This window comes from Copadichromis virginalis, linkage group LG4 (genome assembly GCF_057382275.1).
Source record: "Copadichromis virginalis isolate Kocher_CV1m ecotype Utaka linkage group LG4, C_Virginalis_male_GT1.1, whole genome shotgun sequence".
NCBI classification, from domain to species: Eukaryota; Metazoa; Chordata; class Actinopteri; order Cichliformes; family Cichlidae; genus Copadichromis; species Copadichromis virginalis.
In genome coordinates, this window is record NC_140621.1 from 32475493 (window position 1) to 32617455 (window position 141963).

General features: G+C 40.1%; 4 protein-coding genes, 1 long non-coding RNA gene and 1 pseudogene across 8 annotated transcripts in view; 2 read left to right on the plus strand and 4 right to left on the minus strand.

Moving 5' to 3' along the window:
- The window catches only part of LOC146711925 (amine sulfotransferase-like), an 18375-nt gene extending 18295 nt beyond the window's left edge, over positions 1-80 (plus strand). Inside the window, exon 7 of the mRNA XM_085454978.1 lies at positions 1-80. This exon is cut by the window's left edge and continues 951 nt beyond it. The gene's annotated coding sequence lies outside the window, so the exon portion shown is untranslated.
- A 6017-nt stretch (positions 81-6097) lies between these two features.
- LOC146711926 (uncharacterized) lies at positions 6098-8274 on the minus strand. The gene is made up of 2 exons (XR_014920224.1): positions 6352-8274; positions 6098-6269 (listed from the first exon to the last, which is right to left on the minus strand). It is a non-coding gene; the product is annotated as an uncharacterized LOC146711926 (long non-coding RNA).
- A 2803-nt stretch (positions 8275-11077) lies between these two features.
- LOC146711927 (amine sulfotransferase-like) lies at positions 11078-14542 on the plus strand (annotated as a pseudogene). Its single transcript, XR_014920223.1, has 6 exons — positions 11078-11297; positions 11400-11599; positions 12196-12322; positions 13161-13255; positions 13354-13525; positions 13604-14542. The product of XR_014920223.1 is annotated as an amine sulfotransferase-like (transcript).
- On the minus strand, positions 14280-22617 carry eif3d (eukaryotic translation initiation factor 3, subunit D). 2 transcript variants are annotated; one of them, XM_085454977.1, is made up of 16 exons: positions 22503-22617; positions 20489-20614; positions 20355-20400; positions 19135-19271; positions 18958-19043; positions 18796-18868; positions 18170-18285; positions 17949-18081; positions 17708-17855; positions 17244-17374; positions 17049-17134; positions 16795-16924; positions 15918-16060; positions 15542-15734; positions 15365-15458; positions 14280-14398 (listed from the first exon to the last, which is right to left on the minus strand). In XM_085454977.1, the coding sequence occupies exons 2-16, from the start codon at positions 20609-20611 to the stop codon at positions 14385-14387; spliced, it is 1653 nt and encodes a 550-aa protein (XP_085311103.1). In that variant the 5' UTR covers positions 20612-20614; positions 22503-22617; the 3' UTR covers positions 14280-14384. The 2 variants fall into 2 exon arrangements, with proteins under 2 accessions (XP_085311103.1, XP_085311102.1); XM_085454976.1 differs by having other exon boundaries at positions 18170-18291.
- A 15019-nt stretch (positions 22618-37636) lies between these two features.
- sstr3a (somatostatin receptor 3a) lies at positions 37637-85516 on the minus strand. Of its 2 annotated transcripts, none has more exons than XM_085454980.1 (2): positions 85286-85516; positions 37637-44293 (listed from the first exon to the last, which is right to left on the minus strand). In XM_085454980.1, the coding sequence occupies exon 2, from the start codon at positions 44257-44259 to the stop codon at positions 42808-42810; it is 1452 nt and encodes a 483-aa protein (XP_085311106.1). In that variant the 5' UTR covers positions 44260-44293; positions 85286-85516; the 3' UTR covers positions 37637-42807. The 2 variants fall into 2 exon arrangements, with proteins under 2 accessions (XP_085311106.1, XP_085311107.1); XM_085454981.1 differs by having other exon boundaries at positions 37637-44296.
- Positions 85517-86216: 700 nt separating this feature from the next.
- LOC146711930 (E3 SUMO-protein ligase ZBED1-like) lies at positions 86217-89092 on the minus strand. The gene is made up of 3 exons (XM_085454982.1): positions 87649-89092; positions 87197-87347; positions 86217-87091 (listed from the first exon to the last, which is right to left on the minus strand). The coding sequence occupies exons 1-3, from the start codon at positions 88917-88919 to the stop codon at positions 86645-86647; spliced, it is 1869 nt and encodes a 622-aa protein (XP_085311108.1). The 5' UTR covers positions 88920-89092; the 3' UTR covers positions 86217-86644.
- Positions 89093-141963: the final 52871 nt, after the last annotated feature.

Here is a 141963-nt window from a genome sequence, read left to right on the forward strand (position 1 = left end):
ACTGATCCAAAGATGGACTAAACTCCACATTATTCATCTTTATATAGCTGTCTGGAATAAAATTTCATGTTTCAAACACAGGTATGTCAGGTTTTGAGAGTCTTTTAATGTCACTCCATTTGTGGTTTTAAATGAGAACAGCCTTCTATCGTCAAGCCAATCTTCCAGCAGCAGCATTATAATGCAGTAGTCGGGGCACAGCATAGGTCAAACGAACACATTTTCTAGTAAAAGTAAAACATAAATGCTTAACACTTTAGTTTAACATTAACTATAGTACCTCTAAAAGAATGTACATTCACATTCATTCATTCACATGGGGTGAAGAACAATACAAACTGTGTCTCTTCCCCTTATCTGTTTGTGTGATTCACAACTAAGATCGAGTTGATCAGTGATCGTCTGTGCAGGTATAATAACTTCAACTTCCTGGCCAGTCACACAACTCCCGAGCACATAGACTCTTTCAGAATTTTGAAATAAAAGATGTGTTCCTCGTGTCTTATCCAAAGTCAGGTCAGTGAGAAATCTGACCTGACTTAAATTAAATCTGAATAGCCGTCGTTTCTGGCCAGTACTCTCTTCAGAGTTTTGAAATAAGAAACAGCAATGTCTTGCATCTTTTACAAAGTCAAGTCAGTGAGAAATCTCTGCAGCATCCCATTATTTTGCAGTTTTATTCTGTCCAGACTGATCTGCTGGTTACATATAATATCCCAAAAATCTTCCCTCAAAAGGCACCATATGAGCTCAGCAGATCATCACTTCTATCTATGAGTTGGACGGGCATCTGAATCAATATTCTATAAACTCGCATGAAGATGCCATGGCTGGAGTTCACAGGGGTGCATACACTCATCCACAGCTCTTCAGATCACATCTGTCTCAGGCTCTAATGTTTCCAGGACTGATGGACAAGAAGGGAAAGGTCAGAGCTGTATAGACGCTCAAGCCAGCCTGAAGAAAGAGCTGGTTTTGAGATATAGTATGACAAAGTTCTTTAAGTGGTTAAAAAATTATTTGCTCATAATTTTTGTGTTTAATTGTATGAAATAAAAGATAACTTTGTTGCCGAAAAGCAGAGTTCTATTGAAGTTTTATTGTTAAGGAAAGGCATTCAAGGATTAGAAGCTTTGTATTTGTAACAAGTTCATATGAAAATTCAGATTTTCTTCTTAGTCAGTTACATAGCACTATCATCATATATCAATCAAATTGTTGATAACTTAGCACACAGCTTTTTGAAACATGAACACTCCTGAATGCAAACAATACACATAGTGGCAGCTTAAAGCTTCAAATGGGTCACTTTATGGTGACAACATCTAGCTTTTATATACAGCCAATGAAAACAAATTGTTTATACATTTATATAAAACAACTCTCAAAACTATCACTTCAGCAAAACACTGCAGACCTTGAGACTCCTCAGAGCTTCGATCAGTTTTTTGAGTGATACCTGACGGGAAACAGTACGTGTCCTCATCTCCACTATCTGCCTAATGATGATGACGAAGAAGAGTCCAGGTCTGATAAATGATAACAGATATCAATGTGATCAGTAAGAACTTAAATTGATTATTTCAAACTGAACTGTGTTTGACATACTTACCCAGTTATTATCCAGTGGATAATAGCACATCCATATGAAAGAATTCAAGTTGCTTTATACTTTTCCCACATTCTGTTTCAGTAAAATATTTTTAGTATCTCACATACTGCATATTTGTTTGTTACTTTATAAATTAAAACAGTGGTACCTCAGTTATTTGACTCCTTACATTACGTAAAACGTAAAACCTTTGCTCCAAATTGAGCTATTAGAAGATAAGTCTGTGGGTTGAAGAGATAGTAATCATTGACAGGTTATTATGACAATGAAAATGTCATAATAACCTGTCATAAAAATGTCAAAGGATGTTCTACCCACTTACGCAGTGTACCTGCACCGTTCCAAAGCAAACAAAGCCAACGCTCAAAAACAGCTTGTAATCTTTTGAAATCATTCTCCTTTTCAACCTTTAAATCACTGCTATTCTTGTACCATCTCAGGTTTAAATACATCTTAATTTTAAAAACTCAAACACAATTTAATCCAAAGAAAATTAAAGTGAAAGATTTCCTGAAGAACTGACTTTGTTCTGTTTTTTCCCCCTTTTTTTTCTTTCTTTACTTTTGATAAGATTTAAATGACTTGCTTCAAATTAGCTTCTAACATGCTAAGTGGACCACTTGCAAAGAGGACAGTGTAGTTCCACATCTATTGCTATAATAAAAACTGCAAAAAGTTATTTGTTTGTCTAGCATAAACTTTTTTCTTCCTCCACCTGTTATCGTGCTGTTTGTACTTGAGTGATAGTGGGGTAAATATAATCAACAGACACTTGATTTTAATTGAAAATGCCAAATGAGATTTTAGCTCATGGGGGAACTATAAGATCGATGGCTCAGTGAAAAAGAATCACAACTCGCCATAATTTCTGTTGTGAGCTCTGGTAGATTTTCTTTGTGTACAGGCTGTGATCAGCTGACCTGTGCTGCTGCTGCTTTGATGTTTGCTGCTTTTTGTGGATTTGCACAAGTTTATTGGTTGAGAACCCGATGTTCCCACCTCTGTAAAGGATGGGATTTTTATGTTAATGTCAATTTGACAAGCTGAACGCATTCTGTACTGTACAGGAGACACGGCACGAGATTGATTGACAATGCGCTGTAAAAATGCGCTGTAAAAAAAAAAAGCATGTAAAATTGCACACAAAAAAAAATCTGCGAAACAGCGAGGCCACGAAAGGTGAACCACATTATAGCGAAGGACCACTGTACTTCATAATTACCATCACACATTTGTTTTATCCTTTACTGCACACTGTTCATACAGGACTGACCGGAGGGCAAGAGATGGTTGCCATGGTAATGGGAGTGTGTTAAGAAATAGAGAGATATTTTTTAATGCGTATCTGCTCGTTAGATTGTTTTATGAGAGGCCCAGACTTGACTAGGTCACAGGCCGACCAGAAACTGCATGTTTTTGCAGAATATGGGGAACAGACAGAGTGAGACTAAGTTTAGACAGGTTGCCCTGGCAACAGACCTCAGAAAGGGGAAAGTATTGCAAGCTGCACAGGACGTTTTAGTGCACAGGCATATTAATAAATCAGACAGAAAAGAGGAACTTGTACCATATAAGGAATTTTTGTATTGAAACTGTGACATGCAAAGTACCGAAATAACACCATATAAGACACGTTGAGCTTCAAATATTAGAGATCCTGCAACTGGCGTTTTGGGCTGTGCAGGGGTCTCTCTCTTCCAGAAGATGATTGAATAAAAAGAAATATAAATGTTTTAACACACTATGAGTCTGTTTTCTCTGTTCTATCACGGCGACAAAAGAATCGGGGTTAATATTTGGTGTTTCCGCCCGGTTCTCCTTGCAACAGAGAGAACAAATGTGGCCGAAAGTTGGATCTGATATGAGGCAAACAGAAGACCGGTCTAAAAAGGTAGGCACAAACCTGTTCAGAGAAAAAGCAAATCTGTGCATATTGGATGAATTCTAAATTATCTGTTCGCTGAGTTGCTGATCTTAACTATTAAATTAACTCAGTAGTGGTAAAACTAAAGTCTTGAGAATAAAGTAAAACTTTGAAGCAATGATAATGAAACTTGGAGAATGACAGTACTGAGTTAAAAGGGATATGGTATTTCATGGTAAAAGAGAAAAAGAAGTTATGTGTGTTTAGGATATTAGGTAATTGGTCATTTTTATGGGTTTAAGTCCCTATTGATCATAAGGTTGGACCTGCATCGGACAAATAGTTCTGGTGGACTTTTGGTTTTTGTTTCAAATTATTATAAAGTATCCTAGGACGTAAGTTTGACTTCTAAGAAGTGCATAAGCTTCGAGGTGGAGACCTCCCACTTTTTACAGACGTGTAAAAAGACCCTCCGGCGTGGGTAATTACTCCAGGTGGCACCTGCCAAGATTTGGGGCCTTGGGCTAAAATAGCCAGTGATTGGATCACTTTGACGTTTGGAACGGTATCTGCACTTTTTTGGGCAGCAAAGGTTGGATCTCTGGCGTTGGATGCTTTTAAAATTAAAATAGGGTGTTTAGAAATTGGGCCAGGCACAGTTTGTAACTGATACTTGTTAATTGATCACAAAAAGGTTGGACCTTAGCATTGGACGCTTGTTAAATTTGTCAAAATTGTGTAGGATTTTGTGTTGAGTATGTCAAGGATCCCTGTGTTTGTTGTAATGACTAATATAATATATATAATATTATAATAATATATTTGTAATATAAAATAAGTATTTTAGGTATTTAAAAGAACTTTGCAATTTAACAGTGATTTAAAGGCTGAAAGGATGCTGAGTGTGTGTGGCTGTGTGTGTGTTTCAGCAAGGAAGAAGCAGGAAACTGTGAGCTTGTGACGTTGCAACATGAAAGCAGAGAAATTAGAGACTGAATGTCTTAAAAAAGTAATAAAATGATATTAATTACATATTTAGTGTGTCAATACAGGTGGACTCTTTTCAACCTAAAAACATGAGTACAGCGGCAAAAGGATAGATTAACAGAATTGGGACGCGGAACAGGCCAGCCTTTGGCTTGAAATTTTACAGCTTGACCTCTCATTCTGTCCCCATCCCACTATAACTCTAGGCAAAGGGGATTCACAATTTTAATACATAAAACTGTTAATTTCACAGTAATTAAAACACTTATAGATACAGAGGGTAGATTTCTAATCCTCAAATTATCTATACTTAACAAAAAGTTATTGTTACATCCTGTGAGGCTGTGGGAGTGTGTGGGCGTGGTGTTGTCTTTTCCCTCTCCTCCTTCTTTCTTGCCCCTCCCCTTGTCTCTCTCTGCCCCTGCCTTCTCCTTTAGGACACACCTACTGCTCATCTGCCCTCGTTACCACCAATTACCCTCAGAGGTGATAAGCTGGAGAAGAGCAGTGGGAGTGGGAGAGGCTGCTGGTGGATTTCCTCTGTGCTGGTCAGTGTGTGATACTGGTTTAGGTATGGAAACGGCCTGCTGCGTGTGATCAGCCCCACCGTGCGTGGCTCTTTGTGAGTAGTTTTTAACCGAGCGGTGGTTTCCCTTAAGTAATGGCGGCCTCCATTATTTTGTTTAGCCTGCCTGGTTATTGTTAATAGCAGCGTTGCTGTCTTTTTCTGTTGAAGCCTTGTTGTTTTCCTTTGTTGAAGTGGTCACTATCTCTTTGGGTTGACCTGTCTGATTTATCATTAAAGCAGCGGTGCTGTCTCTTTTTGTTGTTACCATTTATGTGATTGAGGTATTTGATTATAATAAAGATTTGTTTTGTGTGACATACCTCTGCCTGGCGTTCTTTTCATTTCACCCGGATCAAACTGATTTTTACAATCTATGATAGGAATTACAAGATCAATAAAATGGACAGTAAAAAAGAGTACAGACGAGTAAGAACAGAAGAAAGAATGAATGCATTTAAAAAAGATTTATTGAAGGAAAACTGGGGTGAAGTATATCAGGAACAGGACGTTAATAGTGCTTATAATAAATTCCTTAGAATATTTACATTACTGTACAATACCAACTGTCCAATAAAGCAATATAGTAGGAAACAGAAATATATGGACTGTCCATGGATAACAAAAGGTCTGCAAAATGCATGTATAAAGAAAAATGCTCTATACAGAGAGTTCTTAAGAACGAGAACTAAAGATGCTGAAATCAGATACAAAAGATATAAAAATAGGTTAATATACTTTAGATTTAGTAAAAAGGAATACTATAAGAAGCAATTAGATATAAATAGAAATAATAATAAAAGATTATGGGAAATCCTGAACAGTGTTATAAAATGTGGGACTGGACAAAAGAACTATCCCAAGTATTTCATTTGTAATGACCATGAAGAATACAATATGGATGTTGTGGCAAATAGTCTCAATGAATTCTTTGTAACTGCTGGACCAAATTTAGCAAGAACAATCACTCATCCTGGGAAAGCACAGGAAAAACCCGATACACTGATTGTGTCACGGTCTGGCTGGCAGACCGTGGGGATGTGGGGAAAGGAGGACCCAAAACGCAGACTCTGCGATGCAAACAGTGCTCTTTATTTACAGTGGGAAGCTGTAAACACAATAACTCCCCGTTGCTCCCTCGAACCCCGTGCGCGTGCTTCCCTCCGATATCTGTGCTCGTGCTCCCCGCTGTTGTGTTTCCGCACCCCCGTGCGTGCTGCCTCTCCGGACCACTCCTCCTCCTGTAGGGAAACCAGAGACGCAGCCGTCAACACTAACCAGCACATATACGCACAGCACAGACCTACGCTAACACACACTGACTTGGTAAGATAACTCAATGATCCCGCGTCGGTGGGAGCTCCAAGACTCTCCTAAGTAGCTCCCCCGACGAGCCCTGATCAGCGGCAGGTGTGTGGCTTCGGGTGTGGCCAGTCCCTCCGCAGGGCCACACCCCTCAGGCCTGCAGGTGGCCGAGCTCCATCCTCCAGGCACACCCGCAGACATACACACCCATACCTCGCCTAAACATATGAGTGGGACACAGACTAACACAGCACAGAGAAACACACATATGTACACGCACAGAGAAGGAGAAACGACACCAAAAATACATAATAATAATACGCAGGTCCATGACTGCCCAGGGATCCTGGGTCGCCCAGTCCCAGGACCCTGACAGATTGACAGAAATCCATATTCTATGTTTCTCACAGCCGTTGATGAAAATGAAGTTCTTGAAATTGTCAAAAAATGTAAAAATCACAAATCTTTGGATTGTAATGATATTGATATGATAGTGGTTAAAAGAGTCATTGAGGCTATTATAAAACCATTTACATACATCTGTAATTTATCATTTCAAACTGGTCGATTTCCAGACAGAATGAAAATAGCAAAAGTTATACCTCTATACAAATCTGGAAACAAACACCATTTCACAAACTACAGGCCTGTCTCTTTACTACCTCAATTCTCAAAAGTTCTTGAAAAACTGTTTAAAAACAGACTGGAAAAATTTATAGATAAACATAAACTACTCACTGAGAGTCAGTACGGATTCAGATCAAGCAGATCAACATCATCGGCACTATTAGATTCAATAGAATACATCACAAATTCCATAGACAAAAAGCAATATGTGGCTGGGTTATTCATAGACTTGACAAAGGCATTTGACACTATAGATCATGATATATTAATAAGAAAACTGGAACGTTATGGTGTCAGAGGGGTAGTTTTAGATTGGGTCCGGAGTTATTTAAGTGACAGAAAGCAGTTTGTGAAAATAAATGGTGGTTGCTCCTTATGTATGGACATTGCTTGTGGTGTACCCCAAGGGTCAGTTTTGGGTCCAAAATTCTTCAACTTGTACATTAACGACATCTGTAAAGTGTCCAAAGTATTAAAAATGGTTCTCTTTGCTGACGATACAAACATTTTTTGCTCTGGTGATGATCTGCAGAATTTATTGGAGGATATGACTAATGAAATAAGTAAAGTGAAGTTCTGGCTTGATAAAAACAAATTATCATTAAATTTGAATAAATCTAAACTTATGTTATTTGGAAATAGTAGTTTAAATACTAATGCAAAGATTCAAATAAATGGTGTTGATATTGAAAGAGTCAGTGAAAATAAATTTCTGGGGGTAATAATAGATGAAAAACTTAACTGGAGAGCTCACGTAAGATATATTCATTCCAAAGTATCACGAAGCATTGCAGTACTAAACAAGGCAAAACAGGTATTCGACAGAACATCACTTCATATTCTCTACTGTTCACTGGTTTCACCATACTTAAGCTATTGTGCAGAGGTCTGGGGCAATAACTATAAAACCACATTACATTCACTTTTTACTCTTCAAAAGAAAGCAATTCGAATCATCCACAATGCAGGTTATAGGGAACATACAAACCCACTATTTTTGCAGTCTGAAATATTGAAAATTGACGATATAGTGAAATTCCAAACAGCACAAATTCTATTCAAAGCAAAAAATAAAGAACTGCCAGGTAATATTCAGAGTATGTTTTTTTTGAAAGAAGGAAGTTATAATTTAAGGGGTTTTTGTAACTTCAAAACAATGAAGGTACGTACTACAAGAAAAGGCTTTTGTGTTTCTGTTCAAGGAGTGAAACTATGGAACAAACTGAATATGGAATTAAAGCAATGTCCAAACATAAAACTGTTCAAAAAGAGTTATAAAAATATGATCTTCTCGATCTATAAAGAAAAGGAAAATATTTAAATTAAGTGAATGTCTCTATTTAAAAACAAACAAACAAAAAATTCATGATGTGATATTATAGTATATAGTATATCAGAAATCTGTTCACTATTTTTATTACAAATTATATCAGTAAGGAAGCTGACTAAATATTCACTGATAATTTATGGGACAGGGGTGGGATTAAATAAGTGTATACTTCTTCCCACTCCCTTTCAACATGTAAATTAATCAGAATGTTTTTTTGTATGTAATTTGTATAGTATATTTTTTTTCTCTCATTTCTTTTCTAAATGTACTTGTATATTGTTCACATGTTGAAATAAATTACCAATCAATCAATCAATCAATCAAACTGTTACTGTCCCCCACCCTCATCGCCTAGCTTTTATTTGGGGATGTAACAAAGTGGTGGCTCGTCTGGGATTGGAATGAATGAAAGGAATTGAATTGATTACAAGTGTGAACAGGTGTTTGTGTGTTGTGTGAGGGTCGTTTGACTAGCTGCTGCTGCTCTCCCCAGCTAGCACAGGGGAGTGTCTAGCTGAGCATTTGCTCTTCCTTCGGACACTCGTTTTTTGTTTTGTCTTTGTTATTTTTGGAGCAAACCCGGGTGGGGATGAATTCTGTTGGGGGTAGGCTTTTCGGTGCCTTTGGCACTTGATGATTTGCCTTTAATGTGGCCTCGAGCCTGGTATGCTCCAGAAGCTAGGTCAGGCTAAATTCTGAGTAGGCAGGACTGGGGGGAGTGTGGGTAGAATTTTAGTTAATGTTTGACTTGACACAACACATTTTATTGTGTGTGTGTGTGTGTGTGTGTGTGTGTGTGTGTGTGTGTGTGGCGCCCAAATATTGATGACCCCTCATTCTTCTGTGTGTAGTTTGGTATTTTTTGTTTTTTGTTTTTTTGGCACCCTCTGATCACCTAGATTGCTCACTTATTGTTGGGGGAGACCTCAACTTTGGACTGAATAAAGAAAGACAGGCTCAGTACAGCTGGAACTCAGCATAACTGGCAATCCCACAAATATAGTTACACAGTATTTGAGCGATTATTTACTTTGCGACACATGGCGTGGCCTTAATCTCAATAGTGGGGAATATACTTTCTTCTTACATATTGTTAACTAGTGATGGGCAGATGAAGCTTCATGAAGCACTGAAGCTTTTCATCAAATTGGTTCACCCCAGCACAAAGCTTCTTGAAGCTTCATTTGCACTAGTAGGACATCTACTGGACGTAAAAATATTGGCATGAATTTGAAGAGCGTGGCCTTTTGCACACAGCCTGTAAATGTCAACAACAAAAGGAGTGTGTAAAACATGTATATTGTAGTGATGGCAGTATACTGTGTATATTTATACTGGCAGTATGGAAAATGATTATTTGGAAAGGTTTAAAATGGAAATGATCATTTACTGTGAGGTGTGGTTGGGGTGTGGACAGTGGTTGTGCTTTTGTAATGTTGAGGTATGGACAGCTACACACTGAGGCGTAAGTCCTGCCCATATTTTATTCAGTAAAAACTAAATTTTCACTGCTTTTATGGCCTTTTTAGTGGGGAGAACATAGCTCGGATTTAATGATTTAACAAATCTTTTGAATCCTTTGTCCTCCACAATGCTAAATGGCTAGGAGTCCTCAATCACCATGCTAACCAGGTCTTCATCTATTGAAGATTGTTCTCCTGAGGAAAGACAATAAAGACAAAGCACAAATATAAATATCACACACGTAACTTATAACAGCTGTATAGTATTGTTATATCATTTAGTAACATTACTGCATGCTATATTATCATGGCATTTGATGGCTCACCTGGTCTTGCTCCACAATCGGTGTTCCCCTTATTCTCATGCAAAGCTCTGTAGTGCCTAAGCATGGATGAGGTGTTGTTGTTATATCCCAGCTCCCTGGCACATAGCAAACACTTCACCTTGTACAAAAGTAACGACAGCTTAACATAAATTGTATTGCACCATCAGTATTATGAAAATACGTCTTCTGTAGAAATTTACATACACCCTAAAAAATTATTCAGGGGCTTAGTAAATATCATTATAATTCTAAGTTAGATGACCTTGATTAAATCTTTGAAAATCACAAACGTGTTATCTTGAGTTGAAAATACTGAAAAGAATGCTTAAATTTTCAACACCAGTTTGAGTTGAACTGAGCTCTTTTGTTCAAGTTTATTTAAAAGAAAAAATTCTGTATTTGAAACACAGGGTGCATTATTTAAATCTACTCAATATATCTCATAGAAAGTACTCAAAATAAATGAGACACTGGTATTCATACTTATCATTGTCTTTAACTTTAATTATTAATGGTTCAAAATCAATATAATTTTGGGGCGACGAGTGTATGCACCCCATGTGAACTCCAGCCATGGCATCTTCTGTGAGTTGGTAAAATATTCATTCACATGCCCATCCAACTCATAGATTGAAGTGATGATCTGCTGAGCCCATATGGTGCCTTTTGAGGAAAAATGTATTGGATATCATATCTGACCAGTGGATCACTCTGGACAGAATAAAACTGCAAAATAATGGGATGCTACAGAGATTTCTCACTGACCTGATTTTGGATAAGACACGAGGAACACATCGCTGTCTCTTATTTCAAAACTGAAGAGAGTCTATGTACTCTGCAGTTGTGTAACTGGAGAGAAAGTTATAGTTCTTATACCGGCAGAGACGGTTACCGAGCTGCTCCATCTTAGTTCCGAATCACACAGGCGGATAAGGAGAGACACAGTTTATGTAGTTCTTCACCCCATGTGGCAATAGAGATCGAAAATGTGACACATTTTCAATCTCTATTGCCACATGGGGTGAAGAACTACATAAACTGTGTCTCTCCTTATCCGCCTGTGTGATTCGGAACTAAGATGGAGCAGCTCGGTAACCGTCTCTGCCGGTATAAGAACTATAACTTTCTCTCCAGTTACACAACTGCAGAGTACATAGACTCTCTTCAGTTTTGAAATAAGAGACAGCGATGTGTTCCTCGTGTCTTATCCAAAATCAGGTCAGTGAGAAATCTCTGTAGCATCCCATTATTTTGCAGTTTTATTCTGTCCAGAGTGATCCACTGGTCAGATATGATATCCAATACATTTTTCCTCAAAAGGCACCATATGGGCTCAGCAGATCATCACTTCAATCTATGAGTTGGATGGGCATGTGAATGAATATTTTACCAACTCACAGAAGATGCCATGGCTGGAGTACACAGGGGATGAATACACTCGTCGCCCCTCTCCACGGCTCTTCACATCACATCTCCCCCAGGTTCTCATGCCTCCAGGACTGATGGACAAGAAGGGAAAGGTCAGAGCTGTATAGACGCTCAAGCAGCCTGAAGAAAGAGCAGGTTTAGAGATGTAGTATGACAAAGTTCTTTAAGTGGTTAAAAATATAATTTGCTCAGTATTTATGAGTAATTGTATGAAATGATAGATACATTTGTTAAAGAAAAGCAAAATTTTATTGAAGTTTTACTGTTAAGGAATGGCATTAAAGGATTAGAGGCAGTATTTGTTCATATGAAATTCAGATGTTTTTTCTTAGTCAGTTACATAGCACTAATAGCACAAATAGCACACAGCTTTTTGAAACATAGACACTCCTGAGTAGAAAAAACAAACATAGCAGCAAGTAGAATGCTCAAATGAAGCTTCAAAATGTGGTTTCCATATCAATGGGTCACCTTATGGTGACAACATCTAGCTTTGATATACAGCCAATGAAAACAAGTTTGCTTATAAAACAACTGTATATATAAAACTTCATATATAACTTTATATATAAAACAACTCTTAAAACTAGTAGAAATTACTAAACTGCTCAAACTCAAGATATTGTTAAAGAATGAGTGATTTTGAAAGTGGCATGGATTCTGTTTTTTCGTTTTGTTTTTATGTCAGATTGTGTATTTGATGAGGAATCCAAAGGACAACATGGTGTCTTACTATCACTTCAGCAACAGCTTTGCAGACCTTGAGACCCCTCAGAGCTTTGCTCAGTTTTTCGAGTGGTACCTGATGGGAAACAGTACGTGTCTTCATCTCCACTATCTGCCTAATGATGATGACCAAGAAGAGTCCAGGTCTGATAAATGATAACAGATATCAATGTGATCAGGAAGAACTGAAATTGATTATTTCAAACTGAACTGTTTGACATACTTACCCAAGTGCACAGACTAAGGGATAATAGCACATCCATATAGAAAAAAAAAAAAATGGCTTTATAGTCAAAGGAGCTTGCAAAGAAAAGCGTCTGGACTTCTTTAAGTTACTTGAAGACGTTTCACCTCTCATCTGAGAAGCTTCTTCAGTTCTAAGGTCAAATGGTGGAGAGTCCCAGATATAAACCTAGTGGGAGTATCCCCCCACAGAGGGACAAAAGGACCCCCTGATGATCCTCTAATCGCCTGACCCAAGGTGTGAAACTGGGTGTGGGTCCCAATCAGCCAGAGTATCGGGTGAGTTCATTGTGAAACCTGGCCCCACCTTATCATGCGGATTCCTGAGATCAGATGAAGAAGCTTCTCGGATGAGAGGTGAAACGTCTTCAAGTAACTTAAAGAACTGTCCTAATTTAGTCATTTTTAGCTAAGCTTTACTCATTATTTTTGAGGCAACGAGTTTCCTTAATTTTTTTGAGTTCTGGGAACTAATTAGATTTTACAGTGTATACAGCATTATTAGCATGATTAATAATAGAAAGTGTTAAATTATTTTTGAGTTTTGTCCATCAGAACCAAAAGGGTGGATTGATCATGCCTGCAGTCATGCTGTAGGTAACAACTGACTGTGACATGTGGGTTGTATCTGAACTCAATAAAATGACAATGCCAAATAACTGGATGCATTATACCACTATACAGTTTTAGCATCATCCTGGTTTGACCATGTCAGGGAGTGGTATTCAAACAGAGACCAGTACAACATCCTCTTCCTGACCTACGAGGAAATGATTTTGGTAAGATGTTTCTTTACACTTCTGTTGTTCCTAAGGAAACACTCAAAACTGGCAGAGTTTAAGGTTCTTTTTCTGTTGCGTTCTTGCTTTTATTTCAGGACCTCAAAGGATCAGTGAAGAAGATCTGCAACTTCTTAGGGAAAGACCTGACTGAAGCTGCTATCAGTCAAGTTGTGGAAAAAGCTAAGTTTGAGAACATGAAGAATGACTCGAAAGCAAACTATGAGCACCTTCCACCAGAGCTGTTCAGTGGAAAATTCCTGCGTAAAGGTAGCATAACAGACCTGCAGCTGCTGTGCAGACAAATGTGATATCAGGGTATCAGGTGTGTTTTTGTCTTCATTACAGGTCAGATTGGAGACTGGAAGAACACACTGAGTGTTGCACAGAGTGAAAGAGTGGATCAAGTCCTTCGGGAGAAACTTGGTGATTTGCCTTTAAAGTTCATCTGGGAATAAGCAGAGCAGCTCTTCAGGGTCTCCCAGTAAAAATACTGGCAGTGGCATGTTGTACACCTCAGGCCTCCTAGTAGACACTCACAAGATTTTCAGTAAACTTCATCTCTGTCCTGAGGCCACTGAGATTTATACTCACCCAACACTTTTAGTAGATACACCTGTTATCAATTTGAAAATCCTGTGTGGCTTCATTCTCGAGTTATCACATTTACAAACTGTCCACCTGTCCGTTCATTAGGGTGACAAAAATATCCCATCAGTGTTGTAAAAAAAGTAATAGTAACTGTTATTCAAATATTAAGTAAATTCATTTTCTTCTTTTATGAAAAAAATCAAACAACCATCAGACTTGTCCCTTGCAAACAATTTCCCGAGTTTATGTTCAGTCACTTGCTTCAGATTATATTCGAGCATCTTCTGACTACTCTGCCCATGAGCAAGCAGTTTTCAGTCACATCCACTCCTTGTTTATCAAGCTCAGTGTTGTGTCCGTTGTGCTCAGCTATAAAATGCTTTATGACATGTTTTGAACTTCAGTACAAGAAATAAAACACAAGACATTAAAGGTAGTTGTATAATCTGCTATTGCCTTTATTGAATGTCAAAAGGAATTCACTTGTTTCTCAGTGAAGGATCAAGGCTGTTTTGGTCACTGAAGCTGACTCCACACTTCAATTATCATCATCTGAAATGAAAAGGGTTCAACATAAGTGCAAGAAGAATCTGATTTATGAACAATGAACACTCAAAAACCAAAGACACACAAACTTTGGAATTTATAATTAAAAAAAAAAAAAAGTGCAGACAAATGCATTTCTTCACCGTGGAATTGAATTATTTCATTTATAGCATTTGAAAGATGAGCTGTTAAAAAAAACCCCAAAATGTTTCTTTGAGGTTACAGGCTACTTTTTCTTTTTTTTCCTTTTTAACTCTGAGTAACTTCTTGTGACCCCAGAGGTTCATGTGATTGGATGTTCCAAAGAAAGTGTTCAAAAACAATGACAGCAATCATAAATAAAAGAATATGTCAAATAAAATAGCCACTGGTCATTTCATAATCACCATGTTTCTTGTTAATGCAGCATAAGGGAGCCACTGGAGAGAAAAAGACCTTCTCAACCCCAGAAACAGACTTAAGAATTAAGTTTTATAAAAAGACCAAAACACTAAGAGAAAATGTGATTTTATCAAATTCCAACAGTTTCTTGGATTTTTACAGAGTTTATATCTGTTCTCTGACAACTAAGCATGCAGTCTGGTCCAGTACAGATGTGATAATGTTACTCCACAAGGTTACACCAAAATGGGCTAAAAGTGACAAAACACTCAAATTTGAGCACCAAACACTGAATGTGCAAATGTAGCATGCATTACAATCCATTTAAAAATATGAATTAGTTAATCGACTGGCATTTGTGGCCCTGACCAATGAGGGCAGCAGCACCGTCAGCTGGTCGGGCACATCCCTGCTGTCCTGTGTGTAAGAAACATTTGTACCTGAAGAAATCCTGCACTTGTATTCACCGCTAACACACACCAGTGACAGAAACCATTTTCACACCAGCACCAACATGTTAAACTGGAACATCCTGTGCTTCCCACACAAGCTTTAGTTCAACCTCTATTTAAAATAGGAGCTAAACCATACCTTCTTCCTCCTCGTCTTCTTCATCCTCCTCCTCTTCCTCATCTTCATCAGAGCTGAAGGTCCCATCAGGCAGGCTGTACACACGGATCACTTGCTGTAGATGAGAAACAGAATATCAGCTTGTGAGCTCACACACCTCCCAGCTGCCTTTCAGTTCTGCTCTCTGCGCCGGCTCACCTTGTTCGGGTCCTTCAGGATCAGGTACTTGCCCTCGTCCAGCTTGAGGCAGATGTCGATGACGCAGCGCAGGATTCCCCAGGCGTTCTCCATGCTCAGGTTGATCTGGCTGGCGAATTCATTGGGTTTGAACTGCTGGGTGCCCAGGATGACGTGGCGAGCAGAGTCTTTCACGTGGTACCGAGAAACGTACCTGGAGAAACCACAGAGTGATGCAGAGACAGTCAGTCCAGCTTACTGCCTTGGCCTACGAGCACTGCAAGAAGGAACTGGATTGCTCCTCAATCAATGATTGGTGAAAAACCTTTTTCTGCATCTTAATATTTAAATTAGCCTCCTCTCCTTTAACACACAGAATCGGAATCTCGCTCCTCACCCCAGTTTCAGGTACTCTGATCCAGCCAGCATGGCGCAGCAGGTCCAGCGCGCCAGTTTGTAGCTGTTATTCTTCAGCTCGGTGGCCAAGACGGCTCCTCTCTGAGAGTCCAGCTTCTGACGCCAGTCCACACCATTACAATACTACAGGACAAGACAAATCAGACGCACCAAAGCTTACAAACAGAACAGCATATACTTAGCTGAAGGAGGAGGTTAACTGCCTGTGAACAGAGGAGTGGCTCTAGTAGCGGATGCCTTAAAAGCATCTGGAATAACAAAACTGCCTTCATTACAGCAATATTTCACAGAGTCTGAATCTGGAGATGTGTCACCACTTCTGATTTTTACTCACTGAAAATTCACATCAGACAGATGCAGCTGAGAGGTACAACCATGGTTATTTTTAACACAGCATAGACTCTGTTCTGTGTGAGGTGAAACATCTGGAAGGACCTATGTCTGTATGAGAGCTTGGTCTCCAACAATAGACTCAACCCACACACATAGCTGACCATAGGTTCAGAAGCACAGAAGGAGTCCTACTTCCTTTTGCTGACATCTAGTGATCAAACATGTGAAGTACAGAATGCAGCAGTTTTTAGAAGCACGTGAAAAAGACTGAGAAAAAACACATTTCTGTTTTTTTTGGAATTGCCATTTAGGCCTATTTGTTTTCTCCAGAGCACCTTCTTTCCTTATTTTTCTAAGTTTTTGTAAAAACGGTCAGGGAGATATATCGAATACATTTTAAGCTGAGCAGATGAAGACGCTGCACCTAGCAAGGGCTTTAATTATTTCGGGCCATTTCCTCGACTAACAGACAGATGAGCCTGACTGACTAAGCTCTACTTCATTAAACCCGTTTCCTGTCTTACCCTGGAGTCCCACTCATTCAGAGTCTTGACGTTAATGAAGGACACTTCTCCACTGGCTCCAGTCATCACGCCATCGTGCTCACAGCGGACGATCAGATCGATGTCTTCTCCGAGCTTCCAGTGACGGTACCTTTAACACAAATACAAAATATCAGGAATTAAACCCAGGAATATTTACTACAGCAGTTACAACAGCCTCTTGTTCTGCTGGAAAGATGAGAAATTACAAATTGGTTTGAAGCTACTGAACATACCGGTAAGCCACAGATGCCACCTCACTCTTGTCCATATCCTCCTCCACAAATGGGTTTGAGTTAGGAAACTTGTAACGGTCTCCACCCTACAAGAAAGAAAACAAAGACCACTCACTTTCATGAGCCAATTTTGTTTAAGGCTAGCTTAGCTTAGCACAGAAAGGCGTTGGGGCTTCCAGTCATGTGACTTCGTACCATGCGTAAACACTGCTGGCTGAAGTTGTGGTTAATGTACGTGGCCTCCATGGCCAGGTTGCGAGGAGAGTTGAAGGAGTTGCCCTCATCCTGGGGAGGCTCGTTGGCAGTCTCACTCACAGTTAGCAGATCTGAGGGGAACAGTTGGAGATCAGAGCGTCAGTATGGCTGATAGAACTCAGTCATGTTCACTGGTGAATGTTTTGGGGCATTTTTTCCCCACAATGAGAACGTCTTTCAGGGTTGTAAATATATGTTACATTCAAGTAAACAAAATGCGGGGTAAATAAAAGAGTGGTTTAAAAATTCTCATTGCAATCCTTCAAATTTTCTTCTCTGCAGAAAAACACCTGGGTCATGAGCTGTTCTCTCAGGCTTTATTTACAGTCAAACTTGTTTTTCCGAGCAAACTAAGTGTAAAACATCAGAGTGAAACCAGCTGCTGGTGACTACAGGTCGCTCACCAAAGTCTGAGTTATCTCTCTTGTCGAAGAACAGCTTGTTGCCCACTCTCTGCACGATGATGTCCCAGGAGTTGACTGAGCGCGTGCAGCACATCAAGGTGGCCAAGATGGCATCAGTGGCAAACACGTTACCCTGAGTCTTAGCCAGCTGGAGGGAGGAAAGAAATAAATAATCATGTAAGAAAGCTGCCAAACACAGGGTTCAGACAGCAATGCATTTTCAGGCAACATATTTTTTTACCTTGCGGATGACGGGGTCGTCGGTGGTAGTAACAGTGTGGAAGATCCTTTTGATGCTCTTCAGCTGCTTCTCGTTGCGGGTGGTGATTCGATCAAAGGCCTTATCGTAGTACTCCAAAGCACCACAGCACTCACTGCAGGAAATGAGAAGTGAAACCTCATCATCACCTGCATTTCCCCCCTATAATAATCTATTACAAACAGTGGCTCAGCTTCACCTACATGTCAAGGGGGTCAGACACCTCCATGTATCTCATCTTCATCAGTCTGGGGAAGTCCATCTCCTCCTTCACCTCCCAGTCACTCCTAACCTCCACAGAGGAGTCTCTGGGCTTCAGCTGCGCCTTCGTGAACAGACAAGGATGTCAAGAACAAAGTCAATAACACCACAGTACAAACACACCTTTGAGTCTTAAAACCTTGAGATCACATTATCTTTAAAAATGGGTTTAAACATGATGTGAGCCACAAAAGCAATCATACCAGAAAAAAATGTAATTCTTACTGTTGGCAAGGGCTGAGATTTAAAGCAGCATATGCTGACATTACTTTGACTGAGATGCACTACAAAACTAGCCAATATTAAATGATACGAGGTCAGGCTCACTGGGATTTATTTACTTCTTAAGCTTATTTGTGAAACAGCCAGAGTGTGAAACTCAAATTTACGCTGTGGACAATATTCTTTCTGGACTTCCAGTATCAGTTTACCTTCCAGTTATTTTCTCGATTAATTGTTTACATCATAAAAATGAAAAAATCCAAAACAACCTGAAGCAAAAACACATGAACCTTCCCATTATTACATCACAAAAAATTGAATTTATATTTCAACAGTAAATAAACACCTGGGATTTTTGGTCCCATTTCTGACGGACACCAAACTGCTTTTGGAACTTCTTCTGCAGCCGCATTCGCTCTCTGACAAGACAAAAACATGGGATCAAACTTCAAGATGTGACGATTTCACCGCCTGTGACCAAAAGCGTTCAGATGTGCTCTCCTCTCACCTCTCTTTCTGCTTAGCGCTCTTCGGGAGCGTTTGCATGTTGAACTGCGTCATGTTCCTGCGGTCTTTGTCCCTGCGCAGGTTCCTCTGTGAAAACAAAAACATACTGTTACCAAAGTCCTAAAAGGTTAGATTAAAAACATTTAAATATCACCCACTCTGCGACGATCTGTCGTACCTGAGCAAACCTCATGCGGTTCCTCTGGTAAGCCGTCTTCTGGGTCTTGGCAGTGTCCACCAGCTGGAAGCTCGTCTCATCCTCCTCGTGAAAGTAGGCGTACTGACTGCCGCCTCCAAACTGAGAGGAATATTTATCTGAGGACAAAATAAACATAAACAATTAAGAAATCAGCAAGAAACCACAAAATAAATTGAAGGTTTTTTGATGATGTTTGAAATGCTTGTGCAAACAGAAAAGTAAATCAGAATATAAAAGAGAAGAAACTGTGATATCATACAAATAAAACAGATGTTGTGGTCTAATCCTGCTGATATTCTAATGAAACACAAGAAATTATCTTTTCCACATAATTTAGGTGTAACAGATTCGCTTGAAAACCAGCTACATTCAAGTCTATTTTCATCTAAAAACTTTATTTTAGATATAAGAAAATCAAAGAAAATCTGCCAAATAAAACGTACCAAAGAGGCAGATTTTGTACAGCTAGGGCTGTTCGATATCGCGATATATATCGGATGATGATAAAAAAAACGTCTATCATTTCCTATCACGCTATCGTTTGTTTCGTGGTGTTGTGAAATAAACTGTTTACGGCAATATTTGTTCATGGTTTTGATGGTCACTGTAGTGGCTATATTAATTTCTTAAAGTTCTCTCTTTCTCTTATATTTAATATAACTACACTACAGACGGACAAGCGCCTGTTTTTATGAGTTGTCATTAGCAACAACAACGGTAAAACCATTGCGTGGCTCCGCTGTCCGCTTGTTTGTTTTCCATGTAAACCTTTCACAATAAAGCTCAAGATCCTGTTGAGACTTTTCAAAATAAACTGAATCATGTGAAATAGTATGCAGAGAGTTTATGGATGAGAAGCAAAAAGAGCCGCCAGGTGCTAAAAAAATAAACCTTAGACTCAAACGTTAGAACAGGCTTTTCCCCGCAGCACGCCGTGTAATAAATACAAAGAAAACATCGGCCGTTACAACCTATGTGTAAAAATGTATAGTTTCATGCATCGTTTAAAACACTCGACTCCAGGTAAAGGACGCCCAGCTGAAAACACTTCACGCCAAGTCGAACTGCCCGAGATTCATCGAATTTACAGAAAATGTTACATTTTTGTGATTCATATCGTTGTCAGGACGATAAATGTCTTATATCGGGATATGAGATTTTGGTCATGTCGCACAGCCCTATGTACAGCTGTGACTTACTTGTGTATCTCTTGTCTTGGTAAGTAGCTCCGGTCCAGTCTGCAACCTACCAAACACAAAACACACAAAGTCAGTAAAAAAAACAAACCCTGGAAAACCTTTTTCCTCTTTTCAGAGCAAAACTGATAACAAACCTTTCCCAGACGATCTCCTTTGCTGAACGGCTGGTAGGGCATGTCTTTAAATTTCTCAGGGACCGCACAAGGACCCCAGCCGGATGGGTTGTCCTGGATCACAGGGGCGTGGAACTTCGCCATGGCCTGAAGACAGAGGGGAAACGGAAAAAGACGACAAACCCTATGAGACCAAACATTAAAAACCTTCTGGGTCTAGCTGACTGATGGTACACATACAGGGTCTCAGGCAATGAGCAGCACTGATTTCTTCAGCAATGCACTAAAAGAAACAGGCATTGATCAGCTTGCGCAGTGGGCTAGTCATCACTGACCCCTGAAAGTCAACTCCATGATTTATGGCTATAATACAACATATTAAAACAGTGACAGGATTCTTCAGTTAAACAAATTTTCATTTTAGTTACAATTTTGGCTTCCACTGATTGTTAAAACCGAATTGCAATAATTATTTTCTTTACAACAATTGCCTTGTTTGAGTTTTTATTTCATTTATCTCCTGCATAATTAGCCAATATAAGCAAGTCTTTGGGATAGTTTCTTCCCACATTTCTCTTTTCTTTAGGTGGTGGATCTAACTGATGTTTAGTTGTGGTTTGCCCCTTCTCAATTTTTGTTTTTTTTATCATTAAATGCTTTTAATGTGTCATGCTGTAGTATTTCCCACCATCTATCAACAAAGAGATTTTGGATCCCTTTGACAAAAACAGAAAGAGAATTCTGGTACATGAGTGCCTAAAAAGTACTTACATAGCTCGTGAATCAGTCATTACAGCTGTATGATCAACATAGGATCCTGCAGTACACCACTTGGGATCCTATGGTACAAGCTGTTGCCTAAGCATGTAACAAACACCTTTTGAGCTATTAGCGTGGGTGGAGGGTGTCTCTGTTACTCTATAATTAAATCAGCAGGGTGCCGTGGGGTTTCTATACCACAATGCTGTTTAATTACAATAAAGCAAAACAGAAGGGCTTTTGAACAAAAATGAATGTGTGTGGATGCACCCCAAATGATTTTAGTGTGGGGCAGTTTGACCTGTAGAAATCTGGTCTACTTTTGACACTCAAGGCTCAGTTACAGCACAGCAAATGCTGCATGCCCCACAGACATGAACCACAGGCCACAAATACAGTATTTAAATGTTTTAAATGTTGATTGACCCACAAGTGGGACATCTGGGCCATTTCAGATGGACCTGAGGTTGCATTCATCATACTTATCCTGAGTCAAGCCTAAATATAGGCCAAAGGAAGCTGCAAATGTAGGCCACAGCTGGGTCAAATATTTCTTTGTAAGGTTTAGGTGGTACAGTTAAAAAAAAAACAGAGTAAAGGAACCGGTATTGTGTTGAGCCCTTCAAGATAACATCTGGCATGCTCCCACCAACAAAGAACCGCTCTGTGGCTAAAATAAAACATCTCCTACTAACGCGGTGTCTTTTAAGACCGATGAACAAAGACCAATCAAGACAATCTCCAAAGCAGATTGAGTGCGCAGTAGACCTGACGTGGATCATTTCATCATCCTGTAATGCTGCATTAAAGTTGGTAACATAAAGTAATGATCGGTGCTCACTGCTGGTACATTCACGATTCTAAGATTTCAACCATAAGCACGTCCAAGGACATTATTTTATCGTTTGATTTGATGTTTAAGATTTGTGATATTAAAAACGAATAAATGGGCTCTTTACGGGCTTTCGGTAGCCAACTGGTAATAATCGCTGCTTAAAAACTAGACATACTAAGACTAAACGCACAGTTGCTAACTTGAGATCAGCCAGTGTAATTATTTAAAAGAAATAGAGCAGCATTGAAACGCTTTTTCTGCACCGTTAGCTCATTGTGGCTAACGCTAACCCTAGGCACCGCCAGGTGGTCATGCTAGCAATGCTAAGCTAACCGGGTGGAGCGCGTCACGCGCGTAAACACAAAACTCTGATGTTTGACTGAAAATGCTGCTAAAAACAGGCGCTTTTCACACGTCTGTGTGTGTTTTCTCTGCTCTTACCGTGAATTCTGTTTCAGTATATGGAGTCTTTTAATCCGGCAGTTTCTCTGACGCTGCTCTGCCCCAACACAGCGCCGGTATGAAAGGAAGTGCGAAGGGCCGTATAGCGCTGTGTTTCCTGCAGTGTTACAGCAGCAGCCGACGTAGTACGTCAGTTGTTTGTTTGTTTTTTACCGTCGTCTGAAATGAGCGTTCCCTAAAAAGTAAGATAACTGCTATTTTTACATTACATGAAAAAAAATACAGGTTAATGTATGTAATTTTAATAATTAATTAGGCCAAAGAGCAAATAAATGGTTGAATGGCCTTTTGAAATGTTACTCTCAAATTCTATGCTTATGAAGTTTAATTTTCAATATTGTTAAAGAGAAATACAACAATCATTCATACATATATACTGTAGATCTTTGGATGTTATATAATTTTGCATATTACTACATTTTTAGCCAATTTTATTTGGGTTTCATTGGCTAATTTTCAAGAGATTTTTTAAATCCCTTTGCGTTAGTTACGTGTCCTTTTATTTTGAAAGAACGCATCGGATGTAAAGCTATGCTATCACGTCTAACTTGACAGCTGTTGTGTGCTGCAGTTCAGGACGTCACCGCTAGAGGGTACCAACTACATGTGTTCCTGCTAGCGATCAACGACACAATCAAAAAATGTTTCCAAAAAAGCCTTAAATACTGCGGTTTGTCAACAGTGGTGGTGTTTTTCAATAATTGCAACAATAATCACTCAGACGTTTTGCTTTTAACAAGTATTTAAAAACTTTTCTTGTCAAAAAGTGCTGCAATTTCCCACTTTGACCACAGGAGGGCAGTGAATACTTTACATTGTGATCACCCACGGTCTCCACAAACGTCCAAAATATATATTTACACTTCCGGGCGCAATTTCCAAAATCAAACATTTAAACAGTTGTTAAAATATCAAAAAACAAGGTAAATGGGGTAAATATTATGTTTTCTTACATTGATGTGTAGAAATACATTTGAAACTACAAATTATATCCAATATTCACAGCCTAAAATACCTATACTTTCTAAAAAGCATGGAATGAGTATTATTTAATTAATTTTGTTAAGCCATTTAAAATAGGAAAGTATTTCCATATGGTCAATTTTATATGGTGATTTTTTGGTATCTTAATTTTTGTTCAGTCAGTAGCAGAATCCTGGTAAACCCATCCATTCATCCATCCATCCATCCTGAGGGTGTCATGGCGTTTGGTTACTGGGACAACAAACTCAGTTTTGAGGTTCTTTTATTTGCATTTTATGCTATTTTTCACTGCATGCACATTTATTGCACTGCACTTATCTGACAGTTTGCAGATTAAATAAAATTTTATGGCTTGATTTAAACTCCTGTGTTTGAATATAAATGGAGCCTTTGGAAGCAGCTGTGAGTGATGGTGTTTCTCAGCCTATTTGTTGAAGTTCTTTGTGGAACTGAACCAGCGACAACTAAAAACAAGCACAACTGGAGCTGATTAACGTCAGCCAACAGTTACTACCACTGAAACTCCCGAAAGTCAGAAAGGAGATGAGACGCTCGTCAGAGCTTTGTAGCAACAGAACAGGAGACAGCCACATTACAAAAATCATTCAGAGGATTCAAAATCATTCTGCAGATCAATATGTCATGTTTACAGATTACTCCGGAGCTGTATGCATCACCACGCTGTGCAGTCACATTTGTGGGGAGCTGCACGTGAACCTGCAGCAAAACAACACTGTTTGCCAGCTGAGAACTAGAGGTGTGTGTGTGTTGTGTGTTGAAGGCTGGCCTGGAGGATTTGTTAATCTGTATGAGTAACACCTGGACATGTTATTGGGTTAGAAAATGCAGAAAGTGTCCCTCATCCAAGGTCCTGCTGTTGCGTTCCATATAAAGTGCTGGTTACTGAACCTTGCCACGTGTAAGTTGTTGTTTTCTTTCCTTTTTGTGTTTTGTCTTCTCTTCTTTTTGCCATTTCTGAGATGGCCTGTGAGGGTGTAGCTCACAGTGTTGGACTGTATGGACTCAACTGGAGCAACTGGAGCAAAGTTCACCTTAGAGGAAAACAGGTTTCTTTTTCTTTTCTCTCTCCTTGTTTTCTCAGCAGATACAAGATTCATACAGGTTCCATTTATTGTCAGTCCACCGTGTTTCATCTTGTCTTTTTAATGCTGCTTTATGCAAGTAATTAGAGCTTAATCTCATACACGTTCTGTCAAAAGTGCTTTAGAAATGTAAATCAGACGCACATCACCTCAGAGGCCTCGAGAGGGGCTTCTAAACGAATCCCCAATCCAATTAAGATGTTACTCATGTGGCGCAAAGGTCAGGAAATCTGATTAAAACAGAAAAAGGATTCTGTGTGCGCGACTGTTGTCAATTTGGCAGAGAGAAAATGAATTCTCCTGCAGCAGCGTCAGCCCTTCCTGCTGCTCAGGGATCAGTCGGGTGATGAATAATGCTGCCATCTTCGCATATCTGCAAGTCTTTCTCCACATCTGCATTCTCGTCTCCGACATGTAGTCGAGCTCGAACAAAACCACAGATTCTCACTGTGTAGACAACAGATACAGCACTACAGTGAACTCTGCCATTTTCCTTGTTTTGTGTGTTGATTATCTCCCAGCAGCTGGGCGGTGAGTCATATCAAACTTGCCCACAGTCGTCCTTCCGGGATTTCTGGAGCGGCGCTGACAACAGATGGTCAGCACAGTGTGTGCTAAGTGATTTTATTATGTATCTTGATGGATGTATGAATTATTTCTGTAAACCAAAAAGAATATCTTTTACACCCTCACACAGAGGGTGTTTTGCTAGCTAGGTGGAAAGGAACAAGACAGCCGCTGTCTGACGCAGAGGTGTATTTTTGTCAGACTTGGTGTTTCTTTGCAATTTTACAGCAGCAGCAACATCTTTCACACGACTTTGTTCTAAACCAAAGGTGTCAGACTCAGTTTTACTGAGGGCCACCGTGGGAAAATCAAGTGCCAGACATATACAGTTTACTGGCTCCAGTTTAATGAAAAATCCTTGTTTCTCAGTTTTTTCAATTAGAAATTAAACACAGGTCAGGGAAAAGTTACACCATGGAAGAGAGTTCAAAACTCTTTGGATTTTGTTCACAAAAGAATGGGGAAACTGGAGCGTGAGGAAGGCGAAGCTTTCAATTTTAGATCTACGTTGCAACCCTCACCTGTGCTCACGAGCTTTGGGTAGTGACTGAAAGCACAAGATTGTGGTGAGGAGGTCAAACATCTGGCGGGAGCTCAGAGAAGAGTTGCTGGTCCTTCCCGTCAAAGGGAGCGCGCTTCATTGGCTCAGGCGTTTGATGAGGATGTTCCCAAGAGGTTTTCCAGCCACGACCAACTGGAAGGAGAACCCAGGAGAGATGATATGTGTTGAATGGCCTGTGGAAGGCCTCAGGATCCTTCAAGGGGAACTGGAAAGCGTTGCTGGAAAGAAGGATATCTGGGAAACCTTGCTAAGCCTGCTGCCATCGTGACCCGAAGATGATGATTGATGTATGTTGAAGGAACAATGGGCTGGGTGGTCAGTTCCTTAATCTTAATTATGCAAATTCTCATGACCAATGATCAACAACCACTGATCAAAACCCACTGTCAAGGACCATTGATCACTGGCCATGAGTACCATTCACAATTGTTCCTTCAGTGGGCTGGTTTCAGTCATTATGCAAATGTGCTGTTTATAAGATTGGGGAAACCTGCAGTCAGCTGAGACTGAAGAAGTCATTTGGATGAGTGACGAAATGTTTCTCCCACAAAACGCTACGTCCAGATGAACAGAATCAACTTTTCTACTTACCTGGATGATTGATGAGCATGCATCAAGATGATTGATGGATGGATAGAAAAGAATGTATTCTAGTAACATTTTCTCAAGAAAACTGCCATTTAGCTGTTTCAAGGTAGCAAGTTTGAGACATTTATTGGTAAAGAATGAATAGTGAAAAACTAGCAGGCTGGAGGTGTCAACGTTCTGCAACATAAGTGTCAAAACACAGGAGGTCTCCCCGAGTGAGACAGGGAGCTAACGGAGCTGCAGATGAGGAATATTGTTTGCAGAGCTGAGTGATAAACTGTGTCAGTCTTATTTGTGTTGTAGGAGACTGGAGGGGGGTCCGTGGGCGGCTGGAGGCAAATCAGAAGTTAGTAAGGGGAACAGGCAGAGCGTGGGTAGGCTGGGGAGCAGGTGATTCCTTTCTTTGACAGGTTACAGAGAACAAGTGATGAAGTGGGCAAGTTTGCTCCACAGGCAGCAGCCGAGTGTGTTTCCGAAGGAGGAAAGATTTCCAAGACAGCTGGGAGCAGGAAACCAGGAGAGGCGAGGAGAGACGGGATTATTACAGGCAGATGATTGCAAACAACAGGTAACAGCACAATGTTCATCACAATAGTAATGACGATCTGCTGCAACCTCCAGCACTTGATTAATAAATCAAGCTGGACCCAGTGAGAGGAGCCAGCGCAGCAGCTCCACTTGATACTGACATCCACCTCACACCAAGCTGCTTCACAGCTGCAGGAGGTACAAGATAATTATAAAACTAAACATCCTGAAAATTTAAAAGCAAAAAAGTAAATCTTTAACTTTCTTTTTGAAAACGTCTACAAGTCTTGCCGAGCCCGTTTTACAGGTTTGGACCAAGCAACTGGAAAACAGAGTACAAAAACATCTTCTAATGTCCTGCCTTAGACATCATCATATCATCCCACAGATAATGTAATAACTGAAATAATATAAATAAAAATGAATAAATAAAAGAAAGAAACACCTAAACGAGCAGATTTTTATATAGCTGTTCTTGGGAAAGCAAAATGTATTTGGCACCAGCGTGCATTCACATCACAAATCTGATTGGAAAAGCTGTCACACAGGACAGGATTTAAAACAAATGCCAAACTTTACAGAATTAAAAGGCATTTTATACCATATTTATGTTTTTGTCTTCTTCATAAATCCTGATTCTTTATAACTCATCCACCTGGATGCTGGAGTTAGGGGCATGGCCTACTTTGATTGGCAGGTGTGGTGACTCACCTCTGCTGCTTGGAGTCACTGATCATGAACTCTCCACTGAGCATTTCCAATAATAATGTGGCTCCCTGTGCAGGACAGAGCATCTCAGAAAAGTGTGCTTCAGCTGTGCTGAGTTAAATTCTAATATTTTGTTATTCTGTTGCTTCAGTGAGCAGAAGAATCTGATTCTTTGTGTTTCGCATATTCACTTTGAGCGTGACAGCTAGCCTTAGCTGAACGCTATTTTTCATCCCAGAGTGAGTCTATAATCAGTTACATTTCATATCAACACAAAAGTGTAACCATTATTTATTATCATTATATTTTCCACTGTGTTACAGACAAAAGCTGTTTGGTTGTAGACGTACACGAGGCACTACACATTTGAAAAAGCATGTCATTGAAGTCTGAGCTATCCTCAAATGTAATATTTTTTCAACATTACACAGAATTTATGGTTATTCAACATCTTTATGTAAGACTTTGATGTCTAAAAACGTACCATTTTTACCATTTATCTGATATTTAAGACACAGAAATCACATGCAGCACACCTCACACAATGGATTAGGGGGAAATAGAAAGATCTTTTTAAAACAGTTTCTATAAATATGAAGCTTTTTTCTCAGAATCAGGACCTGGTGCTGCTTTCCAATTGAAGATAACCTCATCTTCCTAAAACATAAAACACTTTAATGTGTGTAAACGTGTGAGTATGATGGCTTAAAGGAGTACTTTGCAGTTTTCCAACCTTCCCCTGTTATGGATCAAATTAAAGAAATGTCAGCAGAAATGTCACCCATCCTTTCACACCTCTGAATCATACTGAAATGATTCATATTTAATGAAATCATTATTCCCTCGATTCTTTCCAAGATAACGCTGAAAAACAGATGCTCTTTAAGCAGGCAGGGAGGTCTGCTGGGAGTCACTGTATACGCTATAATAGTGTTTAGATCAGTTACAATAATCCCCTATAAATTATCAAGCTTTTACGCATTTAATGTGAACATAAACTATGACATCACGCCTAAGCCCTGATATACTATCAGCCGCACAGTATGTAAGTGTAACACTGTGGGCATGTGTTAACCACTAAATACTAACATGTAAACTCAACTCATGTTTAAATGGACTTTCTCTGCATTTTTTGTAAAATATATGAATTAAAATCTGTAAAACAAGTAAATATGTGATGTCATATTGTCTTTAAAACACGTTTCTCAGTTTTAATGATAATTTTGGACAAATAATGATGAAAGTAATATTCAAAGACATGTATCCTAGTGTAAAGCAAAACTTGATATCCAGCAACACAAAAAAGCACATTCTAGTGTAGCGTGCACATTTTCTGTTAATAAATGATGGAACCTGCAGACTTTTTTGCAGTAATTAAAAATAAATGTGCCTCATTTAAAACTGATCACTGCTTGTAGTAAATAATCAATAAAATTGATAGTTGATGCAAAAATGGGCATGTTTGTCTGAAAAAAGGAATATAGCTGAAACCAAAGAACTAGATTTAGGACAGAATCAGCCCAGAGAGCAACATCCATGCTACCCGGTGCTTCACCATCCTGGCAATATGAAGCTTAAATGCTTTGGTGATTGGGTCTTCGTCATGGCTGCGGTTCAAAGTGGGCTGGTGCTACATGTGCTGAAAAGACACTGAGCATTTGAAGGACAAATTACTTCACAGTTCACTCTCAAAGTGATTACGGTGAGGACAAAAGGAAAGACAATGAAGACAAAGGGAAGCTGAAGTTTGCTTCTGTTATGCAACAGGCTGCTAACACTCATTCTCCTTTAAAACTGTTGTTTACTGGTATTTATGTTTAACCTTGTAATCATTTGGCTTTCAGTAAGAATGATTCAACTTGCATGACTCTTTTTGAACTGCAGCTTTCTAATGAAACATAAATATCTTTCACTAGTTTTGTGCAGTTATTTTTTATTATCTAAATTTGTATTTTTTTAATTTATTGGACATTTCTTAAAAATTCCACAAAAATCATTTACAATTATAAATAATTTTTTAATATTATAGGCAGCAAAAGACAATTACATGTTAGCCTGCAGGAGACCTGTGACTCCTTTATTCAAAGTCAAACTAAAGCCAGACACTCAAAAAAAGTAATAAAAGGCCTTTATTCTGCAAAAACCCAGCCAAAGTCCAAATTTGTCAGGTTTTTTTTTTTTGCTTTTTTGCTTCCTAAAAAGTTCTAGATACTCTGTGCAAAAAATTGATCTGATTAATAAATTACATTTTTCAGCCATGGTTTTGAAAGATATTTCCAGACAGTGAAGTCAAAGTAGCAAACACAGGAAATATTGGGAAGTTCCTCGTTTGGCTGTTTTAGTGTGCAGCTGTTCTCTGTTTTTCCTGAACTGCATCACACAACAAGTCTTTGATCCGCCCATTTTAACCTCCAACAGGCTTTTGTAAAATGACGTTAACTCGCATTAACTAAAACAAGTCTTCACAGTCCTGAGGTCTTTGATGTTTGTAAGACTAAAAGTGAGGATATTCACTGAGCTCAGAACTACCAGAAAATCATTGGAAAATCAGATTGGCCTAAAAAAAAAGAACCAATCACATCGTCTTTGTCTTTAGTAGAGATCATAGTGATCAAACTATAAACACTGTTTGCCAAGCCGGGCTGGGATAATTTCAATAACATCTCTTTCTCACAGTAAAACAACATGTAAAATTTGGAAATGCACAACCTGACCGATCATTTGTTTTTAAAAATTATTCATTCTGTTTGAACACGACCCTGAGGTAACACATTTGTACTGTTTTACTCTTTGTTTCTGTTAGAAAATGATTTTTGTTCACACACACGTTATGCATTGTAACACAGTGAACAATGATGTGCAGCAGGAATGAACTCCTGCACATAGTCAGCACTGATGTTTGTTAAACAGATATCAGCTGATGATGATGTGGCCATTCACTTGTTATAAATAAGAATTATTGTAGGGTTTTTACTTTACAATGTAAAGCACCGATTTATAAATAAAACTAAATTGAATTGAGTGAAAACAGACATTTGTTTTCATCGAATTAGACTTACTCACACTCCAAGTGTTATGATCTAAAGCTGATTTGTCATTTCTGTAACAAACCCAGAGCATTGCATCAAACACTATTCTACAGTTTCATATGAAAGTGTACAGTGGAGAGGAAGACAATCAAGCACTGCTATCCACGATACTTTATTTCCTTTCTCATAATTTGCAAGGGAAAAAACTGAAGTGCATTTTGTGAAACATTTCAAAGGGTAATTTTAGAATTTGGGATAGATGGCTGCTCCAAACAAGTTAGATCATATAAAAGGACCCTTTGTTATCTGGCTATTAAAACTAGGCTCATCTTATAGCTGCGATTTCTTCTGGGAGAAAATAGCTTGGTTCAAAGTCCAGTACTGCATTAAACCAACCATCCCTCAACGTTAATACACTTCTTACACTGCTTTGTAACAGTCATTAATATTGTCTTTGGGGCACATTTCATTTGTGTTCAAAAGCAGAGCACCAGCTGCATGGAGAGATTACTGAAGATGCTGGGCACAAGCCCAGGGCCCGAGCTGGGAAGTCTGAGCATAATCAAAGGGCTACAAAGAGATGCAGCAGAACAAACAACTACATAGTGACACAAAATTATCACAAAGATATGGAGAATGCCCAACAAAGGATGCCAGATGACCATGAAAACAACCTCAAAAACCAGAGAACTGCAAATGAGCTACAGGGAGACTGGGCCTGTTGAAGACTTAGTGAAAAGCTCAGAGAGAAACACATGGTGCTGAGGATGCTGAGACAGAGCCAAGTTTGCTGTTTACAATTCTTACGCTAATCTTAGCTACAGCAGCTGAACTATTAGATTTATATCTACCATAAAATGCATAAGAGCATCAACACACATAAACTAAACAAACCTGTGGATTTTCCTTAGTTTGTATTACTTTTTCATTCATACAGTCAGAGAAATAAGTATTAGAAAAAAACATGAAGAAAACCCTTTACAGAAAAGTTATGAATTGATTTGCATGTCACTGATCGGAATAAGTATTTGATCCCCAGGTACTTGGTGGAGAAACCCTTGTGGGGAAGCACAGCTGATCACCGGGTTTGCACACATATCAGGAGCCGTGTTGTCGCTCTCCTCTTTACAGAAACTCCCTAAGTCTTTGAGGTTTCTTGGCTGCCGCTTGGCAATTCGAAGCTTCATCTCTCTTCACAGATTTGTGATTAAGGTCTAGAGACTTTGGCCACTCCTTTGTTGGCTTGGTGGTATTGTTTGGTTCAGTGTCATGCTGGGAGACACATCTTCATCATTCTGGCTTTTGGAAGGAGAAGCTCATCCATGATTTTGCAGTACATGGCCCCATCCATTGGCCCCTCGATGTGGTGAAGTTCTGTTGTACCTTTAGCTCAGGCTGTACATTTGCCTTCTTAAGCAGAGGGACTTGGTGGATGCTACAAGATTTCAATACATTACTGCACAACGTGTTGCATTTTGCAGATGCTGCCCACTCTGATTTTCTTCCAAACTGAAACTTCCCCAAATGTTAACAGTGCTTTATATTCAGTTGTCAAACCAGCTGAGTTGTGGGATGGTTCTCAAAAAGGATCAAGGCCGAGCATTCCACACAGCTGCTTTATCCTTGGGAAAAATGCATGTAATCATTTGAAACAGAAGTCATGTGGTCATCCTCTTTTTCATCAGTGTCCATCTTCAGGATACAACACTTTAAAATCTCTGGAATGGTGCATCACACTTTAAATTCTTGTCTCTTGAACGCAACATTTAAATAAGGAGTTCAATACAAAAGCTTTACAAACCTACCTAGACCTACATCTTATCCGAGACCTTGGACGATAAAACCATCAAATCTAAATTTAAAGGTCATAACTGAAGACTTATTTGCACAGTATGTTACACTGAAAAATAAGGGGACACATTGGACAGGAAGGTCTGATTACTTTCCCAGAAAATTCATTTCCTGGATTCTGTCTTTTTTTCTAATTCATTTATTTTAGATGCATCAATTTCTGCCATTTTCAGAAATCAATTTGTGGTGGAAACCTTATTTATGCAAGAAAAATACAAAAACCAGGCACCAGCATGAAGCACAACATTTACTGGAATATAATGTATTCTTTATTGCTTTCTGAGTCAACACACACAGATAAGACTCTTCTGTCCTCCCTTTTGTTTGCTTTGTTTCTGAGATGAGTTTAATGAGCTGACATGTCTGACACCTTCTGAGTCTTCTATAAGGAAACAACCATGCATGTGTCACCCTTTCATGAACAGTTGACTTATTAGGCTGTGGACTTTTGTAACCAAGTTTAATACTTCCTCCAAATGAAAGACAAAAAGTATTTAGGTTGATTAGATATTTACTTTAACAAGGAGTTGAATAGATGTACCTAATAAATTGGCTGGTGAGTGTATATTTACTTTCTGTAAAAAGCGTAGGTGCCAAAGGCCACAGAATATTTGGCTCTTTCCATTTAATTAATTTATTTTCTGTGATTAATTTATTTCTATTTCTTATGGTTGACATCGACTGTAAATAATGGCCAGGACAGAGCTGATTAGCAAATAAAAGACCCATGACTGAAATGGAAAAGACTAATAACGTGACTGAAATTAGTGGTGGTGGTGGGGAGGGGGGTTAGCAGTTTTTCCTGATTTTTAACAGGGAGGACAAACACCTGTGTTGCTAATACTTGGATCTGTCTCTGGAATCTGTAGTTGTGCAAATAAATGTGTTTAGATTCTTCGTCTGAATAACTGACTGAGTCATAAATCCAAACACTGGAACTGCAGCAGCACTGCTAGGAAAAAAAACCCCAAAACGACAACAAATAGAAACTCTGCTCTAACCGGCATCCAAGAGAACTGTGAGACTCATTTGTCCCTGATGGTTTGAGTCGAGTCAGACAGTCTGACGAGAGGAAATATAACACGAGACACATACTGTTGCTATGCACCGAAGCAGCAGTATGTGTCTGTACACTTCAGGTAAAGGTTGATTTCTGAAAATAAAGACTCCCCCTCATTTGTGTTAGCTGTGTTTTAAAAGCCTTCAGTGATTAAAATGCTTGCATGTTTGTACATGTTTCTGTTATTTTAAATGTGCTGCAGAATCAGCTGCAGTTGTATAACGTGTTCATTAGGATCGTGTGGGGACCTTGTTGTACTTGTCCTCTTGAGCTGATGACAGTGTTCACTCTGAGTTTCCATAGTTTCTCCTGCCAAAAAAGTGAATAATCGCCTATTAGAGTTAACTTGAGTCTTGGTCCATATTATACGTGGGTGAGAGCCTGTAGGCAGAGAATCAGAGTGAGTCATAGTGATGCCACCAGCAGACCCATCAACTGACTATCACCTCTCCATGTACAGTAAGCGCCGCTGGAGGAGGGGGGGGGGTCACACTATATTTATAGTCTAACAAACTGTAGTAAACAAGAGCTCTGCTCGGCCACAACAAATCTCCACTCTCATCAAACTGCAAGCCACAGGGGCCGGGCAATATAAAGTATGTGCCAAGCAAACCCAGTTTTAATGTGTCTTTAATGACGGTTTTATGCTCCTCTGAGGATCATTGCAGAAGGCTGTGCGTGGGCTGAAGACCAGCAAGCAGCGGCAACTCGATAAAACTGAACAGAAGCATTGTTTCATTGTATTTACAGCTGGATAAATAAAACATGCTGTGAGGCATGTTTAGATTCATGAATGAGCCACGGGACGTTGGGTTTCCATTAAAGATACAGAGTTGTTATCACATTTACTGACAATTAAATTTATTGTATCACCTGCAGGTTTTTTTTAGTTGGTGGAAAATATGAACTGTAATTGAAATAAAATAATTTTTTTACTTCAATTTTTGAGCACCACGTGTCCACACAACCACCTAAATCTTTGGCTTCTGGTGTATCAATCACTTCCATGGCCAGGAGTATAAACTCAAGCACGTACGCATGCAGACTACGTGGTACGCTGTCATGTAAAGTTTGGTGGAGGGACGATTATGGATTGGGCTCTGGTTTTTGTAGTCATTTCTTTCGTTGCCAAGTTTCAAAAATGGTGGTTTTGATTTTCGTGAATGAGACACTCTCATGACTCATCAAGTAATGCTACTGGCAGTAGGTACTAAAGGTATGTGTCTTTTAATACCTGTTTGGATCGCTTGGAACCCCAGCCGAGCAGGTACTAAACAAGTACCTGGTACCTGGTACCATGGAAAAGGGGCTAAAGATGACTGTGATTAGCAAGGAGCAGATCTGACATTGAAACTAATAAGTAAGCAAGTTGTCAGCTACACAATAAAGAATACTGTAGTTTTGTCAGAGATTATTAGCCAGGTAGAACTCAAGCACCTGGCAAGTAGGTGGTTGAGGTGCCCTAGTAGGTACCCTAACCCAAGTTCAGTGCATTTATTTACAGTGAGATAATGGTCTATACAAAAGATCAGCAGCTGTGTTGGTCCCAGTTTGCACAGGCAAGAATATCCTCAGATCTACCGTTTCTGCAACGTTCACCAATGTAGGGTTATTGAGGAGGACAACAGAATCATTCTGACAGGTACTATAACACAAGAAGGTGCCAGTGTTCTGGTAAACCATCCTACTTTGGCAAACTGTTCTACCGCATGTAGTTTATGCACATTTCTGCTGTCACAGAATAATTCCAGCATAAATTTAAGTAGGTAGGACGGTTTGCCATTTAACTTTACCCATCAGAGTATGATTCTAGCTCATATTCATAAAGGTAGGACGGTTTAGTCAGGATGGTTTGTGAGGTAGGATGGATTCCCAGAACACTGGGCTTCACTAACTGTTGCTATGTAACGATCCAGTGAAGACTGAATATCTGCCACTGCCTTACGTAGTGGGAACAAGCGAGGACCTCAGGATCAGGTGCGTGATTGTTTCAGGTGTGTGGAGGCAGAAGGCAGGAATTCAGGTGGAGTTTCTGCGCAAACATTTAACCACACATATACATACGCACACTCACACAAATATGCACATAAAGAACATAGTAGAGGTAGATCGGTTCAGATAGAAAGTTGTGAGTCAAGAGGTGAGGACAGGTGGACAGTGACAACTTTAACCTCCTTTTTACTGTAATTGAGAGAATAAGTTGTACAAAATAAGAACTGAAACTAGAGAATGAAAGCGTGAACTCATCAGGAAAGTGTTTACTGAGGTCAGACAGAAGGTAGACATGGAAACACCCCCTCCAACTGCATCTACCTCTCCATCAGCTCCCCTCCTCAGGATATGTCCTAAGTCCTTGACTGCAGCGCTGCATCCGCTTCTAATCATATCATCAAGTATGAAACAGGGGTGGGTCTCATTAGGGAAAACAAGGACCTGTCCTATCAAGAGCAGGTGAAGTGATTGGTGGACTGATGCACTGTCAACAATCTGATCTTAAATGTTAAGAAGACAGATGAGATGAGCATTGACTTCAGCACAAGCCAGCCCAGGCATTCCCCATTCATCACTGACAGTGGAGAGGAGGAAGTCAATAGTATCAAGTTTCAGTGGTGCAGATAACCGATAGTCTTGACTGGTCACTTAATACATTATTACGGGTTAAATGGGCTCAGCAACTGCACTTCCTGTGCCGGAAGAGGAGACCACACCTTTCCCCCTCCTGTTCTCACCACCAGTGTCCTGACCAGCCATCTCCCTCTGGTTTGTGAGCTGCACGCCATGATAGAGGAAATCTCTGCAGAGTGTGGTGAGGACTGCAGAGAAGATCATTGTGACTTCTTCCATCGAGGATGCTGTGCACAGACGCTGTCTCAACGGAGCCCATAACTGCATCAAAGCCTCAGCCCACATTCACCATGTACCAGCCGTCCCCCCTCCTGCCCACAAGCAGCATCAGGTCCAGGTTCTGCAATAGCTTTATGTATGGCAATTTCATGCCTCAAATGGTGAATGTATACTGGATTTCTATATATTCATTTCCTAATATTCTGTACAGTTTTCCCTACAAATAATAATGTTTATGTTTATTATAATCTCACATGTACATATCATATATACTTAAAAAGTGTTTTTATACCTTTAGACTTAGATTTGTTTATTATCTATATGACTTCCAGACACGGTGGGAAGATCTTTTAGACTAGCTTCTTCTTCCTTGGTCCTCCATTTGTCCTGTTTCCTTAAGTTTTTAAGGACATGCCGCACACAGTACCTGTATATCGTACGGTTTCAGCTAATATCCTGATGCATGTTCAACAATCCACGTATATAGGCAAACGTTAGAAAGGTGATTCAGGTTATCTGGATGCAGTGTTTTTAGTGAGACAGATGTTTCACAACCAACTGAAAACAAGTGGAAAAAGCAGCCAAAGAAAAACATTGAAAGAACTTCTGAAGGTGTGAAACTATTGCTCAAGAGCACTTTAAAAATTACAAGCAAGTCTGACTCCTTGGAAGTAAAATGAGCAGTGGCTCAAGGTTTTTGCACAGACCCATACATTTTATGAATAATCACTCCCCCGATACTGGTGCCACGATTAAAGTATAAAGTAAGTTCGTTCTGGGGTTCTTATGCCATAATGTTTTAACGTGTTTCATGAATAAATGATGACTACATGTAAACAAAACCTATTTCCATTTTCAGTATAAATGAGCTGTCATTTAAATGCAAGGTGCTGTGGAGTAGCATGGATCTGTGCTTCTGTGACGGGGTTTGTACAACTGTGTTTTCCATGCAGAATTTTACGCCATTGCTTTGCCAGCAGTTGTGAACTGAGGGCGTAGTGTTTAGTAAATCCACTTTAATTACTACTTTTTTAGGGTAGGAAAAAGAAGAAAGGCAGGTCAGTAGTAAATTCTAAGCAATATTTGGCGTTTAATGGAGATCCTCTTCCATGAGCCCCAATAAACCTTTGTATGCTCAATAGAGGCAACTTGACACTGTTTGTGAGTAATGAACAAAATCATTTTTACAGTTATGTGAAAAAAGTCTGTGTGTAATCACACCAAAGTGCAAACAGTGTGTACAGGAGTCCATTCACATGTACCGGAGTCTGATAAAGAAAGGACGCCTGTCTGGCACATAGCTTTACTTTATGACAATTAAAACACACAAAATTACCAAGAATGCACACCAACACAAAGCCAGTGTGACCAAGTTTGTTTTACATGATAACTCACATTCCCGAAGCAGCTCAGTACACCACAAAGACATAACTTCAGATAAGAAAATAGTAACTTATTAACTTTTTAAAATCTTTTTCAGTGTTGCAGTTATACAGATCATAACGGTTAATTAAGGCGCAGATCCTTCAGAATTATATGTTTAATTACAGCTGTACTGAAATTGATGAGGACCATAAAAACAGTATTGTGGCTACTGCTCAAGTATTTCTGGATCCACCCTGGCCTACACACCTCAGGCAGCACGTGTATAATTAATCAGCGAGCCTCGGCATGATGGCTCAGTGTTCAGCTTTCAAGAAACAACACAGACAAATTAGCTCTTTCGCTAAGGTCACAATCTGAGCAGCGACACAGATTAATTTCAAAGTACACCCATGTAATCAGATAATTATCTACATTATTTGTATAGAATCAGTAAGAATGCTGTAACATAAAAAGCCATGCAACTCTGTCTCTTAGAAATTGTCCTTATGAACCATTCCTGCTACGGCAAACACGTTTTCATGGAAACTGAATGCAGCTTGATTTCTTTTATAGCAATAGAAAATAATACAGAACACTCGCTGCACATAGGGATGGGCAATCCGAACAAAAAAGCTACCTGATATTCACTGAGAACTGTTCAAGTGTTCTTCAAAGCTCGTCTCCTTGCACCTGTTCTAAGCGACCGGGACGTGACAGCTTTATCTGGCAGTGTTTGCTCGTCTTCACTTTCATTGACTTTATTTTTAAAGAGTTCCACACAGTCTGACAGCTGTATTGATCTTTAGTGCTGCATGTTAGTTACCAAAAAACCTTCTAAATCTTGAACTTCTGATCTTAAAACTAAATAAGAATCATTACGTAGAAACAAAAAAATATCCACAGGCCTGAATGTCTGATGCAGAATTGGCGCAATTTTAATATCTTTGCCATAAATCAAACCCGCTGGCACACTTTCTGTAACATCTCTGCAAATCTGGTGATGGTTTAGACTTCTACCCTGGAGAAAGTTGCAGTTTCCTTGAATAGTACCGTGTCGTCTATACTGGGCCACACATTACCTTTGGCATCCTGGTTCTGGCCCAGGCTGTATGTCTAATATCCCTGTTCTAAATAGTGGAGTCCCACTTGTCTGGCCTTGAATATCAAAAGTCAAAATGGCAGCTAGAGACAAAAAAAAAATGTTTCCAGGTATAGGGGCGATGTTTTCTTTTCTCTTTTCGCTTAGCTTGATCATATTTTCAATACGAGGGCCCGAGACAGTAAATATCTAAATTACTAAAATATGCATGTTGAAGATTCTGGTGTGGTTTAACTGTTTTGTGGAGCAGTCAGCATGTGTTGGGAGAGTGCTGGAGTTTTATGGGTAAATTCGTCTTCCACATGTGAAAAACTAGGATACAAGTATTGTTTTAGTTAAATTTAGACATCAAAGAAATATGTAATTTGCTAAATTAAAAGATAACATGGGTTTCTTTGTCTGTATGCAGGTGTAATAACATTATTTTAGCAACCTGTGCATAGCAAATAATTCTAATAGTAGGGCAATAAGCGAACCACAAAAATCTGTATTTTAAAACCAGAAATAATTGCAACCCTATGATTATAACCTTACCAACTTCCCTACGTCAAGCAACCTTACTGAATGAACAGACATCAATTTAAAGTATATTCCCTAATTTCTTCTTTATTAATACAGTTTTGTCTCTTTCTTGTGGGAAAATGTTGCCATGCATGGAAAAGTAAACCTGTCAGTTAAAAAGCAGTGTCGGTGTGAACTGTGGACGTAGTATTTCTATAGATGGAACTGCTGCGATCAGCCACCCACATCTGATATTATCTTAAAAACCCTTATGTTGCAAAAAAAAGCATATTATATAAAATCTGAATATGTTATTTGCAGACAATAGCTTGAAAGATATGAATAACAATATCCAGCAGAAAATTTATGAAGCATTTTAAACTGATTTCAAGGTCACTGGTTAAATATTCAAGCTTTTCTGCAGCATAAGGAGAAAAGTGAATGTGTGTTTTTCAGCACCTTGAATTTTTATTTCTGAGGCTTAAAATGAAACAACTTTAAGGCTGGGTCAGTCTGTCAGTGGTTTTAAGTCTTATTAAAATAATGAGTAAACATTTGGCCCGCTACCTGAGCAGCAGGTACAAGAAATTTAAGAGAATTTGTTACATTCACCGTTTGGCTTGAAATCATTGGATACCTGCCTTCACTCAACAGACTGCTCTGACACTACCCATATGGAAAAGAAATCGAAAAAACTTATAAAGACTTGCATCAGATTTGGCTTGCCTCATATAGTGAATCATATAAGGCTAATGGAAAAGATATATATAAATCTTATAACGTTTGTATCTGTCTTGTGTGAAACTTGTATGAAAAGCATACAAGAGTGAAAACAGATATAAGATCCCCTGAAAAATTATATAAATGAAACTTGTATGTATTGGATACTTCCTAAAACAATATATGAAAGTAATGAGAAAGTGGACACTTTCATAAGTAAATCAAATAAGGGTATAAAAGCCTTCAGTATGATTATATATCAGAAATGGGAGGGTTTTTTTTCTCCTTCTATAATCTGAGTGTCAGGTAGAAACAAGTTTCATTTGTTTCAGTTTGCTCATTTTAAGTTTTAAATTTAAAATTATATATATATATGATCTGTATCTATAGGAATATAAATAAAGGTGAACACTACATGAAAAATTCACAGCATTTCCGCTTTCCAGTGTGATTGCGGTTTGACTCGTGTGAGCCGGCGTGTCGTCATCAGAAACGCGCGAGACGCTCTGGATGAAAGAACTCGGTCCTGCGTCACGCTTCACATCTTCACGGTGAGGAACTACGACACGGACAAATGATGCAAGCGAGGGAAACCTGGATGACGCTAATGGAGTTTGCGAGTGCCTGCAGCAGCTTGATCTTCATTAGATCAGAGATTATACTGAGTTTAAATGGGGCACTGAAATTAATGAAAAAAATATAGAATATTAAAATTTAAAAAATGGTTTTCCTATGAACTTTTCCTTTTTTGTTGGCATGTTTTAGAACAGCAACTTCTGTATGTCAGCGGTTATTAGAAGCACTCTCATTCTGACAGCAGCCTCAGGGCTTTCACACAGGTATCGGTTCAGCACTGACAGATTAATGGATTCTCTAATATCTCTTTGACTGTCACATCAATCCAGCCGTTATTATAAAGCACTTTGGTTTTATGAGGCGGCTTTTTCAAATTATTTTACGTGCACAACTGCTGCTCTGATGACACACTGGAAGCAGCTGGATAATAAGATTTTGTAATTATGCTGGATCTAAAACTGTTAAAGTGTTTGATTTCTGAAAGCAGGGCTGGAAGCTCTACGAGAAAATTCCTACAGCATGAGCGTGGATATGCTCATCTTTTATATCTAACGTTTATTACTTAATATGGCCAAAGCTTCTAACAGTGGGGTCAGAAGTTTTGGCAAAGGCACAAATCTTGTCTTTCATACAAACGTTATTTGTGGCGTGGTGGATATCAGCCTCTGAGCCAAATCCTGAATGATGGCACATTTCTAAGATTAAATCTCGGTGGGATTAAGAAATAGATTTGAGGAGATTCCTGGCCGTTGATCCAAAAAGCTGATTTGACCTTAGTTATCGCTTTGATTTCTGACGTGGTGCTCCATCATCCTGAAAAATGCACAGATTATCACCCCATTGCTCTTGGACCATTGGAAGAAGCTGATCTTTGAGCATGTTTTTCGTATGATCAGTCCTTTAAAAGCAAGCAGATAACCTGAAGCCCACAAAGGGTGATCGACTTGAAGCACTGATAATACAGAAATGGATTACCATCAATCAGGACTTGGGCCAGAACTGATTATTCACCAGTAAAAAAAAAAGAAGCAAAGAATGCTTATGCTGAAAATAATCCAAGTAAAAACTGTACAAAACACAAAATGTGTGCCACTGCCAAAACATTTGGTCATGAGTTTAAAATTTCTGTATGTGCGGGGCCAGCCAATCAAAAATTGTCTTGAACAGAGAAACTTGTTTTAGATGGAGGATAAACTGAGGGAAGTGGAAGCTAAATAAGGATTCATCTCAACTGCTAATTGTGTAAAGTTACTCTAGTAGAAGCAAAGAATGAAAATATGAGGCAAGGAAATGAACATAATGGGTCCCTGGAATTTGAAAAAGTGCAGCAGGCTTGGAAAATAATAACATACTAATAATGTAAGTAAGAGAAAACAGTTTTCCACAAATTATATAGTATATAGATAGTTTATATCATAGATCCACAGTTCTCATAACCTTAACTATGCCTTGCACAGAGCCCGGTATAAAGTGTATAAGGATTAATTTAACAGTGCACCATGCATCCAAGGGGTTAAATAAGTATTTAAAGATAAGATATGACACTATTAATGAGATGCTGAGTATGTTTAGGAGCTGGCAGCTGGTGGTTATGTTAAATTAAACAATCATATTCAAAAAATATGTAATACATTGACTTTTTCCTGGATTCACTGAGTGTGAAAATGAGTGCTTTTGTCCTAACCCAATCAGAAACATTATTTTTTTTGCATGTTGTTCATCCACCCCGACCACCTCTTTACCTGTTTGACTCTCTATAGAAAACACAAAGTGTGATCCCGGCAGCAAAATGAAACTAACAGACAAACTAGGATTTCTAGGAGCTGGAGCTGCAGGCATTTGGTTTTATAATAGTTGCAGTAACAACACCCATGTCATCAATCTAGATGGCGACTGAAGCTTAAATACAGCCAAACCTGAGCAAATGATTTTCACATTATGGAATATAACAGCTTAAAAGAGCAGAAAAAATGGTGATCAAACCAATTAAAGGCACATATTTGTACATACAGGCATGCATATAAACAAAATTTACATTATAAACATGCTTTTAATGTGTACACTGATGAAAAAATGTTAAGACCCACCCAAGTGTTCATTAATGGGTTGTTATGGGGGGTTTTTTTGGCTTAGAAGCAGGCCACCCTGTATTGTACTCACTCCACATCGGTCCCATAAACTTAAAGTTCATATTTTACACTAGAGGTAACTTATCTCCAATGATGCGCTTGGTTCCAAGTTTTCCTCTGGTAGCGTTTTAGTGCTCCCACCCTTGGTTCCGTTGAGAAGCAGTGGGACAGTCAGGGTGGCCCCGTTGGCGTCTTTCCCTTTCGCATCCCCCATGTTATCCCGCCTATCTGGGGAGGCTAGCTCTGTGACTCCAGGCGTTGCGCCTTTCTCTAAGAATAACGGCTGCGAGCTCTGCAGCTGGTAGCTGCTGTTTCCATTCTGGGCAATTCTGTATATCTCAGTCATTTCTGAAACCACCTCTTCATCATCATCCTCTTCATCCCTGATTGCTCGTCTCAGGCTCTCTCTGGGCATGAGCGCCCTCCTGCCCTCGTCCTGCTGCTGGTGCTCCAGGGGCTCGTGGTTCTCCACCTTCCTCGTGGAGCGGCAGAGGGCTTTCCGGAAACCCCGCTTGAAGTTGTCTGACAGGAAGCCGTAGACGATAGGGTTGGCGCAGCTGTTAGCATAACCGAGCACTACGACAAAGTAGTAAAGGCCCTGGTACTCTGGTGGCAGGGCCACCAATAAGTTGATGATGTTGAGGGCATAGAAAGGTAACCAGCAGAAAACAAACACAGCAACAACAATCACAACCATGCGTGTCACTTTCCGCTCTGACTTTCTCCGCTTGGTCGAGGTGGCGTGGACTTTCTTCCCCGAGCTGCGGATCTTGAAGACGATGAGCAGGTAGCAGAGGCAGATGATGAGAAGAGGGCAGAAGAATCCAACAGTGGAGGTGTAAATGATGAAAGCAGCCCTCCAGATGTTAGCCGGCTGGGGCCAGGCGATGTTACAGGTGCCTCCTGCTTTCTGGATGTTAGCAAAGATGACCACTGGCAGAACAACAAGGAATGACAGCGCCCACACGGTGCCATTCACCACTTTGGCCACCTGAGGCCGCCGCCACTTAGAAGACCGAATGGGGTGGACCACGGCGAGGTAGCGATCGATGCTCATTACGGTCAGGCAGAAGATGCTGGTGAACTGGTTGATGGAGTCGACAGTCATGACCAGTCGGCACATGAAGGAGCCGAAGGGCCATGACTGGAGCGTGTTCTGCACCGCCAGGAAAGGCAGGCCGAGCATGAAGAGTTCGTCGGCGATGGCCAGGTTGAGAATATAGATGTTTGTCACGGACTCTATCTTTGAGTAGTGCAGAACAATGTGAATCACTAAAGTGTTGCCGCCCAGGCCGATGATGCAAACAATTATGTAAATGAGTGGGATGAGGACCCCTGCTACGCTGGGACCCGAGAAGGCATCAGGGGCGGTGGAGTTGGTGGAGTTGAACAGCGTGTCGTTCAGATCGCTGTCGTTGAACATGAGCGGAAACAGTGGGAGACCCGGCGAGGGGCTCGCAAAGCTGCCGTTCTCCCACGTCTCAGCCGTCATCTCCAGGCCGGAATACGACGCGTCACCCATGTTGCTTTGTGATCTCAGCTCCCACCCATCTGTTCTGCTGAAGCAAAGAAAAATAAAATAAAGTCACTGAACTTCATAGCTGACATTTTTCAAGTTTCTTTCAGAAAGCAATGAAAAGAAATGGAAAAACTGTTTTTCAAGGACATGACAAAGGGTAACAGTACTTTTACTTTAATATTAAAGCTCTTCACACTCAGACTAAGAAGTCATCAATAATAAGAAATATTAACCTGAATATATATTTACCATGATGTACTATGATGGCTGAAGTGGTTAAAGTCTATACAATTTGTAACTTTGTATAAATTTACTGGGTCATTTTAAGAAATTTCATCAACAATTTTTTAAAACACAAAACAGTATGCTTGTTAATAGATAAGTGTAACACTAAAGAATTTACTATTTGATTGAAAATGATGCTCACAAGGTATCCCAAGCTATTTATTATTTGTGTGTACTGAATATCATTTTTAATATTTTATATATATATAATATTATTTTTTCTAACTATAAGCTTGGTCTGATTTTTTAAAATACTGCTATAGTTGTACTTTCAGCAACTTCCTTATTTTATGAAGCCGAGGTACTAAGGTTGGACTTAGAGGCATAAACCTTCAGATGCCCATCTCATCCTGGTTTAAAACTGGGGATTCTTTGCATGTAAAACACACATTAACCACATGAAGACAGTATTTGTTTTTCTTGGTATAACTCCTATATTTCTGTTCTGTCACCAAATAGTTTGTTGCCATTCAGGCCACTAAACATTATTTTTTGCTATTTGCAGGTTTAATAACCTAAAGCCGGCCTTTCACTTAATGACTTTTCGATTTCACAGATGCAATAAAATCCATCCAGTCTTCCAATAAACTCATTGGGGTTTCCATTGTTGTAAAAACAATGGAAACAATTGATTGCTTGATGCTCATGGGACCCGACTCCAGCAGAGCTGTTTAAACCCATCTTTTTCTTGTCTTAATGTTATAGCGTTATGTCTCAACTTGTAAATGGTGAATTTCTTTAATGTGAATGTGGTATGTGTTGACATGTCCACAGTCTGTGGTGGCTTCTCTTCTTCATTTAGGTTTTTTGCTTTTCTTTTGTGTACACAAAGGCAGCTGTGGCCCAAAGCTCCTGTTCAACACGTTTAACCCCTCGGCCATAAAAGGTGGGTGGGCGGGGTTGGTAGTGTGGACACCCAAGTTTGCGAATAACTCGGGAACGAGGTGTTGTAGGATTTTGAAATTCATACCATAGGTGCAGCTACTAAACATCTTGGACGACTTTGAATCTCAGTGACCTTGAACTCAAGGTCAAGATAAGAAGTCAAGCTTTCAGAAAATCACCTTGGGTTTTCAAACTTAAATGTGCACCTACTAGGAGGCTGACTAGGAGGAGACAAAAGGTCTCCCAATTTAGTTGTCCAATACATGTAAATAGTAGTTATGTTGTAATTTTGCTAATGAGAAATAAAACATATTTAGGAAACATCTATCTGGAATTATAAAACTTGTGGTAAGATGAAGTGTCTGTATTCTGAGCACAGATTATTAGATATAGTATTACAATGCATTTGTAAATTAAGAGTTAGGGTATTTTATAAAATCAAGCTTTGCAAGTCACTTTTTCACTCCCAAAAAGTGTTGTTAGCCATAATAAGCTAGGCTGTTACATGAAGAGTTAGCAGAGATGTTTCTCAGAGGGTGAGCTGCAAAAAAGAAAGGCTGTAGATAAAATAACGAAAATGGGATAGAAATGGATATGAGATAATGACTCACACAGCAAATACCGTAGATAAAGATGCTTGTTTGCAGCATGATTTCACCATGCCATCTATATTTGGTTCTTTTGATAAAGCAGGTAAATTAAACACAGCATATTCTCACACGTGGAAAAAGCAGATAATTGAGATTTCATTAGCAACCCAGCAGCACTCTAGTTAATGTGAACTGGGAACACGCATGGAGGAGAGTCGACTGGAAGACGTAGGGGGGTGAGACTTTGTCATGCTGACCAAACACTGAAGGGAAATAACAGCTGCTACGCTCACCCACACAATCTCTTTCATTTTTAAATGAAGCATGTGAGAAAGAATGAGTATCTGGCATGCTAGAGAAGGTCGTGTTGCTCTGCTTATTGGTCACTGCTGTCCAAACTGAAATGACATATTGTCAAAAATGTTGTACAAGTTGTAGACTGAGAAGACTTTATCTATTAACAGTTGAAGCACTCTGTTGTTTTCAGTGACCTGAAACTAGGATAGCTGTACTGAGGTCCAAGAGCAAGAAAAGGTCTGTTGTCCTAAAGAGTTTAACACTACAATTTCAATAGTAAACATAAACATCGCCCCCTGGTGGCAAATAAATACAGCAATTTAAGGTACATCCGCACTGGTGTCACTTTTCAGCTACATCCATTTTTTATATACAGTTTATGGTACATTGTGATGGTCACAGGAATTATTAGAAAACTAGGGTTTCCATTTATTTAACCCCCCAAAAATTATATTTACAAAAGTAATAAATGTTCAGCTCATAAAAGAGGTCAAAGAAACAAAACTCAACAAACCAAATGACTGCCCAAACAAACATAACTGACCTAAACATGAAATGACACACAAGGGTACATACAATGCCTGATCAGACCACTATGAACATGAGGGGTAACTAAACAAAACACAATTGTAAACAACAAAAATGCAGTAGATTCTGGTTCGTTAATAAACTAAACACCAAAGAAGGAAATCAAAACTACTAAACCCTAAACTCAAATACTGAATTAAGTACAAATACTTTGTTTTTAATTAAAGAAAATACACATTCTCCCCTTCAGTAGGAAGTGGTGGTGTGGTCCAATTATCCCTCTTTGTATTTAATGATTTCAAACTCTGTCCACCACCTTTTGTCTGGCAACTCCCAGGGATCATGGCAGGTAAAAAGTAAAAGAAACAAAGGTTAGTCAAAAATAAAAGTAATGAACTGGTATGAATTCCTAAGTAAACTAAATGTACGTGCTTACAAATAGAACAAATGTATCCAAACCAATTAATAAAGTTATTGGAAACTAAAGTGTGTTATTGTGTTCAAATGAAGAAATGAAAATACACAAGTTACCGACTTTAGAGTGTGGCTATGGGTTTGGCCATCACATACATGGTATGGTGAATAATAACGGCTTTAACTTGAAAACAAATGACAGCCTTAATGTTACGCCTGAACTTCAGATCACAGGATTTTTAAACATTAAGGCTTTCTAAAAACCTGCAGAAACCCTGATCAGAGAAATTAGAGCTCGCTCACAGCAAAAACTAACACAACATCTGTATTTAGTAATAACTTTTGTTTTAAGCTGTAACAAACCAACAAACAGAAGGCTTAAGAATCTTTTTCGTCTTCTAAAATAACTGATAAGTGGGAATAACAAATACAGAAGAGCCTGTGAAAAACAACCTTACTGAGCTTCAAAAGTTTCGAGGGTCTCTACACTCATGCTCTGTTCTGCAGTACTTAACATCAACTGCACAATGCCAGTTCTCGATTGAACTGCATTTAGTGGCCAATCATAACGGGAATCTCCATATGCCTCCATTCTAGCTCAAGATAACAAAAAAGCTCGTCATCTCATTCGTTAATTTGAATGAAGGGAAGAATTTCTAAGATCGTTTTTACCAGCTCCAGCCTTTGCCTGTCATTGACAGACACAGAACTTTATTGTTTTTTTACTATTAGAATTATAACTACAAAAATAAAAGCAATTTAAGTTTAATAAGTTTCGATGAAAGCCATTTTTTTCTGAAATAACCACACAGAAACTATTTTTGTGTGTTGAATGACTTTTTTAGCCCACTTCCACTTAGGGTTAGTTGCCTTGAAACAGCACTAAACATGCCGGAAAGTGTGTCTACTGGAGTGTGCAGACTGGAATTTGGTCATGTTGTATCTATTTTACACAGTCTGTGTGTAAAATAGACACATCATTATTCTGGATGATTTCCTGGCCTGGCTTGCTGTTTCCTGAATTAGATAATTTTTGTCCAAAACATGAGCTATTTTTAAACCATTGAAACATCCATCCATTCTCTTCCACTTCTCCTTGTAAGGCTCAATGTTGGGGGCGGGGGCTGGAACCCAGCTGTCTTAGGGCGAGAGGCAGGGTACACCCTGGACAGGGCACCAGTCTGTTACAGGGCTAATGACAATCGTGGCTCAAGAGTTGGCAGTTCGTCTTGTAATCGGAAGGTGTGTGAATGTGAGAGTGAATGAATAGTGGAATTGTAAAGCGCTTTGAGGGTCTCAAAAAGCGCTATATAAATACAATCCATTCATTATAATACATGGAGAAAGACAACCATTCACACCTATGTGGATTTAGAGTTACCAATTAACCTAACCCCACTAAGTGCATGTCTTCGGAATGTGGGAGGAACCCACGCACACACAGAGAGAACACGCAAACTCCACAGAATCGAACTCAGGACTTTCTTGCTGTGAGGCAACAGTGCTAACCATCGTGCAACTGAGCTGGCCCACCATTTAAACAAATATATCTGTAACATTTTTTAACACAATGTTGTAGACTAATGGAGATGACGTAGCTCACCTACAAAGACCTTAAGTTAACTCTTTAATAAGTACACAGCAGTACAGCCTATTCAGTGTATTCAGTGTCAGAATGTGTCAGAATAAAAGGATGAATTTTACAGAAAGCCTTCTCGAAATCGCTTTGTTCTTCTTCTTCTTTTTTTAACTTACAGAACATCTAATGTGTGAACAGCAGAGCCCTGAGCGTATCCAAGAGTTCATCTAACAAACTGACTGAAAGCTTATTGTTGTGCCAAGGCGGCAGCTGCAGACTCAATAAAAAAGGATTTCAGTCTCTTTAGTTTAATTTAAGACACGTGAGGAAAAATGCAAAGTGCAAAACACGAAAACAAAAGCAGCCAATCTACTGTTTACCTCTTTGCGAGGCCGAGTAGTTTCTTGGTTTTGTCACATTAATCATTTTTCAATATCTCCAGTTCCTCGTGATTACGCACATTTCACATTACATTCCCCAAATTTGGGCACCATGGAAACAGGGGGGAGACAAAGCCCAGAGATCAGGGTCGTAAATCAAACTGAACCAAATAAAAGAAGAATGAGTTTTTTTGTCTTCTCGAGGTGAAGTGTTTGAAAGAGAGGAAGAAAGAGTACACACCATTTTTCTTTTGCAAGGAACAAGGACAAATTACAAATACCAGCAAATTGGGTCTGGTATGTTGTACTGCTGATAAAAGCCTGCGCACATGGTGGTTTTGTACTGCCCTGAACTCATATCGCTCTTCAATTAAATAACAGAGAAACTGTAAAAAACAAACAACAAACAAATACAATTATGTCCTCTGGTTATGTTTAAATGTGTCCCTGTTGTCTCGTTAGCTGTCAACATGTTTACCAAATCAGCTGCAGTCATTAGATTATCATTATCCAATGAGAAAGATACACAGTTTTAATATTGCTAAACTGGTTTGGATTTGCATGTATGTCCATAACGTGTTGATAGCAAATGTCTTTCTAGAAAGAGTAAGACTTCATAATAACAGTCCCTCAGCAAGAAAACATAATGGTGTATTTTTAGGTATAAGGAAAAAAATATCCAATCACTCAGTGTTGGGTGAAAAAACATGTAATCACCTGTAATTTGCATTTCTAAAACAAAGACATGCACAAACCTAAATATGAAACAACAGTCTGAGTGTTTGCAGACCTTAATGAGCTGTTGCACCTGGCTGATTGAAAGGAAGCATTGCAGCAAGAGATCTTTCAGTTGAAACAATGGGAGGAATTATACAACTCTATCACACACAAGTGTGGGAAAAGACGCTGGTTTCTCAGTCAGCTGTGTCTAATGAAAATTTGGAGCTAGTACAAGCAAAAAAAGGATATTTATGACCGGAAACATTCAGGCAGACGGACACTGTGAAAATCTCAAAGCAGTATGTCTTCAATAGAAACGTAAAAAATACGAATAAAATGTATAAGACAATGCATGTGAAAAAATGATTAAAAAGCTCCCTGAATAAGACGAGATTCACACGCAGAAACCTACGGAGCCCCTCTGATGACATGGTCCAAAAAATAAATAAATTTTGCCCACAAAGTACCACTTTGTGGGCACGAAATGGGTATAACGTGCCCACAAAATACTTTTTTGTGCCCACGAAATACTATTTTGAAGGCTCGAAATAGGTAAAAGGTGCGCATGAAATGCTAATTTGTGGGCACAAATTGGGTATAACGTGGCAACGAATTACGCATTTGTGGCAACTCAATTCAATTCAATTTCAATTTCAATTAAATTTTATTTATACAGTGCCAAATTGCAACAAAAGTCGCCTCAAGGTGAAATAGATAACGTGTGCACATCATATTGATACAATTCCTGGACAGCTGCTAAGAGACATAAGCATAAGAGTAGGCTAAACCTATACACCGTGTACAGAGACAGTATGATTAAGTTTTATTTTAGGCTGGGAATGAGCTACAAATGCCTTTTGAAAAGCCTGGCAATGCAAGGAACCATTATTACGGAGAGACATTTAAACAGGATATTGAGAGCCCAGTTGCTTTACAGACGTAAGTACGACCTGGACGCTGGGATAGATTTTATTGTCAACCAACTGGAAGGGCCTGGGAAGGATCACGGTTATCGCTCAAGTGTTTCGTGCCCACAAATTAGCATTTTGTGCGCACGTTATAGCTATTTCGTGTCCTCAAAATAGTATTTCGTGGGCACAAAAAAGTATTTCGTGCCCACGAAGTAGTATTTTGTGGCCACAATTTATTTATATTGTGGACCATGCCATCAGAGGGGCTCTGCAGAAACCAGCTTTAACACCTTACATTCTGCGAATCTGAGCTGTCCACTGCTATTTGAGAAAGACTTCATCAAGTGCCATGCCTCAAACATTTCAGGCCATTATAGAAACCAGAGACGTTTTTCTCAGCTTGATCCAGCTGTTACGACTTTATCACTTTCTCACATCATTATGTTGGGTTTTTTTTGTTTATGGGCATTTCCATAAATTTTAAATGGTAAATTCAGTCTTTGGCTCATAAATACAGAAGATCCATATAAATTCAATGCAGAAATTCCTTCATTTTAAAATGTTACATTATACTGTATATATTTTTATACCTTTTTAAATTTCTTCATTTTTAAATGATTAGACTGGCAAATAGCAATATTAGGCTATTATGAGACAACAGCTAACTATAAGTGTATTACAAATACATAATTTACTTTACATATACATTAGGTGACTTTATAGTTAGACATTTTTCGTTCTTAGGCTTAGGATGTTCAACCATCCCACCCTTTCTAAATGAGAATGAATACTGTGTAGTGCCTCAATAAATATGATATCAGGCTCGGATGGCACTGGTGTAGATGTGAACCTGGGGACTGAAGTTAGAGTTTCATTGTTTTATTCATTCACTGAAGGAGAGGAGGACTCGACCGCGGGACAAAAGAAGGCAGAGTAAAAAACAAAAACAACAAAATCTAAATCATTAATGAAAAGGCTGAGGTCGCACGCAGGAGGTCAGTGAGCGAAGCAGGCGACTTCAACAAGGAGCTGGCAAAGGGCAAAAGAAACCCTGGAAAAGGTCGTACACAAAGTAAACTAGAAGAACACGAAGCAAAGAGCAAACCTGAGCAAACACACAGAAAGCTTCACTATAGGAAGCAACATGAAGATAGCAACTGACAACAACAACATGGAATAGTGAAGTATGTTTAATAACTGGACAGGGGTGAGATAACCTGAAGACCTAAAAACATAAAATCACAGAATACTTGTTTACCTTCAGCTGCTGTTCGTTTTTTAATATGACGAGTTACAAATCTCACTGCTAAGATATGAATCATGGGACAAATGCTAAAGGACATTGTGCATATTTCTGAGTCACCAGAAGCTTTGACTAAAGAACAGATTTCACAACCATCATTTGAATAGACAGTAATTATATATATATATATATATAGCGTTTAATCAATTTATAATTAACAGGGACAATTGGCCTGCTTTTTAAATTACACCAGCTAAACACTGACGACTGCTGCTTTTCGTGAGTCTGTTAGATGTGAAAAAAATCACGTAAACTGCATCACAACAGGATGCTGTGAAAGAGCTGTAATTGTTTGTGTGATCACTGCTGTGGTTAGACACATCCCAGTCATCCCCGTGGCATTTCTCCAGGATTTACATACTTAACTTTGTCGTGATCGCTTTCATTCCTGCTGAGCGTGATATGGTGTTAGGTCGGGGATCCAGTTACGCACCACAAAAACCCATCTCAGCAGCATCAAACCTGCAGCGTTCAAACAGAGACAAATGAAGTACCGCGAATCCTGCACAAAGTGGAGATTTTCTTACATGATGCTCACTTCATCCCCATTTCTACGCATATTTCTACCATTTTTGTGTTCTTGCACATGATTTTTCATCTGTCTTCTCTCACGTGTACTTTTCTGTGTCTGTGTACACAACATTCATGATGTTCAGTTTTAAACGGCAGAAAAAAAGGCCACATCTGTAAGTTGGAGGAGTTGGTGGAGGAGCAAATTACTTATCACACCAGAGACACCATGATGGATTTTACCTTCAATTTCAATTATTCATCTGTTATTATTACTATCTGTTATCATTTAAACTACAGGGTTAGGTTGAAGATAATATCATATTTTGCAGCAGATGTTACCATTTTTTTAAAGCTTTGGCTTCTTGGTTGCCATGGTGACACATCTCCAGTTTTGTCACAATACATGCTGAAGATGCACTAATTACTGAAATAAACTGATTACAGTCGTGCTTTTTGTTTTGTGCCGGTGTATACAAATATAGATTCGTTTTTCGTGGTAATTCCACATTTTGCTGTGCCACCGGCTGAGGCTGCTAGTGATGGGTCGTTCGCGAACGAAATGGCTCTTAGAGCCGACTCTTTGACGTGAACGACGCGAGCCGGCTCCTTATCGCGAGCCGTCACGTGGTTTTTTTTTTTCTTTTTCTTTCTCTCAGCCTCTCTCTCGCACTTTTTTCCCGCTTCACTCTGCAAGCGAGCCTTGTGCTTTACGCTGGGCAGAGGGGGGAGGGGCGGTAGTTACACTCAGTAGCACAGGAACAGAGCCAGAGAGAGAGAAAGAGAGGCAGGGACAACAACATTAGAAAGGTATAGTAATCATCCACAACTATTTTCGGTTGCAGATGATAAAGGATTGAGAAAGTTTATTCATGCAGGTCCATATGACAGAGAATATGCATGTTCTTTTAGTTTTCATATTATAATTTATATTTAATTGTGTTGTGGTTTGCAGTGTTTTGTGTTCTTTTCATTTTAAATTTGTGAAAGGAAAAAGCTGAAAATTTAAATAGTTAAAACTTGAAATGTGAATAGTTGATTTTTGTATTATATGATTTATGTATTACATTTTATGTGGAGTGAATAAATAAAAGTATATTTACGGTGGCCCCTAGAGACAAAGCACATACAAACTTCAAATCACGTACGAACTCTGAAGCATGTACAAACTCCAAAACACGTAAAAACACGTACAAACTCCAAAACACGTAAAAACTCCAAAACACGTAAAAACACGTACAAACTCCGAAGCATGTAAAAACTCAGAAGCATATAAAAACTCAGAAGCACATAAAAACTCAAAACACGTACAAAAGACAACAGAAGTGCTCCAGGATGCTGGGCGCAGTGTTGAGCCTTTGTTATCTTGTGGCTACACAAGCCAGCAAGTACCAACGACCGGATTTGGTGTGTGGTAATAACAGGTAAATGAACTTTTTTTTTTAAATTATTTGAATATATATATGAGTGCCTGTGTATAAATACACAAACAATACACACATGCTTTCAATTGTGTAATTTAAGTGATCTAGTAGCTCTGCTTTGGAAGTTCAGTTCATGCTAGAAATGTGTTTTGGAGTTTGTACGTGTTTTGTCTCTAGGGGCCACCGCATATATTTATATATAAACATATATAAATAAAACCACTTGTTTTTATGTTAGTAATTCCTTTTGTGCATAATTTTATATTATTGTTAATAATAAATTAATTAAAGCAACAAAACAACCTGAAGAGCCGGTTCGGGGCCGAAAGAGCCGGCTCTTTTTAGTGAGCCGAACCGAAAGAGCCGGGTCTCTAAAAAGAGCCGGAAATCCCATCACTAGAGGCTGCAGCTATAACCAACAACCAACAGATTTTAAGGTTTTCCACTTGTCATAGGGAAGTGCCTTTCTTCCATTTCTTCCCCTCGTTAAGATGCTCCTAAGCCTCTTAAAGTCCTCTCCACTCCTAACAGTTTTTCACCTGAGGAGCTCTTCTAAGGGCTCAATGCTCTGTGAAGATCATTCTTTTTCATGATATGTCTCAACTCTAAGCCGGATTTCTCAGAAAACATCATAATGAAGGGAACACTTGAACACTTATCAATTTTCTTAGAATTTTCTTTTATCACTAGAAACACTTCATAGTACTGAGAAGCTTTGTAAATAAGTGCTCTTTCATTTATTCCCTGGGAAAGAGAATTGATTTGGTTTTGTTAACAAATATAGTATAAAGTATATAAAGTGCTAAGTGTCCTGATGTTATCACCATGTAACTGTTCTTCTTATCAGCTTTGACACCAAAAATAATGGCATGCATGGGGGCAGGTTTGGTATGAGCACTAGAGGGGACACGTGGAGTGACGGGTCGTCTCAAAAAACTTTAGAAATGCTGCATCACTTTCAGATTCATATTCCCAGAATTTCTGATTATTTACTCTGCTGAGTTTACACAAATGGATAACTCCCGTCCTGATTTGTCTTTGACTGGTTATTTATTTAGAAAAAGAAACAAAAAGAGTTAATAAAAAGTAACCCAGTATATGTCTAACTGTCAGGCCAGTTTTGTGTCTTTAAATGAGCCATCCATCTATCCATTTTTACTTGTACCGTCCCTTCTTTAATTTGACTTTGGTACATATGGTACAGTGCCAAAGTCTTAAGCCTCCCCTCATCCCTTTATACTTTGCAACCAAAATAAGAAATAGGTGGAGGGTTTTTTTAAAACAATGTTCAAACATGTTATATGAGACCAAAATAATTCTAACGAGCCAGAAAGTCTGTTTGATATGACCACCTTTACTCTCCCACACAGCCTGATAAATTGAGTTTAGGACAAAATTCAGAAAATACTAGAATTTCATCATTTCATCAAAACTCAAGCACAAACTTCTTGGACTGCAAACTGGCCACACAGCAAGCCCTATTAGTTTTCAGATAATGTCATTAAAAATGCTCCAGCCAGAAGAAATGCAACAAACACAGCGCACAGTTCAGCGGAGGTGAAGCGGAGTCTGGCCGCTACTGTCTGGCCGGGCTTGTTTGTTTCCACTGCCTTTGATTTTGGACTTTTACTTCTGCCTCCTGTTCGTCTGGATTTGGCTTCGCTCCTCCTCTGTGACTGTTGTGGCATTTTAGTGCCGCCATTCGCCTCGCTCCTACCAACACCACAACTGTCTGTTTTTTTACCTAGAAAGATACTTCAGGAATAGAAGTTATATACATTTGGAAACTAATCTGAATTCATTTAAACTCGCAAAGAGAAGCAGTTCAATCTATGATAAGTTGTTATTTTTAATCGATTTTTCTAAACCTGGCAGTATGGGAGTGTCAGGGATCTGACTGCAGTTGAACAATATATATCAAATATATAAAACAATTCATTTACTTTTTGATTTTTCTGTGTCACCAAAATGGGTATTACTCTCTAAAAAAATAAATAAATTAGTGCCATTTAAACCATTAGCTCTATTCAAAAGCCACAAGGAACAAAGAGCCTTTTATTTTGCAGCACTTATGTTGTCCTGAGGAACAAAGGCATAAAGAAGAGTGCACGTGACCTCATTTGCACTTAGATAGGAAAGTGATCACATATCACAAAAAAGTTTAAATAGATCCAAGAAGAATTCAAAAGACAGAATTATAATTGGTTTCTTCAAAGCACCTCAGCAGGAGATTTAGGATGCTGCCAGAATTGGCACCCTGATCGTGTAGAAGGAGCACAGAGGCGTTTTAACGGTAATGTGATCCCTGGTTGAACTGTAGGGGTGAGGATTTTTCTGTCACTCAAGAAGTCTTCAGACTTTGCAGTAGTCCTAAAACTTTTTTCCATGCTAAATAAATAAATCAGAAATTAAAAGCTCGGTCTGTGTCAGACTGTCAAAATCATTCCGAGGTCATAATCAGCTCAAATCAGCCTTCAACAACCCTGATATATTTTTGAAAGTGGAGCTCTGCTGGGTTTTCATCCATTATTTAATTTGTTTTTCTCTTAATCTGGCCCACATACTCATAGAGCATCATATGAATGTTGATCCAGAGCCATCACTGCAGAGCACGAGCGAAAAAACGTCCAAAGGAAAATGAGGTCATAGCGGATGAAAAGAAGGTTTGGTGTCCCACGAGGAACCAAAAGTTAATGTGAAATTATTATTTTAATGGACCTTAGTGGGACTTGTATTTTCCATCAAAATAAGTAGGCAGAAAAAAAATGCTTGTTTATATTTAGGAAAAGATGACAGTTTGTTGTCTTAGTTACAGTAAAAGTTCAGGAATGAACTAATATCAAAATATTTGTTTTATTCTGTCTTCACACAAAATAGTTTCAGTTACTTTGTTTCTTTTTTCCTTTTTATCTAGTTTTGTTGTTTATTTCACTTAAAAAAATCTTTTGCACCTGCTCTAATTTGTTTAGTTTAGTTCAGTATAATGACTGTGATGTAAACAGAGACGACTCTCACTGAAGTCACTGAGGAAAAGCTTCATTTAGTGTCTAATGGCTTTCTATCATTTGGCATTTCTTCTGTGCGGTGCTTTGAATGAATAATGAGAAAGCAACAACTTCAGTTTCACTTGTCACCAGGATAGCCAAACCTGCATGAATATATAACAACAACTTAGATAGATAATGCATAGATGGTGCATTGCAATGTGAGGTCCAAGTTCCCCAAAAAGCTGGCAGACCTAGGGACATCTGCACAGATCCCCTCACAATCAGACAAACGTTATATAACTCGGGCCCAAGAGGACCCTACAGGACTCTCAGGTGCAAAGTACAATCGACACCATAACTGTGATCATCACAGAAGTGGAAAACAACAACTTTGTCTTTTCACTGATTAATTTTTTAACCTGATTCTTCATTTACCCATTTTCTTCCTGTTACGACTGTGGCCGTAATTGTGTGTGGATTTGAGTGTCTAGGTGCTCCTCCGGGTATGTTACGATTTGGCGTTGGTAATGTGTTGTTTTTGCGTGACTGTTATGTGTTTCCTACTTTACTTTGAAGGTCTGTTGTTATCTTAGTGTGTTCAGTTTACGTTTTCCCTGTCTCGTCAGTTCTAATTTGCCCCAGCTGTGTTTCCCTCCTGTGGTCCATTCCCTGATTGCTCCTTCTATGTATTTAAGCCTTGTGTTTCAGTATGTCATGGTCGCGATCTCGGTCTTCGTTTGTCTTCGCTGGAGGGTCCGAGGCACCGCTCCAGCCTTCGTCTGCCTTCGCTGGAGGGTCCGAGGCACCGCTTCAGTCTTCGTTTGCCTTCGCTGGAGGGTCCGAGGGACCGCCTCAGCCTTCGTCGTCTGCTGGAGGGTCAGGGGGACCGCTCCAGCCTCCATCAGTTTCATCTGCCTCCGCTGGAGGGTCCGTGGGACCGCTTCAGTCTTCATTTGCCTTCGCTGGGGGGTCCGAGGGACCGCCTCAGCCTTCGTCGTCTGCTGGAGGGTCCGTGGGACCGCTCCAGCCTTCATCCACCTTCGCTGGAGGATCCGAGGGACCGCCCCAGCCTTCGTCGTCTGCTGGAGGGTCCGTGGGACCGCTCCAGCCTTCATCCGTCTTCGCTGGAGTGTCCGAGGGCCCGCTCCGGTTTTCCGTTTCCACTGGAGGACCCGTCCAGTCATCAGCGTCGCCTGCGGGACGGTGGCCGGTGCCGTATGGGCTGGACATGGAACTTTTCATTTTTCGTTGGGGTTGTATGTTTTAAATGTTTGTTTTTTTGGGTGGGGGGTATGTTAGGTCTATGCTGGGTCAAGCGTGCTGCCTGTGCAGGTGTTTACCGGTCACAACCCACTGGTGTTCCTTTCCCAAATGTGCAACTCCAATCAAAGACTTATGCGTTGGTCCTTGAAGCGCCTTGAGGCGACCTATGAAGCGCCTTGAGGCGACTTTTGTTGTGATTTGGCGCTATATAAATAAAATTGAATTGAATTGAATTGAATTGTTGTTGCAAGATTTTAACTTGGAGATCAGCTACAAGAAAGGGAAGGTTAACGTATTGGCTGACACCCTGTCTAGAGCACTGTCTCCTTGAATTAAACATTTTGGGGTTAATGTTAATTCTTGGGTAAGGGGGTGTTACGACTGTGGCCGTAATTGTGTGTGGATTTGAGTGTCTAGGTGCTCCTCCGGGTATGTTACGATTTGGCGTTGGTAATGTGTTGTTTTTGCGTGACTGTTATGTGTTTCCTACTTTACTTTGAAGGTCTGTTGTTATCTTAGTGTGTTCAGTTTACGTTTTCCCTGTCTCGTCAGTTCTAATTTGCCCCAGCTGTGTTTCCCTCCTGTGGTCCATTCCCTGATTGCTCCTTCTATGTATTTAAGCCTTGTGTTTCAGTATGTCATGGTCGCGATCTTCTTCCCCCCCGTTGTAAATAGTTTGGCGCCTTATGTTGGGATGTAAATAAATATCATATTTTGCTTTAAAGAAAATAGTGGTCGATACTTTCGTTTTGGGATGATTTTTGTGGAAACCCGTATTAGTTTTTTTCTCGTGTGTTTTTTTTCCTTATTTTTATTTTCCTTATTTTTATTTTCCTGCGTTGCACCCCGGTTGCCTAGGCCGGGGTGTAACACTTCCACTTATCCAATTCACAAGAGAGCAGGAGCCTGCTATAGACTGAGAGGGCGGGGACACAGATCACCAGTTTATTGCAAGGCTCAAACAGAGAGAAAACAACCATTCACACTCACGTCTATGGCCAATTTAGAACCAGCAATTAACCTAAACCCACTAACTGCATGTCTGTGGAAGAAAGCCACATAACTGCTGTTACAAGCAGAAGTTCAGATAATTCAGGGCACCAAATACTGGCCTCGTATCTAGTTCTGTTAGTGGTTCTGATATTGGACTTAGCAATGAATAGTTTTAAATTGGCCACCCAGAACCGCATCGGAAGATATGCGCCTCTAAACATTCACATAACAGTCAAGGACCAATGCTTACATTTCTTCTGAAACTTCATTTCAATTTTCTATGGAAGCCTGGCTTGTGACAATAAATGTGAATTTTAGTGCCTCTTTTCAGATTGTTGGTGCAAAAAAAACAGGCGTCATTTAAACAGGTCATAAAAATTTCATTTAAATTTCAGTTAATTTGTCTTGGCTTCATGGAGCAGCTTGATTTGCGTGTCTTATGTAAAAACTATTAAACAGCTAAACATGTTTGTCAGTTGAATTACATGTATGGCATTGTGTGCATACCATCGCTTGTATTTCACAAGAAATTCAGGTCTTTTTTCAACCAAAAAACTCAAATACTTTCTGCTTTCTTTGTCATGTGTGAAGATAAACTGAATAAAGTTGTTTTTTTTGGATAAAACAAGCCATTTAAATATGTCAATTTGGGCTCTGTGAGTTGACAACATTTCATCGACTGCTGAAAATATTCATGATCCGCAGGAAAGTTCAAATATTACACAATTAGCAGCTTCATCTTAAAATAAACTCTGCCGTGCATCCATAACACCTATTTTAATTTTTTACGAGGCTCACAGAATTAATTTACCAAGCTCTCTGTCTACATCTATAACATCTTGACGCTTGTCTGTTAACTGCATTTTATTTGTAATATTCCATTTAGTCTCTAATCTAATCAATGAGAACGTTTTCAAATCTGTGACCCAAACATCAGTTTTTGCTTTCTTTAGATTATTGTTCACCAGCTTTCTACTGTCACTACAATTCTTCACCTTTCACATAGCAAAAGAAAAATACTTGGAAAAAACAGCACACCTGACTAAAATGAAATATGATCTATATTTAAGCCATTTGATGTCAACAGCCTTTGACTAGATGATGGTTAGAGATGTATCAGGGACTCATCGCTTGTGATCATTGGTGACACATTCATTTTTTCTTTATTTTTGGTTGTCTCGCTGAGTCATTCCGGACAGATTTACAGATTTATTTATCCAATACAGTGGCGGAAACAAGGCTACAATTTACAGATGTCTCCTAAATGCATCACAAAAGATGCTGTCCTGAAAAGATGACAGGTTTGAGCATAGACTGACTGAATGTGAGTGTGTCTGATTGGGCGAAATGGCTGATTGTAGGGTAAAACTTTTTCAAGAACCGCTCATCAAAACGACTAAAAAATCGAATAAAAAAATCTGTCCAGCAATCTTTGATTGATTTTTAGACCATCTCTGATGAAATCTCTAAATGTCGGGGGAAATCTCAACTCCCCCGTGAGAGGGGGAGTTGAGTAGAGACTTGATTTTAGGGTTAAATTTAAAATTAAGTTTATATCTCCTTGAGGACACTACGGAGAAATGCCTATTAGATTTTTTAAAAGTCTCCATGGAGTCATCCTGAAAGTATAGTTGCCTTTTTTCTATATCTCAAAAACAAAAAATGTACAGGGCAGGCTCATCGTGGCCACCATTTATACTATGAAATTTCACCCAGATATGAATCCATGCAGTTTTACATCTGCACTTACATAACTGTAATAAATGCAGACTTCAGGAGTTTCTGCATCAAAAAGGTCTGCACACGCTCTGATGGTTCAAGCTAACACACTGTTTTAGTGTTACATTTTACATGTAATGGTATTAAAGGTAACCGACCCCTTTAATATGTCTTGAGCAGTCTTAAAATCACCCCAGTGTGTGTTTATTCAAACATTCTTTGAACAAGTGGCTTTTGTTGCAGAAGTGCCTTTGTGTGGCTGAACAAACCTGCAGCTATCAGAGCTGCTGGAGGTGAAAGCTGCCTTATCTCAGACATGAAGGTGCGACTGCTATTTGTGGTTTCATGGAAGTGAGTGGCACACAACGTACAATTACTGTGAATGGGAAGTAGTTGTTTTTATTGTGAGCTGTGGTTTTGTTGGAAAATCATTCAAGCAATGGAGTGGTTCACTGTTTAACCAAAGCCTTTGAGTTTTGTTTTGTTTTTTTTAGAACATGTGAAGTCTATGAAATACTTTGTCACAATCGAGATATCGACCGAAGAAACAGTGTAGCATTTGTGGTGCCATTTTTTTGGAGACCTGGGCCCGTATCCCTAAAGAATCTTTGTGCAAAAAGTGGCTCCTAGCGGCCAAATTCTAAGAAAATTCTCAGAGTCATGACGTTTTCTTAGAATTTCCCCTAAAAGTGACACGACAATCCCAGTTAATATAAAAGCTATTCCTCAAGATTCCTAACGCTTAAAAGGGCTCCTAAGGCGAGATCTGCTAAGAGCAGGGAAGAGGACTTTTAGTGGCTTAGGAGTTCCCCTAAGCAGCTGCACAAAATGGCCAACAGAAGAGGCAGGAGAGATGTCCTGCAAACACTGGATGACAGGGAATTATTGAGACGCTACAGATTGGATCGTGCAGGAATCATGTTTGTGGTGGATCTCCTTAGAGATGCAATTACTTCACCAACTCGACGCCACAACACTATTACACCGGAGACGAAAGTAATCACAACCCTGAGGTATTTGGCAACTGGGAAAATGCAACAATGCAGCAGTGATGACTTGGGTCTGCAATCACAGACATTGCTAAAAGCTGAGCCGTGTTACCCTCGTTAAGACCACACTGGACTTGTAACGTTGTGATTTCTACTTCATTAAGGACAGCCCCTTGAGATAGGCCATCTTGTTTTCAACAGGGTCCATATGGGAGTGAAAGTACAAAATATGTCAGCTAGGATATTAATATGAGCAAATAAGACACAAATCATTATTTGAACAGGGTGTAATGAGTTTAAGTTTTCACATATTTTAGATTCTAATGTTAGGCTATAACCCCTACAGCTTACTATTCATTTTCCAGATATTTTCTTGAATGTGAAATATTATTTACAATTACAGTCAGCATAAGATTAGAGTGTATAATTATGTTTATTGATTTGAGGGTACATCCCAGAGGTGTGGACTCGAGTCACATGACTTGGACTCGAGTCAGACTCGAGTCATTAATTTTATGACTTTAGACTTGACTTGAAAAAATGTTCTAAGACTTGTGACTTGACTTGGACTTTTACACCAATGACTTGGGACTTGAATTGGACTTGAACCGGTTTACTTGAAAAGACTTGATATTTTACCCCAAATATAAAATTTAACATGCATATTATATGGAGATTGAAAATGTGACGTCATTCACGGGTAGAACCGCAAAGGATTCTGGGAACTCGTGGCAAGCGGTACTAGCGCACGCAGGCTTTCAATTAAAATCAGTCACACAGCGATAAAAAGAAACACAAAAATGTCAAGAAGCTGTTGTATTATTAACTGCAATAGCCGGTCGCATGACAGCCACGGGAAGCCGACGGGTAAAGAGATCGGTTGTTATCGGATTACGTCGTTGAAGAGAAATTGTTCGAGCCATGTTTCCGAAGTAACAAAGAGGCGACTGGATTGCAGCCATTCAAAGACCAAATATAACGTCCCAGAACACTCCAGCTCACAGGTTAGTCTGCTCCAAGCATTTCCACAAAGGTCAGTCTGCTGTTGTAGTTAATGCGTCATTTTTCTTAACATAATTAGTGATATAGGTTACAAGCAAGTCTGGCGCTGAACAGAAATTGTCGCGCTATGCTCCTTTATTTATTGTGTTTATTGTGCATAAATAGTGAATTGTCCTGACACAATATTGCGTTTCGCTTCTGTTATTATGGTACATTGACAAAAACATATACTTTTATTCACAGGATAAAACAGGTTTTTTTTGTATCACTAATTGCCCAGTACGATTACAGCATACAATATTGTTGTCACTGCTACATTTCTGTGATGCTACCAGAAATTATTTCCACTACTAATTAATTACCGTTGAGCTCAAAGGTTATATTAATAAACGGTTAACGAATGTGTATTTATGACGACGATTTGTGAGACTGGTAAACTTATGATACGTACGATGGTCTTTCGTTCTACACGGTGCATTTCAAGGTCCTGCACCCATCCGTCGGTAAACTGTACCTGGGCTTGTTGCAGTGACCGGAAGTTACTAAACTTCATGAGTGTATGCACTCACTCCAAGAACCGTATAATTATAAATATGCATATAAATATGCTAAGATGAGATAGCTGACTTCATCTAACTAGCAAATGTTTTCCAGGCTACGTTGGTGATGCAGTTTTTTTTAATGTGTATGATATTTTTGTCATGCGATTTTAAAGCTGGTCCTACAACCGCATCCAAGAATAACATGCAGCGTATCTCAGAACTGTCGGTGAAAATTATTCTTGGAGCTAGGTTTAATTGAGCTGCATTTTAAAGAGGTGCAATTTCACAATTTGTGTATATTTTCTAAGTTCACTATTTTGTATGTGTTGAGAAAAACACAGATTTTAAAATTACATGGTCTAATATTTACATTTAGCATAACTGCAACATTGTTTTTTTTAAAGACTCGAAAGGACTTGAAATTCAAAGTTTCAGACTTGTGACTTGACTCGGACTTTTACACCAGTGACTTGAGACTCGACTCTGACTTGCCTGACATTACTTGAGACTTGACTTGAGACTTGAGGATAAAGACTTGAGACTTACTTGAGACTTGCAAAACAATGACTTGGTCCCACCTCTGGTACATCCTTTGCTCATTATCACCAAAAGCTCATTTCCATCAAACTTGTAGGATCAACCAATCACGGCTTTTGAAATGATGACTCATACCTAGCAACGGGGTCAACCACACCTCCTCACTAAGATAGGATTTCCCAACCATTCCTTGCTCAGAGTTCACTGAAAATGTTCTGGAATCACTTCTAAGCTAAAACTCCTGGCAAGGAATTTTTAGGTTAAGTTAGGAGCTCTCTGAGAGGATTCTCAGAATCTTTAGGGATACGGGCCCTGGAATGTAAATGTACCGGCCTTTGTGTGACTGTAGGGTCTGTACCTTACAATATAAAGTGTCATAAGGCAATTATTGTTGTGATTTCAAGTCAATTTACATAAATAAAACTGAATTGAAACGAACTGTCTCTAAAGCCCTTTGGGTCAGCTTCTGTTGTGTAAGATGCAGAAAAAGCTTCATTTTTCATAGAGTACGTGTGAGGTACATTTTTTCATTTCCCAAAAGATTATTTATTTCAGCTGATCAGATTTATTTGTGGTCTACACACTGAACACTGAGGATAGAAACGAGGTATTAACCCTATCACATTATTATTGAGTCGATACCAAAACCAGCGTTGGTATCGATCTTATCGGTAGTTTTGGGTCGATCTGCCGACCTCTGGCAGATGGTTTTAATAATCCACAGAGGAACTTAAGCGTTTTTGCTTTAACCACCATGTGAGATCATAAGCTGGTATTTTCTTTAAGCCAAAGTCAGATAAAACTGATTGATATTAACAAAGACATAAATTATCTGGTGTGAATTCGTTTATCTTATGCCATTGTCGTGGTTGTAGAGTTGTTTTTTAGTTGGTTCCCAGTTTGGTTCACTTTTACTTTTAGTGGTGAAGTTTCTTTTATTTCTTTTATTTCTTGTTTTTCTACTTTTACTTTCCTCGCTGTTTCCATCTCCATCTTTCCTCCGTCTTGTCTTAGTGCTTGTACCTTCATGTTCATTTCTTTCTGCATTGCATTGATTGTTTTCACTTGTGTGTCATTACTTTCACGTCTGTCCCACTTCTGTTTGCTCCTGCTGTGTGTCATTCCCCACTGAGCCCCCCACACTACTGCAGAGATGTTTCGTTAGATAGAATTTACAGAAGTTCCTTAAATGCATCACATGCAGGAAGTTATACAGTTACAGCTGAAAAGAGAGGCTTGCTGAGAGTGTGGGTGTGATTGTGGGTTGCAGCCTTCTCAGGAACCGCTCATTCAAACAACACGAGTGACTGTTTCTGTTTGACTCTGTGAGTACTTTGACTTTCAGACCACCAGAGAGATACAGTTTTATCAAAGTAAGAACTTTCTGTCCTTCTCTTACTTTCTCACACCCTTCAAATCCCTCTTTTAGGGTTAAATTCAAAAATAGCTTTTGGTTAAGGGATGGTTTAGTTACTTTTGTACCTGGCGAAGGTTAAACGTAAGAATGCATTTAGAGTTTTTCTCACAACAGAAAAATAATTCTCAATACTTAATTTGGTTCTGAAATCAGTAATGCATTTCCCCACCCACATTAGCTTTTCTCATTGTTTCTGTGCACACTGCTGTGATTTTTACACATACTTCACTACTATAGATATTTGCTAATGTGTTGATACACTTCTGATCTGAATCTCACAACTCAACAAACCATTTGTACTTTTGTCAGTCAGACTTCTGGATCTCTCACGCTCCTGAATACCATCCACCATCGAATTAGTGTTTTCAGTCAAATGACTTCAAGCATTTTTCAAATATGCATGAAAGACCGAGGCCAGTAACACACTGTCAGTGGTAGCCGTGAAACCGCTCTTCAGTTGAAAGCAGACATAAACACATTCTCAGGAGAGGTTTAGTTGAAAAGCATAGAAAGACACACACTTGTGTCAAGGTGTTGTGAGACTGCTAAGTACACATAAGCGTATACTATACATACACTCATCAACCACTTTATTAGGCACACCTTGCAACTACCAGGTCAGACCCCCTCTTCACCATATTGACGTGATAGCATCACACAGTTTTTTTCTTCCCCATTCAGGTTTGAATTTCAGGACATTGCCTTCACCATGTCCACATGCCTAAATGCTTTGTTGCCGACAGGTGATTGGCACTGGATTCACTCCAATCCACAAGACTGCAAATGCCAACTCTAGAGTAAATCAAATGAATGGTTCTCGAGATAGGTGCTGATTAAAGCCAGATTAGCCACCGGCTGGCCTGTGTGATCAGCTGCTTCTCAATCTCTCAATCCCAGTCACAGAAATCATTTCAGACTGTTCAAAAAACCAGCCACGGTGAAGCTGAAAACGACTAACTGAGCTGATATTTGAAACAGGCTGTATGGTTTTAGCTGACTAACTCTAATGTCAGAGCATCATAATGGATAACAGATGACAGTATAATTAGTAACAGTACAAAATAACAGATGAACAACTCAAAGCTGACACTGCATGGACATCCGTGTGTTGACAACATTTTTCACGTCTATACAAAAGGCATTAAAACCAGAAAAGCGCAGGTCAATTATTAGTAAATCACTTCTGCCATCTCCAGATAGATGCTGGAGGTACATAAGCACACTGTCTTTGCCTTCTGCTGCTGCTACAGACTGATGCTGCCATCTCGTCACTGTTGTTTTTTTAAAGAACGTGACAGTTTTGGCAGCTCGGCCTTCTCTTTCCATCTGCCCCTGTCAGTTTTTTGCTCTTAAACTTGTTTTCTATGCTTGTATTCCTAACCATCTTTCTTCTCTGTGGAGTTTGCAGTTGTGGGCATGTCCACAATAATCGTAAACCTAGAATTTCACACAGCCCATTTCTGAATGTCGTGCTCATTCATTCATGGTAAATGGTAAATGGTAAATGACCTGCATTTGTATAGCGCTTTTCTAGTCCATAGGACCCCAAAGCGCTTTACACTACATTCAGTCATTCACCCATTCACACACACATTCATCATTAAGACTTCATTTAAAAATGCTGCAGTTGTGGAGGTATGAGTCAGGATAGGGATAGCGATCAAAGTGAGATTTTCCAGGTGGGGACAACTTCCAACAGATTGCTTGTGAACAGACGTGATCAGCTGACCTGTGCTGTTGCAGACTCAGTGTAAAGCAAGGTTATTGCTTTACACTGATTTTCTCAGTAGTATTCTGTAATATATATGCGGTTTGCAAGCTATCATAATGTTCTTCCAACTGCTTTTCTGAATGAAGCAAATTTATTTATCTAGTGGTTTTCAAGACACAAAGGTACCCACAAGGTACTTCACATCAAATAAAAACCTTAAAAGGCAAATAATAATAAGTTACCTGAATGCCAGTTTAAAGTCAACTGAGCTCATTGATCACAGACTGGAGGCCAGACAGCTCCAAAGAGTGGGAACTATGATTGCAAAGGCTCTGTCACCTTTAGTTATTAGTCTAGATTTAGGGAAGGATCACAAGGCCGATCAGTCTTTGGAGTCGTGCTGGTGACACATGACTGCAAAGGTCTGCAGCTGTTGGCTCTGTTCTACAGTGTGTCTTCGTCCTGTCTTCCTCCGATCACCCCAACCGGTCCCGACAGATGGCCGCTCCTGCCTGAGCCCGGTTCTACTGGAACTCTTTTCCTGTTAAAAGGAAGTTTTTCCTTTTTATACAGTTCCAACAATTTTGTAAGATTAAATATTCCGATCTTCCGGAAATGTACCTTCCAGAAAATGAAATCAAAGCGTCCACACATCCTGAACAAATCTACTCTCTGAAGTAAATAAATCTACAAATGAGGATGTTACATATGAGTTTAAGATCTGTCTTGCTGAGCAGTCCTTACTTTTGAAAAAAATCGAATTTTCCTTACGTCTTTCTCTGAGAGTGAAGTTATCAAACTTTTTTCCACCTAACTCACTTCAGCTAGCAAGACTGTCAGTTCAAACGAAGTAACTTGCTTGCTCCCCGCAGAGCTAGCTAGATGCTTAAGTACTGGGGTCGCAACTTCACTGATCCAACAATGTGAGACAGGGATGAGAATGAAAAAAGGATGAGTGCAGCATGAAGGCAGGGTGGCATTACTTTCTGGTTTTTTAAGAGCGCTCCGCAGCATCTCCTGGGAGGAACGCCAAGCTGCAGCACATTTATTATTTGGTGAATGAATGACATCAAACATGGGATACCATGGAGCCGATAGCTCAGCCTGTGGAGTAATTTCTGCCCAGTACCACTGACTCTCCATTGAACTGGTTCTTCTAGGCAAACTACTGACTTAATATTTGCAACAATCATGATTTGATATCACAATGATGAGGAGGCCACTGCCCATGTTGCTTTGTTACTTACATATAGTAGTCAAGCACTTGACTGTAAGTATTTTATAATGCATTTGTCTACACTTTGAGGCAAAGTGAATGCCTCACTTTGCAAAATCATCCATTTTCTTCTGCTAATATCATGATGGCAGTGGGTTAAGCACAGCATCCAGAGATCCTTTGTCCCAGGACGTTCTAATTCTGAGACAAGACGAGATGCATAATCTCTGCAGTGAGCTCTGGGTCTACCCTAAAGGGAAGGCATTCAGAAGGAATCCTAATGAGCATGACCATCTCAGCTGGCTCCTTTAATGCAAAGGCGCACAGGCTCAACATCAAGCTCCCCACACAAAGTCAAATTTCAATCAGATCTCATTTGGTTTGAATTTCCTTGTCTTCAAGATCAGTCATAAATAAGGTATTTCTAAAAAAAAGATGTCGAAAATAGATTGTTTTCTTGCACTTTACCACTGGGAATGACTTCTTTTGCTACGGGATCAAGATGACTAAATATATTCACATTGCACAACAGCAGCACAGTGATCTCAATGCAAAATGTAAGGTAAACACAGTTGGGAGAGTTTGGGTTTTTCTTTTTGTATCTCACTGCAGTGGCAGTTTTAACTCGCTGCGGGAGCGGAAATGCCAACATCTTAGCTGTCAAACGCTGCTGCACCTGCTGGGCTGAGCAGAGCATTCATCGCAAAGGTCAGAGTCTCCGACAGCCGCACAGCTTTAAAGGTTCGGAGCATTTCAGGGAGGAGCTTTGTTATCCTGACAGGTGAGTAGCAGTGCAGATCACCAGGTGTTCACGCAGAGGCCAATGAGATGCGCTTATACTTTACTTTCTATGACACATCATACTTCTACTCTTACTGCAGTTCAAAATGCATTTAAGAGCATTTAAAAAAAACAAGCAAATATGGTTATAGATTAACCTACCACGTGAAACTTAATCAATCATTGACATTTAAACTCTGAAGCTGCCGCCTGGGAACTGTTGTTGAATCATTTTATATGTGTAACTAAATCAATAATCATAAAGGTGTAGCTCAGGGAAAGGGAATGCTTTTAAGTAAATCTGTATTTGTGTGGAGTGAGAGCCACATGACAGCAAGAAATCATTTCTGAGTTTTGTTTGCCAGAAATATGAATTATGTTGTTTATCCTCGACTACTATAGTTAGAAATTCTAATACACAAAATGTGAGACTGATACAAAATTAATACTAATTGCACATACCTGATACAAAATATTGTATCAGGTATGTGCAATTACTGCAGTGTCATGTGGCGGGGACACCTGCATCTACAGTTTGTTTGCAGGAAAATCAAGCTTATACTAAAGCCTATACTGCCAATGCAGCTCTTAAGGTCTTCTAGTAACGTTTAAGGAGCAAATATAAGACCATAAGTCAGTATCATCAAGTGTATAGTGTATCTTTACACTGTCACTTGCAGAATTAAGTGTGGAAACCAGGATATACAGGGTTTCATCATTTATATTTTAGAATATTCACAATTAAAACAAAAACAGATATGAAGCAAACCAATGTTTTTAAATAAATATGACTGATAGTGTCCTACTTATAACTGAGATAATTAAGAAATGTATTTTTAAAATTTCAGAGGCAACAGTGTCTTCTTTAATTTAAGCCATTACCCACTGTTCTCTTATTAAACTGAATTTGTTCTGCTCATTTCCAGCAGAACGTGGATTCTTTGCATGCTTTGCCTCTCAGCTCATGCACAGTCTGAAAAACAGTCTACAGTCTCCCTTTAAACCAAGTTTATCCCTTTGTTTCATTTACATTGCTGTAGTGATGTGCGATACCACTGATTTCCTTTCCGATCTGATACCAAGTAAAATTCGGGGTGGTATCGACGATACTGATCCGATACTTTGTACAAAAGCTTATCTTATTTATTTTATTTATTTATTTATTGTATCTCAAATCACCATGATTACAGGACATCAGACTACTTGTTCTTATCACTTAATAATGCAGAATTCATCATATTGAAATAAAAAAACTGAAGTCGTGCGCTTTTTGAACACCTTGCCTGCCTGCAGCACTAAAGGACTCTGTGAGAGACGTCTGTCTCACCCTGGCAGCACCTGTCCCACTCCTCCTCTTCAGTTCACCTCAACATAAGCTCATCATATTCTGTGATATGATTTACTCTGAGGAGAGACCAGCCACCCTTCAGAGTAAACTCATTTCCGCCGCTTGTATCCGCGATCTCGTTCTTTTGGTCACTACCCACAGCTCGTGGCCATAGGTGAGGGTAGGGACGTGGATCGACCGGTAAATTGAGAGCTTCGCTTTTACACTCAGCTCCCTCTTCACCACGACGGACCGGTGCAGCGTCCGCATCACTGCAGCCGTAGTACCAATCCGTCATCATTCGCGAACAAGACCCCGAGATACTTGAACTCCTCCACTTGGGCAGGAACTCATCCCCGACCTGGAGTGGGCACTCCACCCTTTTCCGGCTGAAAACCATGGCCTCAGCTTTGGAGGTTCTGATCCTCATTCCCGCTGCTTCACACTCGGCTGCGAACCGTTCCAGTGTGAGCTGGCCACTGACAGTAGGTGACAGTCCATGTCCCAATTGCCAGTCTTGGCAGCCAGGGATCAGTCCACCAGGGCCTCCGCTCCTGGCCGCCGCCCGGCACACAATGCACCCGACCCCTATGGCGCCTCCTGCGGGTGGTGGGCCTGTGGGCGCATGGGCCCATGTCCCCTTTTCGGGCTATGCCCGGCCGGGCCCCATGGACTAAGGCCCGGCCACCAGACGCACACCCTCGGGCACCAGGAAGAGGCTCTGAGCACAAAATCCATAGAGGCTGGGGTCTATCACATCAGGCAAGACCTCAGATGCAGGCTGTGTAAAGATGCCCCTGAGACAATCAAGCACATAACAGAAGGGTGCAAGATGCTAGCAGGCAGGGCTTACATGGAACGCCATAACCATAGTTAGTAGTATACAGAAACACCTGTGCCGAGTATGGCCTGGAAGTCCAGAGGTAAAAAGGGTGGTGGAGAATGACCGAGCTATGATCCTGTGGGACTTCCAGATACAGACGGACAAACTGGTGGTGGCTAACCAACCGGACATAGTGGTGGTGGACAAACAGAAGAAGACGGCCCCAGTGATAGATGTAGTGGTTCCTAATAACAGCAACATCAGGAAGAAGGAACACGAGAAGCTGCAGAAGTACCGAGGGCTCAGAGAAGAGCTCGAGAAGATGTGGAAGGTGAAGGTAACAGTGGTCCCAGTGGTAAGGATTAACTTATATTACACAAGACATTTTTAAGACTTCAGTTTTCACTTTTTTCATGCCTTCCTTAACCAAAACACACTTACATCCAGAGGGCCATCACTTTACCTACATCACTATAATCAATATTTGATTCATCACTGTTTAATTTCACTTTTTAAAAAGTCTCTAATTAATTAAAAGATTTTAAAGTATCTGTTTCCGCTGCTGCACGGGTCAGCCATTGTTATTTACAGGGGTGTTTTTTTCACAAACCTTTATTTTCTATGTAATCTTTATGAACATTATATATAATTTCTCAAATAAACTAAACTAAACAGCAGGTGAGTGGAGCCACAGCGTTCATATTAGTGTTTGGCAGACTTCTTTTTCATAGAAATTAGCACTTCAGTTTTTGCCATTCAAGTAATCAGTGAAGCTACTTTTACAAATATTACTGTTGTAATGATTACTGATCCTGTTATTAGGAAAGGAGAAAAAGAACAACCTTGCAGTGTTTCAGTCTCCCTCTGATTCCTCAGCATGTGACTTCTTTTCACCAGCCTTTATATAAAATGAAATTAAATCATGCGGCTGCTCTGAAATGTTGACAACAACTGAGTGCTCCATGTCTGATTGTTGGTGGTAACAGAAGAACCGACCGTTTACGGTTTAAAGCTGTATAACGAAATCTCCAATTACTTTAAGAACACTTTTCTATTGCTTATCTGAAGTGCATATGGAAGGTCTGTGAATGAGGAGCCAAGGTGTAAAACTCTTATTCAAAGTTAGTCTACTGGAGCCTTCTAGTGTCCACAAAGCCATGAAAGGTTCAGGTCTGAGCAGCAGCTCAGGGACACTGTTAAAGACATGTTTAAAGAGTGTATTTGCTTTGTTTTGTTTTGTTTTTTTCTCTTGAAAGCCAAGACTGAACCTTTGAGCAGCTTGCCAAGCAGTGAACCAATCAGTTTCCCAGTAGGGAAGAGTGCAGAAAGACTGTATTATAATCAAAGGCTGGATGCTATATTAAGATATTTACCATATCTGTTTTTATAGCCTGTAACATAATGTTGGTGTATTTAGAAACACAGAGTCTTTAATATCACATATCTGTAGATCTAATTTGAGTCATCGGGTTGAATGACAGTTTTAATATATGTGAAAGGTAACTTAATCAAGAGGTAACCATAGCAACATTACAAAAGCTTTGCACAGCACATTAAAAGCACAGCAGCTAAAGGTTCAAGGTTCGTCCCTGTCTATAAAAAGCTTCATCTCCAGCGGCTGATATTCGACACCCACCACCCCCATCAGAGTCATGTATGACTCTCGGGTTAGAAACTATTCCCACAGTTTTGCATTTAACATGTATTCCCACTTCAAATAGATTTAAGGGTAGAGTTGATGGGATATTGTGATACTGGACATTTCACAGGTTTCACTGGTAACGTTAACGTGTTCTCGTGCAGATTTGCAAGAAACTGCTTGAATCACAGAGATGCACACTTTTTTTTGATTTAGGCTCATTCACTGGTTACACTACTCATTAAATCATTTTCACTTTACTCCATAACATAAACTTAAATGCATTGTGGGGTAGCTGTAACAGGTAGGGCAGGTAATCTAGGAATCAGAAAGTTGGTGGTTCAAGCCAGCTATGAAACCCAAGTTGCTCCCTATAAATTCATCTAAGCGTGCATATTAAGCACTCAATATAGAAAAAGTGCTTGTATGAATGTGTAAAAGAGACATGGTCAGTGTTGGGGAGTAACGGAATACATGTACCGCCGTTACGTATTTAAAATACAAAATATGAGTAACTGTATTCCGTTACAGTTACCGTTTAAAAAGGTGGTATTCAGAATACAGTTACTTTGTTGAAATAAATGGATTACACTGCGGTACTTTCCTGTTTCATTTTGTCGCGGGTCAGGACTGTTTGGGTTTTGTTTGACAGCTACGTTCTGTTGTTCCAGGCGGCAGCGCTACGGTTGCCATGTTTACAGGGCGACGCTCTCTCTCTCTGCGACTGTGTGTTTCCTGGGTGAGAGAGCGCCTTTTCGTTGTTGTTGTTGTGCTAAGCTAACAGGCAGAATGCTACAAGCATAGCTCTAAAGAATGTAGCATCATGGCCAGTGTAGTCCGTGTTGCAGGGAGAATGGACTGCCATACACATTATGGGTCTGTGAGCGCGAGGAGGGAGAGAGAAAAAGGGGAGTGGAAAGGTTGGAGTTGTCATCGAGGAAAAACGGGAGCTGGAAGCATGTAAATATAATAATAACCACTTCAGCCAAGAAGAGTGCCTGACGAGCCCAGTTGTAAGTAAGCTATTAAGACTCGACTGTACACCGTGTTCGTGTTTTCCTCCGAAAACAATAAGTTCCGTTGGAGCAGTCTTTCAACGTCTCTCTCTGTCTCTCGCAAGAAAAGCTGACCCACACAACAAAGTAAAGCTATTTTTCGGCTATGAGCCGACAGGGACCCCGCCGTATTAGTCAGAGGTCCCTTTACTACAGCTCGGAGTCGCGGACCTTCAGTAATAGTAATAAATCACACAGCAATAGTACATTCACGTTGTTGTAAAAAGCATGATAATATATTAAGTAATCCAAAGTATTCAGAATACGTTACTGTCATTGAGTAACGTAACGGAATACGTTACAGAATACATTTTGGGGCATGTATTCTGTATTCTGTAATGGAATACATTTTAAAAGTAACCTTCCCAACACTGGACATGGTTACCAACAATATAAACCTTAGTCAATGTGGAATATGTATTTGTTGTTTGGCTTTAACGTCACTCTGGGGTCTTTGTGGTTTGCACGTTACCAATATGCTCTTGCCCTTTTGTCCTATAGAAAATGTCCATATCGGCATTCCTGAAAAGTTGTAAACCACTCCATCTTTTTCCTCTTTCCTGCACATGGACCAGAGTCAGCTGATTGTAGCGCATGTATGCAGGAAGAAAAAGGCATGGATGATAGGTTTTTTCTCCTCTTTATCCACCCATCGTATAGTTGTACGACATCCAGAAGTACATAGTTGTACCCATCGTGTAGCTATGTTGTTACTTGTGTTGCAAGTTGTTACTTGCAACACAAGTAACAACATAGTTGCAACTCTAACGTAATTACTGAATGTAGTGCAGTAACTGAAAGATGCAGTATTATTACAGAAATGTGTTAGTTTGAAATGCACTGCAACCAACAGTAGTTGTTTGGATTTTTTGATTAGTCACCAGAGAGGCCGAAGCATGAAAGAAAAGTTGTTAATTTGATTGTTAATCACCAATCCTACACTCACCCATGACGTGTGGGTAAAAGAAAAGGAATACAAGCTGGAGAAATAAGCATCAGTTTGGTCATTCAAGGTGTCTCAGAGTAGAGCTGCTGCTAAGCTTCCTATATGAAGTGTTTCTAGACTCCAGACATACTGAAGAGATTTTGTATCTCAGCTGACTTGGAAATGCCTTGATGTCATCACCTCTGGTGATGGGGGCCTTAGAGATAGAGATGAAGGCATTTTAGCTTAAAGTGCTGCCCCTGTGAACCAGACTCTGATAAGGAGTTGAAATGGATGGTTAAACTTGTGATATATACTTGGAACATTTGTCATTTGCTTTAAACACACACAAATGTTTCATATTGTCACTCTGAAGAAAGAAGTCCAAAAGAAACTATTAAATTTAAAAGGCACTTGTCTGAATGGAGGGCCTTTATTTGTTATTCATTTTTCATCCTGTTAAATATATGACAATCTTGTTCCGGCTTTTTCTTATGGTTACATTTCTTATGGAAACTTTTTACAGGTACATTTATGATTGCTTCCAAAGTGTCTTAAATATCAAATCTTACTTGGTATATATATGTATTAAAACTCAACAGCCATACCTTGCACAGCACCTGGAAAATGTTATTGGCAGCTAAATATTCCACAAGATGTTTTCATCAGAAAAGCATTTCTGTCCACCTTTCTTATGAAGCTGTCTCTCTCTACTTAAAGATTACATGCTCATGTAAATGTGAATGAGATTTAGAAAATAGGGCCATGCGTACACACAAAGCTTTATTTCTGACACCACTAAAGCATCTAAGCTTTTGTATATAAACACAGTTTGAACTGTGAGTTTAATTTTATGCATCTTACTTCTGGAGAACATTTATTATGTATATTTCTAAATAACTAAAGATGGCATTAAATAGTTAGTCAAAAATGAGAACAGTTTTAGACATTTCCACAATTCTTTTATGGTTCTACCATAGCAGTGCTGTAGAGAAATTCCCATTAGACACAAAGTAACACTATATTTGAATTGTGCAGCCACACAGCAAAGCCATGTAGAGGCAGTTCATTTCATTTCACTGTCCATTTACTTCACAACTGTAGTATTCAATCTCACACAGTGTGTCACAATAGAAGCATCATGAGCACCATTTCAGAAGATCAGAAGTGTCACAAATGCTTTTCTTTTGTTGAAAGGGCTCGCTTTTCTTTCAAAATGCGTGATGTGGCCTTCAGAGAATCTGCAGAGGAAAAACAGACAGATCGATACCACTTCAGGGAGCGCTGAGTCTCAATAAGAGAGCAAGGAAGCATATTTTTGTAAAATGTCAAACTTTAGAGACAAAGCAATACCGGCTGAAATTACATGCAAATATGTATTTGCTTTTTCTCTTATTGTTCCTTATTACAGTTACAAAAGCAGTTCAGTTTCCTCTTAAGACCAGAGAAGGCACTAGTAGGGCCTTTAGTGTCTTCAGGGATTCTGTGGCTATGCTGTGGTTTTTGTGCAATCATAATGACTCATTCAATCTAATAACATCTGGAAGGTGAAGAATACGCAGGAACCTTCGGGCTGAAAAATAAAGAAAATATTCTGTTTTGTTTAAAGGTCAGCGTTGTTTTGAGATACCAAGATTTGGTGAAGAGCTGGCGCATTTTAGAACATCGGGGATTTAGCAGTTTTGGTTAGGCTGATTATAGTATTTACATTCTCAATCCAATAATTGATCAATCAAGCCATCCATCCATTTTCTATCAGTATCAGGTAAGAGTGCAGTGGAGCTATTGTTAGTAAACATGCCCAGACCTCCCTCTCCCCCAGCCACCACCTCCAGCAATTCAAGGGGACCACCAACCTTTCCAACTCACTCTCTTCATGCCCTGGCCTGAACCCCCTCATCTGGTTCAGCCTTTGAGAGTGATAATGATACTGATACTGGTGATATATCTATACTGTCAACTCCTCATGTATATGGTAAACAGTTATCGATGATTCTGATTCTGATTTTCTCAGACACCATTCAGAGGATGCTCAATCCTCTGCTTGTTTCTGTGATATTTTCTCATAGTCACTACCCACTCTTCGTTGCCATGGATGAGTGTAAGGATGCAGATCAGCTGTCATAATCAAATCCCTGCAAAAGACCTGTACAATATCTGCATCACTGCAGACACTACACTGATCCCTTTCTCGGTCCCCACTCTCCCCCCACTCAAGAACAAGACTCCAAGATCCTTGAACTCCTCCGTTTGAGGCACTGCTGACTGCCTGTTTAGGCGCATGCTTCTTGTTGCCCCCATTAACATTGGTGTGAGCCATAAGTCTGCTTCTTGTTTTAACGACCTCTAATCGTAAACCAGCACTGATCCTGAGTTCTTTTTTCTGACCTGCAATACCAGTGCCTATCATGGGGCGATCGTGGCTCAAGAGTTGGGTGTTCGTCTTGTAATCGGAAGGTTGCCGGTTCGAGCTCCGACAGTCTCGGTCGTTGTGTCCTTGGGCAAGACACTTCACCCGATGCCTACTGGTGGTGGTCAGAGGGCCCGGTGGCGCCAGTGTCCAGCAGCCTCGCCTCTGTCAGTGCGCCCCAGGGTGGCTGTGGCTACACTGTAGCTTGCCATCACCAATGTGTGAATGGGTGGATGATTGTGTATAGTGTAAAGCGCTTTGGGGTCCTAAGGACCAAGTAAAGCGCTATACAAATACAGACCACAGACAATTCTGGAGAAGACTGTTCAGTGCACCTTAATTGCTTGTATAAATGGACATCTCTGTTGCTGTTCACAACAACCAATGTGGTAACCATATACTAGGCTTAAAGCGTGATTTACACTTCTGTGTGAAATCCACATCGTAACTTACAGCATAACTGGAAATCCTTTTAACACTATGCTGTAACTGTTAGGATGCCTGGGTCGTTGACCCAGGGTATTTGAGTTTATTATATTATTTATACTTTTTAGTCTTTGGTTTCTTTGAGTTCTGTCTTATGGTTTATGTCTCTGTCTTCTTTAGTTGCTCTGTCTCCCCTATCACCTGTATCCCCTTGTCTAGTTCGCGTCTCTGTGTATCCTTAGTTCCTATATCCCCATGTTCAGTCAGTGTTTGTGTCTGCCCTGGTCCCACGTCTCTGTTCCCTCTGTAGTGCCTGCATGTGAGTCTGTGTTATGTGTTTCCTGTTTTACTTTGAAGGTCTCTGTCTTATCTCAGTGTGTTCAGTTTACGCTTCCTTTTGTCTCGTCAGTTCTGATTTGCCCCAGCTGTGTTTCCCTCCTGTTACCCATTCCCTGATTGCTCCCTCTGTGTACTTAAGCCCTGTGTTTCTCTATGTCAGTGTCGCGATCTACCGTTTATTTTGCTGTGTGTTTTGCCAGTCCACCGGTGTTAGTTTATTTTGAGTTTTTTCCAGTTATGTTATGTTTGCGTTCAGCATTAAAGCTGTTTTGGATTAAGTTTGTCTCTGGAGTCTGCACCTTGGGTCCTATCCCTGTCCGCACACAGCCATGGTTATGTGGAAGGTTACTTAACAGTAACCTTCCACATAACCATACACTCTTAAAACATAAAAAAGGTTATATCGTAAATTACGACGTTGATTTCGTAGAAGTCTAAATCAGGAATAACATGGAATGATCCACCCACTTCTCACCAAACACTCTGTCATCCTTTCCACTCACCATTACGCCCCTGAGCGAAATAGAGGTCATTGGTTAATGAAGACAACAGGACCAAATCATCCACGGAGACAAATTCCCGAGACCACCACCAAAACTGAAATCACCTTTCGCATTCCTCTGCTGCTGCCTGCCCTGGCAAAATCCAGCAAACATCGGGAATGAATGTCTGTGAAGGTTCTCAGTCATCCAGGTCATCATAGTCTAAGGAACTTGGAAAGAAAAGCGTCTGGACTTCTTTTAGTCGCTTGAAGACGTTTCACGTCTCATCCGAGAAGCTTCTTCAGTTCTAAGGGTCCAATTGGTGGGGAGTCTCAGATTTAAACCCTGTGGGAGTTTCCCCCCCAAAGAGGGACAAAGGACCCCCTGATGATCCTCTACCTAATCCCATGAGCCAAGGTGTGAAAGCAGGTGTGGGTCCTAATCAGCCAGGGTTTCGGGTGAGCTCATTGTGAAACCTGGCCCCACCCTATCATGTGATTTCCTGAGGTCAGATGGCCCAGGATGTGAGTGGCCGTCTGGGGAGGGAATGAATCTGACAATTCGATCCCATTTTTTTATTTAATCTTCCAGTTATTTTTTAATTTAAACTGAAAATAATCTTGTCCATAAAATATGAAAAAAGTCCATTACTACTCACAGCTCTGAAACTTTGTCAAAGTAGATCTGCCATTCAAAGAGTTTCAGTGTATTTTAAGAACAGACAAAGTATGTACAGTCTTAAAAATATAACTACTGCTATTTAAAAAAAAAAAAAAAAAAGATTTATCGGCCCTGTAAAACCAACTACATATGTCACTAAAACATGTTTTTTTTCTTCTTTTTGTTCTTTTTGTTCTTTTTTTTTGTCTACAAGTGTGACCTTATACAACTGTGTGGGACGCGTTGGTCAACATATGGGGAAAAAAGTGATGTTGTTCATAAAGTTCATGTGTGGGCTTAAAGCTGAGGATCAGAAGTGTTGGCAATCTTTTTCTGCCAATGTTCAGAACGAAATCAACATTACTTGAATAAATCAGGGACTCGTGGCTCAACATGAATATTTAACATCTTTATTTGTACCTCCTTTCCTTAGAACTCAGTAGGAAGTCTGATACCCTAAGGGTGCTGCTGCCGCCGCCTTTCTGAAGCCTAAGAGAGGGGTTATGAAGGCTTCTCCTAAGGGCTCGGGGAGTCAGACGAACTTAATAAACTCGCAGCCTGAGATCCAATTCTGGCTTTACTTTTACTGTATGCTCTGGGGACCTTTTTCTTTCTTGTGTTGGCCCTGTATATGAGGTAGATGTCAATCTCAGAAGCTGAAGGAAAAAAAAAAATTTTGTTTTTCGCATCTTTCAGCTACATGATCAAAGCCGCTTCCAGACTTTTACTTCTTTACATAAATTTCGAGGCAATTTAAAAACTTGGACTCGTGTTTCGATTTGCAGTCACATGGATTAACTGGAAGGATGCAATATGAAAGCCTGAATTTTGATCAAGTGCAGTTTGTTTGCTTATTTAAGAGACTGATGATCAGCTGAGTGTTTTACTGATTGGTTGACAAATCTATTTAACTTGTTTAAGCTAACATAGCAGATCTCTCAAGAAGGAGGAACATGGGTAGACTACAGGCTCATTATCAATGATGCAGATAAAAGGCCTGGATTTGATTTCAGGTGTGGTGCTTGCATTTGGAAGATTTTGCTGTGAACACTCGACATGCAGTCAAAGCTCTCCATGCAGGATGAAACAAGTCATCTTTAAGCTGAAAATAACAGAAAGAAAGAAAATCCATCCAAGAAAGGCTACAATAGTTGGATTGGCAAAATTTACAGTTTGGTACATCTTGAGAAAGAAAGAAACCACTGGTGAACTCAGGAATGCAAAAAGACCTGGAAGTCCACAAAAGACAACAGTGGTGGATGATCGCAGAATCATTTCTATGATAATGAACTCCTTCACAACGGCCAACCAAGTGAACATCACTCTCCAGGATGTAGTGTAGGTATATCAATATTCAAGTCTACCATAAAGAGAAGCCTGCATGTAAATATGGAGGGTTCACTGCATGCTGCAAGTCACTCATAAGCCCCAAGAATAGAAAAGCTAGATTGGACTTCTAAAAATCTAAAAACGCCAGCACAATTCTGGAAAACCATTCTTTGGAAAGATGAAACCAAGATCAACCTCTACCAGAATGATGGCAACAAAAAGTCTGGAGAAGGTGTGGAACAGCTCACGATCCAAAGCACACCACATCATCAGTGAAACATGGCGGAGCAGTGTGATGGTTTGGAAGTACATTGCTGCCAGTGGTACAGAGACACTAGTGTTTATTGATGATGAGACACAGGACAGAAGCAACCGGATAACTTCAGAACTGTTCAAAGATTCAATGTCTGCTCAAATCCAGCTAGATGCAGTCAAACTGATTGGGCATGTTTCATACTACAGATGAACAATGACCCAAAACATACAGCTAAAGCAACCCAGTAGTTTATTAAAGCAAAGAAGCGGCCAACTCAAACCTGATCCCAATTGAGGATGCATTTCACTTGTTGAAGACTAAAACTTCAGACAGAAAAGCCCACAAACAAACAGCAAATGAAAGCCGCTGAAGTAAAGGCCTGGCAGAGGATTAAAAAGGAAGAAACCCAGAATTTTCATTTAAAATTAATTTTGGTAATGTAAAGAACCAAAATTAGAAAAAAATGGCCTCTGTCCAAATATTTATGAACCAAACTGTATTTAAGCTGGACACTAAGGAAGGAGAAAAGGACTTGAATCAATTCATTAGGCAGACACATCGAACCGGAAAGGATGTGCAGTAGGTTAGGATGATCAAGGATTGAGATGGAAATGTACTAACAACTGAAGAAAGTGTGCTGACAAGGTGGAGAACTTTGAGGAGCTGATTGTAGAGAATAAGAGTCAGAGGAGGATGAATGAAGATAGTGAACCAGGAAGTGCAAACAATAAGTAAGGAGGACGTGAGGGCTGGAGTGGATGAACATACATCCAATGAAAGGTGGATTGTCCAGATGACATAGCTGTGAACGTATGGAGATGTCTAGGAGAGAAGACAGTGGACTTTTTAACCACTGAAATCAAAAAGTCCACAACAATCAGTGTAATGGTACTGATGTTTAAGAACAGGGTTGAAGTGCAGAGCTGTAGTAACTACAGAGGAATAAAGCTGATGAGCTATACCATGAGGATATGGGAAAGAGTTGTTGAAGGAGAGAGGTTCTCCTTATGAGAATTTCGGAAGGAGCTTCATTGTGTTTTTGAGGATCCAGAGAAAGTATATGATAAGGTGTCAAATGAGGAACTGTGGTGCTGCATGAGGAAGTCTGGAGTGGCAGAGAAGTATGTGAGGGTGGTGAAGGACATGTATGCATAGAGACAACGGTGAGGTAGGTGGTAGGAGTGACAGATGGGTTCAAGGTGGGGGGGATAACATCAAGTATCAGCTCTGAGCCCCTTCTTGTTGCGATGGACAGGTTGACAGATGAGGTCAGACAGAAGTCTCTGGGGAGAGTGACTGACAGATGCCATGTTGACCTGTAGTGAGAGTGGGGAGCAGGTGGAAGGGGGCCTGGAAGAGTCAGTCCAACTATAATTTCTTATGTAAAGAGTTTATTTTAAAATATGCTCATTTCATTAAAAATATACTATATTTCTTCATGACTGAACTTTTATTTAAAAGGTGCATAACCAACCTTTTTTCATGACTGGAGTAAACCAGCAATGTTAAATATTTTATCTGTACATCTCTACAAGAAAGGGGAAAGAAAACCCACCACAATCTGTTTAAATGTAGTGAGATATCATAATGTTACCAGAGATAATTTACTCTCCTCTTAAAAGGCAATTCTGCCTGAAATGAGGCTGTGGATTGTGCTTGTTAGCTACCCACCTGTGGTGACTCTGTGTGTGTGTGTTTGACTCATTTGTGGGCAGATGATGGCATCAGTTTGCTATTATTTTGCAAATGCATCTCAATTAACTTCAAGGATCACATTTTCAATAAAATGAGTGTTTGACTCCTTTAGATTTGAAATGCAAAGCAAAAGAAAAAAATCAAATACCAGGAAAAGATCGAGCATTTTACATCTTGAGTGGTTTCACATGATGGAGACGTGATGCGTTTTCTACTCTTTCACAATAAATGGTGGAAATCAAGTTGGCTGGTAATCACACTCAGACTGTCATAAACACAGTAGGGAACTTCTTTTTCCTTTTTTTTTTTACAAGAGAAAAAGGAAAGTGTTTTCTCCCAAACGTCTTGTCAAACACTCAAACTTCACTTCACTGAGATACCGCTCTGATAATGATCTCACCAAAGATACCAGTATCATAAATGAGAGCTCCATATTTAGGTCTAAAATCCCAAAATGTGGCTGAAACAAAATGAAACAGGGTGTTTTTGTTAAGCTTGTTTATAATAATTTTTAATAGCAGTTAATTGTATTTACTAAAATGAGTGAAACACAGTAAAATGACTGGATTGTAAAGATTTTAAAAAAGGAGAAATTGTATATTTTTTGCTTGTTTACATCAAGGTCTAAGGTCTGTATTTAGTTATTTAGAGTATGTACTGTATTTAGAGTTTGGTTATTGTGTTATGTAGAGTTCTTCTAAAAGCAGTAACCACACAGGAACATAGATGATGGTGAGTATAACTAGATGGGTAGATAAGTAGTTACAATCTTTTCTTTATTGATTTTTTTTTATCCAAAAATGCTAAAAAGTTCTTAAATGCAATATTAGCTTTCGTTTTCCTTGTTCTTCCATTATAGTAAAAACATCTGTGTTTGCCCTTAAACTATAGAAATGCATATTGTAATGTATTTTTAATCTATTTTTTAGCTGAACAAAAGCATAAATAACTGGCCGGTTAATCAGAAATACACACAAGCTGCAGGACTAAAATATATGTATGTAAATGAGAGTACAGAGCAAGCAAAGAGATGCGGCTGTTATGAGAATCTCATCTGCGTTTCCTAACAAAGTGCCTTTGAAAGAAGTCACTAAAGCTGCCTGAAGGATTCAGAAGCCGACTGCCCTTTTGTTACACAGTACCTGTGCAAAATCATGGATAAACCCAGGAAACAGAATGAGTAGCTCATTAAAATGCATTTGCCTGCAGGAGAGAAGACCATTGCATGGAAATGGCTGCAGCCAAATGCTCCCAACAGGTGACGACTGGACTCTCAATGAGATAAACTAGATGTAGAAAATGACCTTTAGTATAAGACCATAACAGAAAATGTAAAATATTGGGAATTTTGGACTAAATATGCTACTAGTGCCTAAAAGAAGTAACTCATTATGTTTCTGCCTCATTTCATTGTCAAATATAGATGCCTCTCACTTATATTTGACAGTGAGGAGCAGTTTGCACTGAATGTGAACTACCTCAGAAAAGCACAGAATCCCTTTTTAAACAAGAATCGCTGTAAGATACAGAGATTTTAATCTTTTTTTTCTTTTCATGATACCAAATAAGCTTAAATATGCAAGGTATTTGTGAAGTAATACATCGCTCACAAGTAGTTCTTCCATCTCCCCTGCAATATTGAAATACATCCTGATCAAACCATTTTTTTAAAAAGGACTTTTTCACTGGATGCTGTTGGCAGTGGTGAGAGCCAGCTGCGTAGGCTAAGCTTAAATTAGGTTTAAATGAAGCTTTACTGCATAAAGTCCTTCGAGTGCACAAAAGACACAAAGATGCACAAAAAGACTACACACAAAAACTCAGAATAGCTAAAAATACAAAATAAACCACAGGGGGGAAAAAACTAATGACCTAAACTACAGAAAAAAATAAAACTATCAGAGAGAGCACAGAAAGAGACTAAAAGAATTAACAACTGCAGGATCAAAGAAACTGGCCACAAAAACAAATAAAACTACTAAAAGCATCACCAAAATTAATTTTAAAAAAGATTAACAAAAACACTAAAAACAAAATAAGAACCACACAAACAAAAACTGACCACAAGCATGTGACTAGAAATACCACAAAAAATCATTATAGAATCATCAAAGAAGGCAAAAATAACTCACAAACAGCTCAAAAATACAATTAAAGAGATGCAAAAATTTCTAAAAGAGACACACAATCCAAAGAAAACTAAAACCAGCAGAGGAAGAAGAAAATGGCCACAGCCTTCACAATCATTCCGTGACTCATTCAGTCTGGGGAGGGGGGGGTCAGCCTTCTCAGTGGGGTGGGTACCTTTTACATGTGTGTACGGAGGGGGTGCTTTTGTCTCACAATCTGCCCATGGCTGCTGTAGCTGAAAGGTTTCCGACTGTAGTAGAATCTTTAAAGTTGCTGATTTGGCATTTATTGCAGTGAAAAAATGGTCTAAATATTAAAAAGCGTGCAGTTTGTTGTGTGAAGAATTTGTGCCTTTAATTTTAATTCATTCAGAACTTCCTAAACATGTCTGTAAGGGTTATTTAAAAGCATTTAACGGAAAACTCTCGTTAACCATAAATCATCTGAATGTACAGGTGAGCTAACAGATCATCATCAGCTGTCCGCACTCATTCACAGCAAACATCCATTAGTATGAACCGGTCAGGTTTACAACAGATACCCAAACTTACCTTAAAGCTGAGACTTCTCCGCACCTTCAGGACCAGACTTTTACCGGGGCTTTGCTGGATTTATCGGTGAAACAACGCGAGAAGAGCCGCTGCACTTTGCCTCCGTCGGGATGAGTTCCAGTGGCATCTCCAGCAGAGAAGCAGCCCGCTGCGCTCCTCCGTCCGCCTCCTTCTCACTTCTCCCTCCGTCTGCTCCGGACAGACTGATGCACTCAGAGTCCCCACCGCAACATTATGAACAGCGCAGGTCGCACGGTCTCTAGCTTGTAACTAGGTAACAGCTCTGCCGCACACAGTCAAATAGGAGGTGTTAAAATCCTTTGGTGTGTGCGTGTGTGTGTCGTTCCCGTGTGTGCACACTCTGTGAATGTGACTGTAGTAGCGCAGGTATCATTTCAAAGCCTAAAGAACCATTAAAAAGAGCAGGTGTGGTCTATGATACTTTAAATTAAACACTTTAGCTAGAAAGCTGCCAGTCGGGCATATAAGTACCTCCCTCTACTCTAAATAACAGTCAGCCTGCACTCTGAAAATTGAGGACCTTACAGAAAAGATGACATAACGGGAGATATGTCTTATCATCCCCCAAAATATCACAAAGAACATAAAAGAAGGCAGGAAAAAGCCATAAGAAATGACAAGTACAACACAAAACTATACAGAATGATGAAAAACAGAAAAGCGGATTTAAGAAATCAAAATCAAAAAGAGTAAAAAGATTAAAATTACAAAAATCCAGAGGAATGAACATCAGAATTAGGGCTGGGAATCGTCACTGATTTCTAGAATCGATTCGATTCCGATTCACAAGGTCCCGAATCGATTCGATCCACGATTCGATTCAATTCGATTCGATTCGATTCGATTTTGAATCAGTCCGAAATATTATTATATGAACCATAATATATATAAAATTATGATAATTCACCTTGTATATGTACTGTCAAAAGAACCCTCTAAGCCTTGTGAATGAATTACATAAATTTCAAAATTAAGAACAGATACTAAAGCAGTTAAATAATGTAATTTTTAATTAACATTAGTATATATATTTTTTCATACATACATTTCAAGTGGATCAGGGATCCAGTGCAAATAGAACACATCTTTTGTAAACATCAGTAAAACCTCAGAGAAATAGTTTTGCTGTTAGTGTCTCACACAGCTTTTCTGAAATCCACTATTGTGTTTTGGAGACACACAGTATAACACAGCATGTACAAGTGAACTGACAGAAACTGACCGATCAGAAAATGAAAAACTGCCTTTTAAAATACTTCAAAAAATGAAAACATATTGAACAGTATTGTAAAACCTCTGTGAAACTAATGCAATTTAGCCTTATTTATAACTACCCTCTCACTTCTTTGAGACTGTAAGGTTTTTCTGCAAGAAGAGAAGCTGGTCTACATGTTGTGGAGTCAGGCAGCTCCTTTGTGCGGTAACAATGTCACCAGCAGTTGAAAACACTCGTTCAGAAGGAACACTGGTCCCAGGTATGGAAAGATACTGCTTTGCTTGTAGAGCCAAGAGAGGATACTCCCTTTCATGGTCCCTCCACCAGATCAAAGGATCCTCAGAAAGTGCAACAGGCTCAACGTCCCTGTATCGATTCACTTCTTCCTTTGCCTTCTGAGTTGGTGTTTTCTGTGGTGCTGTGGTTTTTGTTGAGTAGGCTGGCCCAAGGAGAAAAATTAATGCAGAGTCCTTTGACCTCTTAATTGGAGGGGCATAATCCACTTCATCAACACCACCAAGAGAGATGTCAGGGACAGTTTCCTCAGATGTGTCACCATCAGACTGTCGCTGTAGAAAAATGAAAACTTAATTAATAAAGAAATTACTATTTATATTCTAACTCGAGTAGTGCAAAAAAACCAATAATTTTTTGTTTTTGTTTCTGTAACTCACAATAGCTGTGTCCACGTTCTCCAAACCTGCTGCTTCCAACACCAACTGAGAGAATGTGTTGTTACAGGTCTCTTTGGACAAGAATGGCAGGGCCTTAAAGCGAGGATCTAATGCTGATGCAATGTAGAGCTTGTCCTTTAGGGCCACATATCTTGAAAAGAGATTTTGCACATTTAACTCAGTTTATTATGTTGGATATACATGTGCATGGTTACATACACTCATGCAAGATCAGAAACATTAATATACGACTTTGTTTCCATAATTTATATATAAACATCTATAGATAGATAGATAGATATAAAATCAAAAGGCCTATTACTAGACAAGAGGGCTTAACTAACATTTTTATAATATATAGATTTTTTCACTATAATAAGAATTTTCATGTAATACATGCATCCATACAGTTACACTCATTCATGACATATACACACAATTCATAAACATACCTTGACTTCAAGTTGTCGTATACAGCAGTCTTGAGGTCTTTAATCAGTGAGGAGTCATGAGAGACACTGATCATCTTCTCCAGCAGCTGTGCATGCAGAGGTGCAATGATGGAAAGGGTCGGGGACTTTTCTTCAGACATAACCAGTGTGGCTGCTTTCAGCGGCTTCAAAGCTTTCACTATATCTTCTCCATCAGTTATGTCAGCCTCTGTAAGACTACAGAGATTACTGTCACTTCTCCTCACTTCAGGTGAGAGTAGAGCTGCAGAGATTGCTGGTTGTTGCTCTAGGAAGCGTTCCAGCATCTCCAATGTGCTGTTCCATCTGGTCACCCCATCAGTCACCAGCTTATGGGCAGGTAGATTCAGTATCTTTTGCTTCTCTTTAAGCTTGCGACTTGCAACAGTGCTGCGATGAAAAAAGGATGCTATGCGTCTCACTCGGCCAAGCAGCTGAGCAACAGCTGGAACTTTCAGTCCTGCTTGTGAAGCTAAATTGAGTGTGTGGGCAAAACAACCAATGTGCAACCAGCCCGTTATTTCTACAGCTCGCACCATATTTGCAGCATTGTCAGTTACGATGACTGGATTTTTGTTTGTAAGCTCCCATTCTTCGATTGCTTTGAACATAATTTCAGATAAATTAGCTGCTGTGTGGCTTGCTTCGGTGGTTCTTGTCTGTAAGACATGAGACACGAGTCTCCACTCCTGGTCGATATGGTGTGAGGTGATAGTCAGGTAGTTATCTGTTGCTCTGGATGTCCAGCTGTCACAGGTTATAGCGACTCTCTCTGCTGACTTGAGTGAGGCTGTAACATCGTGTTTCACTTTTTCATACATGTTTGGGATTACCACTTCACTCAAATGTTTGCGTGATGGTAAAACATAGCGTGGTTCTAGCGTATTAATGAGGTTTTGGAAGCCATCATTTTCAACAACGCTGTACGGACGTATATCTTTACATATGAAAGTTGCCACAGACTGGGTTATTTTTTGGGCACGTGGAGAAGTGGATGCCAACTTCATTGCAAATGCCTTTTCGAGTGAGCGTTGCTTGGTGTCGGCCGTTTTTGCTAGCGGGATATCTGGATGATGCCTCGTTAAATGATTTCTGAGATTTGTGGTATTTCCACAGTGCTTTACCTCCATTTTGCACATCTTACATACGGCTTTGCTTTTGTCCGGCTCTTCACTGTCTTCACAGTTCTTAAATCCAAAGTGTTGCCAGACATCTGCCTTTAGGCTCGGTGGCACATTCCCGGGAGTAGCCATGATGGTTCATGCGTCCAGGTCACTTAACTCTCGCGTGACTTCCTCATGTTAACCGCTTGCAAGTTTCATACGCGGCAAACTACATATGTATAAAAAAAAATCGATTTCCGGATTTAATGAATCGATATCGTTTTATTCCAGTTAGAATCGATTTTAATCGATGAATCGATTTTTTAAACCCACCCCTAATCAGAATCTAACAAAATGATAAATAGCCTTCAGTTGGGTTCAGAATTGGTTGGACAAAGACATTTGTCGTTTACTTTTGTACAGCATAAAAGCTTTTAACTCCAACAACCCATATGTAAATGAAGTGCAGACTTTCCACTTTAGTTCAAGGGGCTTCATAAAACCACAATATTAACTCTTCAGGAATTGCAGCAATGTTTATACAGGTTCTTAAAATGAATTAGACAAACTAATATAATTTTATAATGAGGAGTGTCCTTAATACTTGTATGGAAATCCTTTGCGGTCACTAATTGCCTGAAGTGTGGAATCCATGGACTTGAAATGCTCTGTCAGGCCTTTACTACAGCCACCTTCAGTTGCTGCTTGTTTGTGGATGTTTCTGTGTTTAGATTTGCATTTATGAAGTGAAGAGCTGCTCTGCTGGGTTCAGATCAGGTGACTGACTTGGCTGCTGAAGAATATCCAAATTCTTTGCCTTACGAAACTCCAGGATTGCTTTTGCAGTGTGGTTTGGGTCATTATCCATTTACACTATGATGTTTTGCAGAATTTGGATGAATCCAAGCAGAGAGTACACGTCAGAGTTTATTGCATTTCTTTTATCAGCAGTCAGTAAACGTTAGTGGTGTAGTTCATCTGGCAGCCGTACATGGCCATATCGTAACATTGCCTCCACCATGATTAACAGTTCATGCAGATCATGAGCTGCTTCCCACATTAGTTCTCTTTATGCCTGGTACAGTCTAATCAAATCTTGGATTAGATGTTTTCTAGTAAAGTCTAACCCGACCCTTCTGGACTTGAGTGTAAGTAGTGGTTTTCACCCTGATCTCTGTTATTTCCATTAAAGGTTTTTCTTCATTGAAGACTTTGACAATGACACCCCGACTCCCTCAAGTGTTCTTGACTTGATTGGATGCTGTCATGCTGTTTTTCTTAACCATGGAAATAATTCTGTCATCATCAATTTAAATTGTCTTCTGTGGTCTTTAAGGCTCTTTTCTAAATGTACCAGATTGTTGATTTGGCCACTCCTGAAGATTTTTGCTGTCTCTGTGATAGGTTACTTCTAATAATGGCCTCCCTCACAGGTCTCACCTGGCCACAAAACTGCTGGTCAGTCAACCTTTTGATCTAAAGCTGAAAGTCTGCACATCACTTTTACCTTGATTGGTTGATTTAAACCCATCGTGATGTACAGTTGCGGTTCGACCCAGCATTTTGGAGTTGTTATGTTTTGGCTTTGAATAATGGATTATTCCTGTATACTGGTGGTGGTGGTGATGATTATGATGATGATAGATTATTATTATTAGAGTTCCATGTTTCTGTTTATATGTGTTTCAGGATTTGTGTCTCATGTTTAGCATTTAGGTTCCATGTGTTATATTCAGTCTGTCTCTCAGTGTCAAGTCTGCGTCTTTGTGTAGTGAGGTCTTGTTTCCTGTTTTATTGTGAAGGTCTGCGTCTCTTGTGAATGTGTTCAGTTTTACCTCTTGTCTCGTCTCGTTAATTGCTCCCAGCTGTGTCCACCACCTGTGTGTAATCTCCCTGTGTTTCTTTGTGTGTATTTAAGTCGTGTCTTCTGTTATTGTAGTTGCTGGTCTGTCTGTGTATCCACCATGTCGCACCTGTGTGTTCTCCCTGCTGTCCAGCTTCATTCTCCTCTGCTTGTTCTCGTTCAGGTTCGTGCTCTGTAGTTTAGTATAGTTTAGTTTGCCATTTTTTCCCTGTGCTGTGTATTCAATAAACCACTTTCACAACTTTACAAGTGCCTGCAATTGGATCCTCCTTTATCATGGGTGGCTGTAGCTCAGGTGGCAGAGCAGGTCAGCCACTAATCAGAAGATCGGTGGTTCAATCCCCGGTTGCCTCCTGGCTGCATGCCAAATATCCTTGGGCATGATACTAACCCCACGTTTGCCATACTGGTGGTGGTCAGAGGGCCCGGTGGCGCCAGTGTCCGGCAGCCTCGCCTCTGTCAGTGCGCCCCAGGGCAGCTGTGGCTACAATGTAGCTTGCCGTTGCCAGTGTGTGAATGTATGACTGAATGTAGTGTAAAGCGCTTTGGGGTCATTAGGGACTGAGTAAAGCGCTATACAAATGCGCTTTACCATTTATCATCTCCACACGGCTCACTCCGCTCGCCATGACAGTTGGTTTTGGACAGAATTAACAGTTTCACAGCATTTTCTCACACATTCAACACAAAAATATTCAAAACACACACACACACTTCAATGTTTATACATTTTTCTTGTTACTGTTTTGTCATCACATCTCGTCCTTATGTTTGTCCTTTTTTCGTTCCAATGTAAAGTTGTTGTTTTTTTAAATCAGAAACAAAAGTCAACCAAACAGACACACAAACCAGCTACAAGTACTGAAAAATCACCCAAAAAAAATCTACAAAAACTGACAGAAGATCAACAAAAAAATACGAAAACTACAAAAAGCAAACCTCACCCCAAAATAAGTAAAACAAGAGCACAACATTATTCACTTCAAAAGCTGATACTTTCTTTGTGACAGCAACTAAAAACTAAGGTAAGAACATAACAAAACAGCTTAATAATAAGTAGAACACTCACAGTTCAGTGAAATACAAATGTGCTGTGAGGGTTCAGAAAGGCGCTGTTGCCATAAGAGGACAGATTTTCTCTGGAAGACACAGATTTTGCACTGTGAAGATTTACTGCATGAGGTATGAAAGCTTGGCGGTTTCTGTCCTTGTGGAAGCAGAGATGAATCAGTGTGTGAGAGAAATTATTGCACCTTTAGTGATAAGATGAAATCTCTACTAACAGATATCTGAATATGATTATGCACAATTAACCAATCCCATTTACGCAGGCTTTGACTGCATACAGAGAAACAGTCCATGTGGTTAAGGGTGATGCAATGACTGTTAAGCTATCAAAAACATTCAGATAAACCAGTAAAACATACTGAAAGCAAAAATATATATAAACAGAGGTAAAGCAAACACGAAGAAGTAAAAACAGATGGAATGCAAATAAAAAATAGACTCACAATAGCCACAAATACAATATTTTAAAAGAGACTGCTAACATCTAAGAGATTTAAAATGACTACAAAGTGATACAAAACTACGAGAGAGATGGAAAATAAACACAAAATGTCTGAAAATAGGTCAAAAAAATACACACAGGGAGATGGAAATTTGTCACAAGGTGACAAAATTAAGTACAAAGTTAGAGGTTGAGCACCCTCAGAGTCAGAAACATGGTGGAGCAGCACTGCAGACTGAAAGATGATCTGCTCACTTTGTAGACATGCAGGGCTCATTCCAGTCTGACAGAAACCAGCTATTCATAATCACAGGTGACCCTATACAAATGAAAACATAATTATGAATCCTGTATCCTGTTTCTGCTAATTGATCTGCCTAAATTCAAATGCCGATCCTTTAAAATTACAGACAGTGAGATGTTAGATTTTAATCACACTTAATGAGCTGTAGTGATTCTGGCGGAGCTCAGGCCTGTTTTGATACAGAATCACTGTGATGCAAACACTATGCTGCACATATTAATATCATATGCCTGGTAGGTTTATCATAATGTACAGCCAACGCACAAAAATATATGTTTTTGGTGTGTGTGCATGTCTGTATATGTCAGGAAAAGGCACAATTTCATGCTTTTCATGTTAGTCACATTGTCCTTTTTTAGTGGTCAAGCATCAATGGACAGATAAGGCATCTTGTCTTTGCTTTTCCCGATGCACATCTTCCCTGGAAAACTGCTCAGCCATGTATCGAGTTTTTCATTTACCAGCAAATGCACATAAACTCTGGGACAAGTCTGTCTGTAAGATCTAGTTTCCATGAAGTGAAGTAACCTGTTTTTCCAGGTCTATTCAGCTACACGAGCATGTTCTCTGCAACAAACGTTTCAAAGGGCCAATCTCTCAACTCAGCTTCTCATTTCAGATCACACAGGGAATGGAAAATCTGTCGAGTGTTGACTATACTGCAGCTGCAAGAGTCATAACGATGCCGCAAAGGAGAGAAAAGAAATAAACGCCTCTTTCTCTGTGCATTTTTGTCACTGCTGAAAATGCTTTATGAAGAAGAAGAATCGCTTTTTGCGTTTGATGACAGTGCTTCTTTGCTGTCCTCTGTGGTTTATCCCCAAAATGTCAGGTTTCAATCAGAAGCTGGCTTTGTCTAAAAGAAAGAAAGAAAGAAAATGGGCTTTTTGCCAGCAAGACTTTCAGTTTGTAATGTTTGATATAAATTATAGAAATTTGTTATTGGATGTCTATGTCATGTAATGCTATTCTGTCACCTTCTCCCTGCATTTCACAATTACACCACAAGGCGCGTTGTGGGAATCGGTTCCTTGACGGACCAGCTGTGGCAATGATAGATGCCAAAAAAATAACAAATCAATTTTAGAGACCTAGAAAGTCCACATCAGAAGACTGGAGGGATAACTGTTAGCCAGGAGACCATGGTTTACTTCCTGTTTGGACCTTTTGTTACTTGATTTGAATTCTACGTGTTGAGTCACTGGTTTTTTGCTTGGTTAGATTTAGGCAAATATAGTGGTTTGGGTTACAAAAAGGCCCTTCACAAAATGAACAGTTCACAGTGAAGAGGGATGAGTTTGGATGGACAGCGCTGATGATTAAACAGTATTCTTTGCCACCATGGCAATGAGACCAAACTGAACTATATGATTTACATTTTTATTTAAACCATTAACAACACACCTATCTGTTAGTAATTTATATCTTCAGGTGCAGGCTATGTCCCTGACACATTTCAGCACATAACAGGAGGTTGCAAGATGCTAGCAGACAGGGTATACATGGGACGTTATAACCAACTGGCCGGCATAGTATACAGAAACATCTGTGCTGAGTGGCCTAGCTAAGATCCTGTGGGACTTCCAGATACAGACAGACAAAATGGTGATGGCTAACTAATCGAACATAGTGGTGGTGGACAAGCAGAAGAAGACAGCTGTAGTGACAGATGTAGCAATATGGAATGACAGCAACATCAGAAAGAAGAAACACGAGAAGCTGGAGAAGTACCGAGGGCTCAGAGAAGAGCTCGGGAAGATGTGGAGGATGAAGGTAACAGTGGTCCCAGTGGTAATCTGAGCACTCAGTGCAGTGACCCCCAAGAGTGGCTCCAGCAGATCCCAGCAAGGGCATAGATTTGGCATGGACGGAAGGGACATGTCCCCAACAATATTCAGCGATTATTGAATTGTCCCCACCAATAATTTGATCTCTTCGAGTAAAGAAAAACAAACCCGATAGAAAGAAGAAAAAAATGATCTGTCAACGTCTCGTTCATACGGAGCCCCGCAGGGGACATGGGAGAAAAAAAAATTAAGACGGACTTTTGCGAGATCTCGCAAATCCTAAATATATGATTTAGTTTAGGACATGCCAAGATGCTCTTGAAGTATTAATGATATATCTTGTAACTTGTATCTTGTTTCTTGATTTCAGACCAGAGATATTCTCTTCAGTCCTCTTTTATGAGAGTTTCTTGCTCTTAGCTTCATCATTACACCATTCTCTGCAATTCTTTATTGCTAATGGAGTGTTAGGTACAGAAATTGGAAGTTAAATGAGCTCCCAGCCCCCAAAAAGCTGAAGATAAAAGTAATAAGAAGGAATTAAATATGTTTTTATCTTCAAAGGCTTCAGAGCTACATTATTAAATTTGGGGAAATTTTAGCACTCCTCTTCCACAAAATCCTCCCACATACTAAGGCCGGTGATAATTTGGACTTGAAGTGGATCCATGTGAAATAGTACTTATTTGACAGCTGCCATGAGGTTGGGTATAAAAATACATCAGTTTCAAATTGCCATCTAATATGTTTGTCATATAATGTGTTTTCTATTGTCTGTCTTTCATTGCAGGGTTTTATTTTATTACATTTCTTACTTAATAAGCAATAGAAAAACAATAAAGCTGTCGTATGTGCATCAAATGTTCACACGATTGGTGACAATGTGGGTAAAATAATTTTTAGACCTGCGGATAAATAAGAAAGACACCTTTTAATATAGTTTTATTGTGAGCATGTGTCCGTTTTACGGCCTGTGTGCTGGTGCTGCTTTGTTGGCACCACAGATCTCATACACCAGATTTGTCATCAACATTTTCCTTTTAGATGTATGGATTGAATGGTGCAACCGATCAACAGACCGCCAGTGCAGCTTTTTCCAGACTCCCTATAATCACTTCTTCTGTGCTTTCACAAACAGGCGGTTCTCTGAAATAAAGTGTTTCTCTCCCTCCAAGGCTACAAAAGGATGCCTTCACTCTCGTTAAAACACCCATGACAACAAGGATGATGAGCCCATCTGCTGCCGCAACAGCGCGTGAGTCTGTGTGAGTGCACATGCACGGCCAACCAGATGAAGATTCATTCCACATTTCACATACAATATATGTGTGTCCTCTGCGGTGAAAGCAGACTGTGAAAGAAAAGTGAAACCTCCACAAGAATGTGGGCCACCCAATACTGAAAGTATTATAGAGTGTGTATAAAAACACAGAGAAAAGGGCAAAATATCTGCAGAACATAACAAAAAAAATACACTAAAAACACACTTAAGGGAAGTGATCGGCCAAACATCAGAGACATGTTTTATTTATTACAACAGGATGGATATTTAGATGAGTAGTTACCCATTTGGATTTTAAATATGTGGTCAGTTTATCCACATAATGGGTATTTTGAAATCTTGGTCTGTCTGTTCAGGAAGATCAGTCTTCTTCGGTGAATGTCAAGTTTTCTTAATTTTTTACCAGCAAAGTTACAAAAATACTGTTTTTTGTGACATATGTATGCTCATCTGAAACGTGGAGAAAGTTTCATATAATGAGTTCAGCATGAAGAATGCCAAAACTCTAATTTTATAGTGTTCTAAACAATTGGGATTCACAGTTTTTTCTACCCTTGGGTCTCTGTGTTGTCAGGAAGAGCGCTTAATATGGTCATTCAGGAAGCCCCGTTTACCTGATGGGAAAAGAGCAGCCAGTCCGAAAATATTTAATTTAATGGAAATAATTAAGCTTTCAGATGGAGCATGAACTGTTACATGAACAATTATGTAGCCAGCATAGATTAAAGTAACAGCAATCAAGTGTCACTGATCACTCTTCAAATATATTCCCATTCATATTTTTATATTGTGCTTTAGTTGTTTGTTTTTACAACTTTATTACTGTAGCTCACGCTCACTTTGCCTCATATTTTCAGGCCGTGCCGTCCAATCAGGGTAAGCAAGGCAAGCAGTGCTTGTCCATTGAAATCTAAAAATAGACATTAATTAAAACCAAAGTTAAAATTATCTCTCTCATTTCATTGAAAATAATAATTTGTCATAAAGCTTCTGGCCTGTTTGCATCTTTCCTTTAAATTACTTCCATCTCGTGGTTGCTGCTGGCTGTTGTCTGTAAAAGCAGGATCCACTCTGATGGCACGCCTGCATCAGCTTGTGAAGCTGAGAGGCCAGTGGCTTTATCTCTTGTTTGCACATTGTGGATGAAGCTTTGGTCCTTGACGGGAAACTTATTAGAGACAAGCGTGCTGCAGACAAGCTGTAGCTAGCTCTGCTTTCAATGATCTGAGATCAGTTACATCTTTGCTTTCTGTGGTAGGCTAGGGTTAGCGACTAAACAAACTTCTGTAAATTAGCATCATTAACAGATAGGTTTCCTTTTACTACCCACGCTGACCATGTGGGGTAGATTTAGAGTATATAGTGAAAAAGTTGTTAATAACTGCTTTAGCATGTTAGCAAAGTAATCCATGATGATGATCTCCTAGATCTAGTTTAATAAAACAGGCGTGTAGAATTGGTGGAGTCTCCAGCAGTTTTAGATTACCTACTTGACTAAATGTGTAAGTTTAACCTGTTCTTTTGCTAATACCTTTACTTTTCATTAATATTTTCAGCTCCCCTGCAGATATTTACATTTAACCATGTCACACCCTGCCTTTAACTTCAGCTGTGATTCTCTGAGCTCAAAAACAGCCGTGTTTTAGTGTTCCTTGCAGAGCAGCCACACTACAAACATGACTTTGGAGAATATGATAAATCACTGCAGATTAAACAGATTGCAAAACATTTAAAATGAGCTCAAGTGCATAAAAGTGAAGATGTTACCTGATTTGTTTCATCTTCAAAGTTACACACAAAGGTAGAGAGAGGGTCTAACTACTGGTCACTCTTTTCTGGACCACTTGAAGACATAAAGGCACTGAATAGGTCTACCAGATGTCAACGTGGTTTGGTGCGTTTCATGCAGATAACAGTGGTCGACAATACCCTCGTATATCCTGGGACTGGCTCACCATAATAAGGTCACACGTCAAGAGTATATCTACACTGCAGCTTGAGCTTAGTCTTGGAGCCAGGGGCGATTTTAGGATAAAACCCTTAGTAGGGCTCAGCTCCCAGTGATAACGTCATTTATGTCGTGCACTCCAATCTATAATTGATGAAACATAATAAATTGCTTTTAGTATTGTGAGTTTTATACCACAAAATAGGTTTTAAGAATGAGTGAATGATGGTGTAAGCTCCTAGTAAACATCGTTAACCCTTCATAACTCTCCAAATGTCATTTTAATTAGATTCACGTTACAGTGCTTCTTTTAAAAGCAACCTACTTAGTCGGATGGCTGATTGGAGTGTCTAAAAATAATTTGGAAGAATAATTGCAGATCAGAATTTAATCCAGTTGCTTTGGAGTGGACCCTTCAGTTATCAAACCTGAGGCAAAGGTTTAGTCATGTTTATCAGAATTTTCTAAAGCAAGTTGAAGAACTATTTTTAGCAAAGCAGATCGAAGTAGAAACATCCTCAACATTGTTTCAGTCACACAGAAGCCGTCCACCAACAAACCAAGCAATTAATGTAGGATTAAACACTCCAATTCCACTGAAAAGCACACAAATCAATCTTTTTTCTGGCTAAACAATCATTGTTTTCCATTTAACTTCACTATCAGTAAATAAAGAGACATAAGATATTATAAAATCAGGTTAGGGAGACTCCACATTTGATTACAATGTAGCATACTGCTTAGTTATGTGAACTCACCATTGGTGAATGCAGGCAAAACAGAAGCTGTCTTATGGTCTTATAACAGTGGTGTTGACTTTGGCCACACGCCCACTCTTACCTGTTTCTTTGTGCTGTCTGCTTTTGCTGTCTTCAGACAGCTCTCCCTCTCTTGCTCTCCCTGTCGATTTCCCTCTCCATCCATATCAATTAGTCATACTGGAATTGAATATTGGGCTGCTACGACTGGCGGTCAGTTAAGAGGTAACATATGAAAAAATGTAATTTTCAAAACAGCATCTTTCCTTTCTTCGCTTGAGTTCATTATCCATAAATGTACTCTAAATAAATAATGAAGCCCAATTTGACAAGAATAGGAAACTTTAACAGACTAAAGTAAGGACATCAGCTTCTTGGCTGGCAGTGAGTGATATGCCAGAAGACTGTGACACAGAAAGCTCACAATCTCTAGCAGTTTAGCCTTTATTTAGAGAACAAATACACACAACCAGACACTTTTTAAGTACTGCAATGACCCGGGCATTAACTGAATAATTTTCACTTTCTAAAGTTTGTGACATGAAATTACTTTTTCCTCTCCTTTCTGTCCCGAGCGGCAAGTCTTATTTATTGATGACAAGCCTTAGCGTTGAAGCATCCAGCGCCCGTGTGTGTGTGTGTGCATCCTAACACTGTGACATCAAGAACACTGGACATTTAAACCTGTTTTCATTCTAAGCTGCACCATCTCAGTAGAGACTCCAGTAAGTCAGATAATACCAAAATACATTATTATTACTGCTGTTACTATAGCAATTTTTAGGGGTGCTAGGATGAAATTTCGGGATGCTTGAGCACCCCAAAAAAGGTTTTAAACTCACAGGTGCCCGGGGCTCCGTTATACTGCACATAGCTTAAGTATAACTTTTGTCATTTTGTATGAACTTGAGTTCAAAATCAGGTCAGATGTTTTCCTAGGGCAGAGATGTCAAACTGATTTTACATTGTGGGCCACATACAACCTACTGATCTTAAGTGGGCCGGACCAATTTAGTCCAATTCCATTTTATTTTATAGCACCAAATCACAACAACTGTCGCCTAAAAGCATGGCCAGGGAAACACGTATTTCTGTCAGTGTAAAGTTTAACTACACATTTAGTGCCTAAGATATTTTAATATAAGAAAAAGAAGTGCAATTCCTTTTTCCCGCATGAAAAAGAGACACTGTAGTATCTGTCAGCACGGCTCTTTGGGCTTAAATTGTAAGAAATAAATATGTAAATTTGAAGAAAAAGTTCTGGTAGCTCAGTGACCTGATTCTCTTGCAATTATAAAGCAAAATGTTTTTGTCAACTTAAACTTTTATTGAACCAAAAAAAAAAATCCCACAACATTTCTAAGGTAATTTTCAGTCATTTATTGTTTTTCTATTACTTAATTACTTTGATGTTGGATTTGCGAAAGACGTAGGCCAAAATTGGACATTTTGAGTCAGATTCACAAACTGAAATGAGAAATTGTATCTGTATCACAATCTTTTTTTTTTTTTTTTTTTTTTTTTGCCTGTCCCGTTTGGCTCTTTTGCCATCAGAATTGTTGTCTAAAGGCAAAGAAAGATGCCCAACGGATTTACTTTACCAAACTGACCATCCCAGCCTTGCCGTAATGGTCCATTTGATTCACCTTTTATTGTTTATTTTATTTTCACTTACTGAATACGGGACAGACTTGACTGGGGGAAAGAAGGGGAGAAAGAAAGAGGGAAAGAGAAACAGCTGAGAAGAGGGACGGGGGAGAAGGGCAAAAAACAAAAACCAACAGAACGGGCAGAGAAAAAAAATGCATATATCAATCACCTGGATCACCTGCTGAGAAAGAAAAAAGAAAGCAAGCAGAAGAGAACAAGAGTAATAGAATAAACAACATCACAATGATATATGGGAATATGACAGTAAATACTAAATATTAAACATTATTGTGCAGCACATAAGATCAACAGAACACAGTGTGCTTTGAGGTAGGAGCCAAAAAGGGTGTAGTTTGTGGGTGTGATCACCCGTGTGTACACCTGTGAGCATGGACGCGCTTGTTTTTTGTTTTTTTAAAAGGTTCCTTCATGTAATAATCTGCTAGGGAGTGTGGGGGGGCCACAGCCCCGTCCTCCAGGGCGTGAAGCAGGTGTGGAGGAGATCAAAACTCCAGACATCCAGAGGCCCCCAGAACACAAGAGACCAAGGAAGACCAACAGAGGGGCAGCTGCGCCACTGTCCCGGAAAGAGCTGAGGAGAGTCCCAGATGAGGGCTCACTCAGCAGCCGCGGAGCAGAAGCCAGGGGGAGTTGCAGTGACGCGCCCGCGAGCTCCGCCGGCAGCCAGCTGTGACCGAGCCCCAGGCCGAGAGGCCGGGGGCACCCCACCTCCGAAGTATCTGTATCACAATCTAACAATAACAAAAGAGAACAACAGGAAAGTTTGCTGTCAAGTTTAGATTCTTCCAGGAAAAAGAGAAATAAAAAAACACAAAAAGAGGAAACCGATATAAAAATGTTTGTGAAGGATACAAACAGAAGTGCTGCAGCACTAATATTCACGTGTTTGCTGTCGCCAGCCTTTTGTAGAAGGTCTATTATTGGATTTTACTATTCATATTTCCCATGGTTCAGATTAGGTCTCAGCAAAAGAGCTGTCAACTGGCTCTGCCTGGGAAGAAAACCAAGGTTATCCTTTTAGTCGCTCAGTCTGGGCACAATACATAACAGTCCTATAGCTTTGGTATTACATTCTCTTTATCTGATGTAGTTTACCATCCATGTGAAGAGTGCAAGCCGCACAGCGCCTCAGGGACCAGACTCCTACAGCATCAAAAAGGTCACGGACACTGCCCACGTCTTTCCTGCCTGCTTTATCATTACAAATAGCACAGACTGTAAATGGCAAACCTGATCCCTAAAGGAAAACAAAAACAGCTCCACAAAGTCAATGAAACTGTCAAATTAAAACATCTTCTGGATGTCTTTGTTTAAAGGGGATGTCTGACCCTGCTTCCAGCTTGAGCTCATTACCTGATGTAATGTTTGTCTAATTAAATTCACATGCATAAAAATAGAAGGATTGTCGATTGCACGTGGGTGAACGAAAGCAGCCGCCTAGTGCTCAGAGGGCATCCACCTTAAAGCGTGATCCTTAACTTTTAGCTTTTAACCGTTTGTTGGACAGTCCTGCGAAGACTCTGATGAGTCAGATGTGATGATGAGGTGTGGGCGAGCGCGTAACAAAAACAGGATCTTCTTAATGAGATCCCTGCTCTCTGCCTTTTAGCTGTTTAATGAGTGTGGCTCTTTTTCAGTGTTTAGTACGAATTAGTAAACAAAGACAGGAGAAATGTTAAAGGTTCACTGCTTCTTAGTGGTGCAAGCTACATTTACTCAAGGACCGTACAGTACTTCCCTCTTGTCTTGATAAACCTGCAGGGGATTATCTGCTGAATCTGCTGTTGCTTTTATAATGAGCTTCAGTTCATTGTTTACCTCCCTGCTCTGTAGGGCTGTAGTCAAAGAAAATTCTGGTGAATAAAACTCGACTTTTGGGGCATGCACACTGTCTCTGAATAAAGCACGTCTGCCAGAGTGTGGACTGCACTCTGCCTGCCACTGATCTTTTCTCTGGTTTTGATGAGGGAGGAGGCTGCACATCCACTTGGCCTTTGTGAAGCTGCTGCTACTGGCAGACGCTGGAATCAAAGCCATACGTGGAACCACCTGCTGTTATAAAACTGCTTCCATACCAAACATCTTGAGACACGTCACTTGTGATATGTTAATACTCAAGGCCCGAGGCACTGAACACAAAAGGTGACAGAACTGCTTGGTTCTTACAAAAACTTCACAACTTTAAAATTGTGTGGCATGTTGGTTGTGATATGCAAACTGCTGTTTGTAGAATTGTTCAAACTTCAGCACCATTTCCCAGCTGCCAAATTTGTAAGTTGGGTGTTTAATTTTACCCACGTTGCCAGATCGTTTCTGAAGCACAGTCTAAATACACAATCTTCTTTTTCTTCTTCTTCTTTCAGATGCTCCTGTTAAGGTTCATGACAGTGACTCATCTGCTTCCATCTCACTGAATCCTTTGCTTTCTCTTCTGTCACACCAACCCTCTGCATCTCCTCTCTCACTGCATCCATAACTCTCCTCTTCCTGTGTCTTTACCCAGCAGTAGCACAATTTCAGTAGTAGTACTCAGCCTGCTGATTAATGGCACCAGTAGCAGTCGTTGTTATCCTGGTATCCCCTGATCCAGTATAGAAATCTCATACCTGATGTTCTGCACATTTGATTTCAGCCGGATGGCCTTCCTGACAGATCCGTCCCTATTTAATCTGGGTTTGAGACTAGACCTGGCACTAATAATACACTGACCTGTGGCTCCATACACGATTAACACACTAAATACAATTTCAATCTATCTGCCAGAGCAACCTGGTAACCCGTTTATGAGGTTTTGGCTTTAATATACAGCACTGTGCAAAAGTCACCGCTCATTTCTTTTTATTTTCTTCCAAGGAGAGATAATGCCAAGGCAGCTTGTGTTTTGCCTGCATTCACCAATGGTGATTTCTTGTAATATTTTTTAGTAGGTGTTGGGGCTTGAATAGTTCTCCAGGATTTCTGAAGATCTTTTAAAGTTTTTCTTTGGACTGTGGTGTCAGGTTGGCTGCGAGGCAAAGCAGGCCTCAAATGCAGGACTCCTCGAATAACAGTGAATTTATTTAAAGTGAAAAATGTGCAACAACAATCCGAAAACCTCGATTCCACAGTCATGTTTGATCCCGACTCCCAGGTGCCAGTGATTTTACTCCAGAAGGCTGTTCTCCACTACAGCTCGCTCAGTATTAACTATTTGCTCACCACTCTCTCCACACCTCCGCTCCACAGGTTTCTCTACACATGAGACACAACAAGTCTCTTCACAGGAAACATAAACTAACACCAGAGCTGAGGTTACAATGACTGTAGTCATTCATTGATACAGCGCAGACAGAAGCTCACACACTGCCTTAAGTAGTGGCTCTTGACAAGGTGATCACAGGCAGGTGTGTGATTGCCAGAAGGTGTGTGGAACCAAAAGGGCAGAAATATCCACTGATTGCCACCACTGCAAAAAACCAGCACACCCAGATACACACACACACATAACCACACAAAGCAGGATAGCACAAGAATGTGGCAGAGAGGTTGAGGTGGAGAGACAGAAACAGACAGAGGACCATGACAATTGTCTGCTTTTTCACTCATGTTCAGTCCATTTTTTAAGCCATTTAACACTGATCTATGAATCATTCAACTATAAAAAAGACACCCAGCTTAAGGGCTGAAGCAGTGTTGGGTCTACACATAACAGACAACTATAAATAACTAACAGCAGACAACAAGAACCAGTTTTAAATTGTATCTTCAGCACTTTGTTACTAGCATCTGTCAAAAAAACCCCACATAATTTGTTTCACTTTCTTTAGTTCAATCTACAAAAAATAAAAAACACAGTTTGACAGGCATAAAATCTACACCACCGTGATGGTTCCCAAAGAGCTATTTTCTAAAAATCTGCCTTATTTGCGTGATTTGCAGTGTGCTCTTAAAAAATCTGAGCAAACTGTACAGGTGGAAGACAAAAGAAGAAGTGGCTACAAACTATCTAACTGAAGAACTCTTCATGAAGACTAGTTACTGTACAGAGTATTCAAGATGCTGAACAAAGGTCTTCAAACCGTATTTCCATGTATGTTTTTAAACGTTTTGCTAAATCACCATTTTCATGAAGAGTATGAGCTGGACACCTTTAGGAAAAAGTTGTAATTGAAAAGATGTGCTATGAAATGAGCGTTCAAGGGCCATCTACAAAGAACAACACAAAAAAAAGCTACAAAAGCATGCAACTTGGGCAGTGTAGTGTCACCAGAAATAGTTTCACACATCACTGCCCTCCTGTAGGTTATTGCAGGAACTTAGTTCAGAAAAAAGACTTTTCCCTGTTTAATTATATGAAGGAAAAATATTTATTAACAACTTCACTGTTACAGTATGCTTTCTTATCAAAAATGACTTCACACATCAGTGGTTTGAATAAAACTGCAACAGTTTTGGAGCTGGAAGGCAGGAGAAACGGGAAGGCCACAGATGGATGTAGTGAAGGAGAACTTGGAGATGGCTGGTGTGGCTGTAGAGGATTGATAAAGGACTGATAATCCACTCTGAGAGCAGACAAGACAATAAGTAATTAGACTGGGCTCCACCCACCAGTGCCTGTTACATTGTTAGGTTGAAATTGTTAAAAGAACAAGAAAAAGCTGACTTGTTCTTGCCAAGAAGAAACCGCAGGGCTAAAACATGAAGCCACTGCAGTTCCTCTAGTGGCCACTTGGAGGAGAGTCCTGCAGACGCAGCTGTAGCTTCAGCTTTTTTTAACTGGACTTCATCCATCCATCCATCCCCATCCAAGAAGTCTGAGCTGTAGTTCTGGTCAGTGAAATTAGTCAGTTATTTAGCAGATGTCTGTATCTGAGCATTGTATTAATGCAGCTTTCCAACCCTTGGCTCATAACTGAGCACGCCAACCTTTAAATATGGTCACTTCAATTCAATTCAATTCAATTCAATTTTATTTATATAGCGCCAAATCACAACATAAGTCGCCTCAAGGCGCTTCATAGATACAGAGAAAAACCCAACAATCATATGACCCCCTATGAGCAGCACTTTGGCGACAGTGGGAAGGAAAAACTCCCTTTTAACAGGAAGAAACCTCCGGCAGAACCAGGCTCAGGGAGGGGCGGCCATCTGCTGCGACCGGTTGGGGTGAGAGAAGGAAGACAGGATAAAAGACATGCTGTGGAAGAGAGACAGAGGTTAATAACAGATATGATTCAATGCAGAGAGGTCTGTTAATACATAGTGAGTGAGAAAGGTGACTGGAAAGGAAAAACTCAATGCATCATGGGAATCCCCCGGCAGCCTATGTCTATTGCAGCATAACTAAGGGAGGATTCAGGGTCACCTGGTCCAGCCCTAACTATATGCTTTAGCAAAAAGGAAAGTTTGAAGCCTAATCTTGAAAGTAGAGATAGTGTCTGTCTCCTGAATCCAAACTGGAAGCTGGTTCCACAGAAGAGGGGCCTGAAAACTGAAGGCTCTGCCTCCCATTCTACTTTTAAATACTCTAGGAACAACAAGTAGGCCTGCAGAGCGAGAGCGAAGTGCTCTAATAGGGTGATATGGTACTACAAGGTCATTAAGATAAGATAGGGCCTGATTATTTAAGACCTTGTATGTGAGGAGCAGGATTTTGAATTCAATTCTGTATTTAACAGGAAGCCAATGAAGGGAAGCCAAAACAGGAGAAATCTGCTCTCTCTTTCTAGTCCCTGTCAGGACTCTTGCTGCAGCATTTTGGATTAGCTGAAGGCTTTTCTGTGAGATTTTTGGACATCCTGATAATAATGAATTACAGTCGTCTAGCCTGGAAGTAATAAATGCATGAACTAGTTTTTCAGCGTCACTCTGAGACAGGATATTTCTAATTTTAGAGATGTTGCGCAAATGGAAGAAAGCAGTCTTACATATTTGTTTAATATGTGCGTTGAATGACATGTCCTGGTCAAAAATGACTCCAAGGTTCCTCACAGTGTTACTGGAGGCCAAGGTAATGCCATCCAGAGTAAGAATCTGGTTAGATACCATATTTCTAAGATTTTCAGGGCCGAGTACAATAACCTCAGTTTTATCTGAATTAAGAAGCAGAAAGTTAGCGGCCATCCAGGTCTTTATGTCTTTAAGACATTCCTGCAGTTTAACTAATTGGTGTGTGTTATCTGGCTTCATGGACAGATAGAGCTGGGTGTCATCTGCATAGCAGTGAACATTTACAGTGGGGCAAAAAAGTATTTAGTCAGCCACCGATTGTGCAAGTTCCCCCACCTAAAATGATGACAGAGGTCAGTAATTTGCACTAGAGGTACACTTCAACTGTGAGAGACAGAATGTGAAAAAAAAATCCATGAATTCACATGGTAGGATTTGTAAAGAATTTATTCGTAAATTAGGGTGGAAAATAAGTATTTGGTCACCTCAAACAAGGAAAATCTCTGGCTCTCACAGACCTGTAACGTCTTCTGTAAGAAGCGTTTCTGTCCCCCACTCGTTACCTGTATGAATGGCACCTGTTTGAACTCATCATCTGTATAAAAGACACCTGTCCACAGCCTCAAACAGTCAGACTCCAAACTCCGCCATGGCCAAGACCAAAGAGCTTTCGAAGGACACCAGGAAAAGTATTGTAGACCTGCACCAGACTGGGAAGAGTGAATCTACAATAGGCAAGCAGCTTGGTGTGAAAAAATCAACTGTGGGAGCAATCATCAGAAAATGGAAGACATACAAGACCACTGATAATTTCCCTCGATCTGGGGCTCCACGCAAGATCTCATCCCGTGGGGTCAAAATGATCATGAGAACGGTGAGCAAAGATCCCAGAACCACACGGGGGGACCTGGTGAATGACCTGCAGAGAGCTGGGACCAAAGTAACAAAGGTCACCATCAGTAACACACTACAACGGCAGGGAATCAAATCCCGCAGTGCCAGACGTGTTCCGCTGCTGAAGCCAGTGCATGTCCAGGCCCGTCTGAAGTTTGCCAGAGAGCACATGGATGATACAGCAGAGGATTGGGAGAATGTCATGTGGTCAGATGAAACCAAAGTAGAACTTTTTGGTATAAACTCAACTCGTCGTGTTTGGAGGAAGAAGAATACTGAGTTGCATCCCAAGAACACCATACCTACTGTGAAGCATGGGGGTGGAAACATCATGCTATGGGGCTGTTTTTCTGCCAAGGGGACAGGACGACTGATCCGTGTTAAGGACAGAATGAATGGGGCCATGTATCGTGAGATTTTGAGCCAAAACCTCCTTCCATCAGTGAGAACTTTGAAGATGAAACGAGGCTGGGTCTTCCAACATGACAATGATCCAAAAGGAATGGCTCCGTAAGAAGCATTTGAAAGTCCTGGAGTGGCCTAGCCAGTCTCCAGACCTCAACCCCATAGAAAATCTGTGGCGGGAGTTGAAAGTCCGTGTTGCTCGGCGACAGCCCCAAAACATCACTGCTCTCGAGAAGATCTGCATGGAGGAATGGGCCAAAATACCAGCTACTGTGTGTGCAAACCTGGTAAAGACCTATCGTAAACGTTTGACCTCTGTTATTGCCAACAAAGGTTATGTTACAAAGTATTGAGTTGTATTTTTGTTATTGACCAAATACTTATTTTCCACCCTGATTTACGAATAAATTCTTTACAAATCCTACCATGTGGATTCATGGATTTTATTTTCACATTCTGTCTCTCACAGTTGAAGTGTACCTCTGGTGCAAATTACTGACCTCTGTCATCATTTTAGGTGGGGGAACTTGCACAATCGGTGGCTGACTAAATACTTTTTTGCCCCACTGTATGATATGTCTTCTAATGATGCTGCCTAAGGGAAGCATGTATAATGTAAACAGAATTGGTCCTAGCACTGAACCCTGTGGAACTCCATAATTGACCTCAGTGTGTGAAGAGGACTCTCCATTTACATGCACAAACTGGAGTCTATTAGATAGATATGATACAAACCACTGCAGTGCAGTACCTGTAATACCTACAGCATGTTCTAATCGCTCTAATAGGATATTATGGTCGACAGTATCGAACGCTGCACTAAGGTCTAGCAGGACAAGCACAGAGATGAGTCCACTGTCACAGGCCATAAGAAGATCATTTGTAACCTTCACTAAAGCTGTTTCTGTGCTGTGATGAGCTCTGAAACCTGACTGAAGCTCTTCAAATAAACCATTCCTCTGCAGATGATCTGTTAGCTGTTTGACAACTACTCTTTCAAGGATTTTTGATATGAAAGGGAGGTTGGAGATTGGCCTATAATTAGCTAAGACTGCTGGGTCTAGAGATGCTTTTTGAGTAAAGGTTTAACTACAGCCAGCTTGAAGGCCTGTGGTACATAGCCGATCATTAGAGATAGGTTGATCATATTTAAGATCGAAGAATTAATTAATGGCAGGACTTCTTTGAGCAGTTTTGTAGGAATGGGGTCTAAAAGACACGTTGATGGTTTGGATGAAGTAATTATTGAAGTTAACTCAGAAAGATCAATTAGAGAAAAAGAGTCTAACTTAACATCAATGGTACTAAGAGTAGCTGTAGATAATATTACATCTGTGGGATGATTACTGGTAATTTTTTCTCTAATGATAAAAATTTTATTTGTGAAGAAGTTCATGAAGTCATTACTAGTTAACGTTAAAGGGATGGTTGGCTCACAAGAGCTCTGACTTTTTGTCAGCCTGGCTACAGTGCTGAAGAGAAACCTGGGGTTGTTCTTATTTTCTTCAATCAGTGACGAATAGTAAGATGTTCTGGCTTTGCGGAGGGCTTTCTTATAAAGCAGCAAACTATTTCTCCAGGCTAAATGATGATCCTCTAAATTTGTGACACGCCATTTCCTCTCCAGATTACGAGTCATCTGCTTTAGGCTACGTGTTTGAGAATTATACCACGGAGTCAGGTACTTCTGATTAGAGACCTTAGTTTTCACAGGAGCTACAGTATCCAGAGTCGTACGCAGTGAGGAGGTGAAATTATTAACAAGATGATCGACCTCTGTTGGAGTAGCGTTCAGATAGCCGCTCTGCTCTATGTTGGTACAGGGCATTGAAGATGATAACAGTGGGTGGATTATATTCTTAAACTTAGTTACAATGCTTTAAGAAAGACATCTACTTTGATAAAGTCTACTCTCCACCGCTGTGTAATCAATTATTGTAAATGTAAATGTTATCAGGAAATGATCAGACAGGAGAGGGTTTTCAGGAAACACTGTTAAATGTTCAGTTTCTATGCCATATGTTAAAACAAGATCTAGAGTGTGATTAAAGTGGTGGGTGGGTTCTTTTACATTTTGAGAGAAGCCAATTGAGTCTAATAACAGATTAAATGCCGTGTTGAGGCTGTCACTTTTAGCATCTACATGGATGTTAAAATCACCCACAATAATTATTTTATCTGAGCTGAGCACTAAATTAGATATAAAGTCTGAGAAATCAGACAGAAACTCTGTGTAAGGCCCAGGTGGACGATAGATGATAACAAGTAAGACTGGTTTCTGAGTTTCACAGCTGGGGTGGACGAGGCTAAGCATCAGGCTTTCAAATGAATTAAAAGTCTGTCTTGGTCTTTCATTAATTAATAGGCTCCATAAATACATGGCAGTGGCCAAAAAGCTAAAACATGAAGTTTCGTACTAGGGAGACAGCAAACTTAAGATAAGATAAGATAAAACTTTATTAATCCCTCGGGTGGGTTCCTCTGGGAAATTCGGTCATGGTCATGGTCAGGGTGATGTCACGGTGGCAGCATCCATATCCAGGACTATTGCAGATTTCTTTTTATGAAAGTAAGACAATGAAAGTCTGATTGGTTGAACTGGAGTCGAACTGGAGTCGCCCATACAGTCATACCTGGGCATCAAAAGAACTGCCTCCATCCTGGTTCAAAAGACACACCCTGAAAAGTTGGGTTGCATTGCAACCACCAAATAGCACTTAGCACTTGTTAAGCAACTACACACAAAAAGATATTTAAATAAATACAGAAAACCAGTGCAGTTTCATCAATAAGCATTACAGAAACCTCTGTAAGAGGGAGAATCAATCCTGTGTGTGCTGAATAATGGAAAGATTGCACTTGTACAAAGAACCTCAGGCTGTCAATCATAAAGCCTCGATTGAAAACAAGACAAATAGGAAAAAAGAGACTTAAATCAAACGATGTACTTCAGCAACTGAGCGGAAAGTACAGCGAAGTGTTCTTCAGCTGAGGTGAACTGGAACAACACACTAAACCCCTGGCAGCTTCATCCCTGACCTCCACCTTCTGTGACCACAGAAGAAAAGGGCTGATTTGACATCCAAATTGTTGTCTCTGAATAAACACTCCAGTGATGTAACTGCCATTCACTGACTAACATATTCTTTCAGCTTTCAGGCAAAGAGAAAAGGGAAGAAAAAGAAAAGCAAATTTAAATTAAATTTTGTTAAAATTTTTACTCTTTTCGTCCAAAAGAAGAATAATGGACACAGGGATGAATAGATCATGTTTTTTAAACAGAAGGACATTCATTTTACTCGTCATTTCCCATTTATCCATTTAATGGGTTTATAACAATTAAAAAAAAGATATATTCACAAACCAACTGCAGCCTAGTTTCCCTCAGAAATCAGTGCACTTTATCATAAGCACTGTCTTTTCATTGTGTTCAATTTTCTTATTCAAACATCACACATTTCCATTTCTATTTTGGATAATGTTTGGGAAGAAAAGGAACAAATGAATGAAAAATAAGCTTCAGGGCTGGACTGCATTTGTTACTAAATGAAGTTTAATATGTTAAGTCTAAGCCTGATAAAGACTTTGCTGCATAATTACGTTGTTCAAATCTATTAAACCTAGTAAGGGTGAACATTTTAGCATAAATATTCACTGCAAACAATTTTAATGTGGTGAAGCTTTTTACAAGTCTACTCAGTTATGTGCAGACTGGACCTAGTAGATGACCTCAGCGGCCGTGGTCATTTTTGACTCTGCACGTTTCTCCTGTTTTGATGATAGCATCTAAGACTCCCGTTACACACATGCCTAGAGACTGGCTGGAGAACCCTTGGCAACCATTGGCTCTTAGGGAAAAATGTTTATTCCCCAACTGGTTGGCAAGACCGCGGGGGGGTTTGAAAATGATGTCAGTTCACTGTTCTCACCCCGGCTATCTGTTGAGCTGGTGGGTAACAGACATCTCCGAAAACATCGGAGCACTTTTGCAAATATGTGATGTCTTGATAAACCGAGCAGATATTTGAAGTGTACACAGCTACATTCTAGCCTGAAAATATGTTAAACGTTTATTTTGTGACCCAGAAAAAGTAATAAGAGTAATATTAAAACTAACTAGCTTCCGCCATTGTTGGAAACTGGAATTGGCTGGGCCACACTATGAATTCTGGGATATGGTGGGCCACGAAGGATACACCCGACCCGTCCTTCAAATCTGGGGAAAAGGATGACACATTTGTCTGATGCATTTGGAGGAGTCTACGAATTTGGACAGCCTTCGTCGCATCGCTGTGACGTAATCGGCCTACAAATGCGGCCTCAGGAGGATACAGCCTATGAATTTCAACACCCCCAAAGAGGATGCCTCCTTGTTGTTGCTTTGGTTGTTAGGAGATTGCCACAGTCATCCACAGTTAGTATGAAAGAAACCTGCCTGCAAACACTTGCTTAATGTTCATCGAGTAGTAGTGAAACTTGAAAAAGTGTAACAAAAACCTAAAACTGAGAGTTTTGACCTCCAAAGTAAACATTGGGCTTCAGCACCGAAACCAACACAAAAGGTACAACTTTTGTTTTGAAGGTGAGCATGTCCTTTTTCGATTTGCATCACTGCTCAGTGAGTAGTTGGCAGTGGGTTGCAGACAAGTGGCTGCAGTAATCTGACCAAAGCAGTCACAAGAATGTTGTCGGTGCTGCACTGTATACCCAACCAATTTTATCTTGCAACTGCCAGTAGACCCCAGCAACCGTTCACCAACCTGTTGAGAAAACCTTATTTTCCCCTTTTCAACCACAGGTTGCCAGGAGGTCTCTAGGCCAGAGTGACTGAGACCCAATCTCACCAAAGTACAAAATGTTTTATCAGGCTGGCAACTGCTAGTTTGCATCATAATCTGCTGTTCATATTGTTTAACCCTCAAGCAAGCTGTAGATGAGGAACCAACTACACCTCCCACAGATGTTTAATTCCTCCAAACCGTTCAATCTAAAGTGTTTCACTAGACAGACTGTGATTATAAAACATCTTCATTACTTGGAAAGCTTTAAGAATCATTATGAAAACAGATGGTTCCACACTCTAGATATGTATAACTGAAAAAACAAATAATTAAAATCTTCGCTCATATTATGGGAGTGTGACATCTGCTGCAAACACACAATTAGGTCCGTAAGTGTTTGGACAGTGACTGTTTTTTTTGTAGTTTGCTTCGATGAACCTCCACAGTAGCTTTCAAATTAAACCATCCACATGTGCATTAACTCTTTTTTTAGCAATTAAAGATTTTTTTTATATATAGCTAACCAATTTCAGAGACATAAATGAAACTGGACAAACTAACACAATTTTAAAAATGACGTTTGTTTTCAATATTTGGATGAAAATCCTTTGGAATCAATGACTCCATGAAATCTAGTCTTTACTCCTGCCAGTAAACCCTAATAAAAATTGCCTCAGCAGTTTCTTTTCTCTATAATAAGGCTTAAGTAGCTTTATCTCTTGCAAGCTTTAGTTGTGCTACTCATATGCACAGCTTCACAACATTACAGTTTCATTAACGGCTCAGTCCAAACCATTCTTAACTCTCAGTGGTGCCTCTGTAATCATACCAGCATTAATGTTTGTGGTAAACGGTGAAAGGCTGCGGCCATATTATGATAAATGTTTCTTTGTCTTTAAGAGAGGATTTGGGTACACCACCATAAGGTAGTGTGCAAAAGTCTTGAGCCACCCCTCATTTCTTTATCATTTTCTTTCACGGAGCCAGACTTTCTCATCATTTTTAAGTGGTCTTGAGCAATCACTCTACAGAGTTTCTGAAGGTCTTTCAGAGCTTTTTCTTTTCTCTTTTCTTTTTCACTGATTTTCAGCCCGGTCCTTATCTGACAATTTTCATAGGAATTTTTTTTTTTCAGCCACATAACACTGACCTATGAGTCATTCTAGCATTTTAAAAAAAATGCATCTAACTCAAGAGACAAACCAGTCTTGTGTCTACACATAACAGACAACTTACCAAAAAATCCATATTAAATCACATCTTTAGGAACATTTTTACTTGAAGCCTGTCAGAAAAAATAACATTTCTTCTAATTTCTTTGGTTGAACCGATGAAAAAATGGTAAATTTAACACAGTTTGATAGGCATGAGATAGGATTTTTGCACCAAAGAGCTATTAGTAAAATTGCAGAAAACTGGACAAGTTAAATATGTGGCAGGGCTAAACTCTGCTGCATTTCATCCAGTGGGATCTTACAGTACAGTACAATCAGTACAATCTGGAATGTGTCTGTTTGGGAACAACAGTCATTTTGGCAAAAGCGTACCTGAAATGGAACTCTAATGGTCATAAATTGGCTTCCCCAGAGATTTAACATGATTGAACCAGTGTGGGATCAGCTTGACAGAGAACAAAGCAAAAGGCAGCTGACATTTAAAGAAGAGCTTTGAAGGTCCTTCAAGAGGCCCTGAGAACTATTCCTGATCATTACTTAAAGAAATTACAAGAAAGCTTTCCTAAGAGGCAGAATTGTACAAACTCTGTTTTTACCTTAAATACCTCATTTCCATGTATGTTTGCAGATGTAATTGCTGAACCCATATCTCATTTTCCTAGGAAAATAAAAAGAATTAAGGATCGGCGTGTGCTGTACAAATCAACATCTGTCAGTTTGCAGTGCAGGTTTTGCCATCATGCCACAAGCAGCTGCTCCATTTTGAATCCTAAATAGCTGAAGGTGTGAAAGCTATCCATGTCTGTGATTCAAAGCACAACCACAACATGCATCTCTGCCTCACTAGAGCTTCTTAAGCCGGCTGGAGGCTTTATCAGATTTCAGGGCTATTTTTGTTAAATCTGTAACTTTTGGGAAATGTTTCCTAACAAATCAGTACACCACCCTATGTGGCCCATCTGTAGAATTATCTTTTTAAACCAAGATAATCTATTTCTATCACTCTGTCAGCCATATTACAAATCACCTCGTCTCCACACATGGGAATAAAATCAGAGCCGCTTCTTGTGTGTTTGTGTATTCAGGTGTGACGGCTGCTTACGCTGGACGCTTATCACTCTTAATGAAAAAGTAAAGCTGTTTCCGTGCTCCTTTTATCCATGTTGACAGGAACCAGCTGCTACTCCGATTAGATAAGTGGCTCTCTTTTCAGGCTGTAACCTTCACAGACCCACTTCTTAGTTTCCTTTAATCCCTGTCTTCAAGTTCATTTTTCTTTGGACAGGCTCTCTGCTCGTCTCAAGTCTCACCGGGTTTCAAAATGTCAACAGAGGAGAGTAAGATTAAGTAAAGTGCAGGAACTCTGCATCTCTTAATTGAATCTTGGAGTATACTTCCACATCTATTCATGAGTCTTTTTTATCTGATCATTTAGAGCTCTGAGACTTCTATACCCACATTTTTAATATGAGCATGTCCTCACAGACTCTGTGAAAATGAGTTAACACATGTACATAATTGAAACGCTCTCGTAACATATCTTTTAAAAGTCATATTTGCTTTAGAGACCACGCTAAATGAGCTGCACACTAAAAGCTGCAGACCCCTATTTTACAGCCAGTGCTGTGCAATAATTACATCCAGTTTTAGCCAAAAACGAGCTCTTACGTACATGTAAAGTTAAATAATTCCTGATTCTGATTCCTCTTTTTCTCCCTGCTCTTTGTAGTTCCCTGTCTGTCTTCATGTTTCTCCGTGTTATTTCTTTCTTTTTCTTTTGATTATTTGTTCTTTGTTTCAGAGTTGGATTTTCTCTTAAGGCCCAGTCACAGAGACATAAGTAATCTCCAACCAGTTATGAGTGGGTGCTGGAGGGTCTTGACAGTCACTGTTAAATCAAATGCTGAAGCCCAGGTCTAGACACCAGTCAGTGAACTCCTGCGAACCACTAGTCGCTAGAGGAAGTTGGTCACAAAATCAGTTTCTATCAGAATATTATGGTTGCCCTTTGTTTGTGAGGAAGACTCAAACTTGTCTGCAAACTCTCATCAACTGTTAACTGTGAAGAGTGCACCATAAACCAGAAATTGAGACTTTAAGGTAAAAGTTGTGACTTACTGCTGCAACCAGCATGTTGCAAAAGGCTGGTGGTTAACAGGTTTCACCGACTGGTCTCAGGTCCTCCATATTTTCAGCAATCTATTTCTCCAAGTTTCACTATCATTTGGCGAGTATTTGCTGAGTGCTTATTAAAGACGAGTCTGTATCTTCAATGCAATCTGCAATAGATCAAAGTCATCACAAAAAGGTTGTCATCTTCTTTGCAACTATCTTCACTTAATGATGGTCAGCAAACACTCACCACCACCTGGCGCCCACTTAGCAACCAGTGGTCACAAGGTGATTGCGAACCGATCTCTAGGTGAATGTTACTGACTTTCTGTTTTTGCCTTTGTTCTGCCGTGCCATAAAGACACCTGTGTCTCTCCTTTGCTTTTTGTTTTTGTCAGATCTTCTGTTCACCTTCCTGTGTCCTCTGTTTGAGTTCCTGCCTATGTCTCTTGTTCCATTATTTTGGAGTTTCATTGTTTCCTCATTTTCTCTATTTTGTATACCCTGCAGCCTACCTGTAGCACTTTTATTAATGCATTCAGCACTCCAAAATTAAGCAAAAACAACTGAAAAATTAAGAAAATGCATAAATGCCAAAGTGGAATTTCTCTAATGGCCACTTGAGGCTGGCTTTAGGTACTCAAAAGTTGTTCCCTTTTGTTTTTAGTTTTGTTGTTTCATGATAGTGTTTCATTGGATAAAGATTCCTACCTGCTGTCAACATGTTTCTGTGAAATACATGGCAGTACACACAACAGTGTGCACAATATATTCTCAAATCCTTCCCTTGAAGCATCTTTATTGTCCACTTGTCTCATACTGTGTATGATAAGATGTATTTTTTGATTATTCCCATCAGTTTCTGCAGTTTGATTATCTGCATGGTCTGTATATCATTTCTGTAGGGATTGTTGTTATTCTGCTTGTCATGCAGCAGCACTACCATAGAAGGAAGGGTGTAATCATGTGGAGGAAAAACTGACAGAAAGCTAAAAATAAATCCAACAAACAAAACCTTTGTGAGCATTTGTAATAGAAACACTAATAAATCTCATCCTAGAATCAGTATCTGGTTTTATTTATCTTAACTTCAAAGTTTCTGTTTTTACTGCTTGAATAAATGTGCATGGCACCAAAAACCTGCAATCTCTGCAAAGACAATGCCTCTAAAGTGTTCGGAGGACAAGAATTCCCCTAAGAGGAGCTCACATCGCACTCCATGTATGTTCACGCAGTATAAAGGTTGTATAGCCTCTCAGAGACTGCAGCACTTTGATAGTGGCTCAGCACACTAAAGGGTCCTTTATGCTTGAAGCAATAATACCTTCACATTACAGAGGAGAGAAATGCATTTATCTCAGAATGTTCAATAGCCTTTGAGATAGATAGATAGATAGATAGATAGATAGATAGATAGATATGTGACAGGTGAGACCTGGAGATTTGGGACCGCCCCTGGTGGGCGGAGCTGGTCTTCGCTCCTTTCATAAGCGCAGGTGTGGGCAATTGGGTATTCCTTTGCAAACCTGAAGCTGCGAGTGCTTGGTCCGAGTTGGGCAAGTTGGTGTTTCTTAACTATGAAAGTCTGATACGCGTCCTTCCCCTAAACTTCTGTTAGAACGGTAGGTTACACAAAAATGTACCACTTGAGCTCTGGCTGTTGGCAGAGGTTTACAGTTATTTGCACCCTTGTAGGTGGGAAACATTGCTCCCGTGAGAACGGTATAGTGGACTTCATCGCCACTGACCCACATTTATTAGGGTGTGACACGAACTTGTGGACAGGTAACAAAACCAATTCAGTGGAGGAATATTCCTGTGTTTTATTGTCCAGCTAGTGATCTCCTGTCTTTTATTCACAGAGTACCGAGCTGCTGCTTTGCCAGGTGGATTTCTGGCTGCGGGCAAAGGACCCGACACATCAGTGTGTTTTAATTTGTTTTAAACTGGTGTAAGCCGACAGACTGACTGCTGCGGCTGTCGATGGTTTTGGTTTTTGGTTTTACTTTTTCTGTATCAGTAGGCACCACAGATATTGATCCTTTTAGTATTTTAACCCCTTTATTTATATATATTTATATATATATATATATATATTGTCGCAGACGGTGAAGGCGCTGCAGGGAAAACAAATCCTTTTTTTGTCTCCCCGCTTTTGCATGCACAGCGGTGGGCCCGAGTGAAGACGGCACTGAAGATTTGACTTTTTTTCTATAGTGTTTTACCCATTTGGGGTCATGTGTGAGTTGCCGTCCATGTTTAACCTGTGTGCTATGTCGATTTGTTTTTAAACGGTTCCCCGCAGCGCTTGTCCCGTCTCACGGGCAATCGCACAGTTTTATCGTCTTTAATAAGGTAACGTTTTTAATTGGTTTGAGGTGCCGCTGTTACACTGTTTCTTTTATTTTGTATTGATAGAGCCCATTATATCTATGATCATTTGACTGGTGATGCTCGTGAGGAAATAAAATATAGGTCCCAGCAAGTAAGAGAAGATCCAGACCGCATTTTTGATATTCTCCTTAGCCAGTATGGTTGCCCCATGTCCTTTATTGCTGTTAAGGAAGCTTTTTATGCAAGAAGGCAGCAAGAAGGAGAGTCACTGAGGGAATTCTCACATGCATTGTTTTCTCTCATGGACAAAATGATCCAAAGTTGTCCAGAGAGGCGAATTCCTGAGGCTGCTAGACTGCTTTCTGATCAGTTTGTAGAGGGTGTCCGGGATGGAAATTTGAGCCGCGAGCTTAAAAGGATTGTTCGCGAACATCCAGATTATGACCTCCATACTTTAAGAGATGAAGGCCTCAGGTGGGAGCGGGAAGGCAGAGTAGGAGTAGAACCCGGCCGGTTCAGGACTTATTCTGTCCCAGCAGTCTACAGCATTCAGCATACAGGACAAACAAAGGGGCCAAGGGATACTATTGGGTCAGAATTAGCAGAGGTTAAGGAAATGTTAAAACGGCAGCAGGCCCAGATTGATCAGCTTACACATGAGTTGAGAGTTGCCCATACATCAAGTAAGTCTAGGTTCACGCAGAGAGGAAGGCAGGTTATTTGCAGACGGTGTCAGAAGCCTGGCCATTTTGCTAAAGACTGTGATAATGAGAGGGTAGTAGCCTTTGAATCTACAGCCCCTAGCAGGAGCTCATCTGGGCAGGGTACGTTTTCCATGCAGGCGGAAAACTAGCACCCTCTGTTATGCTGAGCCACATATCAGATGGGGACATAACTGGCTCCAACAGTTGTAATGCTCAAATGTCTGGTCCCCCACCCAAGTTGGTAGGCTCCTGTCCAAAGGTTACCATTAATATGGGAGGGGTAGATGTCTCCTGTTTATTAGACACTGGATCCATGGTCACTACCATCACGGAGAGTTTTTTTGCCAAACATTTTAAGAACTGGGGTCCAGAGAAACTGAAAGCATGCCATTGGCTGCGGTTACGGGCAGCTAATGGGCTAGATATTCCCTATGTTGGCTACCTGGAGCTTGATTGCCAAGTGTTAGGGAGGCAAATACCGAAACGTGGTGTGTTAGTTGTTAGAGATCCTTTGGAGCCCAGCCCCAACTCAGAAATATGTGGAGTACTCGGCATGAATGTGATCCGTGAGTGCTATAGGGAGCTGTTTTTGGAACATGGCTCTGCTCTTTTTGACCTTCCTTTAGTGCAGGAGGATCCTTGGCAGCAGGCTTTGCAGCGTTGCCATACAGCGCAGCTACAGCCTGAAGCACAAGTTAGTGGCCCAGTGAGAGTTAAGGGTAGGAGAAAAATTTGCATCCCCGCAGGCACAATGAAGTTTGTACCAACTACATGTCGGAAAGTCCCTTCAGCACACACTGGAACAGCGCTTTTCGAACCATTAGATGCCGGTTTGCCTCATGGTCTCCTTTCTTCTCCAGCTTTGGTCCAGGTGGTCAGTGGCACTGCATTTATTCCAGTTACCAATGTGGGATTAACTGAGGCCATTTTGCCACCTCGCAGTCAGCTTGGCACCTTGTGCCAAGTTGAAATTGTCAGCCAATCGGATGGCTCGACCAGGCTCTTGGAAGATTTGGGAGAGGAAAAACGTGTTACCATGGCAACCCAGAGTGTGGAATCCAACCCTCTGAAAACTGCAATTAATGCAATTGATCTCTCAGCCCTCACTGTACAGGATCAGGACAGGGTAAGGGCCCTTTTGCGTGACTACCAATCTGTTTTTTCTTCACATGATGGTGACTTAGGGTGTACCAATTTAATGACTCATGAGATCCCACTTTTAGATGAGACTCCGGTCCGCCAGCGGTATCGACGGATTCCACCTTCAGAGTATGAGAGCGTTAAGGCCCATATTCAACACCTGTTGGAGAGTCAGGTGATCAGAGAAAGTTGTAGCCCTTTTGCATCCCCAATCGTGGTAGTACGAAAGAAGGACTCCAGTATTAGGCTTTGTGTGGATTACCGTCTGCTGAACTCAAGGACTAGGAAGGATGCTTTTCCCTTGCCCCGAATTGAGGAGTCCTTGGATGTGTTGTCAGGTGCATGTTGGTTCTCTACCTTGGACTTGGCTAGTGGCTACAATCAGGTCCCTGTTGCTGAGCCAGACAAAAAGAAAACTGCTTTCTGTACTCCTTTTGGGTTATTTGAGTTCAACCGCATGCCGTTTGGCCTCTGTAATGCACCAAGCACCTTTCAGAGATTGATGGAGCGAATGTTTGGTTCCCAGAATCACCAGTCTTTGTTGTTGTACTTGGATGATGTGATTGTCTTCTCTACCACAGTAGATGAGCATATTCAGCGCCTAGGAGCAGTACTGGAGACCTTGCGGGTACAAAACTTGAAGGCCAAGTTGGAAAAATGCTGTTTTCTGCAGACAGAGGTAAAGTACCTTGGGCATGTGATCTCCAAGGACGAGGTAGCCACGGACCCAGACAAAATATCTGCGGTGTCTAATTGGCAAACTCCTAGCTCTGTTGCTGAATTGAGATCATTCTTAGGGTTTGCTAGTTACTATCGCCGCTTTGTTCCAGGTTTTGCATCCCTAGCTGCTCCGCTCCACCAGCTGGTGGCCGAACTGGCTGGGACTAAGCACAAACGCCCCTCCAAGCGTGCATTGCAGGAAGTCTGGACCGAGCAGTGTGAAAATAGCTTTCAAGAGTTGAAAGCTCGGTTGGTGCATTCCCCCGTATTGGCTTATGCTAATTTTTCACAACCTTTTATCTTGGAGGTTGATGCCAGCCACTGGGGTCTGGGGGCAGTGCTTTCACAACAGCAAGCTGATGGCAAGGTGCGTCCTATAGCTTATGCTAGTCGAGGGCTAAAGCCCACGGAACGTAACATGTCCAATTACAGCTCCATGAAACTTGAATTCCTAGCCTTGAAATGGGCTATGACTGAAAAATTCAGAGAATATTTGCTGGGTAACAGGTGTGTTGTCTATACAGACAACAACCCCTTGAGCCATCTGACTACAGCAAAGCTTGGAGCTTTGGAACAGCGTTGGGCGGCTCAGCTCTCTTCTTTTGATTTTTCAATTAAGTATCGTCCGGGTCGTACAAATGGCAATGCAGATGCTTTGTCTCGACAGTGTCAGCCATCCGATCAAACTGTGTCTTTAGAAACACTGCTTCCTGGTACTTCCCTTCCAGACTCTTTAGTGCAAACAGTTTTACCACCCCAGCAAGTAATCCAATCTATGATTTCGGTTTTACCCTCTCATTCACTTGCAGACCTTGCTACTTTGCAGAGGGAGGACCCCACGATTAGTGGTTTTTTGAAGTTTTGGCGCAGAGGAACTGGCCCTACTCGCCAGGAGAGAAGAGATTTGCCAGCAGCAGTGCTGGAAATGTTGCGCCAGTGGAGGAAACTGGTAGAAAAGGAGGGCGTCCTTTATCGGCAGATCTTTCAGCCAGATGGGGGGGAACCAGTGTGCCAATTAGTGGTCCCTCAGAGTCTCAAGAATGAGGTTTTACATGGCTTGCATAATGACCATGGTCATCAGGGAACTGACAGGACTGCAGACTTGATACGCAAGAGGTGTTATTGGCCAGGTATGTCTAAGGAGGTTCAGGATTACTGTCAGCAATGTGAACGTTGTGCGCAGGCTAAAGCAGTTTATCCCAAACCTAAAACAACCATGGGTCACCTCATGGCTGCGAGGCCCAATCAGATTCTGGCAATTGATTTCACATGCCTTGAACCCTCCGTTGATGGCCGTGAAAATGTATTGATTCTTACTGATGTGTTTTCAAAGTTCACTCAGGCCATTTCTACTAAGGATCAAAAGGCAACTACTGTGGCCAGTGTTTTGGTTTATGAGTGGTTTTATCGCTTTGGTGTTCCCTCTAGGATCCACTCCGATCAGGGGAGGAGTTTTGAAGGAGCATTAGTTCAGCAGCTATGCCAGTTATATGGTGTGGAAAAGACTCGCACCACTCCTTACCACCCACAAGGTAATGGCCAGTGTGAGCGTTTTAATCGGACTCTGCATGATCTGTTGAGAACCCTGCCCCCTGAGCAAAAGCGTCATTGGCCCATGTATTTACAGCAGCTCACCTTTTCTTACAATACCACAATCCATCAAACTACGGGTGAGTCACCCTATTTTCTTATGTTTGGCCAAGAGCCCCAGCTCCCAGTTGACTTCCTGTTAGGCAGAGTGGAGGAACCCACCCACGGCCCGGTACACACTTGGGTCCAAGAGCATCAGAAACGTCTAGATGTAGCTTATAAAGGTGTGAGTAACCGCACCAAAGCAGCAGCGACGCTGTGTGCAGATCGTCAACCTGCCCCAGCTTCTGACCCCTTGCCATTGCATCAGTTAGTGTATTTGAGAGATCATAGCATTCGGGGACGGAATAAAATCCAAGATTTTTGGGGCGTTACACCGTATTGTATTGTCCGTGCCCCTGCTGATGCTGGTCCTGTGTATACAGTGGCCCCACTCAATGATCCAGAACAGAAAAGACAGGTTAATAGACAATTTATCAAGCCGATCCCTGCTGATATCTGTGAGAAAATAAGGGCAGAGCTCCAGCAAACTGCTAACCCTAGAAGTTCACCTGACCGGTTACCCCCGTCTGAGAATGAGGGAGACTTTTATGTGTGGCAACGAAGGGAGTCCCCAAGAGGTGACCCCCAAAGTGTACAAACTGATTCTGCACCTTGTCCCCAACAACTCCCAGAGGACCTGGCTATAGTAATGAGGCCGCAGTCCAGAAGGACTAATCCTGGTACCCTGACTCCACAGTGTAGTGTCCCCACTCCATTAGCTGAAAGTGGTACAGTTAGAAGAACGACACGCTCAACAGCTGGCCACCATTCCAATCCACACCATCTGCCCCAATCAGCTGAAGCCAGGCCACCTAGTGTACATTCAGTTACAGCTTTTTATAGACCGTGGCTTTAAGGTTTCATTGTCGGGTCGCCAATGCAAAAACCAGGGGGGAGAATGGGGGGTCTTCGCTCCTTTCATAAGCGCAGGTGTGGGCAATTGGGTATTCCTTTGCAAACCTGAAGCTGCGAGTGCTTGGTCCGAGTTGGGCAAGTTGGTGTTTCTTAACTATGAAAGTCTGATACGCGTCCTTCCCCTAAACTTCTGTTAGAACGGTAGGTTACACAAAAATGTACCACTTGAGCTCTGGCTGTTGGCAGAGGTTTACAGTTATTTGCACCCTTGTAGGTGGGAAACATTGCTCCCGTGAGAACGGTATAGTGGACTTCATCGCCACTGACCCACATTTATTAGGGTGTGACACGAACTTGTGGACAGGTAACAAAACCAATTCAGTGGAGGAATATTCCTGTGTTTTATTGTCCAGCTAGTGATCTCCTGTCTTTTATTCACAGAGTACCGAGCTGCTGCTTTGCCAGGTGGATTTCTGGCTGCGGGCAAAGGACCCGACACATCAGTGTGTTTTAATTTGTTTTAAACTGGTGTAAGCCGACAGACTGACTGCTGCGGCTGTCGATGGTTTTGGTTTTTGGTTTTACTTTTTCTGTATCAGTAGGCACCACAGATATTGATCCTTTTAGTATTTTAACCCCTTTATTTATATATATATATATATATATATATATATATATATATATATATATATATATATATATATATATATATATATATATATATATATATATATATATATATATATATAGTCGCAGACGGTGAAGGCGCTGCAGGGAAAACAAATCCTTTTTTTGTCTCCCCGCTTTTGCATGCACAGCGGTGGGCCCGAGTGAAGACGGCACTGAAGATTTGACTTTTTTTCTATAGTGTTTTACCCATTTGGGGTCATGTGTGAGTTGCCGTCCATGTTTAACCTGTGTGCTATGTCGATTTGTTTTTAAACGGTTCCCCGCAGCGCTTGTCCCGTCTCACGGGCAATCGCACAGTTTTATCGTCTTTAATAAGGTAACGTTTTTAATTGGTTTGAGGTGCCGCTGTTACACTGTTTCTTTTATTTTGTATTAAAAAATTAAACTCTTTTAAACTGACTGTGCGCCTACGGCTCTGTCCTATTTTAAATAGGTACCTACCACGGGTCACAGATAGATAGATAGATGCTTAAAATACAGAAATCAATAAAATTGTATACATGAATAATTTGTACTATACACATACATACAAATACTAATACTAGTGTGTGTTTATTGTTTGAACCTGATGAACTCTGTGGCTGCCCTCCAATCTTCCATTCAGTGATGGTTTCCCATTAAGACTCTGGGAGTGTTCGCCACTTTATTACAGAAACACCACCATGTGAGAGCACAGAGGTAATGTACAGAGGCTGTTTGTACCAACAGGGCTTAAGCTAAGTTACCCTCTCACATGCTCCAGTGTTGACCTCTGGTTTCTTTATTTATACATATATTTGTGTTTATGTGCATCGCATAGATGTTCATCAAAACTGCACTTTCTACCAGCACAAGCTATGATTCAGTCCATGATCTCATCCAGTGCCATTTTAAAATTAACAACACTGCCACTGGTGGGGAGACAACTGTGGGCCAGTTCATGACCAGGTCCTTGCCCACTCCTCACCTCAACATGTAAGCACTAGCTCTTCTTCCTCATTCCTTGCTCATACATACCAGCACACCATTTACAAAGTGTTTTTCTTGCTATGACAGTGTCACGGCTGAAGGCCAAACCAGGTAAACGGACTCAATTGCAGATACAAACGGAGGCACTGGTAAACGTGATTACAAGACTTTATTTAAAAACAGAAAATTACAACTATGACGTGACTATGAACTGTCAGCTATGATGCTACGTGAGCTATGAAACATACGTGAGATTCTAAGAAGTAGAGTAGCAAACGTGAACTGTACAATAAACGTGGAGTACTAGGAAACTATATACACATGAAATCTGTGGCGGGGGGAAAAGAGGAGTCAGGCCGGGGAACGAAACCAGGAGTCTTTGAGTCACTGTAACGAGAGGAGACAGAGTTCAGAAGATGTTCCAGTGCAGAGCAAACATGGACAAGTACTGTCTTACTTATTGCAGGTGGAGGAATGGCATGAGAGGGGTAAGTGGGGTAAGTGGGGCGAGTGCGACGGTGATGGTTCCAGCCAGTGATGATCCGTGGTATTCAGTAACTGTGGCAGGGAGGCAGGCAGGTAGGAGAAGTGAGCATGAGCTCTTCCGTTAAACCAAATGAAAGTGAGTACTGTCAGAGTTAGAGCATGGAGATCGGATGGATGACTGCAAGCAAAGAAACACTCGGTGAACAGAGAATATCACTAGAATGATATCACAAGAACTGTGATGACATACAATAACAGAGGTTAGCTGAAGATCTGGCGAAGAGTAGTTGCGGGCGCTAGTCTTAAGTAGCTTAATTGCCAACAGGTGTGGACTGCACGCTGGAATGCACTCCCCCGGACCATGACTGACCTGCCACAGCCTTACCCATAATCATGGTTGTTTCTAATCTTTTACACGAAAGGTAATTTTCCACATTAACTTTACATTGAGCAGATTTATATGCTGTATTTTAAAGCTTCATTAATCAATGATTTTTCACTTATATAGATGGAGAAAAAAAATAAAACCTCAGTGTGATTTAAAAAAAAAAAAACTAGTTTCCGTACAGAATTTGTAGTTTTTCAAATTCAATTTTGATTTGTTTGCTATCAAAATATTTTAATTTTGTAAAAGCCAGCGGTAGGCCTGCTTTCCTGTATGAGTTGTTTTAGAAATATATGGCACTCAGGACATTTACAGTAAAAACATATACATTTTTAGAATATTATGCTGGAGTTTAAAGAGAATAGAAGATATTTATACTGACCTCAACCTTAAAAATCTGCAGCAGCAATATATTACCTGATGCAGATCACCTTTGCAAAGTAAAGGTATGTTTTAAACTGGTCCGGTTTCTGCTTATTTGTTAATTATTTCTAGTGTTTAGGCGTTCCTGTGCCTCCTTTGTGTTCCTTCTTGTCATCCTTGTCTCCACATTCGTGTATTTCCTGTTTTACTTTGGAAAGTGTCACATCCTGTGTTCAGTGTTTTTAGTTTAGCTTCCCCATTGTCTCCTCTTGTCTGATTACTCTTAACTGTGTTCCACCAAGTTTAGGTTTTGTTAGTGTTTTCAGTTCATCCCTTCGTTGGTTACTTTGAAGAGTTTTTTGTACAGCCACCCAAAAAAAAGGCTTGCTTTCAGTTTAACATCATCCTGCTACACCGTGTCTGCATTTGGGTCCCATCTCTCTCGTTTCCACTCTCTAAAATTCAAGCACACCCTCTGTTATGGTTTGTAATTCACCACCAGACATAGTATTAGTCCAATAATCCATTAAAATGCTCCAGAAGGCTCCAGCAGCTCACACAGAGATTTGAAAAGGTCAGAGTTGTTATGAGAGGTGAAACTATCTATAGAGGCCAAAACTGTTTGTCCCAGAATATAAATAAGATTAATTATGTAGTATGTATTGTTGTAAATTTGTGCCTGTTGAGTCTTTGAGAGACTCCCTTTTGGAGTCAGGCTAACGTGGCCGTTAGAGGAACTGCAGATTTTGGCTCTGGTCAAAATAGCATCACTCAGCTAAAGCTGTTTAACTCTTTAAACTAAATTTCTGTGTTTCTGTAATTTTGTTAATTTGTTTGTGTTTTTCTGTGACTTTTTATATGTGTATATCTTTTTTTGTATTCAAATGCTTCTGGTGCTTATTTATGCATGGATGTTTTTGCATCTTTGCTTTTCTGCCTCTGTCTCTAAAAACCATGAACTTGCAGGGATGTACACTCCAAATCAGACAAATTCACATGACTGGAAATACATGCTGAGCTAAAAGTGTCTTCTAAATAAAATAAACATCAAATTAGTGGATGGGGAACAATTTGAGCTAATCAGAAAAGTGGTTAAAACTTTATAACTGTTTTTAAAGTCTGTGTATTGACCTTTATGTTTAAAATGAACGGGGAACCCTTTCAAGTTCAGGTAAACTCCCCTGTGTGTGTTTCTTGTGATGTTTTTTACTCAATCTGCTAACGGTAAAGGTCACAGATGTTAAACCGTTGTGACTGTTCAGAGATCAAAGAAATATATTTATGGTCGTGGTCAAGTGGTGATTCATACCTTAATGGAGACAAAGGGAATAATAAACCTGAATGCATAAAAAATCAGTCAACAATCAGTTGTTGTTTAACTGAGAAAAAAAATTCACATTTAAGATGCAGCAACAACAGCACCGATACTCTAGGACCTTCTTTCAAGGACAAAAAAACCAACAAGCCCACAAGAGCGACAGTTTGGTTTTGAAACATCCACAATCATCTTGACCTGGTTTGCTATCTGTGAAAGAAATAGAAAACGCTGCACAAATTAAAGTAAATGATTCAGCACAGACATAATTGAGGAGTTGTTTGGGGGCATTCAGCTTTCCCTCTGGAAATGAGTGTTTTTTAGCCTCTAACAGAGGAGCAGATGAATAGCTATTATGAGGAGGAGTCGATGAAAACAAGAGAGGACAAAAGATTATTTCTGTCCACGTACAGCGAAGCCTTCAGTCAGTGAATGTAAGTTAAAAAAGCATTTACATGTGGCTCATCATCTTTTAAGAAGCCGGTGAATAAAAGGCAGTGAGTCATCACGCTGCTTTTGATGATGGATGGATTTGTCACAAAGGTGATGGATTGTTTCTCAGCTGACCTTGAACACTAAATGACCACATTTTTGATCAAAAGAAGAGAAACTGCTCTGTGAAGAAGAAATAATATTTTGACTTAAATGTCAGCGAGGGGAGCCATAAGAATGCTTTTTAAATGGCAAGCAGGTCACGGTCCCTAACCTCTGATACTACTTTAAGGCAGCTGGAGATGCACCACAGTAAGTACATATCATTATATGATAGTGCTATCATTCCCTCCACACTCCGTTGTCATGTCTAGAGATGGGAATTAAGAACTGGTTCTTGTAGAGAGCTGGTTCCCAGTAGTCTAGTTCCTTGGAATTGTTAGTCTGCTTCACTATTGACCTCGCTTACTGGTAACATTTGCACTTGCGCTACAATCAGCTGATTTCAGTTTGTCAGAGGAGAAAATTATTAGCAGTCTACAGTTGGATTTGGACATTACTTTTATAATTATTGCATAACAGACTAGAACGTGATGGTAAAGTGCATCCAGAACAGGAACAACTGACTTAAGCTGCCAAGACAACTTGAGCTCTTTGCAAGCATGCTAATCCATGCTAATGCTGAGCTAGCTAAGGACCCAGACTGATGAATGCCGAGCCCAGCAGACCAGACCCTGACCTTAAACAGAAAACAAATTGATGAGCAGTCAGGCTGCAGCCTCTGTTTCTATCTGTTCATGTTTCTACAATCACTGTGGTGATCACTCTGAACTCTCTTTATGCTGGTTTTCAAGTTTGCATTCACACCTGAATACTAAGAAAAATGCAACACGGAACTGAGGGAGACGTGGGAGCACACGGCGAACACAGCTGACACGAGTCATAACAAGACAGGGGAAGAGCAAACACAACCTGGCGTACACTGATGGGAGACTATCAAAGTAAAACAGGAAGTACACAGAGACGCAGACTGGACGGGGAGAGAGAACATGACGAGCTGGGGAACATAGGTGAACATGATGGAATAAAACACGAGGAGAAACACGGCACGAGAACTCACACAATTAAATAAACACAGAGACACAGACGGCAAAGACACAACAGGGAATCTAATAAACAAAAGCTAAACTGAATAACCAAGTCACTATAACACACAATAACAAAAATAGACTGACATAATACTAAATGAAAAAAAACACAAGAAACTCGCACTTGCACTGGAGTGGCTTGCAGCTGAATGTAAAGAGGCAGGAACACCTTAACACCTTATTCTTGTTTGATAAAACAGTTTTCCCTTTTGGTTCTAAGATGTTATGACGCCACCCACCACTAGCCAGAGCAGCACCTTTCTCTCTTTGTGGCAAGACGTTAGAAATGAACAAGGTGTGAATTAAGCGGATGTGGATGCTAGCCTCCTAACGTCAGCCACACTCGGCAAACTAATCTCAAATTATGTTTGCAACCCTAACATCATCCATTTAACCGCGCTTAGCTTTGGCTATTTTCTAAGGGTTTTCTTACTTTAGACTAGCCAGCAAGGCTAAAAACTTTGTTGTGCCCAAGCTTGCATTGTTCAGTAATCCCTCAAAACTATAATGGATTCAGATCCAGTAACTCTAACAAACAAACAGAAATAGCAAACTAGGCGATTTTTCTGAACAATAAAATCCAGTCAAAAATAAATGTAAAAAATTTAATGTTTGCATCTGTGGGCCAGAACAGCACCTTCAATTACTGAGTAATTAAATCTGATAGGCTGGTTAATGCACATAATTATTAAATGAGAGTAATTTTTCCTGTGCTGCAGCAGGGCATTGCTTCTGGTAACATTTATATACTTGCTTGATAATTTTTAAAAAAAAAATGATATCCCACAGCCCTCTTAAACTCTCAGCACAGCCTTTTTCCTTCTCATCGCAGTGATGCCTTCATGGCACAAACGTAGAGCTGTGGTCATACAGTAGTATATAAGCATAGAGGTACAAAGATTAAACATTTTTAAGCAGCAGCCAATTTCAAATGCAACTTTTTAATCAAACCAACAAATATCAGCAAACACACAAAACTGTTTTTTGTGACTTTTGTGAGCATGCAAACACTGCACTACACAGTTTAGTGCAGGCTACACTAATGTTATTGTAGGATCTTTACCTTACAATATAAAATGCCCTGAGGCTGTTTATGTTTTGAATTGGTGCTAATCAATCAAACTGCTTTTAATTTAACCAATTTACTGTGATAACACTTATATTGATGCACTATATTGGACTGGTTACATCTAGGGTGCTGTTACTAGGTTATATCACGGGCGGCAGATATCAATTTATATTTTAGGTGATGAAGCTGATTAGATTCACTCACTGAAGTCTGCTTTTTATACTAGCTTCATAATGTCTGCAGGTTAGAAATCTGCTCACATAACACCTGCTTATATCTTTTTGAGTTAACTGAGTTAACTTAGTGAATATTGCAGTAGGAGCACAGGTCAGCTGTTCACAAAGGAAAATCTGCTGGAGCTCACAAAGCAAATTATGTGACTTATATCTATGTAATTATTTTCTTCATGATGCACTGCTACGCCTCATCTTAGGGTTAACCCACCTGCCAAATCAAGTTTAACCTCTGTGTGTATCCAGTGTGTAGACATATGAACTGTCTCTAATATCAAAACTCCTCAATATTCAGTATTCAGTCGTCCAGAAGACCTTGTGCTACTGCTGCAAAGCCCTTAAAATGAAACAAGAGATACCCACAGGCATGCCCTCTTGATTAGCTGTGGTGTCATTTTGAGTATTTTAAAATGCAATTTGAAAGGTAACGTGACCTTCTGCACAGTTAATTGGTAATAAAGTAATGAACAGGTTTCTCTGTCTGTGTGATGGCTCTATTTAAAACATCTTTTTTTAAAGTCTGAGTACAGTAAAGTGGTACCGGTAAAAAAGGATTATTTAAGAACATAAACAGAAATTTACTTTTTACATCGGGTGATTTTGCTGCCACGTGCTGAATTCTTACTGTTCTTTTCTTTCCTTTTCAGTATGTCTGCACGTTTTCTGGGATTTAATTAATGTAATTAAATTAATTATTATTCACTTGTATCTCTCTGAGTTGCGTATTGCCTGAAATCTATTAAGTGCAAAATTATGAAGCCAAACTTCATGATTATGAAGCTTCTGTGAGAACAAATACACTATAAATATCCTAATATTTGCACAACTCTGTTGCTTGTGAAGCTCGCACACAAGAATTTCACTCACATGTACTGTACCAATGTACCTGCACATGTGATGTGACAATAAAAGTGATTTGATTTGATTTGATTTATTTGCTGTAGTACTAATCACTCTGTTTTCCAAGGAGCTAACACAAATCATAAAAGTTGAAGTCATAAATCAATTGTAGTGATAATATTAAAGAGACTACATCTCTAAGTGAGAAATGGGCTAATTTTCTCAAACATCTTTACAGCTGAACTTTTTGCTACCGAAGGGGTCGCCCCCTGCTGGCCATTAGAAAGCAGGTTTAAGGAATTTCATCACATTTTTAATGCAACCCTAACCCTAACAATGCAATATGCAAAGTGTTGGATGCAGCGAATAAAGCACACCATCACTGGACTCCAGAGCAGTGCAGACGTGTTCTCTGGAGTGATGAATCAGGATGAACCAGTGTTTTCTGGCATTTTCAACTCCTCACTGCAGGCATGTCATGTGCCTGCCTGCTTCAAGTCCTCCACCATAATCCCTGTCCCCAAGAAACCTAGGATCACTGGACTAAATGACTACAGACCCGTGGCTCTGACATCTGTGGTCATGAAGTCTTTTGAGCGCCTAGTTCTCTCCCATCTCAGGACCCTCACGGCCCCCCTCCTGGACCCCCTGCAGTTTGCATATAGAGCCAACAGGTCTGTAGACGACGCCATCAACATGGCCCTACACTTCATCCTGCAGCATCTGGACTCCCCAGGAACCTACGCCAGGATCCTGTTTGTGGACTTCAGCTCTGCCTTCAACACCATCCTTCCAGACCATCTCCGAGACAAGCTTTCCCAGATGAATGTGCCTGATCCCATCTGCCGGTGGATCACTGACTTCCTGACGGACAGGAAGCAGCATGTGAGGCTGGGAAAGAATGTCTCGGACTCCCGGACCATCAGCACCGGCTCCCCTCAGGGCTGTGTTCTTTCTCCTCTGCTCTTCTCCCTGTACACCAACTGCTGCACCTCCACCCACCAGTCTGTCAAGCTAATCAAGTTTGCAGATGACACCACCGTTATTGGACTCATCTCGGACGGGGACGAGTCTGCCTACAGGAGGGAGGTTGAACGTCTGGTGTCCTGGTGCAGCCACAACAACCTGGTGCTGAATGCCCAGAAGACAGTGGAGATTATTGTGGACTTCAGGAAGCACACAGCCCCACTCCCCCCCATCATCCTGACTGACACCCCCATCACCTCTGTGGACTCATTCCGCTTCCTGGGTACCACCATCACCCAGGACCTGAAGTGGGAGCCCACCATCACCTCCGTCATCAAGAAAGCCCAGCAGAGGTTGTACTTCCTGAGGCAGCTGAAGAAATTCAACCTGCCAACACGGACGATGATGCAGTTCTACACTGCAATCATCGAGTCCATCCTCACCTCCTCCATCACTGTGTGGTACGCTGGAGCCACTATCAGGGACAAACAGAGACTGCAGCGTGTTGTGCGCTCTGCTGAGAAGGTGATTGGCTGCAGACTCCCATCTTTGCAGGACCTGTACACCTCCAGGACACTGGGGCGTGCAGCTCGGATCTCAGCTGACCCTTCTCACCCTGGACACAGTCTGTTTGACCTGCTCCCCTCAGGCAGGAGGCTCCGGTCCATTCGCACCAGAACCTCTCGCCATAAGAACAGTTTCTTCCCCTCTGCTGTTGGACACATGAACAATAACCATATGACTGTTCCCACCACTAACACATGACCCTACGCTGTGTCACTGCATCATTCTATGTTTGGCACTGATCACCACCTGCACTCATGTATATATCTTTCAACATAGCACTCTTAATTCTTATTCTCATGTATATATCTCATGTATATCTCATGCACATATCTTTCCACGTAGCACTTTTAATTCTTATCCCTACTTTTATTTTTTTCCATGTCTATTTAAGTGCTATTTATGACAGCATGTTTGCACTGAAGCACCGCAGCAATTTCCTAATGTTGTAAACCTGCTCAACATTGGCAATAAACCCCATTCTGATTCTGATTCTGATTCTCTGTCTGACAATATGATGGGTGAGTCTGGTTTTTGCAGTTTGCAGGAGAACAGTACTTCTCTGAGTGCAGTGTGTTAAGTGTAAAGTTTGGTGGTGTGGGGTTGTTTTTAAGGAGTTCAGGATTTCAGGAATTGTCCAAAGGAACGTTTTGGACAACTTCATACTCCCAACTTTGTGGGAACAGTTTGGCGATGGCCCCTTCCTGTTCCAACATAGCTGGGCACCTTCCACAAAGCGAGGTCCATAATAGATGAGCAAGTTTGCAGTGGAAGAACTGACCTCAACCCCATGGATACCTTTGGGATCATTTAGAGTGGAGACTATGAACTAGGACTTCTCGTCTAACATCAGTGTCGAATGTTCAAAACGTCCCATAAAGTCACTCCTTAACCTTGCGGGAAGCCTTCCCAGAAGAATTGAAGCTGTTATAGGTCCAAAGGGTGGACCAAGATCACATTAAATCCTGTGGATTAAGAACGGGATGTCACTCAAGTTGGTAATTTGTTTACTGAGCATAAATGAACTTTTGCACCTCAGAATCAGTTTGGTGCACTCCATTCTCCAGCCATTGGTCATGTGACACAAAAAGGGTCCACACAATATCAACGTCATTAGTGCCACTGTAGTGCAACTGACTCAAGGTGACTGAGGCTGGACTACACCGCCTGCTGGATGCTGGCATGGCATGCATGTCCAAGTTGTTGCTGCAACCCAGGATGTCCATGAAAGTGCCGTGTGGTACTTGTGTCAGTCTTGCGGCACCCCGGCAGTGTGCAGGTGGGCTTTGTTCTGCTCAAACATAATTCAAAACATAAACAGCCTCAGGGCATTTTATATTGTAAGGTAAAGATCCTACAATAACATTAGTGTAGCCTGCACTAAACTGTGTAGTGCAGTGTTTGCATGGTCACAAAAGTCACAAAAAACAGTTTTGTGTGTTTGCTGATATTTGTTGGTTCTGTTTGAGCAGAACAAAGCCCACCTACGCACTGGCAGAGAAGTGTAGGTCTTTCTGCATTTCTGATATGTCATGTGTAGATGGGAGATAGCCATACCACCTATTAAACATCTTGTATATACATGTGTTATAGTTTTGGACAGACAAGGTGTAGTTCAGTGATTCAGTTTAGCTGGTAAAGCTGTTAAATTACTTTACTGGTATCCAAATGGATTAGTAATACAGGAATTCACCCTGTATAGAGCTGTATATTGTTGCATGCTGTAAACATGATTATTTCTGCTGTAAAGTTGAGCTTTTTAACACTATTTCATGGTCATTAGAGGAACTGCAGATTTTCACTGACGTTATTTTTCAGCTCTGGGTTTGCTGCTCGGATTAAAAATGAATCGGAACACGTTTTGCACGCCAGTCCATTTCAAATAACTGTTTGTTTTTTCTGTTGACTTTTTGCAGTTCGATTGTTTCATTTAACGATGATGTCATAAGTACACTGTTTACTGTATCAAATGTTTGTTATATAACATAATGTGAGTATCCAGCAGAGATACTTAGCTGCTACATTTTATGTGACTTTCCAACACTGTTATAGTGCATTATGCCTACACACCGCTGCTGTAAATAGATCTGCTTTCCTTACCTAAAGCTCACGGATCTGACAAGGCGGCATTTGCATTATAGATATGTGGTTACCGTGGCAACTTAGTCAAACACAGCGAGAGGCTAAAGAGGAGTGTTGGAAATCAAAGTTTCACATGTGGAAGCGTGTCTGCTTTGGCATGAGGGCCTGTTGTTGGGACTTAATGACCAAATCAAAACACTGAGTACACTTGTTTATGCAGGCGAGGAGATTCTAAATGGAACAAAATGGGATGGATGGCACCTCAATAATTACCAATATCAAGGACAATTTTGCCTCTCTTCTGTCGCACCTGCGCTTTATGCAGCAGGTTCAAACCGCTTCGTCCTCATGACTCGCTGCTGCTGTTTCAGACCGTCGCCACCGCAGCTGCTGGAGCCCACTTTGGAGGCAATTATTTTTGCTTTGACTGAATCAAGGCTCATAGAGACTGGAGCCGCATACTGATCGATGTAAGTGTCTGTCTACGTCTCTGCCAAATGACTCCATTAGAAAAACGTACATTCATAGCACGAGGCAGCTTACAACTTCAGCCACATTACTTTGAGTTTGTGTTTGTTGCATTCGCTTTTTTTGACATCTTGTTAGATTACTGCTCTTCTGTTGCTTTCTGTACCTGCCATGTGCAACACAACATAAACATCTTTAGGAGTCAAACACACACTTTAATCTGAATGAAAGTGCAGTGAGCACTGTTCTTCCTGAGCACTGGGCACATGACCCCCCTCATCCCCAACTGAAGCCATGAGGATAGAGTTAATCTTATAGTGTCCAACAATGGAAAGCATGTAACTGAGTACTTTTACTCATAAGGTTTACTGAGTTACAGTTCTGATCTAATCTGTTTAGGTATCATAGGTTACATATACCTCAGTTCCAATGTTCCCTCTAATTTTTCATGTGTCTGAGTGAACGCACAAATTCCCTGAGCGGTCTCTTGGACCACTGTGAGCAACAGCAGACGTGTGCACTGTGGTCACGCCAGCATCGAATCCATCCAAGTTACATGGTTTATTAAAATAATCAAATTACAGCATTTATGTTTGACTACTTTTAATTAACTGCTTTAGCCCACTTACAATGAAAATTAAAAAAACAAATCTTGTTCATGACCTGTGTAGCATGTTAACACTATTGGAAGTAAAAAGTAACTTGAACTCCAATTTTGAAAACAAAACTTTCTTCTTTTAACTAAAGCTCTGATTTGTATTATGAGTATGAGTCTGTGGTCTGGGAGAGAGTCCTGTAACTCTGTCTGCAAAATACAGTAAATAATGACCAATGTTGGGCAGTTAATTATATAGTTACTTCTTCAAAAAAGTAACTGAGTTATGCGAACAACGAAGTTTTTTGCAGCTGTTTACCTAAAAATGCAGCCAAGGCATTTTTTAAACAAACATTTCAAACTATTTACAGAACAATCAGCTGTTCTGCATCGAATCTGATGCCACACAAATTATTTGTGCCACTCCAAAAAATTATTTCTGTCCACTATGAGATAAAGGAGAACAACAGCCTGATACCTGCAGGCCTGACAACAGGAGATGTATCACTCCTGTAACACCTGTAACATTCAGTAGTTGCCTCATTGTTCTGACACACACAACAAAACTACTGACTACACTACACACTAACTACACAAGATTTGCGCTAAACGTCGCAAATCTCTCACATCTCAAAACACCGCCGTCACTCCTAAAACTTCCACCTTCCTAAACAATAAATGCCATGTTGCCATATCATTTTTTGATTGGTCGACATGGTACATTTTTCGACGAATAGGAAAGGCTGGGGTTTTTTGATTGTGTTTTTGCTCACAGGCTTTCCAGTGTTTTTCTTATAAAACGCAGTTTTTACTGTTTCTTCCTGCAGTAAATATAAACAACGACAGTATTCAGGAAGAAAACCAAACATTGCAGATATTTTTATCATAACTCTGGTTTTACGTGGCCGATCAACACAATTTAAAAACTGGTATAAACTCCACACTTTTTCTGTCAATTGTTCCGTGCCCTGTTGAATCGTGATCTGGTGACTGTGGAGACCACTTGAGTACAGTGAACTCCCTGCCATGTTGAAGAAGCCATTTTAAAACAGTCTGAGCTTTGGGACACCTTATCCTCCCAAGAGCAGCCATCAGAAGAAGGTTAACGGGATTTACATGGTCAGCAACAATATTTAGGTATGCTGTGACTTTTAAACGATCTAAATTTGTTACTAAGTGGCCAAAATATCTGATCCATCCAGATATCAAGACTCATGATACCAGGGGACGTTTTTCCAATATTTTATTGTCCAATTTGGAGAGCCTGTGTGAACTGCAGCCTCAGTTTCCAGTTCTTAGATCACAGGTGTTCCACCTGGCGTGGTCTTCTGCTGTGTGTAGGTCAACTTTTCATGTAACAAATCTGTATTAACACTCAAAGCTTCATGTCCATGAAATTATGTGCGTGTTTTTTACAGTTTTTCTACATTAGATGTTGCTCCGATTTTAAACTATTTAATATAATAAAATATTTATAATATAGATATCTTGTTCTTGGCTCCCTTTCTAGGCAACCCATGTAAAACATCTGGAACTGCCCCTGCTAAGGACTAACTTTCTGTGAGGTTCTTGAGAGAAAAATACAGTTGTTAAAGTCCCGCTTCAGATTCAATTCAGTTGATTTTTAACATCCTAAATCATAAGAAAAAAAGCTATTTTCCTCAGTAGCCTTCAACAGGGGCCAGAGAAAATTCTTAACTTTAGACAGTTGGTTTGGTAGTGTGAGCACTGCTGCACCACAAACATCACTCATCCTAATGTTGCAGTCATCCTGTGAACTCATTCTAGCAGCATTAGCATCCAGGCACTCTGACACATCTGCTGACAGTTTATGCTCTGACTTTTCTCTTAGTTTGCCTTTCTCCCACCAGACTAACAGTAATCATGCTACTAACTAATACCTTTTAAATAAACATTGTATGCTATACAATAATAAAACCTTAATGCCCTGGGCATGTGCCCACTTTTCCCATGCAGTTATCTGTCTGTGTAAACACTGGATAATAAATGATATTAAATCTTCCACTACAAAGGTAGCCAGATGAGATAGTCAGTTGAAAGAGATTGTTGCATATCTTGTATTAAAACCAAATAAACCCTTCGGTTACATCTTGATTGCAAATATAAAAAGAAGAAAACTGTTTCTGCACAAATGTTTCTGAACCAATCTGTACTGTATATGGTTTTGCATTTATGCCAAAAGTGGCAGGAGGACACAGAGGGGGGTAATGTGACATTAGACTGAATCATCAGACTAGTGAAGAGCTGGGTAATTTTAGATTTTAAACTCTTCCATAAACTTAGTTTATCTAAACTTTGTGATTAATTTCCCTTAAATGCATGCTGTGGCTTCTTTGTGCTCAGTTTATGTGTAGGGTTTTATTTAGTGCCTCTTTACAGATGTTTTAAGTGTGTCTTTTTGTGAGTGTTTGGTACCTCTTTTTGGTTATTTTAAGTCTCTCTAATTGGGTTTCTTTGTATCTCCTTTGTAATTCTAATTAGCTATTTTAGGTCTATTGTTGTAGAACTGGGTCATCACCTTACAATATAAAGTGCCTGAGGCGATTGCTGGTGGTGGGCGGGTCGATCCAATCCATGTGTAATGAGATTGATACTTTAGTTTCTGCATGCACTGCTGCAAAGGGGCAACCTGGCTGCCTGTGTAAGTGCCGCTGCTTTCAAGTGTCACAGCGCAGAGCAGCCACAGTTTGGTCATGTCACGTGTCTCAGCAGCGCTAGACAAAGAAGCAAGCATGTTCAGCTAGCCAGGCTGCCCAGCAGCGCAGCATGGCAGAGAGTATCCAGAAATATGATGGTGGTAACAGTAATATTTTAGTTATCTTCAGCATTGCTGTAATTTTTAAAGTCCAGCAGGCTAATTCTTATTTTAATCAACTAAAAAAGTATAAATTACATTGAGACCTTGATATAATTGAATTAAAGCAAACATTCCAATTATAATATGGCTCAGATTTGATTGAATGTAATTACCCCTTTGTGTTAACCATGAAACAGATACAGTATGATTATTATATTTAAACTACAACTAGATGTGCTACAGACTTACTCATTATAGTATTCCTGTCCTGGGTTTTAACTCATTAATAACTTAAAGGAAAAATCCCCCCAAACACTTAAAGGTCATGAAAACCCATTCACATTTAGCAATGGTGATGCATCTATGTTAATTACTAAAAAGTATCCGTATCGGCAATAATCGGCCTTGTATTTACTCGGTATCGGATCAATACCAAATCTTAGAGTATTGCACACCACCAGCGATTGCTTTGATGTGGCACTATCGAAATAAAATTAAATTGGATTATTTTGTGTCTGTAGTTCTTTCACGTCTCTGTGGGGGTTTTGGATCTCTTATTTTCCGTTGGGTGTCTCCTTGTGGTTAATTTGTTTCTCTTTAAGATTGTTTTGTGATATTTTTGGTTGTTTGGTGTCCCTTTGTGGTTAATTTGTATCTTTTTTCTGTTTGTAGTTCTTTTGTATATCTTTGGGTTGTTTAGAGGCTCTGTGGCTACTTTCTCTTTTTTTTGCTTTTAAGTCTCTTTTTGATTATTTTACATCTCTTTTGTGATTGTTTGGTGTCCCTATTGCATCCTATTTGGTCTCATCTGTTATTTTGTGTCTATGTTTTATGCCACTTGTGATTGTTTTGTATCTTTTTGCGGTCCTTTTTTATTCACAGCTCTCAGAGTGACTTTTCAGTAAGAAACAAAAATCCAAGGCCGAAGAACATCTTGGACCGCCGCACAAATATCCAGCACCCCGTTAAATCCATTTTGTGGTTTGCCTTGCAACAAACTATTCTCCTATGAATGGAGCAGTGGGAACAATGGATTCTTCATAATGGACAGACTACAATGATGAAAGCCGTTACAGCGAGTCAAAGCGATGCAGTCAGAAAAGTCTGCAGCAGGCAGATTACCTTATCTCGTAATAAATACTCCAGTTGATTGGCATTGGTGGCAACAGATCTAATTTGACAAGGGTCAGCTCAGAACAACCCATCTGAGAGACTTATCTGGCCTATTCATGTCTGTGCCGAATTAGTTTTTTGGTAACACAGAGTCACATTCTGTCAGTATTTCCTGCAGCAGCACAGTGACACGCTAACTTAAAGTAATATTCTCAACCAAACCTTCCCTGTTTGTGTATACTATCTCCTTTATGATTAACAATGTTTGCATGCGCAGCTTCAATTGAACCATAGAGAGGCATTAAATAATGAAATCAGGGTTTGTTTTATATTTTATGACACATTCATAAATGAATAGTCAGTATGCTTAACAACTGAAGTGCTTCTTTAACAGCAGTAATACACTCAGTGAGGACTTCATTAGGAACGCTGTACTAATACTAATGCACTGAACCTCTCTTGGCTGTCAAAACAACCTAATTTCTTGGTCTGGACAAGATGTGGGAAATGTTTATTTGAGATTCACATTATTTCTGCAGGTTTGTTAGCTGCACTGTTATGATGTGAATCCAGCACATCCCAAAGGGACTTTTGTAATTGGTTTCAGAGCTGGTGACCAGGAAAGAGACAATTCTGTGTATTTTGATACTGGAAATAGCCACTGAAAGATGGCAAACTGTGGCCGTAAATGGACTCAAATCGTCAATAACAACACTGAAAACAACATTCAGTGTGCTATGGAAACTTTCCACACCATTACACCACCAGCAGCAGACTTTACACAGCACAGGTTGTATGCCAACCTGCAGGCATAAAAAAGTAATCATTTCCTTTTCATCGCCGGTAGTTGCACTTCCTCCCTTTGTTTCCGTTTAAGCAAATTTTTTACTCAGCATATACGCTGAAATCTAGTGTATGTACTTCCAAGTTCTTGACAGATTGTCTCCTGTACTCTGAATTCTCTTCTGCATTGCAGCACCTTTTCACAAATTTTGGCTGTCTTCTGTTTGGGCTTTTTTTGTTTTGTTACTTTTTTAGTCTTTTGTTTCATATAAAAAAATTCCATATAAAAGCCACCATTCGGTTGTTAAGGGATGACATATAAACCCTGCTTCCGGGTCCAAATTACACTATGTTTATTAAGGCTGTTGTCATTTTAACGTGTTTTAATATTTTGTATTTTGTTCTATTCAATCTGAACAAGCCCTTAAAAACAGTCAGTGATCACTGTTGGCCTCTCTCAGTTTTTATTACTGCCATTCATCTGCAGCACATTTTAAAGCTTTGTTTTTAAAACACAGTTTGCCAGACACCAAATATTTGAACAGGTCAGAAAAGCATCACTCTGAGGCTAACAAAGACTTGAATGAGTACATGAAGCTGAAGATCAGGAGGTTTTTATAATGAGTAATCCAAATCATGCAGCAATATATAAATGACTAACCTCGTATTTTGGATGGATTATCTCAGATGCTGTCCTGATGAAGTTTGGTCTGTTTTCACCATGTTTTTCCTTTCGTGTGATTGCATTCGTCGCTACCCATCTGGGGCTCTCATATTTAATTGATTGGAAAAAAAATAAATGAATCCTCCAGCTTCACTCTGCAAAAGTGTTTTTAATATCCTAACCATAGCTCTTTAGCTAGCCAACACGCAGCGTACCATTATATGCCAGCTGGCCCAACTTCAGTAACCCTACAAACATCCTTGCTGCTTAATTTTCCTTCTTCATTTTATCCAAAGTGATAGCAGAGCTGTATATTTTAGGCTTTCAGAAATCCCTCATAGTATATCATATTTAGATGGGAACTGGAAGCTAACTAAATGCTAACTTCTGTTCATGGACTCCTGGATGTTAAACTTTATTGATACACCTGGTAGAGCAGCCACACTGATCATTTTATTACAAATGAAGGAATTTAGACAGTTTTAAACTCTCAATGACGGCTGATGATGTCAGACTTAAGAGGCAGATGAAAAAGATAATATGAATGTCGCCATCATGACATCATCCATTGGTGTTTGAAGCCCCGAGGATTTTTGCCATCATCATCTTTGTGTTGAAACTTGATGTGAGGAGAGAGGGGTTGATCTGACTGTGAAAGCCAATGAGCATAATCTAAATGATCCTCATTTTTGAAACTTAGAATGACCAACATTTATAAAATTGACTCCTTTTTCTCAGTATGCCTCGAAATTTAATGTCTGTGGGGTTTAACATTTGGCAGCAGCCTCAAGTGGCTATTAGAGGAACTGCAGCTTTGGGTCAGTCCCATTACAGGCTGTGCATTCATGCTGCTAATACCAAACTTTAACACTAGAAGGTGAGCCTGTGCCCACTGCAGGCTCACATTTGTTTTTTCTGTTTTTCTCTGAAGGAAGGGGGCTGAACACCTCTGAACTCTGGCATCAGCAAAGAGTGTCCATCCAAACAACTGCTGCTCATCCATCTTTCTGACCGAACTCTCGCAAACCAGCCTATCTGCTGCCAGCAGTCCTGCCAGAATCATGTTAACTGAAGGAAGGTTTTATGTTGTGCCCTGCCAAATGACTGGCTGACTACTGGTCCTGATAAAGTGCTTTGTGAGGGAATATTCTGTTGACAGCAAATGTGGCTCTAAAAACTGGATAGTTTGTCTTTTCAATCAAGAGTTTATTGTGGAGGAAAACAAAGAGGAACTATGAAGAGTCCCAGTAAGTGAATCACAGAGCAAAAGGTTATAAAAAGACAATGATCCTGACTCACGAGGTCTAAGATATATCTGATTTATTGCACAGAAAAATCCACCTCCGTACACTCGATGACTTGTTTTTGTCTATTTGCAGATTTTGCCATTTGTTCCACATTAAAGTTGACCTATGGGCCTCAATTGCA

Bases quoted from the DNA above. Each gene is read 5' to 3' on its own strand.
- LOC146711930 (XM_085454982.1), bottom strand. From the start codon at position 88,919: ATGGCTACTCCCGGGAATGTGCCACCGAGCCTAAAGGCAGATGTCTGG. The intron at 87,348-87,648 runs GTATGTTTATGA...TCTCTTTTCAAG, and splicing joins TACGACAACTTGAAGTCAAG to ATATGTGGCCCTAAAGGACA. The intron at 87,092-87,196 runs GTGAGTTACAGA...ATTTTTCTACAG, and splicing joins AGAACGTGGACACAGCTATT to CGACAGTCTGATGGTGACAC.
- eif3d (XM_085454976.1), bottom strand. From the start codon at position 20,611: ATGGCGAAGTTCCACGCCCCTGTGATCCAGGACAACCCATCCGGCTGG. The intron at 18,082-18,169 runs GTAGGTGAAGCT...CATTTCCTGCAG, and splicing joins GTGTCTGACCCCCTTGACAT to TGAGTGCTGTGGTGCTTTGG. The intron at 16,061-16,794 runs GTAAGACAGGAA...CTTGTCCTGTAG, and splicing joins TGAATGAGTGGGACTCCAGG to TATTGTAATGGTGTGGACTG.
- sstr3a (XM_085454980.1), bottom strand. From the start codon at position 44,259: ATGGGTGACGCGTCGTATTCCGGCCTGGAGATGACGGCTGAGACGTGG.